The sequence below is a fragment of the Bubalus kerabau genome, chromosome 14, assembly GCF_029407905.1.
Source record: "Bubalus kerabau isolate K-KA32 ecotype Philippines breed swamp buffalo chromosome 14, PCC_UOA_SB_1v2, whole genome shotgun sequence".
Classification (NCBI taxonomy): domain Eukaryota; kingdom Metazoa; phylum Chordata; class Mammalia; order Artiodactyla; family Bovidae; genus Bubalus; species Bubalus kerabau.
Window position 1 is genome coordinate 2,962,560 of NC_073637.1, and position 137,043 is coordinate 3,099,602.

Consider the following 137,043-nt stretch of genomic DNA (forward strand, 5'->3'; position numbering starts at 1 on the left):
CTGCAAGGAGATCCAACCAGTCCATTCTGAAGGAGATCAGCCCTGGGATTTCCTTGGAAGGAATGATGCTAAAGCTGAAACTCCAGTACTTTGGCCACCTCATGTGAAGAGTTGACTCATTGGCAAAGACTCTGATGCTGGGAGGGATTGGGGGCAAGAGGAGAAGGGAACGACAGAGGATGAGATGGCTGGATGGCATCACCAACTCAATGGATGTGAGTCTGAGTGAACTCTGGGAGTTGGTGATGGACAGGGAGGCCTGGCGTGCTGCGATTCATGGGGTCACAAAGAGTCAGACACGACTCAGCGACTGATCTGATCTGATCTGATCTGATGGCTGAGTAGTATTCTGTTATATAACTATCACAATGAGTGCATTCCTTTACCTGTCCCTGGACATTTTAGTCAATTTTTTTTGGTTATTATGAATAAAGCTTCTATGGACACTTGTATAGTATATAAATCTTTGGATAAAAATATAGGAATAGAACTGCTAGATCATACAATTCAGTTCAGTTCAGTCGCTCAGTCATGTCTAACTTTTCAACCCCCATAGACTGCAGCACGCCGGGCTTCCCTGTCCATCACCAACTCCCAGAGTTTACTCAAACTCATGTCCGTCGAGTCCGTGATGCCATCCAACCGTTTCATCCTCTGTCGTCCCCTTCTGCTCCTGCCTTCAATCTTTCCCAGCATCAAGGGCCTTTTCAAATGAGTCAGTTCTTCACATCAGGTGGCCAAAGTATTGGAGTTTTAGCTTCAGCATCAGTCAGTCCTTCCAATGAATATTCAGGACTGATTTCCTTTAGGATAGACTGGTTGGATCTCCTTGCAGTCCAAGGGACTCTCAAGAGTCTTCTCCAACACCACAGTTCAAAACCATCAATTCTTCGGCACTCAGTTTTCTTTATAGTCCAACTCTCAAATCCACCAGGGTTCCCTGGTGGCTCAGAAGTTAAAGTGTCTGCCTGCAATGCAGAGACCTGGGTTCAATCCCTGGGTTGGGAAGATCCCTTGGAGAAGGAAATGGCAACCCACTCCAGTATTCTTGCCTAGAGAATCCCATGGACGGAGGAAACTGGTAGGCTACAGTCCACAGGGTCGCAAAGAGTTGGACACGACTGAGTGACTTCACTTCATTTCACTTCTTCACTGAAAAAACTATAGCTTTGACTAGACGGACCTTTGTCAGCAAAGTAATGTCTCTGCTTTTTAATATTCTGTCTAGCTTTGTCATGGCTTTTCTTCCAAGGGACGAGCATCTTTTAATTTCATGGCTACAGTCACCATCTGCAATGGTTTTGGAGCCCAAGAAAATAATGTCTGTCACTGTTTCCCCATCTATTTGCCATGAAGTAATGGGGCCAGATGCCATGATCTTTGTTTTTTGAATGTTAAGCTTTAAGTCAGCTTTTTCACTTCCTCTTTCACTTTCATCACGATGCAAAAAGGACTAAAAATTATATTATTTGCAGCCAAAGATGGAGAAGCTCTATATAGTCAGCAAAAACAAGACTGGGAGCTGACTGTGGCTCAGATCACGAACTGCTTATTGGCAAATTCAGACTTAAATTGAAGAAACTAGGGAAAACCAATATATATATATATATATATATATATATAATATAATCTTTAGTTCTTCTTTGCTTTCTGCCACAAGGGTGGTGTCATCTGCATATCTGAGGTTACTGATATTTCTCCCAGCAATCTTGATTCCAGCTTGTGCTTTATCCAGCCCAGCATTTCACATGATGTACTCTGCATATTTATTTGCATTGATCACTGAGGAAGGCTTTCTTATCTCTCCTTGCTATTCTTTGGAACTCTGCATTCAGATAGGTATATCTTTCCTTTTCTCCTTTGTCTTTTGCTTCTCTTCTTTTCTCAGCAATTTGTAAGGCCTCCTCAGACAACCATTTTGCCTTTTTGCATTTCTTTTTCTTGGGGATGGTCTTGATCACTGCCTCCTGTACAATGTCACGAACCTCTGTCCATAATTCTTCAGGCACTCTATCAGATCTAATCCATTGAATCTACTTCTCACTTCCACTGTAAGGGATTTGATTTAGTTCATATCTGAATGGTCTAGTGGTTTTCCCTACTTTCTTCAATTTAAGTCTGAATTTGCCAATAAGCAGTTTGTGATCTGAGCCACAGTCAGCTCCCAGTCTTGTTTTTGCTGACTGTATAGAGCTTCTCCATCTTTGGCTGCAAATAATATAATTAATCTGATCTCAATATTGACCGTCTGGTGATGTCCAAGTATAGAGTCTTCTCTTGTGTTGTTGGAAGAAGGTGTTTACTATGACCAATGTGTTCTCTTGACAATCTCTGTTAGCCTTTGCCTGCTTTATTTCGTACTCCAAGGCCAAACTTGCCTGTTATTCCAGGTATCTCTTGAATTCCTACTTTTGCATTCCAGTCCCCTATGATGAAAAGAACATCATTTTTTTGGTGTTAGTCCTAGAAGGTCTTGTAGATCATCAAAGAACCATCCAACTTCAGTTTCTTCGGCATTTACTGGTTAAAGCATAGACTTGGATTACCGTGATACTGAATGGTTTGCCTTGGAAACGAACAGAGATCATTCTGTCATTTTTGAGATTGCACCCAAGGACTGCATTTTGGACTCTTTTGTTGACTATGAGGGCTACTCCATCTCTTCTAAGGGGTTCTTGCTCACAGTAGTAGATATAATGGTCATCTGAATTAAATTCTCCCATTCCAGTCCATTTTAGTTCATTGATCCCCAAAATGTCAATGTTCACTCTTGCCATCTCCTGTTTGACCACTTCCAATCTACCTCGATTCGTGGACCTAACATTCCAGGTTCCTATGCAATATTGTTCTTTATAGCATCGGACTTTACTTCCATCACCAGTCACATCCACATCTGGGCGTTGTCTTTGCTTTGGCTCCATCTATTTATTCCTTCTGGAGTTATTTCTCCACTCCTCTCCAGTAGCATATTGGGCACCTACCGACCTGGGGAGTTCATCTTTCTGTGTCATATCTTTTTGCCTTTTCATACTGTTCATGGAGTTCTCAAGGCAAGAATACTGACGTGGTTTGCCATTTCCTTCTTCAGAGAACCATATCTTGTCAGAACTCTCCACCATGACCCATCCGTCTTGGGCGGCCCTACACGGCATGGCTCATAGTTTCATTGAGTTAGACAAGGCTGTGGTCCATGTGATCAGTTTGGTTAGTTTTCTGTGATTGTGGTTTTCATTCTGTAAATATCTGTTATAAACTGCCAGATTGTTTTCCAAAGTGGTTATACTATTTTACTTTTCCATCAAAAGTAAATGAGAATTCCAGTTGCTCTGCATCTTTGGCAGTATGCTAATGTAAATCTTTTAATTTTAGCTGTTCTACTGAATGTAGAGTGGTATTTCATTGTGGTTTTAAATTGCATGTCCTTGATGGCTAATGATTTTGAAAACAATTCATGTGCTTACTGGCCATTTGCATATCTTCTTTTTTATATGTAGTTTTTAAACTTGATATATTGTATTTTCATTTTTATTCAGTTAAGGAAATTTTCTGTCTTTTTTTGGCTTAGAGGCTTGCGGGATCTTAGTTCCCTGATAAAGGATCAAACCTGCACCCCCTGCAGTGGAAGCACAGAGTCAACCACTGGACTGCCGGTGAAATTCCTATGTATCTTCTTTTATGAGCTTCCTAAAATTTTTTGTCTATCTAAAAAAAATTAGGTTGAGTGTCTTCTAATTATGACATTCCCTGGTGGCTCAGAGGTAAAGAAACTGCCTGCCAATGCAGGAGACTGGGTCAGGAAGATCCCCTGGAGCAGGAAATGGCAGCCCACTCCAGTATTCTTGCCTGGAGAATCCCACGGACAGGGGAGCCTCGTGCACTACAGCCCACGGGGCTGCAAAAGAGTCAGACAGGACTTAGCCACTGAACAACAACAACACTTGTACGTCTGGATACAACTGTAACCCTTTGCAAATACATGTATTCCAAATATTTTCTGCAAGCTGTGGCTTGTTATTTTATTTCCTTTTCAAGAGCAAAAGCTTTTAAGTTTATCAAAAAATTTTTTAAATGGTCTGTGCTTTTTGTGTCCTATTTAGGAAATCTGTCTACATTTTATCTAGAAGTTTTTTATAATTGTAGCTTTCATATTTAGGTCCATGGTCCATTTCAAGTTAATTTTTGTATCTGTTGTAAGGTAAGGGTGGAGGTTCTTTCTCTTTAATATCGATATCTAATTGTTCTATTACCATTTGTTTAAAGAAATGTGTGTAGTATATTTCTGGATTTTCTATTCTGTCCACTGATCTATGTGTCTCCCTTGCTACTGCTAAGTCGCTTCAGTCATGTCCGACTCTGTGCAACCCCATGGACTGCAGCCCACCAGGCTCCCCTGTCCCTGGGATTCTCCAGGCAAGAACACCGGAGTGGGTTGCCATTTCCTTCTCCAATGCATGAAAGTGGAAAATGAAAGTGAAGTCGCTCAGTCGTGTCCGACTCTTAGTGACCCCATGGACTGCAGCCTACCAGGCTCCTCCGCCCGTGGGATTTTCCAGGCAACAGTACTGGAGTGGGGTGCCATTGCCTTCTCCCATTAGGACACTATTATACTGTCTCAATCATTACAGCTTTACATAACATTTTGAAATCAGGTCCTCCAACCTTGTTCCTTTTCAAAATTGTGTCGGCTTTTTGAAGTCTTTCATGTTTCCATATATACTTAAGGTGTTTGTCAATGTCTACAATAAAGCCTGATAGGATTTTTAAGGTGTTTGTCAATGTCTACAATAAAGCCTGATAGGATTTTCATTGGAATTGTGTTGATTTTCTAGGTCAACCTGGAAAGAACTGATATCACTATTGAGTCTGATGCATGAACCTGGTACATCTCTCTATTTATCTTTCAAAATCTCAGAAATGTTTTGTAGTTTTCCGTAGACTTGCATTGCACGTATTTTGTTGTTTATCACTGTGAAGAAACGTAGCAGACCTGAGACTGCCACCCTCAGAAAGGTCTGCTTGGCCTTGGTCATCTGGGAATTTTATTTCGGAGAGTTCCCATAATTCTCCGAACTGATAAACTGATAAGAATGGCTTGCTGTGCCCAACTCTTGGTTAACAATGTGGCTTATGCTGAGCTTGTGATTTCCTTCTGAGAGTCTGGAATTTGGGTTGCTGCTGGGTAGAGGCCGTGTGTGTGACCAGCCCCCTATGAGAAGCTTCGGCACTGGGTTTCTAATATGCTTCCTTCATAGATAACATTGCACACGTATTGTCCCAACTCATTGCTCAGAGAATTAAGTTCATGCTGTGTGACTCCACAGGGAGAGACTCCTAAAAGCTCACACTGGGTTTCCTTCACATTTTTCCCCAAGTCTTTTTTCTGTGCAGATTTTGCTTCATATCTTTTCTGTGTAATAAATCATTGCCATGAGCAGGAGTATAGCTGAATCCTGAGTTCTAATGAATCAACAAACCTGAGAGTGATCTTAGGGAGCCTCTGCCATAATCTCTTTGCATTCTACGGTTTTGTGATGTACATATAGTTTTAATTTTTTATGTTTGTGGCTATGCATAGTTTATGATTTTTTATTGTTGACCTGTATCCATGACCTTGTCAAATTCTTTTGTTAGTTCTAGTAGGTTTTCGGTAGATTTCTTAGAATTTTCTATGTACATGATCATGTTGCTATGGATAAACACACCTTTTTTCCTTGTCCTGTTGTGCTGATTGGGGCCTCCAGTATAATAGTTTGCTATTGTTTTTGAGGAAACCTTTAGATGTCTTTATTGCTTGGGTGGCAGGGCCCGGGTATGGGCAGTCAGCTTCCTCTTCCCCATCACAGGTGTCCTGTGGGCGGTACTGTGCTTCCAGGCGCAGAGGGTGGCTGCATGGTTGCAGACCGTGGTCTGCGTGCTGGATTCCTGCTTCACAACCACCTCAACGACTTTGCCGCTGTCCGTCCTATGGAGAATCCACCTGTTGTAGCGGACGGTGTCTCAGGGCCGCAGATGACTGGGTTCCGAGCCAGGCGTCTGCTGGTTCCTCTTCATCAGGAGGCTGCAGCAGTTCTGTGAGGCCGTCCATGCTAATGCAGGGACCTGGCGGCAGAAAAGGTGCCCGAGTCTAAGAGTCCCTTTTTCATAAGGACACCAGTCGTGTTGGATTAGGGGCCACCTTACTCCAGCACAACTGTATGGTTTTTTTTTTTTTCCAAATAGAAGTATAGTTGATTTACAATGCTGTGTTAGTTTAAGGTGTACACCAGAGTGATTCAGTTATATATGTATAATGCACATGCATGCTCAGTTGCTTCAGTCATGTCCGGCTCTGTAGCCAGACTGTAGCCCACTGGGCTCCTCTGTCCATGGGATTCTCTAGGCAAGAATACTGGAGTGGATTGTCATACCCTCCTCCAGGGGATCTTCCTAACCCAGGGATCAAACCCGCGTCTCTATGTCTCCTGCATTGGCAGGTGGGTTCTTTACCACTAGGGGCCACGTGGAAAGCCCCTCAGCTCGCTGGGGTCAAACCCTGTTTCTGGATTGTTCACATCCTTGATTCCTGGTTCACCTTAAGGAGAGGCAGATGGCTCCTCAGCAATCACCGTGGGGGTGGCGGCATCTGCTGGGCCGCAGGCATCGTGTTCCCTTTTGGGAGCCCTCACTCACATTTGGAGGCCCGAAATAGCTGATGGCTGACATTTCTTGCCCACCGATATGGCAGGAAATCTTTCATTTCACAAGGCCTTCTTTAGCAGCATAGATGGGAGATGAGATGTTCAGCTGTGTGTGTGTGTGTGTGTGTGTGTGGTGGGCGTTGTTTGAATCTGGGGAGTTCTTCAAGGTCCCCAGTTCCTGACAAGCCCGAGACAAAGCAGAACTCAGGAACACAGAACGTTTTGGCGGCAGATGGGCCAAGCCGTGCTGCTGCCTGGGGCGCAGCGTCTGGGCCCAGTGGGGAAGGGCTGCCTGGGGAGCCGCAGCGCCTGCCATCAGTGCCTCCCCTCCCAGCGCCCCTCGCCCGCCAGGCCAGGCCCTCACTGTGGGCCTTGCTGATTTTCCTGCCTTTACTCAAACCACTTCCAGGCTCTTCACTGAAAGCTCCCAGTGGTTCATCCCTGTATGCAGAAGAGTTCGAACTCGAGCTCTGCGTCCACAGCTGACACACCGACCTCGACCCTCCACTATGCTGTTACCTCCTCGCTCTTCCACCTGCTCCCCCAGATAGGCCTCCGCAAGTTTCCTGGGCTTTCAGTTCTGCTGCCTGCTCTCCTCAAGTGCTTCCCACTGATGCTGATGCTGACCAGAGTCCAGAGTCTGCAGCCCTCCTGCCCGGTCCTGGGGCAGTTGGTGCATGGGCAGCTCATGCCACATAGAGTTCCCCACTCCTTCCACGGTCTACGCCGATGGCACACCCACTCTGGACTAGACGCTGGCCTGAGTGCCAGGATGCGCAGGTCGCGTGCCTGTCCTGAAGGCTCCTCCAGCTCCAGAGGCTGAGGGCAGCACTGGTTAGCAGGGCAGGCGGCACAGGGCGCCTGCAGGCTGCTGAGCGTGTGGGGTCCTGTGCTGCCCACATGGTGCTTTTCGAAAGCAGGTGCAGTGATGATGCTGAGACTCTGTGTCCTATAATCTTCTTTAAAAAATACAGATTGATTTGGCTGTGCCGGGTCTTAGCTGTGGCGCAGGGACCTTTGGTTGCGGTGTGGGAACCCTTAGTTGCTGGATGTGGGATCCAGTTCCCTGACTGCCGATGGAACCGCCAGCACTGGGAGCATGGAGTCTTCACCTCTGGAGCACCAGGGAAGTCCCATGCGTCATTTAATCTGAAAGCACGAATGGACTTACTGATCAGTCATGTAAATAAACATTTTGATTGAAGAATAAAGTAGTCCTCCTCAAGGCTCCAGAGGAAGCCCACTGACACCCTGTCCCTGGGTGTCTTACACAGAAGACAAGCTTACTGTGTATTTGTTGGGGGGCCCAGGAGGGGGGCCCAGGAGGGGGCCCAGGAAGGACTTGTTTGGGTGAACGGGGTGGGGCAGTTGTCCTGAGACTGTGTATCTCAACAGCAAGTTTTTGGAAGGAGGACAGACCAGGGGCCAGCTAAAGCTGCCCACTTTGAAGAGCCAGCAGCTGCTCAGATGAGGCAGGACAGGATGCACACAGTAGGTCTTCTTTATGGCATGGACGATGCCCGCATCTGGCCTATGTTCGGATGTGACGACAGAGAAGTCTTCTGTCTTGACCCGATCCGGCAGAGGGGCCTGGTCTGACCTGGTCTCATGTGAAGCTGCATGTTCTACACTGGAGACCACCACGGCTGTATCTGAGTGCGCCAGGCCAGCTCCGGGAGCTGGGGGCTGCCTCATATCACCTGAACAGTCTCCCTGGCTGACCTCACCCCTCCTGTGGCTTCTTCACACCCACCCACCCGGTTAGACACAAGCTGCCCCCTATCTCCTTCCCCGTGGCAGCAGACACAGCAGACAGCAGGCCACACTCCATTGGCAGAAATGCCCTGCCCACCTTGACTGGGCCCCTGTGACCCCTTTGTGCCATTGCTAGCCGCCTTGAGCCCTGCTCCCTTCTGCCATCTTGTCTGCTTCCTCCCTGTGCCTATTGGAACCCAGCCCCTCTTCTGGACACTCTCTCCCTGGACTCATCTTCCTGAGTCCACGCTCAGCAGTGACTCCTGCCAGTCCCTTTCCCTGGCAGGGCAAGCTCAAGGCCTCATCCATGTGCACCCCTGACCTCCCCTCCCACAGCGGCCCAGCTTCCAGACCTTGGCCCAGCCCACAGCTCTGGCCCCTGATGGTCCCCGGGAGCCTCCGCCAAGGATTGGTCTAGCCAAGGTTTTGTCCTTGCATTCCCTGAGCAGACACTGGCCCTGCACACTTGGCTTGGGATTCATTCCTTAGCTGCCCCTCCTGTCTCTGCTGGGGTTTGAAGGCCAGGAACGCTCCCCAGAGCAGGTGTCTGTACGCTTGGCTCCCGCAGGCAGGGAATCCTGGATGAGGAGCCGCACCTGCTCCAGGAGAGGTAGGGGAGGGGAGCGGCGACACCTGCCCCGCACGCACGTGAACAAAGCCGAGTGTCTGAGGGTAGCAGTGGAGCAAAACCGCTGTGCGGGGTGAGCTAGACTCTGGGAAGGCAGTGTGCAGCCCGCCCAGGGAAGTAGGGCCTGCCTGTGGCTCAGGCCGAGCAAGGTCCATGTCGGGTCAAGGGGCATGGGGACAGCAGAAGGCCAGCTCGAGCAGCCTTCAGGGAACGTGGGCTTCGTGCCGCCAGCTGCCATCAGGCACGTGGTGTGGCATGTGTGTCGGAAGCACACCTGGCGGCAGGCAGAGGCCTGGTGGGGGTGAGCTGTCAGCCGAGCACAGGAGGCCTCGGTGAGGGGGCCCGGGCGGGGAGTGGGTGGGGCAGGATGGACAAGGGCGGAGGGGACACACGTCTCTGGCCTGGGGGGGCCATTGGACGCTGACAGGGCTCACGTGGGAGCGGCAGGGGCGGCATAGGCCATGATGAGGTGCCTGTGGGCGTGGGGGTGCTGGCTTAGAGCAGGCGTCCCTTCAGAGATGCTGGGGTACTGGCACCGGTTAATGGACCAGGTTAATGGGGTGGCGGGTAGGAGCTGGGGAAGCCCTGGGGGAGGGGTCTCAAGCCAAGTGGACAGCAGGTCCCATGAGCGAAGGCGGGTTGTGAGTGTCCACTGGGCTGGGGGCTCAGGAGGGTTCAGGGCTGCGGAAGGACCCCTCTGTGAGGAGGGCGGGGATAAGGGAACCTGGCTGACGGCGGGTGCACAAGTCAGAGCCGGAGCGGCAGGGGTAGGCTCTGGAGCGGGGACAGAGAGAGCCACAGGAGGCTACGCAGGACCAGCTGGGGCTGAGGCCACAGAGGGGCGGGGTCTGGAGAGACTGCTGGAAGGCGCCAGAGGCAGGCCAGGGGGCCTCAGGGTCTCCATTCCGCTTCACCCTGGGGGCCCTGGTCTGCAGGTATCTGGGGAGGGGCGTGCAGTGCCACCTGTCAGGTGCTCGCTGATGGGTTCCTGGGGGCCTGTCAGAGCCAGAGGAGCAGGACAGTCCTGCTGGGGGGGGTCAGTGACCCGTGCCACTGCCCCTCAGGCCCGGGGCGGGGGATGGTGAGGTCTCACAGGACCCTCCGTCACGCCAGGCAGGTCCCAGGCATGGGTGGCAGACAGCATGTGATCTGGGAGCCCCGGGTCCAGTCCATCAGCCAGGCCTCCTGGCACAGCGCTCAGGACGTAGCTCGGAAGGCTGCGAGGAGGTGGAGGTATGGAGAAGCTGCTGCCCTCACCCTCCGCCAGAGCTATGCCCGGCCAGCAATGCCTGTCCGGCTCCTGCCTGTCCAGGTCCTGCTCACTGCCTCACTCTGCTGACGCCCAGACCCCTCCCTGCCTCGGGGAGGAAGTGGCAGTGATGAGAGTGAGGAAGGGAACACAGAGCGCAGAGGGTCCCATTTATTGGTATTTTACAGACAGCAGAATGAGAGGAAGGCACCCTCCTGACCTGGACTGTTCCCTCCTCTCTGCCCTCAAGGGCTCAGCGCAGGGACGAGACCCTCACCCCGCAGGTCCCCCAGAGGGCAGCACTCCAGTGGCGGGGTGGGGGAGGCTGTACGCCGAGCCAGGGAGCAGGGACAGGAGGGGAGACGTGCACCCTCACCTCGTGGCTCCATCGCTCGCCCCTGAGGCCTGGTGTTGTCCCCAGGCCCTGGAGTGGGCTGGCAGACAGGGCTCATGCAACACTGGGTGGGCGGGAGGGGGCATGGAAACCTGGCCCCGCTGCCCTGTGGCGGGGTGGGACGGCGGAAAGGGGCCATGCTGGCCGCGGCGGGTCCAGGACAGAAGTGTCTGCGGTGTACACACGGGAGGGTCGCGGGGCTCCCTGTCCCAGGCAGCGCACGGGAACGAGAGAGGGGAGCTGAGAGGAGCTGCCACACCAGGGCAGGGACCAGGCTGGGCATGCCACCTGCGGGGCCCCACATGAGCGGGCTCAGGCTACTCCTTGGCGCGGCCAATGATGGTGAGAATGTACAGGAAGATGTTGATGATGTCGGTGTAGAGGTTCAGCGCAGCAAACACATACTCCTCTGGGCTCAGGGACAGCTGCTTGTTCCCCAGCAGCAGCTGAGTGTCCACTGCCAGGAACTGGGGGTGACAGAGTGGCGGTGTCGAGGGACAAGCCCCCCGCCCAGCACCCCGCCTAGCCCCACGCCTGGGCCATGGCCCCGTCACTCACGCAGGTGAACAGCAGAGCACCCAGTGAGGCGTACACGATCTCCAGGACACGGCTCCGGATGAAGATGCAGAGGATGGCAAACAGGATGAGCACCACCACGCTCACCAGGAGCACGCCCACGCAGGACGTGAAGTCGTAGCGGGTCTGCGGGCACAGATGCGCGCAGGGGGCACTGGCGGCTGCCGCCCCAGGGCGCCTCTGGGCCCCGGGGGTCGGCAGCCCTGCCCCGGGGGGCCCCTCACCTGCATGGAGAAGATGACCACTGTGAAGCAGACGGTCGTGGTGATGCCTACGGCCATGATGACCGCCTCGGTGTTGTAGAAGCTGGCGATCATGCCCACCATGTAGGACAAGCTGACAGTCAGGATCGACTGTGGGGAGATGGCGTGTCAGCACCCAGAGCCGTGGCCCCTCCCACCCCGCCCCACCCCCTCTGTTGCTCCAAAGCCTGAGACATGGGGTGCTGAGGGAGGGCCCTGGGAGTTACCAGCGCAACAAGGTTCCAGGGGTGCTTCCGCCTGAAGTCACCACAGCAGCTGAGGACAATGAGGGAGACGAAGAAGATGGCATAGGAGACGTAGTAGGTCCAGACGTTCTCCCGGACAAAGCCCTTCACCTCCCCGACGAATGTGAACACAGCCACGGTGGACAGGGTCACGGACAGCTGCAGGGTCAGCACCAGGAACACCTGGGGAGGGAGGTGGCTCAGAGCCCCGCCAGCACAGCTGCCCACACCCCCAGCCCCCGAGGCCTACCTTGCGGATGAAGGCCTGGCGGATGCTCTTGTCGTCCCAGTTGGTGGCAGGGAAGTCCTGGTTGTCATAGTAGGATGGGGGCCCCTCCTCGTGATAGTTCCCATGATGAGGCGCTGAGGAGCAGGACGGGCAGTCAGCGCCCCTCACTCATGTGGGAGCCCCTGCCCTCGCCCTGCCCTGCCCCGATACTCACAGCCAGGGTCCTGTGCTGGGAAGGCCTGTGGCTGTCCGTAGGGGTTGGGGGGAAAGGGGCTCTGCGGATATGGCCCCTGAGGGTATCCCCCTGGGGGGTAGGGGCCCTGGGGGTATCCCCCTGGGGGGTAGGGGCCCTGGGGGTAGCCCCCAGGGGGGTAGGGGCCCTGCGGGTACCCACCTTGGGGGTAGGGGCTGGGGCCCTGGGGATACCCTGGCTGGCCATAGGGGGATGGCTGGAACGGGGCCTGTGGGTAAGTGGCCCCTGGGTAGGGTGCCATGGAGGGCTGGGGCCCTCCCGGATATCCAGGGTTGGGGGGAGGATAGCTGTCCCCAGACACCAAGAAACTCTTTTCATGGGACATGGCCTCAGCTTCTGTGGTCTCCCCCTAGAGGACAGAGAGAGAACAGTTAGCCTGCCGTGACAGAAGCCAGCCAGGCACCCCACCTGCTGCCGGGAACCAGGATGGAAGGAGGGGGATTATGACCTCTGCCCCAGGGCAGCGGGGAGTCCCAAGCTGGGGGCCAGGAGAGGCGGGTGGGGGCCGGGTGGCTGCGCTGGCGGCTTCAGTAGGGGCCGCCACAGGCCGACCTCAGAGGGGAGGGGAGGGACAAGGGGGTGACTTTGTCAGTCTCGGGATTCTGGGAGTTCCGCGGTTTCTCAAGCACCTCGATGGGCCCTGTCACGGCTGCTGGCGTCTCCGGGTCAGAGCTCATCCTGGGTGTCGGCCGGGGGCGCGGTCTGGGAAGTGTGGGGGTGTGCCCGGACCCTCCCCTTCACATCCCGCCCCTTAAGCAGCTTTGAGGGGCCAGGGCAGGCGGCTATTTCTATCCCAGGAAATCCGCACGCCATCTGTGACCAACCAGAGCCCTGAGCCCCTCTCCCAGAGCAGGGCCCGACCGTCCCTCGTTCCCGGGTAGGGGCAGCAGGCCTGAATCGGCTGCCGGGCTGCCTGCCGGCGGGGTACGCCAAGAACAGCGGGTTGCGGGGGTGTGTGGGGGATGGAAGAGACCAGAGGGCGCGCAGGGGTACAAAGCGGACGTGGGGGCGAGGCGGGCGGCGGCGGCGGCCAGGGACCCCGCACCGAGGGCGGGGTGGGCCCTCTGGCCCGTTTGGGGGGCGCTCGAGCGGCGGTCCTACTGTCGCCGCAGCGCGCCGCCCCCGCCCGCCTGCCCGCGCGGGGTTCTCCGGCTCCCCGCCCCCGCCGCCGCCGCCACCGCCGCACCCCCCTCCCCGGCCCCTGCGGGCCACGCGGCGGCCGGACCGGCAGATTGACCCACCGCGACGCCTTTCGGCTGCGCAGGGCTCCCGCGGGGGTGGCAGCGGCCGGCCGGCTGAACCGGTAGACACGCGGCTGTGCTAGGGCCGGGGACTCACCAGTCGCGGGGCGCCTCAGGAAGTTGCGCCCACTGTCCGCTGTGCGGCCGCTGGGTCGGCCACCGCTTCGTCCGCCCTCGCACCCGCAACCGCACCCGCTACGCTCTCGGATCTGCTGGGCCTGCGCCTGCGGCTCAGGAGACGCAGCGAGGCCGTGTGACGGGGCGGGGCCTGGGGCGGGGCCGAGGGCGGGGGCCGAGGGCGGGGCCGAGGGCGGGGCGGGCCCGGGGGCGGGGCGGGGCCGTGGACGGGTCTCTGCGGGAGGGCGGCGCCTCTCCGGAAAGGATCCTGCCCCATTCCGCCGCCTTGCTGGCGTCTGTCTCGCGCTCCATCCACCGAGAGTTGGGCTTGGGCTCTGAGAGCTGTAGGCCTGGAGGCTGATACCTGGCCTCTCCAATTTGGGTCAGAGAATCGAGAAATTTATTCCTAAATTTGAGATTTGCTGAGTCTTGACTAGCACTCTCCGTCCCTCCTTGACCTTGAAACCCCACTCTCCATTTCATCCAAGTCTATCCCAGATCAAGAGACCTGATTGTATAATTGCTCAGTCCTCTCCAATAAGCTAGTCTAGGTCCCTACTGGCCCATTTATGCTCACTTCACAAACTCACAAACAGTAAGGGTGGCGTTCTTAGCCCTGTTTCTCTGCTGAGGGACTGAGGCTTAGAGATGCCCCAGGACTGGAGGTCAATTTAACTTCCCTGGGCTTCAGTGGTCTTGAGAAGAAGCGCTGCCTGCCCCAGTCAGGAACATCCCCTGGGGCGCTGTCTCCTGGAGTCCCTGCAGGAGTGCCTCTGCCCCTGGGGCCTAGGAGTCCTACTGTACTTTCTGGACTCCTGGATGGTGGCCTCTCCCAGGCCTGGCAGTGGTTGGGAAAGGCTCTGTCCTGTGCAGGGGGTGTGTTGGTTCCGTGTTGAAAAACTAACCCCAACGTGGGGAAGCCCTGATCTGTGCCTTTGCACATGTCCTTGGCATAAATACCCCATCGTGGCTTATTTTGACTGACCACCAGCTTACAAACTGACTCACAAAGATTCCCCCAAATTGAACAATGTTGTCGTCATGATGTGAGTTGTTCCGGCACACTGCTGCCTGGGGTAGATCCTCCACAATAGGGATAGGTATAATAAGTAAATTATACATTGTGTTAGAAGGCAATGAGTTCCAGTCCAGTTCAGTCACTCAGTCGTGACTGACTCTTTGCAACCCCATGAACCGCAGCACGCCAGGCCTCCCTGTCCATCACCAACTCCCAGAGTTTACCCAAACTCATGTCCATTGAGTCGGCGATGCCATCCAACCATCTCATCCTCTGTCGTCCCCTTCTCCTCCTGCCCTCAATCTTACCCAGCATCAGGGTCTTTTCAAATGAGTCAGCTCTTTGCATCAGGTGGCCAAAGTATTGGAGTTTCAGCTTCAACATCAGTCCTTCCAATGAACACCCAGGACTGATCTGCTTTAGGATGGACTGGTTGGATCTCCTTGCAGACCAAGGGACTCTCAAGAGTCTTCTCCAACACCACAGTTCAAAAGCATCAATTATTCTGTGCTCAGCTTTCTTTATAGTCCAACTCTCACATCCATATATGACTACTGGAAAAACCATAGCCTTGACTAGATGGACCTTTGTGGACAATGAGTTCCATGAGAAGACAAAGCATAGAGCAGGCAGAGGTGACTTCAGGTTTTGTACAACTAGAAGCTAATACAATTTGAGGGCCCTTTTTTAAAGAAAAAAACCTAAAAATGACAAATGTGAAGTTGAGGTCAGGGCTTTAGGAGGGTTCTTGAAGACTTTTAAGTTCAAGTTAAACCTGCCACCAAGAACCTAGTAAGGTGATTTGTGGGGAGGGATGGCCAGGCGGCTCTATGGGAAAGGCTGGTCTAGAAGAGGGAAGGGGCAGTACAAAGGCGTCAGGGAGGGAGGGTCTGCTGCACTGGATGACGGAGCATGGGGGATACAAGGGCATTCAGCCAGCAGGGACTGGGGCCCGGTCAGTCCAGGCTGGCAGGTCTTCCAAAGGACTTTGGCTTCACCATGGTCCAATCTCATGTTGGTGCGACTTATAACGCGCACCCTGCCCTCTGTTGTGGATGGATGGTGCGATAGGACAGGAGTGGCAGAGAGAGATCTGTTCAGAAGTCAGAGACGTGATCTAGACGAGAGATGAGAGAGGCTCGGACCAGGGTGGGGGCAGCTCAGGGTACAGGCTGGACAGGCCCTCAATACCTTGCAGAAGTAGCAGAGGTTGAAGGAAGTTTTTGTGGCTGAGGGCTAAGTGGGAGGTGGGGGTGGAGAGCACCGTGGGCACAACTCTTCCAGAGGCTGGAAGCTAATGAGTACGGGCACCAGGGAAGGGGCGACTGGATGGCAAGAGGGAGTGTGGGTTCTAAAGGTGCAGCTGGGCAAGAGGCGTGGCAGTGCCATGGGCCAGCAGTGATGGGGACATACCCCTCCAGGGTCAGGAGCTGAACTGCTTGCCCTCGCCAGGTGGGAGGCCGGCCACCTTTGAGTTGTTGAAGGGTGAGTGCAGGTGCAGGCGCCAAGGTTGCTGGGGAGAGTTAAAAGCCAGCCTCAGCCAGACCCAAAGTCTCTGCAGTGGGGGCAGGGAACACAGAGGCTTGAGGTCTTTGAGTTGGGGGCAATGACTCAAGAACCCCGGCGGATTTACCAGGGAGGGTGATTGGCCGTCTTGAGGTTCACAGGGAAGGGCCAGTGGGAGTGGAGGACCTCCAGGGGCCACTCCCCCCATCCTACAGCCACTGGTCTGGGGTGGGACAGAGAACAGACGGGACCGGTGAGCGGAGGGCCTGGTGGGCGGGGCGGGGGCGGGGCTGGAACATCCTGCAGGAGGAGCCTGAGGAGGGAAGCACCTGAAAGGCCCAGCACTGGGCGCTCCTCCCTTCCTGCAACAGTTTCACTTTTGTTTTCCTGTTTCAGGGTGTGGGGAGGGAGTCCTGGCTGAAGGCCCGGGCTGGGGCGGCTCAGGCTGGGGTCAGGAAGTGTAAGTGGGGGGATGTAGGTCGCCTGCATAGTGAAGGGGGCGTCAGGGAACGCTACCAAGGGACCCGGACTGCGTGAGGCGGACTAGTGGGGCTGCTGCCTACCCCCTCTTCTGGCCCCAGGGTGGCGATGGGGGAGGCGGAGGCGGAGGTGGGAGCTGCAGTGGAGCTCAGTGGTCTGCCCTCCAGCATCCCAGACGAGCTGCTCACGCTCTACTTCGAGAACCGCCGAAGCTCCGGGGGTGGGCCTGTGGCGAGTTGGCAGAGACTCGGCCACGGGGGCATCCTCACCTTTGAGGAGCCTGCAGGTAAGGGACCAACGGAAAGGGGCAGCCTGGGCTCCGCTGGCCGCCGGCCCTGACCACACACTCCCCTCGCCCGCAGATGCCGCGAGGGTCCTGGCCTGGCCGGAGCACACTCTGCAGGGGGCCCGGCTGAGCCTGCGGCCAGCCCCACCACGCGCCTCTGCGCGCCTGCTGCTCCAAGGATTGCCTCCTGGCACCACACCCCAGCTCCTGGAGCAGTATGTCCAAGCTCTGCTTTGTGCCGCCGGGCACCCGGAGCAGCCTTGCCACGCCCTGGCCAGTCCCCGACCAGATCGCGCCCTGGTGCAACTGCCCAAGCCCCTTTCTGAGGCAGGTAAGAGGCGGGACTGGGGCGGCCTGCATGTTAGGGGAGGCGCCCTGTGCTGACTTGGATCCTCCCCACAGAGGCTGGTGTCCTGGAGGAGCACTCCCGGGCCCTGGGCCTGGAGGGGGCTGAGGTCTCCCTGGCTTGGGTGCCCCAGGCCTGGGCAGTGCGTGTGGTAGGAGGCGACCCCCCTGCAGACCTGCTGCTGCTGGAGCTGTACCTGGAGAATGAGCGCCGCAGTGGCGGGGGGCCCCTGGAGGGCATGCGCAGCCTTCCAGGGCACCTGGGCACCGTCGTCTCCTTCCAGCACTGGCGGGGTGAGTGGGGCAGGACAGGGCGGTTCCCCACCATGGCTTGGAGCCCTGATGACCTGTTCTTTCCCTTCTTCCAAGTGGCCGAGCGGGTGCTGCAGCGGGACCACCGGCTGCAGGGCTCAGAGCTGAAACTTGTCCCTCACTACGATGTCCTGGAGCCTGAGAAGCTCACTGAGGACACAGGTGGAGGAAGCTGCCCGGGCGACCGGGGGCCTGGGGCCCCCAGGCACATTCTCCAGGAGGCAGGAGGACCAGCAAGGGAACAGCATTATGCTGGGGATGTCACACTGGGCTCTGAGGAGGCGCCAGGGCAGTCAGGAGCCTCTCTGAGCACAGGCCCTCAATGGGACAGCTCGTCGCTGGCACCGGCTGGGCCAGTCAGCTCAGGGCCCTGGGGGTCTTCAGAAGAGGAGGGACTGGGGAGCCCGAGGACTGTGGGGTCTCCGGACCCAGTGGAGATCGCCGTGCGCTCTTCAGAGCAGGTGGCGTCAGTGAGCCAGGGGCCCGCGGGGTCACCGGGGCAGCAGGGCCTGGTGGAGATGGTGCTGGCAATGGAGCCGGGAGCAATGCGCTTCATTCAGCTCTATCATGAGGATCTTCTCACCGGCCTGGAAGATGTGGCCCTCTTCCCACTCGAGGGCTCAGATACGACTGGATTCCGGGTGAGCAGCCCCTGAGGAGTCCTCACCTTTGATCCTCCTCTGCTACTGGGGGCTCCGGGTGCCTTTCCTGTGCCCTAAACTTGCCAACTGCCCCCCACCCCCACCCCATGGTCCTGCAGCTCTGCGGAGCCCTGGCCCCATGCCAGGCAGCGAAGGAGTTTCTGCAAAGTCTGCTGGGCAGCGTTAGCTGTCACATGCTGAGCCTGAAGCACCCAGGCAGTGCCAGGTTCCTGCTGAGCCCAGAGGGGCAGCACCTTCTCCGGGAGCTGGAGGCACAGTTCCAGTGCGTCTTCAGGACAGAGCATCTGGCTGGGGCCGTCCTGGACATGGACCTGGAAGAGGTGGACACGGAACCTGCCCCGCCCTCCCCTTGTTACCCCTGCCCGGCGCTGCCTCCACCCTTGCTCAGACGCCTTGGGGGGCAGGTGTCCTGGGAGCCCTGACACTCTCTCCCAACAGGTGGGCCCCACTGAGGCCCTGCAGGCCCTCCCTGGCCTCTCCTCCACCCCGTGGCCTCCAGACGATCCGGACGGTGACCAGGAGAACTCAGGCCTGGGTAGGTATCCCTGGGGCCCCAGGACATCCCGCAGCCGTTTCTTGACTTCAGGCTCTGTGCTGCTCTGCACTGCGCCCATCGGCTGAGCGGATACCCTCCAACCCCTGTCTCCATCTTCCTCCCGGCCCCTGACTGCCCCGTCCTAGCTGGGCTTGACCTTTGACCGGGTGCCTCTCCCTGCCCCCCAGAGGAGGTCCGAGAGCTGCTGGCCACTCTGGAGGGCCTGGATGGGGAAGACTGGCTGCCACTGGAGCTAGGGGAGGAGGAGCCTGAGGGGCAGCCAGAGGAGGAGGTGACAACCCTCAGGTCTGGGGAGGGGCCCTTGGCCCCCAGCACGAGAGAGCCTGAGTGGCTGCAGGAGGAAGCTGAGCTACAGCTGGCGCTCTACCGGTCCCTGCAGCCGCGGGGCCAGGCAGCCGAGCAGGAGGAGGCCGCGCTGCAGCAGGCCCTGGCCCTCTCCCTGCTGGAGCCGCCCCCCCTGAGTGGGGAGCAGGAGCTCCTCTGGGGCCAGGGCCCGGGTGGCCGGGCCCAGCTGGAGGTGCACGCCTCCTTCGAGCGGGATATGGACGAGCTGGACCGGGCCTTGGAGGCCGCCTTGGAGGTGCACCTCAGGGAGGAGCTGGTGGGGGCCCCGGGCTGTGTGCTGCCCGCGGAGCTGTGCGCCCGCCTAGAGCGGTGCCATGGTGTGAGTGTTGCCCTGCACGGTGGCCACATCGTCCTCCGCGGCTTTGGGGTCCAGCCTACCCACGCGGCCCGTCACCTGGCAGCGCTGCTGGCTGGCCCCCGGGATCAGAGCTCGGCCTTTCCCTTGGCGGCTTCCTGCTCCACACGTGAGTCCGCAGCCTGGGAGTGGGTGGGGAGGGCGACCAGCGCCCTGAGCATGGCCTACAGCCTTTCTCCTTCCTGCCTCAGTGCCACAGCAGAGGCTGAAGGAGCCCCTGGGCAGGCTGGAGCGTCTCGCTGAGAGCAGCAGTGAGTTCCAGGCGGTGGTGCAGGCCTTCTGTGACACGCTGGACACGGCCCACGGCAGGATCCACGTAGTGCGGGTGAGGCCACTTTGTCTTGCCGCCTCTGGCCTCTGGGCTCCTGGCACATTTTGCTTTGCAGAGCCCATGGCCAGGGAGACAGAAAGCTGTGGAGGTTGGGGGTCCCAGCCCGGGGCCCCATTCTGCCAGTGACAGGTGCCTGCTGCCGCCTCCTTGAGTAGAGCGTGGGGTGCTGGCGCCATCTGGTGGCTTCTCTGAGGATTGCTCCTTCTGCAGACTGCACTTCTGGGGGCTCCCCTGCCAGCCATGGGGGTGGCTCCAGCAAGAAGAGGGCTGGTTGGAGCCGCCTCCTGCATTCACTTGTAAAAAGTGGCAGCTCTGAGCATGGTCTCGTTGCAGAAAAGGCTGGGAACTACTGGTGGGGGAGCCAGAAGGAAGGAAAAGGAGGCTGAGAAGGAGAGGCTCGCAAGGCAATGGGGTGGACGATGGAGGCAGTGGCGTCCCGAGGGCCGGTGGGGCCAGAAGAAAGGGCTGAGGAGGAGGCTGAGCCAGGCTAGTTGGCTGGCACGCGAGTGTGAAAGCAGTGCCCAGAGACAGGATAACTGAGCATGAGCTGGGCTGCACACTCACGGCCGAGGGGCAGGAATCTGGGGCCAGACAAGAGCTGGGAAGCCAGGCAACCCCTTGACTCTTGAGGCACTGAGCTGTGGGTGGGTGGGCCTGGGGTGGGGTAGCAGCATCAGCAGCCTGGATCTGGTCAGAAATGCAGAACCCCAGGCCTTCCCCAGCCCTGGCCCAGTCAGCCAGCAGCAGCACCACCGCTCTCCTGGTTCTACTGCTGTAACTCCACGAGTAGGACTCTGCTTCCATTTCTGGACTTAGCAGCCATCACTCCTGCTCTTTGCAGAGGACAGACCTCCTGCACTCGGGCCCCAGGCTCCTCTTGAGGTTCGGCTGGTTGCCTGTGCAACTTCTTCCAGCAGGACCTCTATGACTGACGTCCGCTTGAGTCTTTTCTCCACTTAATTTTAGAGACTATCTCTTGCCTCCTTCCAGAGATGTGGAGAATGAGCTTCCCTTCCCCTGTCATTTCTTCCCTCTGCCATCTCACATTTGGTCAGTGACATTATTTTTATGTTGGCAAGGTTGACAAACCAACATCATTGACCGACTGTCATGAAGCTGCATGCCTGGGCCATGAGTTCAGTTCAGTTGCTCAGTCGTGTCCAACTCTGTGACCCCATGGACTGCAGCACGCCAGGCTTCCCAGTCCATCACCAACTCCCGGAGCTTGCTTAAACTCATGTTTGGGCCTTAGGTTGATCAATATATTATGATAATGAAAAAATATTTACCACTGGACCAGAGAGGGCAAAGGGGAAGGAAAAACCTAGTTGTTAAAACCATGTTGCCTGAAAGAGAATATTCTAGGAGTCAAGGGCAAATGGCCATTAATTTCATTTACTCTCTTCGTTTTTCTTTGTGGTGCTTGGCTACTGAGTTTCTCCTGTTGACTCCGTCGCCCTCTTGCATAGATTCCTTTTCTGTTTAGTAGAAGTATCTCCTTGAGTGAGTAGTAAACATCTTGGACTTTTAAATTTATTTTGCCTTTTGCAACTACAACTTGATATTTTTTCAAACAAAGCATGCTGTGTATTTATTAAAACATTTCTATGGACTTAGGCACAGCTGATTCTTCTGTGCCTTGATCTGTCCTTATTTTGTTTGCACCATAAATAGTGTGGCTGGGTATAGCGATCAGGATGAAAATATGTTTTCCTTCAGATCTTTGGAAGACTTAACTCTTTTTCTTTCCTCCTCAAAATTTTTTTGTTCTTGGAAAGGTAAGGAAAAAAAAAACAACAAAACCCTTCTGTGGCCTCTTAGCATCCAGTATTAGTGGTGAGAAGCCCAGTATGAGAATGTGAGATTTTTTCCACTTTTGTATATCAACTTTGGTGTGTGTGTGTGTGTGTGTGTGTGTGTGTGTGTGTGTGTACTCTTGTAGAGTTTCCTTTCACTTTGAAGGCTGATATTTTCCCAGCAGGTAGGGGCCATGGGTGTGCCTTTCCCATCATCCTTGGCATTTCTTTCCATCTGAAGATGCCGCCTTCAGCTCAGAGAAACTGTCTTCCATCAAGCCCTTCTTTGCTCCCGTCGCATCTGGCGTATTCTCGTGGAAGTCCTCCTACTGAGATCTTAGACCTCCCGGCCCCTCTCCCACATCAGTCCTCTCACAGTTCCCAACTCTTTCTTCAGCTCTGCACTCTGAGTCACTTCCTGATCTCTATCTTCATCTTATTATTTAGCCTACCCACTGGATGCAGTTCAGCAATTCCATCCTTAATGTAAGAACACTCTAATTTTCAGCCTGTTTCTTTTTCACAGTAGGTAGTCTTGTTTCATGGATACAATATTCTTTTGCATCCGTCTGAAGTGACTAGAATTTCTTAAGACACTTTTTGGGTCCCTGAGTTGGTTCCTCCTGGTTGACTACCAGGTTGGTCACCAGGTCTCCCATCACTGGGAAGTCCGGGGTATCTCCTGGTGTTGGGGGTGAAGTTCTGCCCGCAGTGCAGGCACCGGGCTCAGCTTCTCTCTGTAGAGGTGTGGCTGTGGGTGCTGGGTTTTGGTTAGTGGATGGGTTGTCCACCTGCAGGCCCCCCGGAAGCCCTGCAGTGCCACTTGGGGCCCTGTGGAGGAGGCGAAGGTCAACCTCATGTGGGCTACTGAGTAGAGCATGGCAGGAGCTGTGAAGTCTCCCCAGTCTCTGAACTCCTCCAAGAGGGCTCCTTGGAGCTCAGCCCTGCTGGGTGGCCCAGAGGCACAAGTAGCCTGGCTCTGATCCCACCCCCATCCCCACCCCGACCCCCTGCCTCAGGTGGAGCGCGTGCTACACCCGCTGCTGCAGCAGCAGTACGAGCTGCACCGGGAGCGCCTGGAGCAGTGCTGTGAGCGGCCGGCCGAGCAGGTCCTGTACCACGGCACAGCGATGCCCACCGTCCCCGACATCTGCGCGCACGGCTTCAACCGCAGCTTCTGCGGCCGCAATGGTGAGACCTGGGTCCCTGCGGGGGCGTGGGCTCTGCTCCCTAGAAGCTCCCTTACCGCCCCGCCTCCCGGACCCCGTGCATTGCCCCCCGCAGGTGCGCTCTACGGACAGGGCGTGTACTTCGCCAAGCGCGCCTCCCTGTCGGTGCTGGACCGCTACTCGCCCCCCGATGCCGAGGGCCACAAGGCAGTGTTCGTGGCGCGGGTGCTGACCGGTGACTACGGGCAGGGCCAGCGCGGGCTGCGGGCACCCCCTCCGCGGCCCGCCGGGCACGCGCTCCTGCGTTATGACAGCGCGGTGGACTGCCTCCACCGGCCCAGCATCTTCGTCATCTTCCACGACACCCAGGCGCTACCCACCCACCTCATCACTTGCAAGCACAAGTCCCGGTCTCTCCCCGAAGACGCCCCTGCGCTCCTCAGCACCTCCCCAGCCACCTGACCCTAGAGGCCCCCCTCAGCCCGGCCTCCCGCTCCCTATTGCCGTGCACAGCCCTACCGCCCCGCCTCCTGTCGTGGTGCTGTGTCCCCCCTTGGGCAGGGTTCCCCCCACCCCGGCTTGGGCCGGGCCGACCACCAGGGGTCAGCAGAGCCCGGGAGGAGGGTGGCCGGGCCAGACCTCGCCCGAGCGCGACTGTGTCGTTTAAATAAACGTGCCTGTGGAGCTCCGGGTCCGACCTCTGTTTTGAGGGTGGCTAGGGGCGGGGCCAAGGCAGAGCCGCCGCGACTGGGTGGCGGAGGCCGACCCGGCGCGCCCCCGAGCGACCCCGCGTCGCCCTAGTGTCACGCACGCTCCCCTAACGTCTCCTTGGCGACGGGCCGCCCTCTGCGCGAGGGGAGTGAGCCGTGCCCGGCGGCGGAGGTGGGGGGGCGCTGTCCCAGAGAAGCCGCGCTGGCGCTCCGGCCCCGCCGCCGCGGGGAGCCCCGGCCCCGCAAGCACTCGGGCGCCAGGACCGCACGGGCGGCGCTCGGTTAGGGGCCGGGGCGGGGCTCTGGGCTCGCCCCGCCCGCACAGCCTGCGCAGCTCTCCCGGCACCGGCAGTCCGGCCGCACCGGCCGAGCCCAGCGGAGCTGAGCTATCGTGCGCGTAAGACCTGGGCCGGGACGGGGAGGCGCGCGGCGGGCGGGAGCTACGGGATGGGGTGGGGGCAGCCCGGAACCAGAGGCTGCGTCGAGGCCCTTCCTCCCTCGGGAGGATGCCACCTCCGCGCGCGGAGACTGCGGAACTGGACGGGCGGTGCCCGGGGTGTGGGCAGGAAAGGCCGCCGGCGGGGTGCGGCTGGCGGCTGGGCGCCGGGCGGGGGGCTGGCCGGGAGGCAGGGTGCGGAGGGGCTGTGAGGGGTGGGACGGGCCGGGGCGGGGCGGCCCCCACCTCGGTGGCCGCCGTCTCCTCCCAGCACAGAGCCCACATTGTGCCCCCGCGCCAGCCCAGTCCCTCCAGGACGGAGCCCCGTTCACCTCCTGCACGCCCGCGCGTGGGGCCCGGGCGCTGAGGGGCGTGCGCGCGTCGGTGCTGGTGCGCTTCTGCGGCCCCGGCCGGGCATGTGCGTGCCGCGCAGGGAGGGCTGCTGGAGCGGCGGCCCAGGCTCCCTCCCAGCCTCGCTGCAGCAGAGCTCCCGCGGCCCACGCCGATGCGGCTTCAGCTATTTATAGGGCTTCACTGCGGAGACCGAGGTGGGGCTGTGCTGGGGTGGGGTAAGGCGACGGGGAGCCCTGTTGGCTCGGACAGCTTGGAGGTAGAGCTAGTGTCGAAGGCCTCTGAGGGGAGGGGCAGCAGCCAGTGGTTCCCCATGGCCTGCCTTGTTTGCTGATCGAAGGATTAGGGGAGACAGAGTCCAGGTTTGGCACAGAGGGGTCGGAGGCCAGTGTCGGTGTGATGGGGTGGAGGTTGGGATCAGTGGCCTCTGATGGGGTGAGCCCCTGGGCGATGGTGTGGAGGGGCCAGTGTTTGGATGACTATGACAAGGGAGTGGCAGTGAGTGTTGGGGGGTGTCAATATCTCCGTGCTGCAGGGAGTGAGGTCAATGTCTTGGGTGCGGGGTCACTCTATGGGTGTCTGAAGGATGAGCTGGAGGGGTGAGGCCAACCGTGGATGGCTGGAGAGGATCGTCCGTCCTGTCCGGGTTGAGAGGGTTCAGCGTGTGGATGAGGGGGGACGTAGGAGCGGTGTGGGTGTCAGTGTCCAGGTGACAGGGCGCCTGCGGTGGGTCCCTGTTTAGGTTAAGAATGTGTAGGTCAGTGTGGGGCAGTATGCCCCCATACACAGAGGTGTGATCCCCTCCTGCTTTCTCTCCAGGAGGCCATGTCGTGCGAGGACCAGGAGGTTCGGGCAGTGGTTGAGGATGGCTCCAACGGGGGCAGTGGCTCGCCCAGCCCTGGGGACACGCTGCCCTGGAACCTGGAGAAAACCCAGCGGAGCCGGAGAGGTGGAGGTGGCCCCGGAGGAAATGGGAGTGTCTTGGACCCTGCCGAAAGAGCAGTCATCCGCATTGCAGGTAACGCTCAGGAACTCGGCCTGTCCGGTTCATCAGCTCTCGCCTGTTGGCTGAGCCCCTGCTGTGTGTTCTGTGCGGGGCTTCAGGTGTCGGAGGAGAGGCCCGGGGGCGGCTTGCAGGGCGGAGCGGGCCTCTCGGTGCCGAGTGACTGCGGGCAGCACAGCGCCACCTGCTGGCCGCGCCCGGTCAGCTGCACGAGGCCGGAGGTGGCGCTTGCGGAGGGCGCCTTGCCGCTCTCAGGACGAGCTGTCAGGCCCCAGTGATGGTGACACTTCCTTAGGTTGCTGGGGCAGAGCCGCCTCCCAGGGAGTAGAAGCATGTAGGGGCAGGACAGGAGGGACCACCTGGTTGGTGGAGTCCCAGCCCCTCCCTGAGCCAAGATCCTGCCTGGCCTCCAGTAGCTGCCATCCTGGAGGAGGAAGGGGAAGGTCCGGGGCAAGGACCCTGACCGTGTGGGCTGGCAGCAGACAGCGGCTGCGCCCTCTAGGAAGTAGGTGACCTAGTGCTAGAGGCAAGGGGCGGGATGTGCTGCGAAGGGAGGAGCCAGCTGGGGGTCTCCAGGTCAGCCCCGTGGGCAGGACAGAATGATGATGGGGGCGGGGGCGGGGGCGGGGGCGCCCCTGCAGGAGGCCGGGAGGGTGGTCCGACGTGGGTGGGAAGAGGCCAGGAAGCCCCGTGCTGGGCGGGACGGTGCAGGCGGCAGCGAAGGACGTTGTGGGTGGGAGCACAGGGAGCTTGTGGGGGTGCGGGGAGCTGGAGGGTGCCGCTGCCCGGGGCCTTGTGGACGCGGCTGGTCCGCAGTCTTTTTCACATGTCACATCTGGATGCGAAGGAACGAGGCCCTCTTTCACCCAGGGGAAGGTGAATCCTGAACGTGCTACCGCAGCTCGGACCCCGGCGCTGTCAGCGCCCCCACCCCATCCCTCCGTGCCGTCCCGCGAGCCCTGGAAGCCGCGGGCTTCTGGACACGGGGTGCGCAGCGTTTCCAGCTGGAGGAACGCTGCCGGGGCGTTCCGGGGGAGGGCGTTTCTCAGCCCTGGGAGACGGGGCTTGCCAATCTGATGGGTGGCAAAGACATTGTCTTTTAAAAACATCATATTTTCTTCTGTACATTTCCGATTTCAGCCCTTTTATTCGTAATTAAAAATTTTTCTTTTTAGCGTAAGAATTTCATACCGAAAACACTCGATCTCCCAGGTTGCAAGGGAAAGCTCTCGGTAGCGGCGGCGGGGGCGGAAGCGGGTGGGCGTGCCGGGGGCGGCCAGGTGAGCTCGCTGGGTCTGGCGGCCAGCGAGGAAGGGGGCCCCTGCCGGGCCGGGCGAGCAGATTTCGGGACGTCGTTGGGCCGGCAACCGGGTCGGGGGCGGGAAGGGGGTGTGCGCCGGCCGGGAGGAGTGCGGGGCGGAGACTAGGAGCCTCAGACGCCGGGAGGGGCCGGGGCGCGCGGCCGCCGCTCCCCGGGGCCCCGCCCGCCCGTGGGGCATCCTGGGTGCGGGGCGGGGCGGGGGCGGCTCCTTTAAGCGGCGCGCGCGGCCGCAGGGGCCGAGTGGCCGCCGGGGACTGGAAGCCCGCTCTGCGCCGCAGCGCCCAGAGCGTCCCGCGCCCGCCGCCGCCATGGCCGCCCCGCCGCCGCCCGACGAGCAGGACTTCATCCAGGCCTACGAGGAGGTGCGCGAGAAGTACAAAGGTACGGCCGCGGTCCCCGCCCACCCTGCGGGCTGTCTGCCGGCCGACTGGCCGGCCCTGACAGGTCCTCCGGCCGGGCAGTACGGCCTCTGACACCTCGTCTGCGGAGGTCGTCCCGATCAGAGCCCAGACCCCCGGCCAACCCCCCAGCCTCACTCGACCGGCGTGGCCGCCGGCAGCGCGCTCGGCGGAGCCCGGTGGTCATGCCCTTAATAGGGCATGGTGCGGCGCGGGCGGGTGGAGTGGGCCGCCCTGGCCAGTGTCCTGTGTCCGGCGTCCGTGCACAGCAGACACGTGGGTCAGTCTGAGCTGTCCCCTACCCCTCGGTTGGGCGCGTCCCCCAGAAGCGCGGGTGGCCGCCTCTGTCTGGCAGTGGGTCGCATAGCTGCTGTCTTTCCTCACCTCCCCAAATTGGTGAGCACCTAGGCGGCCGCCCAGCCTTGGCAGGGACCCTGTGACGCCCCTTTACTGTCTGCTGGGGAGAAGCTGTGGGCTGGGGAAGTCGGGTCAGCCTCCTCTTCCTCTCTACAGGAGCCCACTTGGGGGCTTTGGCAGACCCCTGCCCCTGCTCCACGTGCCAGGGACCCCTAGGTCTGTCCAGGCCTCACTGCTGTCCGGTGCCCGCAGCCCAGCTGCCTGGGGCGTGAGCTCTGAGCAGGCATGGGCGCAGCCCTGGCCCCTGGCCCGCAGAGGCTCAGCAAGGATCGAGGTGGGGCTCTGGGCAGCGCTCAGCCAGAGCAGGTCCCAGCCCCACACGGCTGGTTATGCTGGCTCTGCCCCCAAGGGCAGTTCAGGGAGAGAGGTCCTGCTGGGACCTTGCCTGGAGCCCTGGGCAGCCGCTGTCCACCCAGTGACCTCACCCAGGCAGGGGAGATTTCACCGGGCCCTAGGCTCGTCTCTGCCGGGCGGTCATCCACTCACGGCTCTCCGGGCCCTGGCCGGGTGGACGTGCTGCGTGCTTCTCCCACCAGCACTGTGGCCGACCCGCTTGCCTCTGTGACCAGTCGCTTGGGCTGGAGACACTGCTGTGACTGTGAGCTCCTGAGCCTGAGGGAGGGAAGGTGTGTCTTGGGTGGGCTGGCCTGACCCAGGGGCGTCCGTCTGGACACATCCAGGGCAGGGAGCAGCCGCCCACCTGGGCCGCAGCCCTCCTGGCAGGCCCCAGAACGGAACAGTTCATGAACTGGCCGCTCTGAAGGAAGTGGGGATGTCGCACAGAACGAACAGCGCTCTGTCCAGCATCTTCCTGTGTGGCTCCAGAGCCCGTCAGGGCGTCAGGCTGGAGTGTTCCAGCCTGAGAAGCCCTGGCCCTCTGCTCCCTGGCGTGGCGCCCACCTCTCAGGAGCGAGGCCTGACAGGACCCTGAGGGCTTCTAGGACTGGTGTGGAGCTGCCTTGGCCGTGCCCCTCCCCGCTGGCCTGGTTGCTGTCCGCGGGTGCAGGGTGCCTGCCTGAGGTGGCCAGTGCCGTGGCTCAGCTCTGATTGCGGCACAGGCCTGGGGTGGCTGAGAGCGGCGAACTGGGGGAGCAGGTGTGGGGACTGCTGGTTGGGGTAGGGAAGGCTTCTGGAGGACCCGAGTCCCTCAGCTCCTGGCTTGAGCCATGGGAACAGGTAGGGGGCTGGGCTGGGCCCGGGCTGTCAGGGCCACGGCCAAGGCCCGGGGACGGTCTCAAGGAGTCAGAAGAGGCCAGGCTATGGGCTGCGGGCCTGACGGCTGTGAGCCCCTCGGACCCACGGAAGCCTGAGGCCCTGGCCCATCTGCCCCCCTCGAGGAGTGCTGCCCCCCGCGGGGAAGAGAGGTGAGGCCTGCTGGGCTGGAGGCAGGAAGGAGGCACGGGTTCCCCTCCTGGGGGCGCAGTGAGCACTAGCAGGCTCAGCCCTCAGGGACCCCTGCCCAGCTCTGCACACCCGTTCCTGGTCACTCACTGGCCGGGGAGGGCCTGGCACCGCCTCCTGGCCTCTTCCCCTCTGGCATTTGCCCCGCCCCCACCCTTGCCCTGTTTGCCCTCTTGGACGCACCTTCCCCATCTGCCTCCAGAATCCAGTCTCTGCTGTGACCTTTGTGCCCTCGCCGGACCCTGGGGCACCTCCCTGTCCACACTGGACCTCACTGTCCACACTGGACGTGTCACTCCCCTGGAAATCCCCCACGCTCCCTGCAGCGTCCTGCTCCTCCCAGGGCCTTCTCCACTTCCTGTCTGCCGGCCCCTGGCTCCAGGGCAGATCCCCACAGGGCTGGAGAGCCAGGCGGGGCTGAGGGAGGCTGCAGAGGCCTGTGGTCTCTGTGGGAGGGCAGGGAGGGGGAGTTCGGGTGATGCAGGCCAGGCTGTGGGGGGAAGGTATATGGTGAAAGAGCCCCCCAAAGCCCCGTGGTGACCCTTTGCACATGGGTCCAGAGGCCTGTCCAGGAAGATGGGACACAGAGTCCAGGACAGGGAGTAGATTGTTCAGCCAGGAGGGTCTGGGCAGCCTGTAGAGAGTTCAAGGCTGTGTCTCGGGGCTGGGAGCCTCAGTGTGGATCGGGGGAGGGGGGCTGGAGGGTGCCCACCAAGCTGCTAAGGTGGTCCTGGAGGGGGCACAGACGTGGAGTGGGGAGAGCAGAGGTGAGCAATGTCCGCGGGGGTGTTTGTGGGGGCAGGTCCTCCAGGCAGGGCTGGGGTAGGGGGTCTGCTGGAGGCACAGCAGGGTGGGGCTGGGAGGCGGTGGCAGTGGTGTGGGGAGTGTCCTCGAATCTGCAGGACGTGTGCCCAGCTGGTGGGATTCCCTCACCTCCCTGTTCAGCCCTGACGGGATGGGCATCCCGTCATGTGTCCCACCCTGTCCCATCCTGGACTCGGTTACCTGTGTCCCTGGCACCAGCCCCAGGCTCTCAGCCAGGACTCAGGGCGCTTGCAGGGTGAGTGGGTGATCGCATGGGGTGTCATCTTTGGTGGCCAGAACTCAGTGGGCAGGATTGAGGTCTGGCAGTTATCTGGGACTCATTGGAGAGGGCTTTTGGTCTGTTTATGGTCAAAAGCTAAAAACAGACAGAAAAGCACTATGAGAATATAAAGAAAAAAGGTGAAAGTCACACTTTGGGTCCCTAGTCTCACTGGCTGGGGTGACCATAGTGTGTGTGTGAGTGAGAGAGAGAGAGAAACAGAGAGAGAATTCAGTGGTTTTAGCGAATTAATAGACTTGTGAAGTCGTTCGCACCATTGATTTCAGAACATTTACAGTCCCCGGCCCCTGGCCAACACTGATCCACTTTAGGTCTCTGTGGATTTGCCTGTGTAGGACATTTCATATTAATGGAATCATCCAACTTTGTGTCTGGCTTCTTTCGTTTGGTGTAATATTTCTTCCATGTCATAGTGCGTGGTTCTTCGTTCCTTTTTGTGGTGGTATGATATTCCGTGGTATGGATAGACTACACTTGGTTTATCTCTGCCTAGGGAGATAGGTTTGGGGGCTGTTTCCACCTTTGGCTATTATGAATATGCTGCTGTGAACACTTGTCTGCCGGTTTTTGTGTAGATGTATGTGCTCATCTCTCTTGGGTATATACCAAGGAGTGGAATTGCTGGAACATGTGTTAATTCTATATTTAACTGTTTGAAGGACTGCCAGATTGCTTTGCAAAGCAGCTGCACTGTTCTGTGATCCCATGAGCAGTGTGTGAGGTTTCCAGTCTCTTCACATCCTTCAGTTCAGTTCAGTTCAGTCGCTCAGTCATGTCCGACTCTTTGCGACCCCATGAATCGCAGCATGCCAGGCCTCCCTGTCCATCACCAACTCCCGGACTTCACTGAGACTCACATCCATCGAGTCAGTGATGCCATGCAGCCATCTCATCCTCTGTTGTCCCCTTCTCCTCCTGCCCCCAATCCCTCCCAGCATCAGAGTCTTTTCCAATGAGTCAACTCTTCGCATGAGGTGGCCAAAGTACTGGAGTTTCAGCTTCAGCATCATTCCCTCTAAAGAAATCCCAGGGCTGATCTCCTTCACAATGGACTGGTTGGATCTCCTTGCAGGCCAAGGGACTCTCAAGAGTCTTCTCCAACACCACAGTTCAAAAGCATCAATTCTTCGGTGCTTAGCCTTCTTCACAGTCCAACTCTCACATCCATACATGACCACAGGAAAAACCATAGCCTTGACTAGACGAACCTTTGTTGGCAAAGTAATGTCTCTGCTTTTGAATATGCTATCTAGGTTGGTCATAACTTTCCTTCCAAGGACTAAGCGTCTTTTAATTTCATGGCTGCAGTCACCATCTGCAGTGATTTTGGAGCCCAGAAAAATAAAGTCTGACACTGTTTCCACTGTTTCCCCATCTATTTCCCATGAAGTGATGGGACCAGATGCCATGATCTTAGTTTTCTGAATGTTGAGCTTTAAGCCAACTTTTTCAGTCACCACTTTCACTTTCATCAAGAGGCTTTTTAGTCCCTCTTCACTTTCTGCCATAAGGGTGGTGTCATCTGCATATCTGAGGTTATTGATACTTCTCCCGGCAATCTTGATTCCAGCTTGTGTTTCTTCCAGTCCAGCGTTTCTCATGATGTACTCTGCAGATAAGTTAAATAAGCAGGGTGACAATATACAGCCTTGACGTACTCCTTTTCCTATTTGGAACCAGTCTGTTGTTCCATGTCCAGTTCTAACTGTTGCTTCCTGACCTGTGTACAGATTTCTCAAGAGGCAGGTCAGATGGTCTGGTATTCCCATCTCTTTCAGAATTTTCCATAGTTTATTGTGCTCCACACAGTCAAAGGCTTTGACATAGTCAATAAAGCAGAAATAGATGTTTTTCTGGAACTCTTTTGCTTTTTCCATGATCCAGCGGATATTGGCAATTTGATCTCTGGTTCCTCTGCCTTTTCTAAAACCAGCTTGAACATCAGGACGTTCATGGTTTACGTATTGCTGAAGCCTGGCTTGGAGAATTTTGAGCATTACTTTACTAGCGTGTGAGATGAGTGCAATTGTGCAGTAGTTTGAGCATTCTTTGGCATTGCCTTTCTTTGGGACTGGAATGAAAACTGACCTTTTCCAGTCCTGTGGCCACTGCTGAGTTTTCCAAATTTGCTGGCATACTGAGTGCAGCACTTTCACAGCATCATCTTTCAGGATTTGAAAGAGCTCAACTGGAATTCCATCACCTCCAATAGCTTTGTTTGTAGTGATGCTTTCTAAGGCCCACTTGACTTCACATTCCAGGATGTCTGGCTGTAGGTCAGTGATCACACCATCGTGATTCTCTGGGTCATGAAGATCTTTTTTGTACAGTTCTTCTGTGTATTCTTGCCATCTCTTCTTAATATCTTCTGCTTCTGTTAGGTCCATACCATTTCTGTCCTTTATCGAGCCCATCTTTGCATGAAATGTTCTCTTGGTATCTCTATTTTTCTTGAAGAGATCTCTAGTCTTTCCCATTCTGTTGTTTTCCTGTATTTCTTTGCATTGATTGCTGAGGAAGGCTTTCTTATCTCTTCTTGCTATTCTTTGGAACTCTGCATTCAGATGCTTATATCTTTCCTTTTCTCCTTTGCTTTTTGCTTCTCTTCTTTTCACAGCTATTTGTAAGGCCTCCCCAGACAGCCATTTTGCTTTTTTGCATTTCTTTTCCATGGGGATAGTCTTGACCCCTGTCTCCTGTACAATGTCACGAACCTCAGTCCATACTTGATCAGGCACTCTATCTATCAGATCTAGGCCCTTAAATCTATTTCTCACTTCCACTGTATAATCATAAGGGATTTGATTTAGGTCATACCAGCACTTATTATCTGCCGTTAGGGCTCCCCTGGTGGCTCAGACGGTAAAGCGTCTGCCTGTAATGTGGGAGACCCCGGTTTGATCCCTGGGTGGGGAAGATCCTCTGGAGAAGGAAATGGCAACCCACTCCAGTATTCTTTCCTGGGAAATTCCATGGATGGAGGAGCCTGGTAGGCTACAGTCCATGGGGTCGCAAAGAATTGGACATGACTGAACGACTTCACTTTTGATTATAGCCATTCAATCCTAGTGGGTGTGAAGTGGTTTCTCTTGATTTTGATTTGCATTTCCTGATGATGTTGAGCATCTTTTCTTCTGCATATTGGTTATTTCTGTGTCTTCTTTTGAGAAGTGTCCGTTCAGAGACTTTATCTGTGTTTACCTTGTTTTTTTTTCTTTTTATTATTGAGTTGTTAGTGTTCTTCATGTATTGTAGATATAAGTTCCTTATCAGATAGAGGATTTGCAAAAATAGTCTCTGATTCTGTGGGTTGTTTTTTACTTTTTTGATGATGTTCTTTGAAGCACAAGAAATTTTAAGGACGAGTCCAATTTATCTATTTTTTTCTTGGTTGCTATGCTTTTGGTGTCATGTCTAAGAAACTGTTGCCTATTCCAAAGTTATGAAGATTTATATGTATGTTTTCTTCCAAGAGTTTTATAGTTTTTGCTCTTACATTTTGTTCTTTTATCTATTTTGATTTTTTGAATATGGCATGAGGTAGTGGTCCAACTTTATTCCTTTTTTTTTTTTTTGCCACACAGTTTGCTGATTCTTTGTTCCCAAACTAGGGATCAAAGCCAGGGCCCCCGCAGTGAGAGTGCTGAGTCCCAACCACCGGACCTCCAGGGAAGTCCCCCAACTTTACCCTTCTGCTTGTGGATATCCAGTTGTCCCAGCACCATTCACTGAAAAGATTCTTCTTCCCCCACTGAATGGTCTTGGCACCCTCATGCTTCTTAATGGATACAGTACTAAGCATTCCATTACGTGGAAGTACCTCACCTTATTCATCTGGTCCCTTTACATTTGGACATTTCAGTTCAGTTCAGTCGCTCAGTCGTGTCCGACTCTTTGTGACCCCATGAACTGCAGCACACCAGGCCTCCCTGTCCATCACCAGCTGCTGGAGTCCACCCAAACCCATGTCCATTGAGTCGGTGATGCCATCCACCCATCTCATCCTCTGTCGTCACCTTCTCCTCCTGCCCTCAATCCTTCCCAGCATCAGGGTCTTTTCAAATGCATCAGCTCTTCGAATCAGGTGACCAAAGTATTGGAGTTTCAGCTTCAGCATCAGTCCTTCCAATGAACACCCAGGACTGATCTGCTTTAGGATGGACTGGTTGGATCTCTTGCAGTCCAAGGGACTCTCAAGAGTCTTCTCCAACACCACAGTTCAAAAGCATCAATTCTTCGGCGCTCAGCTTTCTTTATAGTCCAACTCTCACATCCATACATGACTACTGGAAAAACCATAGCCTTGACTAGACGGACCTTTGTGGACAAAATAATGTCTCTGCTTTTTAATATGCTGTCTAGGTTGGTCATAACTTTCCTTCCAAGGGGTAAGCATCTTTTAATTTCATGGCTGCAGTCACCATCTGCAGTGATTTTGGAGCCCAGGAAAATAAAGTCTGACACTGTTTCCACTGTTTCCCCATCTATTTGCCATGAAGTGATGGGACCAGATGCCATGATCTTAGTTTTCTGAATGTTGAGCTTTAAGCCAACTTTTTCACTCTCCTCTTTCACTTTCATCAAGAGGCTCTTTAGTTCTTCTTCACTTTCTGCCATAAAGGTGGTGTCATCTGCATATCTGAGGTTATTGATATTTCTCCCGGCAATTTTCTCTCTCTCTTGATTCCAGCTTGTACTTCCTCCAGCCCAGCATTTCTCATGATGTACTTTGCAGATAAGTTAAATAAGCAGGGTGACAATATACAGCCTTGACGTACTCCTTTTCCTATTTGGAACCAGTCTGTTGTTCCATGTCCAGTTCTAACTGTTGCTTCCTGACCTGTGTACAGATTTCTCAAGAGGCAGGTCAGGTGGTCTGGTATTACCACAGAATTTTCCACAGTTTATTGTGATCCACACAGTCAAAGGCTTTGGCATAGTCAATAAAGCAGAATTGATGTTTTTCTGGAACTCTTTTGCTTTTTCCATGATCCAGCGGATGCTGGCAATTTGATCTCTGGTTCCTCTGCCTTTTCTAAAACCAGCTTGAACATCTCTAAGTTCATGGTTTACGTATTGCTGAAGCCTGGTTTGGAGAATTTTGAGCATTACTTTACTAGCGTGTGAGATGAGTGCAATTTTTTGGGCCTATCATTAAAAGTGATTATATTTTGGGACTTCCTTGGTGGTTGGTCCAGTGATTAAGAGTCCGCCTTCTAATGCTGGGGACTCGAGTTCGATCCCTGGTTGGGGAGCTAGGACCCCACATGTCATGGGGCAACTAAGCCCATCCACCACAACAAAGATCCCAAGTGCTGCCACTGAGACCTGATGCAGCCAAGTAAATGAAGAAATATTTTGAAAAATGATTGTATTTTTAATTTGGCCCCTGGTGTAGATGAGCCAACAGGGCTTGCTCCCCTTCTCTCTTCCTCCCCCCTCCTCTGGGGGAGCTTGGGTCATGGATTAGCTGGGGAAGGGTCTTCCCAGCTGGATGGTCAGCGCTTGACAGGGACTGTTCCTGCTGCCCTAGGGCCAGGAAGGAGGAGGGGGCATCTGCTACCCATATGCATCCTGGGGTGGGGTGCATCCAGGGCCTGTGCTGCAGGGAGGAAGGGCCTGGAAGGACCCTGGAGGCTGGGAGATCTTGGGCAGGCTGGTGGTCAGGTGGGCCAGGGGTAGCATGGGGGCTGGGGGCCGTGGAGTGGGGAAGGCGTAACTGGGGCTTCCACCCCCCTCTTTGGGTTCCTGTGACTGCCGTAACAAATCGCCACAGTCTGGGTGGCTTAAAACAACAGAAGTTTTCTCTCACAGTTCGGCAGGGCCGAGCACTCCCAGAAGCCTCGGGGCGGGTCACGTTTCTGGCCCCCCAGCTCCTAGTGGCTGCATCACTGCAGTGCCACCTCCATCTTCAGCATGGCCTCCCGTGCATCTTCCCTTCTGTCTCTTGTAAGGACACTTAGGACTGGACTTAGGTCTTCCTGATAGTCTAGGATGATCTCATCTCGAGAATCTTAACTAAGTTACAACTGCAAAGACCCTGCTTCCAAAAGTAACTTTCACGGCTTCTGTCTGTTTTTGGAGCCACTTCAGTGCACTTTTTTGGAGCCACTTCAGTGCACTGCCACCTGCCTTCTGAAATTCGTGTCTGTCGTGTGCAAAAGACATTTGCCTCTCCCAGCATCCCCAAAAGTCTTACAGCCACAACACTCAGTCCAAAATCTCACCTAAATCTCATCCGAAGCCCCACGTCTCATCTAAGTTGTCTGTATCAGGTATAGGTAAGATTCTGCATACGGTCCACGCTGGGGTGAAACCCATCTCAATTTGTGGACCTGTGAGCTAGAAATTGAATTGTATACTCCAAAATACAATGTTGGAGAGGCATAGAGTAGACAGCTCCACTCCCAAAGGGAGGAAGAAAAGATAAAGGGGTCACCAGTCCCCAGCAAGCCTGAAACCCAGCAGGGCAAGTTCCAATATGGCTGAAGGCCTGAGAATACCCATCTGGGGCTGGATGCTTTGCTCTCTGTACCTTCTTCTCTGCCGGCCTCTGTCTCTGGGCACAAGGCTCTGCCCTTGGAGTCATCTTTTGGTTTAAAAAAAAATTCTATTTATTTATTAGGCTGCTCTGGCTCTTAGCTGCAGCATGTGGGATCTAGTTCCCCAACCAGGGGTCGAACCTGTATTCTCTGCATTGAGAGCTCGGAGTCTTAGACACAGGACCACCAGGGAAGTCACGATTTTTCCCTTGATGGGCAGCATATGTTTGAAGCTGAGTAGCTGCTCTGTTGCCCCATTTCCTGCCTGCTGCTGCTGCTAAGTCACTTCAGTCGTGTCTGACTCTGTGTGACCCCATAGACAGCAGCCCACCAGCCTGCCTGCAGAACCCCTGAATTCCAACATCTTTCCTTCATCCTCTTCCATCCAAGCTGGCAGTGTTTCTGCTGATACAGCACCCTTTTTGACCGTGTGGGTCTCCCGTGTATGTCACAGGGACCCATGCCATCAGGGAGGAGGCTCCTCCTTCCCAGGAGGCCCCTCTCTGAGCCCAGCTTGTGCTGAGATGGTTGGATCTGCTAGTCAGACATCAGCTCTTTTCAGAGGACGACTGTCCAGTCATGTCGTTGGCTCTCTCTCCTCACAGTGAGTCTCCCCACAGCTGCCTCTCCTGAACCTGGATGGGCATGAAGTTCCCGGGTCACCAGCCCTGGCTCTCTTCCTGTTTCACAGTTCCTTCCACGATTGGCATCTTTCCTCCTGCACTTTCCTGTAAGGAACAGGTAAAAGCCAGGTCACACCTCCCACACTTGGCTTGGAAACCTCCTTAGCTAAAGATCCAAGTTCATCCCTTGCAAGTTCTGTTTTGCACCTGACTCTGGAACTCAGTTCAGCCAAGTTTTTTGCTGTGTTTAATAAGGATCACCTTTCCTCCAGCTTCCGGTGATTTGTGCTCAAGGCAGTCTAGGCTTTTTCTACCAGGCTCCTCAAGTTCTCAAGCCCCGTCTGTTACCCAGTTCCAAAGGCAGCGCCACGCTTTTAGACAATTGTCACTCCTGGTAAAAATATCTTCATTAGTCTCCCGTGTCTGCCATAACAGATGACCACAAACGGGTGGTCTGGAACAGCAGAAAGTTCCTCTCCCCTCTGGAGGCCAGAAGGCCAAAGTCAAGGTGTGGTCATGGCATTGGCTTCTCTGGAGGCTCCCGGGAACCCCTGCCTGCCTCTGCCTCTTCCAGGGTCTGGTGGCTGTGGCGTGCCTTGTGGCAGCGTCCTTGCAGCCTCTGCCCCTTCTTCACGGGCCTGTCCTCTGGGGATCTCTCTTCTGCCTCTTATAAGGACACTGCCATTAGGTTTAGGTCCCACCCAGATACGCCAGGGTGATCTCATCCTGATATCCTGAACTTAATCACATCTGCAAAGACCCAATTTCCACTTAAGGTCACAGACACGGGCACCAGGCGTCTCGACGTGAGCACACCTTCCAGGGCTGCTGGTCAGCGCCGTCCCTCCAGGTTGCCTGCAGTGGTTTATTGGTGTTCTGTAAAACCTCTGCAGCTTTATGTTTTATGCTTGTTTTTAAGAAAAACGTGCACGCTATTTTATAGTTATAACTTAGTTTGTGTGTAACTTTGTAATCTAATATTGTGAAGTATTTAGGTGCAAACATAATTGCAGTTTTGGACTCTGAATTTTAAAGCATTATAACTAAGATCAGACACATCTTTATTAATCAAAATAGGAACCATTACCATCAACACATTCTTGCCAACAAGAAATAAGTTTATTCCTATAGTGTAAAAATCCATGCCTTGGGATTCAGTGAACTCTTGGAAAGCATTTTCTGCCTGCTTCTGGCTGTGGAAGCGTTTTCCCTGCAAAAAGTTGTCAAGATGCTTGAAGAAGTGGTGGTTGGTGAGAGGTTAGGTGAATACGGAGGATGAGGCAAAACTTTGTAGCCCAATTCATTCAACTTTTGAAGCTTGGTTGGTTGTGTGATGTGCAGTTGGGTGTTGTCATGGAGAAGACTTGGGCCCTCTTTGTTGACCAGTGCTGGCTGTGGGTGTTGCAGTTTTCAGGGCATCTCATCGATTTGCTGAGCATACTTCTCAGATGTAATGGTTTTGCCGGGATTCAGAAAGCTGTAGTAGATCAGACGGGTAGAAGACCGCCAATCTCTACCATGAGCTTTTTCTGGTGCAAGTTTGGCTTTGGAAAGTGCTTTGGAGCTTCTCCTAGGTCAACCACTGAGCTGGTCATTGCCGGTTGTCATATAAAATCCACTTTTTGTCACTCGTCGCAATCTGATCAAGAAATAGTTTGTTGTTGTTGCGTAGAATAAGAGAAGACAATGTTTCAAAATGAGGACTTTTTTGATTTGCAATCAGCTCATGTGTGTTAAGTCAGCTCGTGAGACACCCGCTCGTTCAGGTTTTTCACCTTTCCAATTTGCTTCAAATGCCGAACGACCTTAGAAAGGTGGACATTAAGTTCTTTGGCAACTTCTCGTGTAGTTCTAAGAGGATCAGCTTCGATGATGGCTCTCAGTTGGTTGTTGTCGTTGTCAACCTCCGATGGCTGGCCACTACGCTCCTCATCTTCAAGGCTCTCATCTCCTTTGCAAAACTTCTTGAACCACCACTGCTCTGTACATTGGTTAGCAGTTCCCAGGCCCTATGCGTTGTTGATGCGGTCTCCTCTGCTTTACAACCCATTTTTAACGCGAATAATAAAATTGCTCCAATTTGCTTTTTGTCTAACTTCATTTCCATAGTCTAAAATACAGATAAACAGCAAGTAATATGTTACTAGCAGAAAAACAAAAAGGGAGAAATGCACATTAACATGATGTATAGCATGCTGCTGCTGCTGCTGCTGCTAAGTTACTTCAGTCATGTCCGACTCTGTGCGACCCCACAGATGGCAGCCCACCAGGCTCCCCCGTCCCTGGGATTCTCCAGGCAAGAACACTGGAGTGGGTTGCCATTTCCTTCTCCAATGCATGAAAGTGAAAAGTGAAAGTGAAGTCGCTCAGTCGTGTCCAACTCTTCGTGACCCCATGGACTGCAGCCCACCAGGCTCCTCCATCCATGGGATTTTCCAGGCAAGAGTACTGGAGTGGGGTGCCATTGCCTTCTCCGGATGTATAGCATAGTCACATTTATTTAAGAAGGTATTCCTATATCAAACAGCAAACGTCAACAGTGTAAAAAGCACAATTACTTTTGCACCAACCTAGTGTCTTAGACACGTGTAACTTCTTTTTACTTAATGTTACAACAAATACGATCCTTCTATGACATTAGTTTATAATTTGCATGGTAATCATATCCTTTTTATTTTGTATCATTTATGTCTTTGTGTCTTTGGTCGGCGGCACGTGTTCTAAGGGACAGAACGCACACGAGGCGTGTCTCGGGCAAGGGGAGTGGGTCCCGCACCGCCGCGGCGTGTCAGCGGTCAGCAGAGGAGCGTGCCTGGGCTAAGGCCCACATGCCATCCGCTGGTCTCAGCACCGCCTCACTGTTGTGTCCTTGGGCAGCTTCCCGCTCAGGACCGCATCCTATTGAAACTGATCTCCTGCCATGGAACAGTAGGTTTGGTCTAGTTCAGCTCTTTTGCTGTTGGAAACTGCTGCATAGAAGAGCTGTGTCGCTGGATCGTGTGTGTCTATGGCTGCTGTTAGAAATGGAATTTCTGGGTCAAACCAGCAAGATTTAAGCTCCAGCTGTACCATGGTGCTGTTTTGTTTTTGTTTTTTCACCTATCAGATTGGCAAAATTCCAGAACCCCGGTTTCTGGATTGTATTGGTGAAACGGTGGGAACCAGGCCAGTGAAAGTGTCTATCAGGCCTAAAAACCGCAGTGCGTGAAAGAGCAGAGGATGAGGGCAGTGTCCGAGGGAGGGTGGGTGCAGGCCTGCCGCGGGGGACCTCCCGACAGTGCAGGCAAAGGGGGAAAACCAAGAATCATGTTTGTATTTACCTGATTTTTCCCCATAGAGAAATTTCAGAGATTTGAAGAGGAAGCCAGTCCTGACTGTGAGCTGCATACCGTGTGCAGGGCAGGGAGGGGACAAGATGGGGGCACTTTTCCCTGTGTCTGGGGAATAATTCCTATTCAAACACAATATTTTTACAAGGTCCTAAGGTGTCTGCTCTGAAGTAGGAAATAGTAACCCCCTCCAGTATTCTCGCCTGGAAAATTCCATGGAGAGAGGAGCCTGGCGGGCTACAGTCCATGGAGTCGCAGAGTCAGACACGACTGAGCGACTAACACACAAAAGGTTGTCTGCCAGGTTCTGCAGTGCCCGAGAGGGCTCGCTCCTCCCACCTACCTTGCACCCCGAGTCAGGGCTTCAGACAAACAGCAGCACCTCGCCGATCTGATATGAAATCACGTGAGCGGGTAAACAAGGCAATTATTAACAGAGTTGGCAGGTGGGGCAGGCGTGCCTGTCGGGAACGCAGCTCTAGCTCGGGCGCAGTGGTCCTGTGGGGTCAGACCCCTGCACTGGGAACATGAGTCTACACGTGGGTCTGGGTCTTTCTTTGTGCTTTTGAGACTTTCTGAATTTAAGTCCTGATGGATTTTTATCAATCCGTGCCAGAGAAGTTTATATCGTGCACTGCGAATGCAGGGTTTCTCCCACCCTCTTTTTCTAACTCACCATTGTTAGCCTATAAGAAATCCCTCCAGTCTTTAGAAGGATGTCGCAAGCCGGCCGTTCTAGTGAGCGCCTTGTTGGTTCTGACGGGTGGTCGACGGTGCTGGTTTAGGTGCTGAGGAGGCAAAGGACACTTCTCATCGCTCTGTGGTCAGAGTGGCGTGTATACAGTTTCCTTTCCCCCTCACGGGCCTGGATCCACCTCGCCAGCAGCTGAGGCTGGAGGCTGCCTCTGGCCTCTGGCCGTGTGGCTTTGGGGACATCCCAACCAGCATGCTGAGTCTTATCGCCCAGCTGCTCCTGCTCCCAGTACTTCCCACAGGGGGGCCTCTGGGGTAGTGTCGCCGTCAGACTCAGACGGAAGTCTGGTCTCCTGTTAACAGCTGGCCTTCCCCACCCATGGTTCGGCCACTGAGGACTTTAGTGATTTAAGGTTCAAAAAGTAAAACTTGAGTTTTCTGTGGGTGCTGTTTACATAGGATTTACATTGTAGTCACAGTTATCTGTGTGTTCCCAGTAGTTCTGGCTCAGACAGTAAAGAATCCGCACGCAGTGCAGCAGACCAAGGTTTGGTCCCTGGCTCGGGAAGATCCTCTGGAGGAGGAAATGGTAACCCACTTCAGCATTCTTGCTTGGGAAATCCCATGGACAGAGGAGCCTGGCAGGCTAGTCTGTGGGGTTACAAGGAGTTGAACACGACTGAAGGGACTGACACTATGTAGCACTTGCACTGTATTAGCCTATATGCAAATACTACTTCAGTTTTTATAAGGGACTTGAGCATCCAAGGATTTGAGTGTTGGCTGGGGTTCTGGCACCAGTTCCCCTCAGACCCTGAGGGACCCCTGGACTTCCTTTCCCAGTTTATTGGGCCACTTTGTAAAAATCAGAAATCCCAGTGAGTTTTTATGAGTTGTCAGAAATTTTGAGATTGATACATAAGTTTTCTCCTTTAATCTATTAATGAGGTAAACCTGTTAATAGAGTGCCCTGTGTGATTACGGGGGAACCCTACGTAGAAGCCGTCTGTGGATCACCTGCCAACCAATCACTAGTGAGCTGCCGCAGGGCAGGCTGTCCTGGGGTGGGCGCAACGTGAAGCTGGGGAGCGCTGGTGAGGAACAGGGACTTGAGTGCAAGGAGGGCCTTGGGAGCAGTGGGATGTTCTGGTTGGCAGGCGGGGTGTGTGGGGGTGGGGTCCCCCTTGCCTCTGGCCCGGGGCCACACCTGCCAGGGTCTCAGGAGACTCGGGGGGCACTTTGTCCCAGACAGAGGGGCTGGGAAGGAGGGGGCCTGGCTGTGGTGGAGGAGCTCAGCTCAGGTCCCAGGGACCATGGGGGTGTGAGCTGCTTCTTTGCTCATCAGCCTGTACCTGTGGGTGCTGCTGGCTTCACCCCTGTGGTGTCATCATGTGCCCCCCAGTCCAGACCCAACAGTCAGCGGGCCTGCGGCAGGAAGGGTGGATGCCTGAAGGTGGCAGCCCACCTAGGGAGGGTGTGGGCCCCCAGGGAGGAGCCTTGGGTAAGGACGGAGGGAAGACTGGGGTGTAGGCCTGTGGGAGACCAGGGTGCCTGTGCCCCACAGCCCCGCACAGAGGACCAGGGTGGAGTGGGAGGCATAGCCTGGGGCTGACCTTGAAGCAGTGTGCCCGCGGCACCATGAATGAGGCCGAGCTCATCCCACTGGGCAGTGCCAACGGGGACATTCTCCCGAGGGCACCGGCAGTGACACTCGGTGTCCAGGAGGCTGATCCTGTCAGCAGTAGGGCTGGTGGTGGGGACCCCGCGAGATGTGCTGGGACCCAGACAGTTGGTGGCAGATGGTCAGACCAGACGGTGGAGCCACCAGGACCCGTGGGGCTGACCCACGGCGGGATGACCCCAGGGTGCTGGCCGGAGCTGCTGGGTGGTGGGTGGTGGCGCCTCCAGAGCTGGGAGACAGGAGCACCCCCAGACAAGCCCGTTGGGGACTTCACAGTGGGGAGGCGGGGGCTGGCTGCCACTTGGGGGGTCATGTCACCCAACGGGCTGAGGTGACCCAGAGGAGCATGTGGGTGGAGGAGGGCCCCAGCGGAGGGAGAAGGGGAGAGCATGGCAGGTGGGGAAGTGAGCCATGATGAAGGGCCCTGCCTCTGCCCAGTGGGACCCACCTTCGGGCCTCACCCGGGGCGCTGGCTGGGGAGATCGCCAGGAGGTCCAGACTATCGGGCCTCTCCGTCAAGGAGTGAGTGGCCATGATTTCGAGGTCAGGAAAGCCACGTGCTGGGGCGACTAGGAGGGCACTCCGAGGGTGGCCAGCGGTGAGGGTCGGGGACTGTGTGGGGGGGCTGGGCCTGCCAGGCGCACCTGGATCCAGCTTGCTGGCCTGGCAGTCTGGCTGGGGTCAGCGGGGTCAGGCGATCGAGAGCTGGAGGCTAGAGGGGTGAGGGCTGCGTCTGATGGGAGCAAGCGCCGGTGGCCAGGCCCTGCGCATTGATTAGCCGAGGCTCCGCCCCGGCTGGAAAGCCCCGCCCCACGCCTCCCGGCTCCTCCCCCAGGCTGCGGCTCTGGCCTGGGCAGTGCAGTGCGGGGCTGGACTCTGAGTGGCGGCGGCCGCGCCGCCCTCAGCCCCAGAGGAGACATGGACCCCTCGCGAGCCATCCAGCAAGAGATCAGCTCCCTCAAAGGTGCGGGCCGAGGCCGGGGGCCGAGACAGGGGATGGGGTTTGTGGACCAAGCTGTGACCTCTGCCTGGATGCAGTCCCCACAGAGCAGTGGTCGGAGTCTGCAGCTCTGGGGGCAGCTTTGGGAGTGGGGAGCTGGAGCCCCAGGAGGCCCAGCCCATGCCCCACTGGGGCTGCACCTGGTGCGAGGTCCTCCCGAGGCTGGCTGGGAGGGCTCCAGCCGCAGCCCCGCAGCCCCGCGGCCCCGCAGCCCCGCAGCTCTGCAGCCCTGCAGTGTGTCGGGGGCGGGGCGGCTGCGGCGGCGGCGGCGGCGGGGGCGGGGCTGAGGCGGGAGCTGGCCTCTGTTGGTCGGGTCGGCACTTTCTCCTCCAGCACTCTGTCGAGTCCCCGCCCAGCTCGCCGGCCTGCCCCCAGCGTCCGAGGGGACCCGGCCGGGCCTGGGGGATCACTGGGGGGAGGCGCCAGGCGGGCTGGCCCCGGACAAGTCCACACTGCGGTTCTTTGTTCTGGGATGGGGGGGCCTGGGGGCTGCCCAAGGGCGCCGACTGGTTGCCCTGGAGACCCGGAGGGGCCTGAAGTGGGGTGGAGGGGGCCGCCCTGTCTGCCCGCCCGGGCCCTCCCTTTGCTGAATCAGCGGCTGCGGTTCCCGCAGTGTGGGGGATGGGCAGAAAGGGGCGTTCTCCCAGCCCTGGGACCTCGGGGACGCGGGGGGGGGGGGTGCGGGGACGCGGGGGGTGCGCTGGGAGTAGGGCCGAGGGAGGTGTGCCGCAGCCGGCCGCCCGGGCCAGGCTGGGAACATCCTGCCCCAGGTCCCTCCGTGCTCCTCCCCTCAGCCCGCGAGGCCGGGCTGGTGGGCGGGAGGGGGACCGCCCCTTCGCGCCCCGCCCCCTTTCTTGAGCGTCGGGAATTGCTGCCCTCTCCTGCCGGAGACGGCAAGGGTGGGGGTGACGGGGCTGAGGCCAGAGCAGGGCTGTGTGGGAGGAGAGACCTTGGTCTGGGGGCCTTGGGTGCGGCTTGAAATCGTTTTGGAAGGGGGGATGCTTGGGGGTTGGTTTGGTGGGGGACTTGTGGGTTGAGGGGGTTAGACCGGAGAATCAAACTAAGAAAATGTGCGTTGAGTGTACGGGGTGGCTGGGAAGAAGAGGAAGTCAGCGTGGGACTGTGGGGTGGGCAGGGGGAGCGCCGGTGGCCTCAGGGAGGGCTGAGGGACAGGCCAGGAGTGGCCTTCCGCGAGCGCAGGGCCAGGCCGGGCCGCTGGCCTGAGTGCTGGCCTGAACCCATAGCTCGTGTTGGTTCTGCAAGCCACAAGTCCTGGTGGCCCGCAGAGCGCGCGGGCGCCGCTCGGCAGAGAGGGCGCGGCAGTTGCCCACCCCCGCGTCCTCCCAGCCGGCGCCCCGCCCTCCCTGAGCCGGAGTCCAGCCGCGCTGGGCCCCTGCCCGCCGGCGGAGGGAGAGCCGAAGAGAGCCGGCGGGCAGGGCTGTGGGCACAGTTGGCTGTGCCTGCAGTTTCCTCTGCCACAACTCCGGGCGCGCGCGCGCGTGCGTGTGCGTGTGTGTGTGTGTGGTTGGGAGCGGTTCTGCGGTGCCATGGCAACGGCCTCAGAACCCCGCCCCCACGCGCCGCCTGTTTGCCGCCTGTTTGCCGCCTGCCAGCCGGAGCCTCCCACCTCAGGATCCCCCCACCTCCGCCCTATGTCTAATCAGTTCCCGGTTGCCCGTGCTTGGTGGGAATGGGTGTGTCTGCTTGGTGGAGGGGGCAGCCCCAGGTGGGAGAGTTGGGGTATCGGGCAGGATGGGGAGGCGCGGCGTGTCTGCGGTTGGAGCCTCAGCAGCGAGAGCCTGGGGGGGACCGCTGGGTGTGGCCGGGCCAGGATCCAGGGTCCTCACGTGGAGCATACGGTCCCTTCCCCGCTGCTGGCCCCCCATCACTGGGGCCCCCAGACCCTCATGTAGCTGGGCTCCCATGCATCTGTCCAGCTGGCTCAAAGGAGGCTCTGGGTGGTGAGGGGGGTTGGGGGGGGCGGACTTGGTGACTTTGATTCCCTGTAGCAGCTGAGAGCTTCAGGCCTCTGACAGCTGGCCTGGGGCAGTGGGGGATGGAGGCCCCACTCCGAGCCCCCAGCCCCGTGCCCTGCTCGGAGTCCTCAGGACTCGGAGCTGACTCTATGCTCCTGGCCCACTCTTGATCTGAACCAGCATGGCAAGTGTTAAAAAGGGCCGCCAGTGTCTGGGTCTGACATGTGGAGGTGGGGGCTCTGTCCCCTCCCTGTCTGATGGACAGCAGCCAGGGGGCCTGCAGCCTGCCTGTCCCTGTGCTGTAGCAGCTGCCCCTGCCATGCCCCCAGACCCCTGACCCCAAGACCCCAGCTCTCCTCCTCCGTCCTCGGACCCCGGACCCCTCAGCACCTCCTCTCTGCCCCCCAAGACTTCACCCCTCCTCCCTTAGACCTGGAGCGCCCCCTGCCGGGACGGGCAGCACCCTGTTCAGATCCTTGTGACTCCTGAGGCCCTGAGACCACACCGCGGCCTGAGGACCCTCCTGCCCTCTCTCCTTCCGCTTCCCTCTGCCACCCTTTGGACTCTGGGTCCATGGCTGCTCCCGCCGGCCCGCCCTCCCCCTAGTCTTAGAACCTTGAAGGAAGTGTTTAGAAACTGATGTAATTACTGACGTGGAGCCGCTGGCCGGCTGTTCGGGAGGGGGCCTGCCTCGGGGGTGGCCCCTCTGCAAGGTGCCCCCCCACCCTGCGAGGGGCCCTGTTGGCCGAGGGTGGGAGGGGCCGCCCTTGCTGCTGAGTCAGAGGGGGCCGGCCTGAGCGTCCTGAAGGGCGGGCGGGTGGGAGGCTCGCGCAGGCCGTGGGCAGGCCGCAGTGCCGGCAGGAATTGCACGGAGCCAGGGAGCCTGGCGCCGCGAGCTGTAAGCCCGGAGCCCGCGCCCTCGAACTCAGCGCTCCCCGCCGCAGCCTGCCTGCCCCGGGGCCCGTTTGCGCGCTGTGCGCAGGGCGTCTCCTGGCCTCTTCTCTGGGCCCCGCCCGTGCCCTTGGCTCACCGACTCCCGCAGCCATGGTGGCCGGCATGTTCATGCCGCTGGACCAGCTGCGGGCCATTTATGAGGTGCTTTTCCGAGAGGGCGTGATGGTGGCCAAGAAGGACCGGCGGCCCCGCAGCCTGCACCCTCACGTGCCCGGCGTCACCAACCTGCAGGTCATGCGCGCCATGGCCTCCCTGAGGGCGCGGGGCCTGGTGCGGGAGACCTTCGCCTGGCGCCACTTTTACTGGTACCTGACCAACGAGGGCATTGCCCACCTGCGCCAGTACCTGCACCTGCCCCCGGAGATCGTGCCTGCCTCTCTGCAGCGTGTGCGCCGCCCCGTGGCCATGGTGATGCCTGCGCGCCGCACCCCCCATGTGCAGGCAGTGCAGGGTCCCCTGGGCTGCCCGCCCAAGCGGGGGCCGCCGCCCACCGAGGACCCTGCCCGAGAGGAGCGGTGTGTCTACCGCCGGAAGGAGCCTGAGGAGGGGGCACCAGAGCCCCCTGTGGTGCCTGCCACCACCCCAGGGACCCTGGCGAGGCAGGGGCCGGAGCCTGCCCCACCCACAGGTAGCTGCACCCTGCCCCCAGCTGGAGGGCGGGGGTGTGGGGGCCTGGGCCTGGTGGGTGGGGGTGCGGGGCCTGGGCCTGGTGGACGGGGTGGGCAACAGGTGTGCAAAAGCTCTGCTCCTGCCAGCAGGCGGCGCTCTCTCTGCCTGGGCACTCTTGCCAGTGGACGCCAGGGCTCCTCCTCCTGGCTTGAGGATCTTGGGGTGGGTAGGCCAAGGAGGAGCCCGTGGGTTACTGCCACCCATAGCCAGGCACACCCTGGGGCTGGGGGTGGGGCTCGCGGTTCTCGGACTGGCAGGACCAGCTGTCGGCACAGCCCTGGCCGGCACCCTGGGCCCTCTCGCCAGCATCACCCTCGTCCTGTGCCCTGCCCACCCCCTCCCAGCCCCAGGGATTTGTCTGCTCCAGGCTCTCTCTGCAGGGGGTGGGGGCGTGCAGAGGGGGTGCTGGGATGGGACAGGGTACAGCCGCTCTCCAAGTGGAGATGACTGCCTGGTCTTTCTGAGCCATGGGTTTGTCCAGCGGAGGTGACATTTGCCCCCTGGTTGTGTGGCACAGATGTGATATGGTGGCTGGGTGCTTGGTCAGCCTCGGGTGGGTGACGGCCTAGCAGGCAGCCCTAGGCCCGGACAGGAAGAGCAGACCCGTGGCCGCGGCAGTGCAGGGCTCTGCCTGGGGTCTAGGCGGATCCATCCCAGGGAGACCTGGGTCCCAGAGGATGGACTGGGTCCTGTTGTCCCAGGGGCCGGCAACTTGTGCTGTGCCCCGAACTGTGGCAGCCCCCTGTCCCTAAGGACCTGTGCTGCACCACCCAGGTGGGCAGAGGGTAGCGGGCAGCTCAGACTCACACTTGTGCTTCTGAGCTCACCAGCTTCCGTGTCGAGTGGGGGCAGCGGATCCCCAGCACAGGGTGGACTCCATGTCTCTCCAGCTGGGGAGGAATGTGATCTCTGGGGGTGGGTGGGGGCCTGGGGTGAGGCTAACAGGGTGGGCAGGAGTTTGCCAGGTGGATGAGTGGGGGGTCAGGGGACCCAGGCACAGGCCCAGGTTGGGCCTGGACCCACTAACTAGGGCCCAGGCGTGGGAGCCCATCTGGGGGGGTCAGGGAGGTTGTGGGTGGTGGGCTCACCACATGGCCTCTCCCGCGCCTGTCAGTAAGGTGACCATGTTCCCCACCAGAGACAGTAGTGCTGCACTGGGCAGCGGTCAGCTCTGACAGCACCTGATGGACAGTCTCCACCCGGCCTCCTCCCTGACCATCGCCTTGATGGGGCCCCTGCCCCACTCTGGCTGGCAGAGCAGACCCTCCCCCTTCCTGGGTCGTGGGTGTGGGGAGCATGGACCCCCCTCCTTTTCTCTCCTTCCTTCCTTTTCTGTGGCCTGGCTGGGCTGGCGCTGGGCTGAGCGGCTGGGCGGGCAGTTGGCCGTGGGCCAGGAGGGGGGACTGGGTGTGGCTCAGCGAGCAGGGGGGGTGCCCCCAGCCCTGAGGGGGTGACTCAGTCTTCCCTTCCCGGCCGCAGCAGCCACTGCCGGTGGCAGCTCAGAGTTTCCAACAGGAAATGAGTTCCAGCTCCAGGCTGAGTCAGGGCCGGAGGGCGTGGGCTCCCCCTTCCCCGAGGTCCCCCAGGCTGAGCGGGATCTGAGCACCACCCTGGGCACAAGAGGACGCCCAGGGCACCTCGGGTGCTGGGTGGGGCACAGGGCTTTGGCCAGGTCTGTAGGGGTCCTGATGGCTTGGCTAGGAAGGTTCTGATGACATTGGGAACTGTCGACTTCTCAGAGTTTTAAACATTATCAAGTGCGGCTTCCCTGGCGGTCCAGTGGCTGTGACTCTGCGCTCCCAAAAGTGGCTGTGACTCTGCGCTCCCAAAGCAGAGGCTGCTTTCAGTCCCTGGTCAGGAAACTAGGTCTGACAGGCCCCAACGGAGACCTGGCACGGCCAAATTAAATGAAGAAATAAATACTTTAAAAGTTATCCAGCGATGCGCCACAGACCCCTCACTTGCTCACAGCATCGCCCCTCTGGTCCGTCTGCAGAAGGGCAGGTCAGCACGTGGGCCCAGCTGCCACGCTCGTCACAGCGGCCTTGCTCAGGTGGACCGCCTCTGCCCGGCCATCCCCGGCCAGGGAGCCGCGGACCCCTTCCCCTGTGCCATGGTGGTCTGCTCATCCATGTGGGAAGGTGTCCACTTGCTTGTTCTGCCACTTACCAGTCAGTCCCAGGCTGAGTCCCTGGCCGGAAGCCCCCAGCATGTGGGATGGATGGGCTGGGTGAAGAGCGAGTGGTCCTGGAGGGCCCCTGTGAGACATGCCCTGAGCTGAGCCCTGACCAAGGAGGACGGCGCTCAGAGAGCTGCCAGGAGGACGGACAGGGTTCCTCTGGGGTTACTGGAAAGATGGACCCAGGGGGAGTGGGTTTCGTACATGAATTTCATTTCTCAATGAGCCTGGCTCAAAACTCAGAAAGATCTGGAACTTCAGTAGAGAAGAGGTGCCGTCCGAACACGCTCACCCCTGTGCTCCAGCAGCCTCTATGTTGCGGGTGCAGGTGCCCTGCAAGGCTGGCTGCTCCTGGCCACGCCACGCACCTGACTGTCCCACGGGCTTGTCCGCAGGCGCAGAGCCCTGCTGCTCCCTTTCACAGCACATGGCGCCCCTGCCAGCCCTCCATTAGTCTCCAGTTTTGTGTCCGGTTGTCTGCGGGGAGACCTGTAGAACTCTGGCGGGTTTTCTAAGCAGGTTACAGTACGATTAGGTTTGTCTTTTACCGGGTCTCGCGGTGGCTGGGCAGTCCAACGGCGCGAAAAAAGTGCAGAGGTTGGTACTTAGCTAGGAGATGTCCCTTTGTCAAGGCTGAAGGCCTGGAGGATGAGGCAGGGGCTGGGGTGGTGCAGACTTCTGGGGCCGGTGCTGGGTGGGGAGGCTGCCGGGTGGGGAGGCTGCCGGGTGGGTGGGCTGGGCCGGCAGGCAGAGGAGGGCCCTCCAGCCACACCTGAGGGCTCAGGGATTGCAGGCGGGCTGGTCCGACCCGTCGTTCCACTGGGCTTCACTCTGCCCGGCTCGCTGACTAAGGGGTGGCCGTGAGGAGGAGCCAGGCTCCCAGAGCTGGGTGGAGAGGCCTGGGCTCTGGAGAGCCCTCCCTTTGCCTCCCACCCTTTCCCTCCTTCCTGCCTTCCCTTCCTCTCCTCTCTGCCGCTCCAGAGCAGCCAGGCTCATGGTCGGCAGCTATGGACAGGTACAGCATGGAGGAGCTGATTCAGCTGGGCCAAGGTAGGGCAGCGCTGGGCCAGGGTCGGGCCAGGGTGCAGGTCTTCAGAAGGAAGGGGTCCAGGTCTCCAGATGGGGCTCTGCTTTCCCCACCAGCCTGTGGCCGGGGCCCTGCAGGGGCAGGACCGCGGATTCCGGATGAGCATGGCTCTGTCTAGAGATGCTGCCTGTGGTGTGTCTGGGGCGGGATGGACGTGTCTCAGGGCGCCAGGCTTTGCCCCAGACTTCCATGCCTCCAGGAGCTGGTTCCCCCTGGTGTTGGAGCATGGAGTCCTCCGAGGTGGAGCCCAGCCCTGGCCTTCAGAGCTGGCCCCTGCAGGCCGATTTCCTTCAGAATTGTTTCTGAAGCATGGGGTTGATGGGCAGGAGACTTGGGTGGGCCTGGCCCTCCACCCCCTCCCCGTTGCCCCTGGCCTCCCCACGTGGGCTGGGGTACCCCTTCCCTGGCAGCCAGAGGCCAAGTATGGTTTGCTGTGCTCTGCTGCCGGCTGCCCACACGCTCCAGGCAGTCGACCAGGGCTGATGTCACGGCCTCGGGTGGCTGGGGTGTTCCTCGCCGGTTCTGTGCCTCAGTTTCCTCAACTGTGTGGTGCAGTGATGTGCAGGGCTTACTCCTTGGAGTTCTCAGAGGGTCAGACTAGAATGGCCCTGCGGGCTTCCTCCATGGGGTTCTCAGAGGGTCAGACTTGACAGGGAGGAGGGGGTGGGATCGTGACCTCCACCTGCTGTTTCCTGAGTGCACCTTGGCCCTGGGGACGTCTGAGCCCCCTGGGCTTCCAGGGTCTGTGTGGGCCTGGGGCCAGCACCTGAGCGTCCTGGGTTGCGGGGGAGGCCCGGCCCCATCTGGCTTGAGACCTGACCTTGGGAGGCCGTCCCGCCCGTCCGTCTGGGCCAGGTGTTGTTTGGTGACCTGCCGGGGGCAGGGGTGGTGGTGCTTGCCAGGGTGGCCTTTCCCAGTGCTCCCCCACTGCCATCGACGTCCCGCGGGGTGGGCAGGGTGGGAGCTGCAGGCCTTTCAACAGGGACTGGAGCCCCCAGGCCCGAGGGCCACCCTGCTCCCAGGTGGGCCCCGACACCCAAGGCTTCCCCTGTTGGACTCACCGTGGGAGCGGGCCTGGCGCCGGTGCCCTGGCTCCGCACGTCATGTTCTAAGTCGGGACAGATGACGGGCCTGGCCTGCCCTCCTGGGATATTTATATCCGCGGGCCCCCTGCCCACCCCCTCCCCCACGGACACAGCTCTGCTGACAGCAGCAGCGCCGTGCCCTCCTCCACGCACCTCCGCGCTTGCTGCTGCCTCCGAGGGGCCTGTGACCCTCCCAGCACCTACACCCACTCGCTGTCGACCCGTGGGCCCCGCCGCTGTCCCCAATGAAGATTGTGCCGGGTAGGTGGAGCTGCCTCTGAGAGCCCAACGGGCGCTGCGGGGGCCCACCCCCTCCCTGTCTGCTGTCCGCGGAGGGGTGGGGGGCGTCGGGTTTCCCTGTCTTTGACAACGGTTGGGTCCGCTGCGAGCCTGGAGGCCAGCGAGGACCGGGGCGCTGGCAGCTGTCGCCAGGGGCACCCTTGGAGGCAGAATGGGGTGCTGGGCGTCACGGTCACCCCCTGTGGGGGCGGGGGAGGCCCGTGTGAGGCCGCGAGGGCCAGGGCTGGGCTGGGGGTGGGGGGGGCTGCGCTCAGCCAGGCGTCCCTGCAGGCCCCTCCTCCTGGCGGGTGTGGCCGCGGGTGAGCAGGGGTTAAGGCTCCGCTAACCTTGAGCGTGCGAGCGGCGCAGGGCCCGCGGAGCGGCGCCGTCGTGGGAGGTGGGGCGGGTGGGGAGCGCGAGTGGCCGGAGCGGGAGGGAGGCGCGGCCGGGAGAGCAGTTGGTGCGGCGGCGGAGGCCGACAGTGGTCGGGCGGTCCCGCAGGGGGCGGTCCCTGGTCCCGGGCACCCCCAGCCGTCCTCCGCTTCCTCGGGGAAGGAAGGGGGGCTGCCCGGCTTCGAGTAGCCCTTCCGAAGGGTGGCTGCGCCTGCCGAGCGCGCAGGCCGGCGCCTCCAGAGCCATGGAGCCCTCGGGCAGCCTGTTTCCTTCCCTCGTGGTCGTGGGCCACGTCGTCACCCTGGCCGCCGTGTGGCACTGGCGTAGGGGGCGCCCGCGGGTGCAGGATGAGCAAGGTAAGGCCGCTGGTGGCCACCCCCGGGGCTGCTGTTAATTGCCGCCACCCGGCCAGGGGGCTGAGGGCGGGGCGGGCGAGGGGCCGCCTCCCTCCCGCCCCTGAATTTCCCTATGCCCGCCCCTTCCTGTCCTGGAGGCTCGCGCGGGCACTTGGCCAGACAAGGTGTGGACCCCCGGCCGCGCTCCCTGTGCTGAAGACCCCGCCTGCTTGTCTGGGCAGGGCCGGGACTCTGCCTCCGACAGCCTGGAGCCCGCTGCTGGGCAGGGCGTCAAGGGAGGGCTGGGGGAGGTCTGGACAGCTGGGGAGGGGGGCGGCAAGGGGCAGGGGCTTTCCGTCCGTGAGGGAGGCCCCTCCCTAGCAGCCCATATATGGCGACCACAGGTGACTGTCAACACAGAAACCGCAGCGGGCAGGTGCAGGCGTCCCGGGGACTGAGGCGGGGCCGCCGCAGGAGGTGGGGCTGCGGGAGCTGGACAGGTGCCTGAGCGCCCTTGACCAGGGCCCAGTAACGCCTCGGGGACCGGCGGCCGGGCTTACCCTGCCTTCCCCAGGCTCCAGGTCACCCGTTCGAGGCTATAGCTCTCGGCAGTGGCGCCCGGCCCAGGACTGGGTGGAGCCTGCCTCCACTCCAGTGAATGAGCAGGGGACTGGGGTTCTGGCCAGAGGGACGCCCCCCCCCCCCCCCCCCCCGCTCCCCGGGACCTGCAGGGCTGCCCGGGCCATAGCCTGAGGCGGGGAGGCTTGCACTGGGTGGGGGTAGCCAGGGCCGCCCCTGGTGGGCCTACTCTGCTGGAGCCTGGCCGAGGTCCAAGTCCGGATGGGGCTCCTAGGCGTGGCTTTGGGGGCTGGGGAGGGCCTGGTGACTCATCTGTGGGGACGTTCAACAAAACGGTTCAATAAAACGCTCAGGTCAGCGCTCCCCGCCTCGGTTTGGCCCTCCCTCCTTCAGCTTTTGTATCCTGTGCCCACGTGGGCACGGAGCTCCCCTTCGGCCGCTCCCTGGTCCTGCTGCCCTTGGCGCCCCTTTTCGGTGCTTCTGCTCAGTTCTCAGCCCCCTGCTCCGCACACCCGGCCTTTCCCGCGAATCCTGCGGGAGCTGGAGCTCGTCCCGGGAACGCCAGGCTCGGGCAGTTCCCAGCCTCTATCCTGGGGCCGCAGCCTCCCCCGCTGCCCCCAGGCGCAGCCGGCTCCTCTCCCTCCAAGCGGGGGCGCGGCTTCCAGGTCTCCGTGGGGCGGGGCGGCCGCCGGGGGCAGGCTCTCAGCGTCCGGCCCGGCGGGGGAGGGTGTGGCACGCGGAGCCGGCGGCCTCGCGGCGGCCTCGCGTGGGCCGGGAAGCCGACGCGCCGTCCTGTTTGCTGTCCGCAGGGCGCCGGGCTCATGGCTGCGCCCGGCACACGGGGGGCGGGCGTCGCTTTCGCCGCGCAGAAGGAGGTCGTGCTGGAACGGCCGTGCTGGCTGGATGGGGGCTGCGAGCAGGCGCGCAGGGGCTACCTCTACAGGCAGCTGTGCTGCGTAGGTGGGTGTGGCTGGAGGGGCGGTGGTGCCGGAGGGGGCACCCGTCTCCGTGAGCGCCAGGGAAGGCCGCGGGGGCCGGGGGGCGGTGCCCGGCTCAGGCGCAGCCCCGCCCCCAGGCTCGGTGCGGAAACACCTGGGGAGGAAGGTGGGGTGGAGTCCCCTCTGCCCCCGAGTTCCCTCCGGAGTAGGGGGTGGGGAGCGGGGCTGGCTGGCAGGCCGGGGCCGCGGGTTCCGGGCACCGGGCTGTTGGCAGTCTGCCCGCGGGAGGTGTGGGGTGGGAGGGGTCGGGCCGGGGTTGCAGTCTCTGCGCCGCCCCGCGCTCTCGGCGTCGGCTCCCTTCTTGTCTCCAGGCTTCTTATCCCGGGAGCGGCCCCACTAACTAGATTCTTGCCTTAGTTTCCAAATCTGTGAAAGGGGGCAACGCTACCCTTCAGAGGACCGCGGGCAGCTCTGGGGGACACTGGCCTGGTGGACAGGGCAGGAGCCGCAGTGCTGGGGAGGGCCAGCCGAGATGTGCAGCAGCCTGGCCTACGGGGGCGGGCCGCGGGGCTGGGCCGGCAGGGGAGGGGTGGGTGGTCTCTTGACCTGAGGGCCTGAATAGGATGGACGGGGAAGGGCGCGTCCCTACAGCCAAGGGTGAGGGACTGGCCAGCAGAGCCGCAGGGAGCGCCTGAGAGGACACTCTCTGAGATCCCGGGGGGGGGGGGGGGGTGGTCTGGAGGCAGCAGGGCGTGGTGGGGAGAGAGAGCTGGGCTTGGGAGGTGGAGGTGGAACCCTGTCCAGTATAGCAAGCCAATATCCTTGGAGCCCCTGAGTGGCAGAGAAGACGCTGGAGAGGGGCTTGGGGTGGGGGGTGGGGGGACTCCCAGCTTGGACGCTCAGCCGGGATGCCTGGCAGTGGGTGTGAGCCATCCTTGGTGACCCTACACTGGGGCGCTGGCCAGCGTGGGGTCTGATGTGGGATCCTGGAGCAGCTCTGGGGGGTGAAGGGCTCATGTGTGGGGCCTCTCCGGGCCCTGCGTAGAAGGGGGGGGGGTCTGTCCAGAGTGGGGGAGCGAGGTGACCTGCTGCAGGGCCTCTGGGGTAGGGGTGGGGGTAGTCAGCTCCACCTGGTCCGGCGTTGGGGGGGGTCCCCTACCCCCTGGGGTGTGGGCGCCCCCCCCCGTGGCCAGAGAAGGGCAGCGGCTGGGTGGGGTGAACCTTTCCTGGAAACGAGGCCCAAGGCGCCATGGGGGTGGGGCAGCGGCTCCCAGCTGGATCGCATCAAGCCAAGTCTCAGACTGGAAAATTCTGTGGTCAGGGCGATGCATTCTTTCCTGCAGTGGCTGGGCAGCTGGGCAGTGCGTGGCCAGGGCCGTGGTGTGCGAGACAAGAGGGAGCCGGGCAGCACCCCTGTGCCCTTTGTCCTACCACCTTTACAACCTGAGTGGCTGATATCCGTGCGCCCTGCCCGCCTGCAAACAGCCCCCCACCCAGGCTGCCCCCAGTGCCCTAGGTGCGGCTTTCTTGCCCGTGAGTCACCCTGCCTGCGCCCTCTCCCCTCCCCTGACTCACTGGCTGGGCCCCCTTAGGGTGCTCCCCTCTGACCTGAGGCCCCCCTCCCTGACTCGGGGCAGAGTTCCGCAGCTCAGGGCTGGGCAGTCCTGCCTGGTGAGTCAGCGCTCAGCTATGTGCCCCCTCCTGCCCCGCGGAGCACTCTGCCTTCGGATGGGGGCACTGCTCCAGGACAGGCTTGGTGGGCCGCTTGGGAGGGGTCCAGCCCTCACTGGAGCCTGGTGGCCCTGGAGCCAGGGGTATAGGTGGGAGCCTAGCAGGGTGTAGGGTGTAGGGCGTGTAGGTCTCTGAGGGGTGATTTAGGAGGGCTTCCAGAGAAGGCAGCCGGCCCCCCCCAAGCCAGGTGTCACTCCCCTTGGGGGTCCCTCCTTAGAGCCCCTCCGCCTGGCAGTTTGGGCAGGCATGGGGCGGCCCTGGGTCAAGTCTGAGCTGGTGCCCCTCCAAGACGCATGACCTTGGGCTCCCTGGCCCAGTGGCACTCAGGCACCCCTCCCTGAGGGGCCCCCTTTGGAGTGGCCCTGGGCACGGTGTGCGGTTCCCTGTGACCCGACACTTGTCTGTGTGCCGTGAGGTGCAGGTCCCCTGGCACCCGGGTTCCTTGAGGGGCTGCTGCGGGCAGGGTGGGTGAGGAAACCCCTGGGTTTCCTGTTTCTGCCCGGCTGTAGTAGGTGTGGCCGTGGGGGAGGGGCTGCCTTCCTGCTTCCAGCTGGGACACTCCTTCTCTGGGGGTGTGCAGGCTGGGGTGGGGCTCCAGGGGCGGGGACAGCGGCTAGGGAGTTCCGAGGGCAGGGAGTGGCCCGCACTGGGCTCCAGCGGAGCTGAGTGAGCAGAGCCCACCGAGCGAGAGCGAGTGCGCCGTGCCCGTGCCGAGCACCTCTGCCGTGGAGTGCCCCGCGGCCGCGAGCGCAGCACCTGGGGTGGGCCAGAGCGCTGAAGGGGCAGGGCGGCACCATGTCTCAGCAGCGGCTGCGGGTGCCCGAGCCCGAGGGCCTGGGTCACAAGAGGACCAGCTCGGAGGACAACCTCTACCTGGCCGTTCTCAGGGCCTCAGAGGGCAAGAAAGGTAGCGGGACTCTGCACCGCAGGGCGGGGCAGGCGCGGGACAGGAAGGGCCCAGTTCCTGCCGCAGGAAGCCTGGCATTGGGTGGGGTGGGGCCCAGACTGTGAGGCTCTGAATTTAGGGGACAGACTCTAATACCAGCGTTGGCCCAGGTGCAGAGTTAATGGGGGGCCACCCAACCATGCCCAACACAGAGAGGCTGGCAGGGGCCTCTGGGCCTTGGGTAGTCGGGGGCGGAGGGCTCTCCATGCCCCGGGAAAGGCCCGCCATCCTGCGGGGGGACAGAGGTTCCCCTCGCCCAGCCCTGCCCAGTCTGGGTCCAGGCCTGCTCGGGCCCCCGAGGCAGCCTGTGTGGGGGTGGGGCAGGCCAGGACTTGTGTGCTGTGCCTCCAGGTGTGGCTGCAGCTCCAGACCCTCCCATTTTGGGAGACCCAGCAGTGGGCACCCGCGGGCCTGGCCCCCGGCTTCCGTCCAGGACTGTCTGGGGCCTTGTTGGGCGGGGGCAGTGTGATTCTGAGGCCATCTTCAGTGGCACCAGCCACTCTCTGCATGGTGGTCACCTCCTGGGGGCTTGCGGGGCTTCTCCCAGGCCTAGGTAACCTGGCCTTGTCTCTCCCAGATGAGCGGGACCGTGTGCAGAAGAAAACCTTCACCAAGTGGGTCAATAAGCACCTCATCAAGGTTGGTGGTATGCGCACACACGGTTGTGAGCATGTGTGTAGGAGTGCCTGCGTGTGTGTGTGTGTGTGTGTGTGTGTGTGTGTGTGTGTGCAGGGTCGCGGGGGTGGAGGAGGATGCCCTGGCCGTCCGTCCCAAACAAGGGCTGGAGCCCCCTCTGCGCCCACGTGTGCGGGCCCCCCTTTCTGCCCTGGGGGCCCACCTCCCACCTCTGAACCTGTCCTTTCTGTCTGTTTCCTCCCCTGGCTCACTCATCTGTCTCTTTCCTTCTCCTCCTCCTCCTCCTGGTCTCTCCTGGTCTCTCTAGCACTGGAGGGCAGAGGTAGGTGCCTCCTTGGGGGCGGGCGTCTTCTGTGGGCCCCCTGCCTCTAGCCTTCTGGACCAGCCCTGCGCTCTGTCCATGCAGGCTCAGAGGCACATCAGTGACCTGTATGAAGACCTCCGTGATGGCCACAACCTCATCTCCCTCTTGGAGGTGCTCTCTGGGGACAGCCTGGTACGTGTGTCTGCCCGCCCCTCTGTGACCCTGCCTGCCTTCCCTCCTGGTGTCTCACCGGTGACCCCCCCCAACTCTGTGTCCGGCCTGGCCTCAGCCCCCCGCGCCTCCTGGTCAGTGTCCATTCTGGCCTGGGAGCCGCCTGACCCCTGTGCCTGGGCACATGGCCCCGCCGCCCACCGTGCTCAAGCCTTGACACTGTAACCTCATGCTCTGCTCTGCTTTGGTTTCTCTGCTGCTTGGACTCTGAACTTTGACCTCTGCCCTTTACCCTTTGCCCTGCTCTGGCCGGGCAGCCAAGAGAGCGGGACGTAATCAGGAGCTCGCGCCTGGTGAGTGGATGTGCCTGCTGGCCACGGCAGCACGTGGGCTCCAAGAGCCCGGCTCACCCGGCTGATGGCGCTGGGGTGGGCAGATGGCCCTGCTTCGAGCTGCCCAGCAGCCCACCTGCCACACTGTCCAGGGCCGGAGGCCCACAGGGGCTGCCACCACTGGGCAGGAGGACCCCTCCCCCAAACTACTACCCTCCTCTGGTGGCTTCCTGGCTATTGTGTCCTCCCCGCCCCCTCCTTCCTTCCCGCAGCCTGGCCTTGGACTTCCCAAACCCTTGCTGGGCCAGTGGCCCCCCTCCCAGTTGGGGTGGGTGACCCGGGGTAACGGTCATGGATGCCCCGGGGGCTCAGGGGTGCTGACCGGCGTGCCCTCCCTCCCAGCTGGGGTGGGTGACCCGGGGTAAGGGTCGTGGATGCCGCAGGGGCTCAGGGGTGCTGACTGGCTGACTGGCGTACTCCCCTTGCAGCCGCGGGAGAAGGGGAGGATGCGCTTCCACAAGCTGCAGAACGTGCAGATCGCCCTGGACTACCTCCGTCACCGCCAGGTGAGGCGCCCACCTGGCCACAGGCCCCGGCCCCTTCTCCGGCTGGCTCGTGGGTGTGACCGAGGCCCGCTTGCTCTCAGGTGAAGCTGGTGAACATCAGGAACGATGACATTGCCGACGGCAACCCCAAGCTGACCCTCGGCCTGATCTGGACTATCATCCTGCACTTCCAGGTAGCGCAGCTGCCCACTTGACCCTCTGCTGCCTCCAGAGTCTGCAGGGTGGGCCTGGCACCTGGCGCCTTCCCGTCAGCCTGCGCTACCGCCCTGTGCTAACTCCATGGCCTGAAGGCCTGGGCCTCCAAAGCCTGCCTATCCTTCGCCCTCTGGCCCTGGCTCTCCCTGCAGAGGCACGCGTTCTCTGCTCTGTGTGGCCTCCCGCCACAGGGAAGGTTCTGGAGAGGCACCCGCTGCTCGGGCTGACTCACCCACTGCCTGCCCAGCCGCACAGGAAGCCGCAAATCTGAAAGCTGGGCAGGCAGAGCCAGGCTGGCACGGCAGCTGAGTCATACAGGCGGGCAGACCAACAGACAGATAACTGGGAACAGACAAGCTGGCAGATTTGGGCCTAAAGGATTGGACTGAGTGCAGGGCCAGGCCCAGGCTGCAGCCACATGTGCCCAGTCCCAGGACCCAACCCTGGCCTGCAGCCAGAGAGGCCCTGACCACCACCCCCCCGCCCCGCCACACACACACACCTCATGACAGCCTTCTCTAGGCCTGGGGCTTCTGGGTGAGCCCCTTGCACGCACCCTCCACCAACTCTGATCCTGCCTTGGTGGGTGCAAGGTGTAGCTGGGCTGAGGGAGCGCAGGGTGGCGTGGGCTCGTGACGCTGAGGGGTGGTGGGTCCCAGCGGCTCCTTGACGTGGGCAGGACACGCTTGGCCTCTGCTGGCCGGTGGCTCGTGTACGCTGACGGGGCTGCACCTGAGCCCCGCCTCCTGCCCACTGTGCGGGCAGATCTCAGACATCCAGGTGAGCGGGCAGTCGGAGGACATGACGGCCAAGGAGAAGCTGCTGCTGTGGTCCCAGCGCATGGTGGAGGGCTACCAGGGCCTGCGCTGCGACAACTTCACCTCCAGCTGGCGCGACGGCCGCCTCTTCAACGCCATCATCCACCGGCACAAGTAGGCCGCCAGGCGGGGCGGGGCGGTGCCCGAGTCCCTCGGCCGGGCGACTGCAGACATGCTGGGGCGAAGGGGACGGCGAGAAGGCGTGTGCTGCGCACGGGGAGCCGCTGCCTGGGGAGATGGGCTCTGCTGCCAGCTGCCTCCCCAGGAGGTCCGGCCCGGCCCACACCCTTCCCGTCGCCTCCCTGCCCTTCCCAGTTTCTTCGAGGCCAGAGGACCTCAGGGCTGCTGGTTTTCACAGCCATGAGCACTGGCCCCACACTGATGCCCCAGAAGAGGCCTGAGTGGGGTCAGTTCTTGGGGGAACCTCAGCCTCCACCCAGGACCCCAGGGCCTGGTGGACAGGGTAACTGCAGGGAGCCCAGACAAGCACCCCACCCTGGGCCCCAGCACCCCACCCTGGGCCCCAGCACCCTGCAGGCCCCAGGAGCTCCTGAGGGCGGGGCCTGCACCTGGGGGCAGGGCCTGCACATGGGCCGCCTGTGTGGGCGGGACTCAGTGCCATGTGGGGGTTGCTTCTCAGGGCGAGTGTGGGCTGGGGCTCTGTGTCTCAGGGATCTGCAGAGGGTCTCTCTGTTTGCTGACCTTCCCAGGGGGCCTCGCTGCTCCCGTGTCCCTGCCTGCCTGCCCCACCTGCCCCTTTGCCCCCAGGCCCATGCTCATCGACATGAACAAGGTGTATCGTCAGACCAACCTGGAGAACCTGGACCAGGCTTTCTCTGTAGCAGAGCGGGACCTGGGGGTTACACGTCTCCTGGACCCCGAGGGTATGTGCCACTGCCCCCTCCTCTCTCCCCGCTCCCCCCAGCTGGCGCCCCTCTGACCCCCCTCCCTTGCAGACGTGGACGTCCCTCAGCCCGACGAGAAGTCCATCATCACCTACGTCTCGTCCCTGTACGACGCCATGCCCCGTGTGCCGGATGTGCAGGATGGGGTGAAGGCTAACGTGAGTTCCAGCCGGCAGGGCCAGGTGGGCGGGGATGAGCGGGCCGCTGGCGGCCCCTCACGCCTGCACCCTCCCACCAGGAGCTACAGCTGCGCTGGCAGGAGTACCGCGAGTTGGTGCTGCTGCTGCTGCAGTGGGTCCGGGCACACACGGCCGCCTTCGAGGAACGCCGCTTCCCCTCCAGCTTCGAGGAGATCGAGGTGGGTTTCCCTGCTCTGCGGGGTCCTGTGTCCACTGTGGGCACCCAGGTTTGGCTACTGACACCCCCCTGTCCCCAGATCCTGTGGTGCCAGTTCTTGAAGTTTAAGGAGACGGAGCTTCCGGCCAAGGAGGCGGACAAGAACCGGTCGAAGGGCATCTACCAGTCCTTGGAGGTGAGGGGGACCTGGAGATAAGGGAAGCCGCCCAGGAACTTGGGGCCTGGGGGTCCATCCAGCAGGCTTGGTCTGCCTCCTCACTAAGCTGGGGCCAGGGCTGGTTCAGGGCAGGTGGGCCCAGGGCCTGGGTGGCTTGGCACCCCCATGCTTGCTGGCCTTGGCCTGAGCTTGGCCTTGCCCACAGGGAGCGGTGCAAGCAGGCCAGCTCAAGGTGCCCCCTGGCTACCACCCACTGGACGTGGAGAAGGAGTGGGGCAGGCTGCACGTGGCCATCCTGGAGCGGGAGAAGCAGCTCCGAAGCGAGTTTGAGAGGTGGGCAGGCAGGCGGGAGGGCGGGGCGGCGGGTGGGGCCCTGCAGGCAAGGAAGCCACCCGAGGGTGAGTCACTGCCTGGGGAGGAAACCCCCACCCCTGGGCTGGGAAACCCACACTGGGGCCAGCTCAGCTGTGGGCCGCAGGCCGGCAGGGAGGCCCGGAGCAGGAGGGAGCTGTGCTCCGAGGCGGGAAGCCTGGCCGGCGGTTGCCACTCACAGAGGGGGGGCCGTGCTTGCTCTCGACCGCAGACTGGAGCGTCTTCAGCGCATTGTGAGCAAGCTGCAGATGGAGGCGGGGCTGTGTGAGGAGCAGCTGAACCAGGCCGACGCCCTGCTGCAGTCGGTGAGGGCTGGGCCTGGGCAGGGGGGCTGGACGGAGGGAGGAGCCCCAAGCCCAACACGCCCTGCAGCCGCTGCTCCTGCCTCCTGGCGTGGGGCCATCTCTGACCACTAGATTGGGCAGAGCCGGCTCCTGGGCACCAGGCCCGCCCTGAGCCGCCTGCTGGCTGGATGTGGCAGGAGGGGACCCAGACCGTGGGTCCTGGGCTGGGGCTCTCTCAGGGAGGACTTTCTTGGGGTGGGTGATGGGCGACAAGGCTGAGAAGCACTTGGCTCTGGGACCCAGTGGAGGCTTTTGCACTTGACCCCGGTCCCCACAGAGAACTGGGCCTGGGGGTTTGGCCAGAAGCCTTAGAGAGACACATATAGTGCTGGCTGGGGAGGAAAGGGAAAGGACAGGCTGGGCCTGGAGGCGGGGGTGCAGGGTGGCCAGACTCTGAGTCAGGGCGATTGCCTTGCAGGACGTCCGGCTGCTGGCCGCAGGCAAGGCACCGCAGCGGGCGGGCGAGGTGGAGCGGGACCTGGACAAGGCCGACGGCATGATCCGGCTGCTGTTCAATGATGTGCAGGCCCTCAAAGATGGGCGGCACCCTCAGGGCGAGCAGATGTACCGCAGGTGGGATGCACCCCTCCAGGGCCTGTGGTGGGCAGCCCTGTTCCTCGACCCCCCTGACCTCTGCCCTGCCCACAGGGTGTACCGCCTGCATGAGCGTCTGGTGGCCATCCGTACCGAGTACAACCTGCGTCTGCGGGGCACGCCACGGCACCCTGAGCTCGAGGACTCCACTCTGCGCTACCTGCAGGACCTGCTGGCTTGGGTGGAGGAGAACCAGCGCCGGGTGGACGGTGCTGAGTGGGGTGTGGACCTGCCCAGTGTGGAGGCGCAGCTGGGCAGCCACCGCGGCCTACACCAGTCCGTCGAGGAGTTCCGGGCCAAGATCGAGCGGGCCCGCACGGACGAGGTGAGCGGGCAGCAGGTGTGAGGGTGGTGGACGGCAGGGGTAGGCAGGTCCTGGCCGCCACAGGCCTCACCCTGCTGGTCTCCCTCAGGGCCAGCTGTCCCCCGCCACCCGGGGTGCCTACCGGGACTGCCTGGGTCGGCTGGACCTGCAGTACGCCAAGCTGCTGGTGAGTGGGGGCCAGGCGGGAAGTGGGTGCAGGGAGGGGTCCCGGGAGGAGGCGGCAACTGACACAGCCCCCGCCCGCCTGCCTGCAGAACTCCTCCAAGGCCCGCCTCCGGTCCCTGGAGAGCTTGCATGGCTTCGTGGCGGCCGCCACCAAGGAGCTCATGTGGCTGAGCGAGAAGGAGGAGGAGGAGGTGGGCTTCGACTGGAGTGAGCGCAACAGCAACATGGCCGCCAAGAAGGAGGCCTACTCGGTGAGGCGGGGCCCCTCGGTGGGTGGCCGGGACCCCTCGGTGAGGTGGGGGTCTTCCATGGCTGGGCCAGCCCAGGCCCTGGGAGCACTCGGTGGGAGCCAGGGTCCCCAGTGCTGCCTTGGCACTGCCCCTGAGGCCCCTGCCCTTGTCAGGCCCTGATGCGTGAGCTGGAGCTGAAAGAAAAGAAAATCAAAGAGATCCAGAGCACTGGGGACCGCCTGCTCCGGGAAGACCACCCTGCCCGGCCCACAGTGGAGGTGAGAGGGGCCTGCAGGGACCCCTCCAGGCGCCCCTGGGGGGAGGGGCAGGGCTGGGGACCCACCTGGTCACCCCTGGTGGGGGCGGGGCTGGAGGGCCCCTGGTTGGTGGGGCGGGGGCCTGGGGCACCCCAGCCCAGGAGGCAGGCGGGGCCTGACGGGCACATGCTGTGTGGCAGTCCTTCCAGGCAGCCCTGCAGACCCAGTGGAGCTGGATGTTGCAGCTGTGCTGTTGCATCGAGGCTCACCTGAAGGAGAACACCGCCTATTTCCAGGTGAGGCCTGGGCTCCCCCCATGCCTAGCCCACTGCAGGGCCCCTCTGCCGGGCTGCAGGTGTGCACTGGGTCCATGCACTGTCTCGCTGACCTTAGTCAGTGCTGTCCCCAGGCTTTGGCCTGGTCCCTTGGCCTACACTGGGGCAGCCGGGGCCGGTCAGAGCAGAGGCTCTGACCCTCTGCTGCTGCCCCAGTTCTTCTCAGACGTGCGGGAGGCCGAGGAGCAGCTGCGGAAGCTGCAGGAGACTCTGCACAGAAAGTACACCTGCGACCGCTCCATCACTGTCACGCGGCTGGAGGACCTGCTGCAGGATGCCCAGGTGAGCCGCTCGGCCGGCTCAGCGCTGTGCAGCGGGTGGGGGCAGACGCGGAGGCCCGGGGGTGCGGCCGCTGGGGCTAGAGGGCAGCTACAGCTGCGGGCGGTCCAGGGCTGGGGACGGCACGGGGGGCGGCAGGCCTGCTGTCTGGGCTGATGCTCGGGGAAGGTCCCTCTGGAGGCAGAGGGTGGCGACTGGAGGCACCAGCAGAGGTCAGGGGAGGTCGGACGGGGGGAGGTCAGCATAGCGGGATGGGTGGGGGTGGATGAGAGCTTAGTGGCAGGGGCCTGGCGTGAGGGTAGGTAGCTGCCCAGAGCCAGTACGAGAGCCGACCTTGGGGCCATGGGAGCGAGTAGGGGCCTGAGTCAGCCGCTGCGCTGTCAGTCCCATGCCATAGGAGGCCCACCGGCATCCCGAGCTGGACAGTCTGGGGCAGGTGGGGCTGTGGTGGACACAGAGGCGGCCAAGCATGGCGCTCAGGCCAGGCGAGACACAGGAGAGGGGCTGGGGGCCCTGCTGGCCAGGGTTCCTGCGTCGGGACAGGCGCAGGCAGCTTCCACTGGACTCTGACCTGCAGCCTAGGGTGGTCCTTGGTCCCTCAGAGGGGCTGAACCGGAGGAGGTGTGCACCTTCCATAAGCACCGGGGAGGGCAGAGGGGAGAGGGGGAGGATGCCACGGCATCCTCCCCGAACGACACAGCTGTGGTGGGTGTGGGGAGGGGCACTCAGTCCTGCCCAGGGAGGAGGGCGTCAGTGGAAGCCCAGGGGCTTGTCCTGGCGAGCGCCCAGCCCCGCCACATTCCAGGGACCATGGGAAGGAACCCCTGGTCTCAGGGCATTGTGGGGCAGCCAGGGACATGTATGCATTTCCTGGGGCAGGCACGGGGGTCCTCACAGAGGGTCTCGGACCCCCCCTACACCCACCCCACCCCCGCAGGATGAGAAGGACCAGCTGAACGAGTACAGGGGGCACCTCTCAGGCCTGGCCAAGCGGGCCAAGGCCATTGTACAGCTCACGCCCCGCAACCCCGCCCAGCCCACACGGGGCCGCGTGCCGCTGCTGGCCGTTTGCGACTACAAGCAGGTGGAGGTGAGGGCCTGGCCGGGCGGGCGGGGCCTTGGAGGGGGCTGGGCGTGGCCACACGGTGACGGCTCTGGCTGCTGCAGGCGACCGTGCACAAGGGTGACGAGTGCCAGATGCTGGGCCCCGCACAGCCATTCCACTGGAAAGTGCTCAGCGGCTCCGGCAGTGAGGCTGCCGTGCCCTCCGTGTGCTTCCTCGTGCCCCCGCCGAACCAGGAAGCCCTGGAGGCTGTGGCCAGGTGCGTGGTCCTGGGCGGGGCGGCCAGCTGGGTGGTAGGGCAGCTGCCTGGACACCTCTGACTGTGCCCTGCCCGCCAGGCTGGAGGCCCAGCACCAGGCCTTGGTCACATTGTGGCATCAGCTGCACACGGACATGAAGAGCCTTCTGGCGTGGCAGAGCCTCAGCCGTGATGTGCAGCTCATCCGCTCCTGGTCCCTGGTCACGGTATGGTGGCCCTGCGGGTACTCAAGGCTAGTGGGGTGTGGGGCCTCTCCGCGTCTACGCTCATCCCCTGGTCCCTGGTTGTGGTACGGTGGCCCCGCTGAGTGCTCCCGGCGGATGGGGTGTGGGTCTCCCCGCAGCTATGCTCACCCCCGCCCACCTGCCCACAGTTCCGCACGCTGAAGCCTGAGGAGCAGCGCCAGGCCCTCCGCAGCCTGGAGCTGCACTACCAGGCCTTCCTGCGGGACAGCCAAGACGCCGGCGGCTTCGGGCCTGAGGACCGGCTGCAGGCCGAGCGCGAGTATGGCTCCTGCAGCCGCCACTACCAGCAGCTGCTGCAGAGCCTGGAGCAGGGTAGGTGTGGGCAGCGCGGGGGTGGTGGGACGCTCGTGGGGGGCCGCCCGCGGTTGGGCAGCGTGCGAACGGGACGTGTTCCCCAGGCGAGCAGGAGGAGTCACGCTGTCAGCGCTGCATCTCAGAGCTCAAAGACATCCGGCTGCAGCTGGAGGCCTGTGAGACGCGCACGGTGCACCGCCTGCGGCTGCCGCTGGACAAAGAGCCCGCGCGGGAGTGCGCCCAGCGCATCGCCGAGCAGCAGGCAGGCCCCGGCCCCTCCTCCCCCCACCGTACCGTACCCCGCCCCCGGCTCCCAAGGGTGCTGCCTGTCGGGCTCGTAGGCTCAGCTTGCCTCCTGCTCTGTCTCCTCAGAAAGCACAGGCGGAGGTGGAGGGGCTGGGCAAGGGGGTCGCCCGGCTCTCTGCTGAGGCCGAGAAGGTCCTGGCCCTGCCCGAGCCGTCCCCTGCGGCCCCCACCCTGCGCTCAGAGCTGGAGCTGACCCTGGGCAAGTTGGAGCAGGTCCGCAGCCTCTCCGCCATTTACCTGGAGAAGTGAGTGTGCCTGTCAGCGGCCGGGGGCGGAGACCGAGGGGTCTTGAGCAGAATGGGAGGGTGCGGACAGGCTGATGGGCCGGGCGATGCGGCCACGAGGAGGGTCCGCTGAGGGATAGCAGGCGCGGATCTGGCCAGGGTGTCGTGGGGTGGCCAGAGGGGTTCCGTCCTGGCGTGCCTGCAGCTGGCTTCCCGAGGACCAGCCGAGGGGTGAGAGCAGTTGTGGGAGGAGGACTGGCACCCCTGCCCACAGGATACCGGGAGGTCGGGGTGGGGGGCGGTCACCAAGATGTGGAAGGCGTGTGTGCAGAGGCAAGGGGCAGGCGCATGGGGAGCCTAAGGGGGTGAGGAGTGCTGGGGAGGGGGGCGTGTCCAGCAAGGGTCAGAACCCAGCTTGGGGGGCACTGGCAACCTCAGGGGAGGAGCTTCTTGGTGGAAAGTGGGGTCAGGTGGGCCATGGGTGACACAGTAGAGACCCAGGGTGCTGAGAGGGCCCTCTCCCCAACAGGCCCTTCCCCGCCCCCCGCCCCCAGCCCGGTGCCCCCAGGGAATGTGGAGTCCTCCCCAGGACCCCTCCTTCCTCCCCGCCCTCACTCCCAGACACGGGCACCTTTTCCCCCACTGTTCATTTCGGCATATACATTCATGTGGCTTGTAGATCATTTTCAGAAGCTTTGTGGGAACCCCCCACGCTCAGTCCCCCATGAGTCTCCCTCCAGGACCTGACCTTGGTCCTCAGCCTCTCACTCAGCCTGTCTTCATGAGGCCCTGCCCTCCCCTAGGCTCAAGACTATCAGCCTGGTGATCCGGAGCACGCAGGGGGCTGAGGAGGCACTCAAGGCCCATGAGGAGCAGCTCAAGGAGGCCCAGGCTGTGCCCGCGGCCCTCCCAGAGCTTGAGGCCACCAAGGCTGCAATGAAGGTACTGCCGCCAGCTCGCGCCCACTGCCAGGGCCTGGTGGTATCAGGGGTGGCAGCCGGGGCCTCAGGCTGAAACGGCTCCTCTGCTCTGGTCCAACAGAAGCTGCGGGCCCAGGCGGAGGCACAGCAGCCTGTGTTCGATGCCCTGCGGGATGAGCTGCGGGGGGCACAGGAGGTGGGCGAGCGGCTGCAGCAGCGGCACGGCGAGCGGGATGTGGAGGTGGAGCGCTGGCGTGAGCGGGTCACCCAACTGCTGGAGCGCTGGCAGGCCGTGCTGGCCCAGACCGACGTGCGGCAGCGTGAGCTCGAGCAGCTGGGCCGCCAGCTGCGCTACTACCGGGAGAGCGCAGACCCGCTGGGCGCCTGGCTGCAGGACGCCAGGCGGCGGCAGGAGCAGATCCAGGCCGTGCCGCTGGCCGACAGCCAGGCCGTGCGCGAACAGCTGCGGCAGGAGAAGGTGGGCCCGGGTGGGGCGGGCAGGAGGGGTGGGTGTGGGTGTGCCCCGTGATCGCTGACCACCCTGACGCCCCAGGCCCTGCTGGAAGAGATTGAACGCCACGCTGAAAAGGTAGAGGAGTGCCAGAGGTTCGCGAAGCAGTACATCAACGCCATCAAGGTGAGGCTTTGTGGCCTCGGGCCCCGGCGGACACGTGCAGTGGGGGGCGACCTCTGAGGGCCCCCCAGCCAAGGCCATGCTGGGCAAAGCCTGCAGGCAGTTTCAGGGGCGGGGTGGGGCGGGCAGAGCTGGCAGCCATTGGTGTGTCTCTGCAGGACTACGAGCTTCAGCTGGTCACGTACAAGGCACAGCTGGAGCCGGTGGCCTCGCCGGCCAAGAAGCCCAAGGTCCAGTCGGGGTCCGAGAGTGTCATCCAGGAGGTGAGGCTGAGGGGCGGTGGGGCTGGTGGGTAGGCGGAGCCAAAGCCACGCAGGGCCTGGTGGGCTCTGGGCAGGGGCAGGGCTGACTGTGGGCGTCCCTCTGCCCCCAGTACGTGGACCTGCGGACTCGCTACAGTGAGTTGAGCACGCTCACCAGCCAGTACATCAGGTTCATCAGTGAGACCCTGCGGCGCATGGAGGAGGAGGAGGTAGGGCTGCCAGGGTGGGGAGGCCGTCCCGCCGTCACCCCCAGATGTGGCCCCTGGGACGCGTCCGAGCGCACCTGGCACAGCACGGCCCAACCCCCACGGCCTGGCACTGCACGGCTCTCCCCGTGATGGCTGGCGTGTGCCCCGGGCCGCCCCTGGCTCTGTGTGTCCCTTCTCGGGGTTCTGCATTGGCCTTTTCACTTGGCCGCCTGCTCTGCAAGGACTCGGGCTTGTTTGGTCGTGGGGGCCGGGAGGGGTGTCACAGCGAGGCAGGGCACCGGCCCGTCTGTCTCCTACTACCCCCCGAGGTGAGCCCTCTGTCTGGTCTACCTGCATTCTCTTCCCTGAGCTGAACTGCAGACTGTCGGGTCTACACGATGCCCATGCTGGCCAGCTGCCCTGCCGGGTTGGGGGGGGCCAGAGCAGGCCACGGGCATCAGCAGTGCTCAGGCAGGGCTGTGCGGTAGTCATGGTTCCTGGACCCTGCAAACCTCTTGCTTTGCTCTCTCTCTCTCTCCCTCCGTTTGTCTGTCTCCATCGCCTGTCTGCGGGAAGAGGGGAGGACGCTTGGGTCTCCTTCCCCAGGCTGGTGAGCACTGTGGGGCCAGGCTGCGCTCACTGCCCCGAGTGCCCCGGGGGGGTGCACGTGATTCCCCTCAGCCAGGTCATGACCTGTGTCCTCCCCCAACCCCTGCACCGCGCTCAGCTGTGGTGGCACTGAATCGTGTCCCAGGAGCAGCCGCGGTGTGCTCACCGCCGTCTCTGGTTCTCTCCCTCTCTCTGCCACGGCCACAGAGGCTGGCCGAGCAGCAGCGAGCGGAGGAGCGGGAGCGGCTGGCTGAGGTGGAGGCTGCGCTGGAGAAGCAGCGGCAGCTGGCTGAGGCCCACGCCCAGGCGAAGGCGCAGGCAGAGCGCGAGGCCCAGGAGCTGCAGCGGCGCATGCAGGAGGAGGTGGCACGCCGGGAGGAGGTGGCAGTGGATGCGCAGCAGCAGAAGCGCAGCATCCAGGAGGAGCTGCAGCAGCTGCGGCAGAGCTCAGAGGCGGAGATCCAGGCGAAGGCCCGGCAGGTGGAGGCAGCCGAGCGCAGCCGGCTGCGCATCGAGGAGGAGATCCGAGTGGTGCGCCTGCAGCTGGAGACCACGGAGCGCCAGCGCGGCGGGGCGGAGGGCGAGCTGCAGGCACTGCGGGCGCGGGCAGAGGAGGCTGAGGCACAGAAGCGGCAGGCCCAGGAGGAAGCAGAGCGCCTGCGGCGGCAGGTGCAAGACGAAACCCAGCGCAAGCGGCAGGCTGAGGCTGAGCTGGGCCTGCGTGTGAAGGCCGAGGCCGAGGCGGCAAGGGAGAAGCAGCGGGCCCTGCAGGCGCTAGAGGAGTTACGTCTGCAGGCCGAGGAGGCGGAGCGGCGCCTGCGGCAGGCGGAGGCAGAGCGGGCACGCCAGGTGCAGGTGGCACTGGAGACAGCACAGCGCAGTGCCCAGGCCGAGCTGCAGAGCAAGCACGCCTCATTTGCTGAGAAGACAGCGCAGCTGGAGCGCACCCTCAAGGAGGAGCACGTGACCGTGGTGCAGCTGCGTGAAGAGGCCACGCGCCGGGAGCAGCAGCAGGCGGAGGCCGAGCGTGCCCGCGAAGAGGCCGAGCGTGAGTTGGAACGCTGGCAGCTGAAGGCCAATGAGGCGCTGAGGCTGCGGCTGCAGGCAGAGGAGGTGGCACAGCAGAAGAGCCTGGCGCAGGCCGAGGCGGAGAAGCAGAAGGAGGCGGCAGAGCGGGAGGCGCGGCGGCGCGGCAAGGCAGAGGAGCAGGCAGTGCGGCAGCGCGAGCTGGCGGAGCAGGAGCTGGAGAGGCAGCGGCAGCTGGCGGAGGGCACTGCGCAGCAGCGCCTGGCCGCCGAGCAGGAGCTGATCCGGCTGCGCGCCGAGACAGAGCAGGGTGAGCAGCAGCGGCAGCTGCTGGAGGAGGAGCTGGCTCGGCTACAGAGCGAGGCGGCCGCGGCCACGCAGAAGCGCCAGGAGCTGGAGGCCGAGCTGGCCAAGGTGCGGGCTGAGATGGAGGTGCTGCTGGCCAGCAAGGCGCGGGCCGAGGAGGAATCGCGCTCCAGCAGCGAGAAGTCCAAGCAGAGGCTGGAAGCCGAGGCCGGGCGCTTCCGCGAGCTGGCAGAGGAGGCTGCCCGCCTGCGCGCGCTGGCGGAGGAGGCCAAGCGGCAGCGGCAGCTGGCGGAGGAGGATGCGGCGCGGCAGCGGGCAGAGGCTGAGCGGGTGCTGTCCGAGAAGCTGGCTGCCATCAGCGAGGCCACGCGGCTCAAGACGGAGGCGGAGATCGCACTTAAGGAGAAAGAAGCCGAGAACGAGCGCCTGCGGCGGCTGGCGGAAGACGAAGCCTTCCAGCGGCGGAGGCTGGAGGAGCAGGCAGCCCAGCACAAGGCCGACATCGAGGAGCGGCTGGCACAGCTGCGTAAGGCATCTGAGAGCGAGCTGGAGCGGCAGAAGGGGCTGGTGGAGGACACTCTGCGGCAGCGGCGGCAGGTGGAGGAGGAGATCCTGGCCCTTAAGGCAAGCTTCGAGAAGGCAGCCGCCGGCAAGGCGGAGCTGGAATTGGAGCTGGGGCGCATCCGCGGCAACGCAGAGGACACGCTGCGCAGCAAGGAGCAGGCGGAGCAGGAGGCGGCGCGGCAGCGGCAGCTGGCCGCAGAGGAGGAGCGGCGGCGCCGGGAGGCCGAGGAGCGCGTGCAGAAGAGTCTGGCAGCTGAGGAGGAGGCTGCGCGGCAGCGGAAGGCTGCGCTGGAGGAGGTGGAGCGGCTCAAGGCCAAGGTGGAGGAGGCGCGGCGCCTGCGCGAACGTGCGGAGCAGGAGTCTGCGCGGCAGCTGCAGCTGGCGCAGGAGGCTGCCCAGAAGCGGCTGCAGGCGGAGGAGAAGGCGCATGCCTTTGCAGTGCATCAGAAGGAGCAGGAGCTGCAGCAGACTCTCCAGCAAGAGCAGAGCATGCTGGAGAGGCTCCGCGGTGAGGCCGAGGCTGCCCGGCGTGCGGCGGAGGAGGCAGAGGAGGCGCGGGAGCGGGCCGAGGGCGAGGCGGCACAGTCCCGACAGCGCGTGGAGGAGGCGGAGCGGCTGAAGCAGGCGGCGGAGGAGCAGGCGCAGGCCCAGGCGCAGGCGCAGGCCGCCGCAGAGAAGCTGCGCAAGGAAGCTGAACAAGAGGCGGCGCGGCGGGCGCAGGCAGAGCAGGCGGCCCTGCGGCAGAAGCAGGCGGCCGATGCGGAGATGGAGAAGCACAAGAAATTCGCGGAGCAGACACTGCGGCAGAAGGCCCAGGTGGAGCAGGAGCTGACAGCACTGCGGTTGAAGCTGGAGGAGACGGACCACCAGAAAAGCATCCTGGACCAGGAGCTGCAGCGGCTGAAGGCGGAGGTGACCGAGGCCGCCCGCCAGCGCAGCCAGGTAGAGGAGGAGCTGTTCTCCGTGCGCGTCCAGATGGAGGAGCTCGGCAAGCTCAAGGCGCGCATCGAGGCGGAGAACCGCGCCCTTATTCTGCGCGACAAGGACAACACGCAGCGCCTCCTGCAGGAGGAGGCCGAGAAGATGAAGCAGGTGGCGGAGGAGGCCGCGCGGCTGAGCGTGGCGGCTCAGGAGGCGGCACGGCTGCGTCAGCTGGCGGAGGAGGACCTGGCTCAGCAGCGGGCCCTGGCGGAGAAGATGCTCAAGGAGAAGATGCAGGCAGTACAGGAGGCCACGCGGCTCAAGGCCGAGGCGGAGCTGCTGCAGCAGCAGAAGGAGCTGGCCCAGGAGCAGGCCCGCCGGCTGCAGGAGGACAAGGAGCAGATGGCCCAGCAGCTGGCACAGGAGACGCAAGGCTTCCAGCGGACCCTGGAGACTGAGCGGCAGCGGCAGCTGGAAATGAGTGCGGAGGCCGAGCGGCTCAGGCTGCGTGTGGCCGAGATGAGCCGGGCCCAGGCTCGCGCGGAGGAGGACGCCCAGCGCTTCCGGAAGCAGGCGGAGGAGATCAGCGCAAAGCTGCACCGCACAGAGCTCGCCACGCAGGAGAAGGTGACGCTGGTGCAGACGCTGGAGACCCAGCGGCAGCAGAGCGACCGGGATGCCGATCGCCTGAGGGAGGCCATTGCAGAGCTCGAGCGTGAGAAGGACAAGCTCAAGAAGGAGGCTGAGCTGTTGCAGCTCAAGTCTGAGGAGGTATCTTGCGGCGGAGGGCAGGGACCTGGGGTGGGGTCTGCTCTGGGAAGGGTGCGCCTGGCCGGGTGTCCCTGACCGCCCCCTATCCCCTTGACAGATGCAGACGGTGCAGCAGGAGCAACTGCTGCAGGAGACGCAGGCCTTGCAGCAGAGCTTTCTCTCCGAGAAGGACAGCCTGCTGCAGCGGGAACGCTTCATTGAGGAGGAGAAGGCCAAGCTGGAGAGGCTCTTCCAGGATGAGGTGGCCAAGGCACAGAAGTTGCGGGAGGAGCAGCAGCGACAGCAGCAGCAGATGCAGCAGGAGAAGCAGCAGCTGCTGGCCAGCATGGAGGAGGCGCGGCGGCGGCAGCGTGAGGCTGAGGAGGGTGTGCGGCGCAAGCAGGAGGAGCTGCAGCTCCTGGAGCAGCAGCGGCAGCAGCAGGAGCAGCTGTTGGCGGAGGAAAACCGCCGGCTGCGTGAGCGGCTGGAGCACCTGGAGGAGGAGCATCGGGCCGCACTGGCCCACTCCGAGGAGATCACCGCTGCTCAGGCAGCGGCCACCAGAGCCCTCCCCAACGGCCAGGATGCGACCGACGGCCCAGCTGCAGAGCCAGAGCATGCCTTTGAGGGCCTGCGGCAGAAGGTGCCGGCCCAGCAGCTGCAAGAGGCAGGCATCCTGAGCACAGAGGAGGTGCAGCGGCTGGCGCAGGGCCACACCACGGTGGCCGAGCTCACGCAGCGGGAGGACGTGCGCCGCTACCTGCAGGGCCACAGCAGCATCGCGGGGCTGCTACTGAAGCCTGCCAATGAGAAGCTGACCATCTACGCCGCCCTGAGGAGGCAGCTGCTGAGCTCGGGCACGGCTCTCATCCTGCTTGAGGCCCAGGCAGCCTCAGGCTTCCTCCTGGACCCAGTGCGGAACAGGCGGCTGACCGTCAACGAAGCTGTGAAGGAGGGCGTCGTGGGCCCTGAGCTGCACCACAAGCTGCTGTCAGCCGAGCGCGCGGTCACCGGCTACAAGGACCCGTACACCGGGCAGCAGATCTCCCTCTTCCAGGCCATGAAGAAGGACCTCATCGTGCGCGAGCACGGCATCCGCCTGCTGGAGGCCCAGATCGCCACGGGCGGCATCATCGACCCCGTGCACAGCCACCGCGTGCCCGTGGACGTGGCCTACCAGCGCGGCTACTTCGACGAGGAGATGAACCGCATGCTGGAGGACCCCAGCGAAGACACCAAGGGCTTCTTCGACCCCAACACGCATGAGAACCTCACTTACCTGCAGCTGCTGGAGCGCTGCGTGGAGGACCCTGAGACAGGCCTGCGGCTGCTGCCACTCACAGATCAGGCTGCCAAGGGTGGTGAGCTGGTCTACACTGACTCGGAGGCCCGGGATGTGTTTGAGAAGGCCACTGTGTCGGCGCCATTTGGCAAGTTCCAGGGCAAAACGGTGACCATCTGGGAGCTCATCAACTCCGAGTACTTCACGGCCGAGCAGCGGCGGGACCTCCTGCGGCAGTTCCGCACAGGCAAGGTCACCGTGGAGAAGATCATCAAGATCGTCATCACCGTCATCGAGGAGCACGAGCAGAAGGGCCAGCTCTGCTTCCAGGGCCTGCGCGCCCTGGTCCCTGCTGCCGAGCTGCTTGAGAGCGGCGTCATCGACTGGGACCTCTTCCGCCAGCTGCAGCTGGGCGAGCGCTCCGTGCAGGAGGTGGCTGAGGTGGAAGCCGTGCGGCGGGCCCTGCGGGGCTCAGGTGTCATTGCAGGCGTGTGGCTGGAGGAGGCGAGGCAGAAACTAAGCATTTATGAGGCTCTGAAGAAAGAGCTGCTGCAGCCAGAGGCAGCCGTCGCCCTGCTCGAGGCCCAGGCTGGCACCGGGCATGTCATCGACCCTGCCACCAGCACACGGCTGACTGTGGACGAGGCGGTGCGCGCTGGCCTGGTGGGCCCTGAGCTGCACGAGAAGCTGCTGTCAGCCGAGAAGGCTGTGACCGGCTACAAGGACCCCTACTCGGGGCAGAGCGTGTCCCTGTTCCAGGCCCTGAAGAAGGGCCTCATTCCCAGGGAGCAGGGCCTGCGTCTACTGGACGCCCAGCTGTCCACGGGGGGCATCGTGGACCCCAGCAAGAGCCACCGTCTGCCCCTGGATGTTGCCTGTGCCCGCGGCTACCTGGATAAGGAAACCAGCACCGCCCTCTCAGCGCCCAGAGATGACACCAAGACCTACTACAACCCCCGTACATGGGAGCCGGCCACCTACAGCCAGCTCCAGCAACAGTGCCGCCCCGACCCGCTGACAGGCCTGAGTCTGCTGCCGCTCTCGGAGGAGGCAGCCCGGGCCCGGCAGCAGGAGCTCTACTCTGAGGTCCAGGCCCGCGAGGCCTTCCAGAAGGCCACTGTCGAGGTCCCTGTGGGCAGCTTCCAGGGCCGGGCAGTGACCATCTGGGAGCTCATCAACTCCGAGTACTTCACAGCTGAGCAGAGACAGGAGCTGCTGCGGCAGTTCCGCACGGGCAAGGTCACCGTGGAGAAGATCATCAAGATCATCATCACCATAGTGGAGGAGGTGGAGACCACGCGGCGTGAGAGGCTCTCCTTCAGCGGTCTCCGTGCCCCAGTGCCGGCCAGCGAGCTCCTGGCCTCCGGCATCCTCAGCAGCTCCCAGTTTGAGCAGCTCAAGGACGGCAAGACATCAGTCAAGGACTTGGCAGAGCTGGACTCAGTGCGGACCCTCCTCCAAGGCAGCGGTTGCCTGGCTGGCATCTACCTGGAGGAGTCCAAGGAGAAGGTGACCATCTACGAGGCCATGCGACGGGGCCTGCTCAGGCCCAGCACTGCCATTCTCCTGCTTGAGGCACAGGCGGCCACGGGCTTCCTAGTGGACCCTGTGAGAAACCAGCGCCTGTATGTCCACGAGGCTGTGAAGGCCGGTGTCGTGGGCCCTGAGCTGCATGAGAAGCTGCTGTCAGCTGAGAAGGCTGTGACTGGGTACAAGGACCCCTACTCGGGCAGCACCATCTCCCTCTTCCAGGCCATGAAGAAGGGCCTGGTCGTCAGAGAGCACGGCATCCGCCTGCTGGAGGCCCAGATCGCCACGGGTGGCGTCATCGACCCCGTGCACAGCCACCGCGTGCCCGTGGACGTGGCCTACCAGCGCGGCTACTTTGACGAGGAGATGAACCGCGTGCTGGAGGACCCCAGCGACGACACCAAGGGCTTCTTCGACCCCAACACGCACGAGAACCTCACGTACGTGCAGCTGCTGCGGCGCTGCGTGGAGGACCCCGAGACAGGCCTGCGGCTGCTGCCACTGAAAGGGCCGGAGAAGGCGGAGGTGGTGGAGACCACACAGGTGTACACCGAGGAGGAGACGCGGAGGGCCTTCGAGGAGACGCAGATCGACATCCCTGGGGGCGGTAGCCATGGGGGCTCCACCATGTCCCTGTGGGAGGTGATGCAGTCCGACCTGATCCCCGAGGAGCAGCGGGCCCAGCTGATGGCCGACTTCCAGGCTGGCCGGGTGACCAAGGAGCGCATGATCATCATCATCATTGAGATCATCGAGAAGACCGAGATCGTGCGCCAGCAGAACCTGGCGTCCTACGACTACGTGCGCCGCCGCCTCACGGCCGAGGACCTGCACGAGGCCCGGGTCATCTCTCGCGAGTCCTACAGCCTGCTCCGGGAGGGCACCAGGAGCCTCCGCGAGGTGCTGGAGGCCGAGTCTGCCTGGCGCTACCTCTACGGCACGGGCTGTGTAGCCGGCATCTACCTGCCCGGCTCCAGGCAGACCCTCACCATCTACCAGGCCCTCAAGAAGGGGCTGCTGAGCGCCGAGGTGGCCCGCCTGCTGCTGGAGGCACAGGCAGCCACGGGCTTCCTGCTGGACCCGGTGAAGGGCGACCGGCTGACCGTAGATGAAGCTGTACGGAAGGGCCTGGTGGGCCCCGAGCTGCATGACCGGCTGCTGTCGGCCGAGCGGGCCGTGACCGGCTACCGCGACCCCTACACGGAGCAGACCATCTCGCTTTTCCAGGCCATGAAAAAGGACCTGATCCCCGCCGAGGAGGCCCTGCGGCTGCTGGATGCTCAGCTGGCCACGGGTGGCATCGTGGACCCACGCCTGGGCTTCCACCTCCCGCTGGAGGTGGCCTACCAGCGTGGCTACCTCAACAAGGACATACACGACCAGCTGTCAGAGCCCAGTGAGGTGCGCAGCTACATAGACCCCTCCACGGATGAGCGCCTCAGCTACACGCAGCTGCTGCGGCGCTGCCGCCGCGATGAAGCCAGCGGCCTGTTCCTCCTGCCGCTCTCGGACGCCCGCAAGCTGACCTTCCGTGGCCTGCGCAAGCAGATCACGGTGGAGGAGCTGGTGCGCTCGCACGTCATGGATGAGGCCACGGCGCAGCGGCTGCAGGAGGGGCTGACCTCCATCGAGGAGGTCTCCAAGAATCTGCAGAAGTTCCTCGAGGGCACCAGCAGCATTGCTGGCGTCCTCGTCGATGCCACCAAGGAGCGGCTGTCGGTGTACCAGGCCATGAAGAAGGGCATCATCCGGCCTGGCACGGCCTTCGAGCTCCTGGAGGCGCAGGCGGCCACCGGCTACGTCATCGACCCCATCAAGGGGCTCAAGCTGACCGTGGAGGAGGCCGTGCGCATGGGCATCGTGGGCCCCGAGTTCAAGGACAAGCTGTTGTCGGCCGAGCGCGCCGTCACCGGCTACAAGGACCCCTACTCCGGGAAGCTCATCTCCCTCTTCCAGGCCATGAAGAAGGGCCTCATCCTCAAGGACCACGGCATCCGCCTGCTGGAGGCCCAGATCGCCACAGGCGGCATCATCGACCCCGAGGAGAGCCACCGCCTACCCGTGGACGTGGCTTACCAGCGCGGCCTCTTCGACGAAGAGATGAACGAGATCCTCACCGACCCCTCAGATGACACCAAGGGCTTCTTCGACCCCAACACAGAGGAGAACCTCACTTACCTGCAGCTGATGGAGCGCTGTGTCACCGACCCCCAGACAGGGCTGCGGCTCCTGCCCCTGAAGGAGAAGAAGAGGGAGCGGAAGACATCCTCCAAGTCCTCAGTGCGTAAGCGGCGCGTGGTCATTGTGGACCCTGAGACGGGCAAGGAGATGTCCGTGTACGAGGCCTACCGCAAGGGCCTCATCGACCACCAGACCTACCTGGAGCTGTCGGAGCAGGAGTGTGAGTGGGAGGAGATCACCATCTCATCCTCGGACGGCGTGGTCAAATCCATGATCATCGACCGCCGCTCAGGCCGCCAGTATGACATTGATGAGGCCATTTCCAAGAGCCTCATCGACCGCTCGGCGCTGGACCAGTACCGCGCCGGCACGCTGTCCATCACCGAGTTCGCCGACATGCTCTCAGGCAATGCCGGCGGCTTCCGCTCGCGCTCGTCCTCCGTGGGGTCGTCGTCCTCCTACCCCATCAGCCCGGCCGTCTCCAGGACCCAGCTGGCCTCCTGGTCCGACCCCACGGAGGAGACAGGCCCTGTGGCCGGCATCCTGGACACCGAGACCCTGGAGAAGGTGTCCATCACGGAGGCCATGCACCGCAACCTGGTGGACAACATCACCGGCCAGCGGCTGCTGGAGGCGCAGGCCTGCACCGGGGGCATCATCGACCCCAACACTGGCGAGCGCTTCCCCGTCACCGACGCCGTCAACAAGGGCCTGGTGGACAAGATCATGGTGGACCGCATCAACCTGGCCCAGAAGGCCTTCTGCGGCTTCGAGGACCCGCGCACCAAGACCAAGATGTCGGCCGCCCAGGCCCTGAAGAAGGGCTGGCTCTACTACGAGGCGGGGCAGCGCTTCCTGGAGGTGCAGTACCTGACGGGCGGCCTGATTGAGCCCGACACGCCGGGCCGCGTGCCCCTGGACGAGGCCCTGCAGCGCGGCACGGTGGACGCCCGCACCGCCCAGAAGCTGCGTGATGTCAGCGCGTACTCCAAGTACCTCACCTGCCCCAAGACCAAGCTCAAGATCTCCTATAAGGACGCGCTGGACCGCAGCATGGTGGAGGAGGGCACGGGGCTGCGGCTGCTGGAGGCCTCCGCCCAGTCCAGCAAGGGCTACTACAGCCCCTACAGCGTCAGCGGCTCCGGCTCTACCACCGGCTCGCGCTCCGGCTCACGCACCGGCTCCCGGGCTGGCTCCCGTCGCGGCAGCTTTGATGCCACGGGCTCAGGCTTCTCCATGACCTTCTCCTCCTCGTCCTACTCCTCCTCAGGCTATGGCCGCCGCTACGCCTCGGGGCCCACGTCCTCCCTGGGGGGCCCTGAGTCCGCGGCAGCCTGACCCCTCCTGCTCCCTGCCTCCCGCTCTGCATGTGGCCTCCCGCCCAGGCGCTGGGGTCTCTTTAACATTGAAAGGTGTCTTCCTCCCAAGCGGTGCCTAAAGTTTAACCAAAAAGACTAGACTAACATATTAATATATACCTGCTGTCCAGACAGCCTGTTCCCGGGGACGGGGCCAGTCCAGCCCCACTGACCACTCCACCCCCCGGGTCTCCCTGCTCCTCTTTACCTGCCACTCACCACAGCCAGGTGCCTTGGAGGGTCCAGAGGTGGGCCCCCAACTCAGCCCTCCCATCTCCCCAAGGGGTTCCGTCTGGGCGAGCCTCCCCCAGCCCTGTAGACCAGCCCCACCCAACCCCCAGCCCGACCTGCCTGGGCAGCGGACGCAGCCCCTAGCAGCAGGGCCGTTGGGACCAGCGCCTCTATGTCTCCAGGACTGACCCACTCGCTCTGCGCGGGCGGCAGCGAGTCCTGGTCACCCTCCCCTCCTTGGCTGCTCAGGAAGCCCCTTCCCCATGGGAGGGTGAGGTCCCCGAGCAGACCCAGCCGGCCCAGGCCAGGCCCCCCAGACCCCAGGCCTCTGGCTTCAGCCTTCCAGCCTCAGCTCCCTAGTAAGTGCCTTCTGTGTCCCCCTTTGTACCCCAGGCCCCAAGGACCCAGACCTGGGGTGGGAGACAGATCCTCCTGGTGAAAGGCTCGCCACTGCCCAGCTCTCAGGCGTGCCAGCCAGGTACAGCGGGTCCCCCGTAGGTTTCTGCCCGCTGTGGGCCCAGCGCCCCCCAAGGCCTGTGGGGCACCCCTCCCCCGGGTGCTGACTGCCTGCCTCTCCCAGGGAGCCTCAGCCCCTGAGTGGGCCCGGGACGCGGCCGAGGTGGTCCGTGCCAACCAGGCCGCCCTGCCGGTGCCACCCGCTCCTGCTCCATCACCCCGGGCCCTGGCGGCTCCACCCCCACCTCCACCCTCTGACTGAGCTTTGCATGTTCCACTAACCCAGGGAGGTGGCGGGTGGAAGCGCTCGGCTTCGGCTGCCTCCGAGGGCAGAACACTAACCTGACCATGGCGGGCCTGCTGCGCTCGCCCCAATAAAAGCAATTCCAACCACCCTGTGGTCCTGTGTCCCTTCTTGTCCAGAGCTCAGTTGTGTGTCGGGTAAGGGTGCTGCAGCCCCAGGCTCTGAGCTTGGCCTGGGTGAAGATGCTGGCTGGAGGCCACACACTCAGAGAGTGTCCCAGGCTGAGGGACCCAGAGCACAGAGGAGGTGGAGGCCCGGCCAGCTGGGGTCTGCCTGCGCAGCACCCAGGGTGGGTCTGTGACGGGCACTTACATCTGAGGTGAGGTCCTTCAGTCGGTCACTGCCCCCTGGGTACATGGTCCGGTTTGGTCTAGGGTAGCCGTCCAGAGCAGAGAAGGCAATGGCAACCCACTCCCGTACTCTTGCCTGGAGAATCCCAGGGACGGGGGAGCCTGGTGGGCTGCCGTCTGTGGGATTGCACAGAGTTGGACATGACTGAAGCGACTTAGCAGCAGCAGCAGCCATCCAGAGAAGGGGGCAGTCGTGAGCACAGGTGGTGGTCGGTGGGCAGAGCGTCAGCATCTCTACCACGGCCTCCCTTCCATGCCCCTGTTCATCACATTCAGTTGATTCCAACTTCTCCAGGATTCATTCTGGGAGAACTTTAAAGAGGAGGGTGAATGGGTCAGCCACAGCCCCGCTGAGGTCCTTCCTGCCTGAGCTGTCTCCCTACTCTGCCTGGGGAGGGCCAGTCCCTCATCCCCAGCGGTGAGTCCTGGTCCCACACCCTTGGGCTCTCCTCTCTCGCCCACTTGCAGTTAAAACTGCAAGTTGAGCCTGCCCAGGGCATCAGCCCTTCTTCTGTGTGTTGGTCAGGGGTCTCCCAGCCAGGATGGTGCCCACTGGGCCGGCTGGCCTTCCATGACAAACAGCTGCTGTGCTGGGTGGCCACTGAGGCCGTGAGTTGAGGGAGCCCCCACCCTGCCCCGGACAGCCATGTCTTCCCTCGCTGACCAGGACCACGAGGGTCTCACTGACAGGTTGCAGGGACAAGCAGCAAGCGCCCCAGTGGGTCCTGGGCCTGTGGGGGGTGGGCCATCTCAGCCTCCCCTCGTGGGGTCCTTGGCTCAAGGTCCCGCCCACATGCCATCCCACGGGGGTCAGCCGTGCCAGGCCAGCAGCTTCCAGAGGGCCTGGCATCGTGTGGCCCTGGATCCGTGCAGCCCCCCTTGACAGAGTGGCTCTGAGGTTCAAGGGGATGTTTCAAGGGACCTGGGGGTGACCAAGAGGCAGGGCAGTGACCTGAAGTGGCCATCTGCCTCTTGTTGCTAGCTGGTCTCTGGTTGCTGTTGCCTCCGGGGTCTTGCTGGGAGACTGCTGTGCACAGTGAGAGGGGCTGGGCCCGGCTGGGAGGGGCACCTCACCAGCCTGCGTGGGGCCAACTCAGTGGGAGCCCACAGCCAAGCCGCATGGTCAGGTGGCCCAGTGGCTGCTCTGCACGGTGCTCCTGGCAGACATTGGCGTGATCTCACCCCTGTGTCCACCCACACCTTGTCCACTCCTGCTCCCCTCAGGACCTGACCCGCCAGACAGTCCGTGCCGCCTAGGAGCCACTCTCCTCTCCTCTCGGGGGGCAGGGGGAATGGGGTGGGGGGAGCACACAGTGCAGGGCCAAGGCTCTGGCCCGGGCTTTCCTTCACTGCTGTCAGCCCAACACACCACACCCGCCATGGTGGGCCAGGCCAGGCTTCCTCCTCCTCCAGTCTAGTTGCAGGGGCCCCCTGCAAGACTGTCGTCTAGCGGTAGTGGGGGGCACGGGGGTATGGGCCACCTGCCCGTGTCGCCCCCTGGCTCTGCGTGAGCCTGAGCTGGTGTCCACCCCGCTCACCCCAGGCCCTCAGCCAGCCACCGGCTTTGTGTCGGTGTGTCTGTAGGGGGCCGTCAGCTGTGCAGACCTACCGGCCTCGGGAGCGTCCTAGGACCAGCCCTGGGGAGATCACACGTGCTCCATCCTCGCTTCCAAGCCAAGGCTCCCCTGGGCCTCTCCAGCAACCCCGAGTCACAGCCTTGCTGCCCGTGTTCTTTTAAGGGTGGCACAGGGCAGGACTTAACCCTAACCCGCGCCCACCATATCTGTGCACTCCCCAACCCTGCACGCAGCCTGAGCGCCATCCACCCCAGGTGCCAGGACTGCCAGCGTCCACCCCCCACAGGAGATGAGTGGGTGGGCGTTGCAGCCCCAGGCTCTGCTGCGGAGGGTGCTTCCTGAGACCACATCTGACACCAGCTATCTCAGGTCAGTTCTGAGACACAGAGCCCGAGACGGCGATCCAGGTGCTCCTGGTAGGGTGGGGGGCTCCCAGGGAGGGTGTGAGGAAAGAATCCGGGAGAGCCACTGGGTGAAGGTGCGGTCTCTGCAAAGCCTCCGGCGGCCTCATCCTCGGGTCCCAGGCCTCAGAAAGCTGTTTCTCCAGCAACAGGTAGTCTGGACTGATCTCCCCTGCCTCCCAGCCATGGGCTGTGGGCTGCCCTGGGGTGGGCACCTTGAGTGGGACAGCTCTCGCTGAACAGGCGGGTGCGAGTCCTTGGCAGCTGGGGATGGGCATGCCCACCCCCAAACAGGCCCTGAGTGGATCCCCGGCTGCACCTGCTCCAACAGATCCAGATCCCAAGGAAAACCCTCCGCCTGTAACTTCCGCTGAGACCTCAGGCACCTGAATCCTCAGGTGAGCAATGAAGCCACATTCCAGTGTGGGGGTGACACTGCCCCAAGGAGTCTGCTGAGCCTACCCAGCCCAAGCCTCAGTCCCAGCAGACCCTCAGGAGTGGGGCACGCCCTGGGCTGCACAGGCTGGCACTGCGTGACCCCCGCCTCCCCGTGGCTCTGCTTAGCGAGCGCATCTCTGGGCACACCCCACCATGGCAGATGCTGGCGGGGGAACCTCCTTGGACCAGGAAAACTGTCCGCTGCACATTCGTAACTTCAGGTCTTCATCTTGTGCTTTCTGGGGAAGCCCATGTGGAGAAACATTAAGTCCCTGGCCCCAGATTGGCTGTGTCTGTGCCTGGCATGAGTGAACACAACCCTCTCTGGGCGTCTTGCCTCCAATGTCTTGCAGAATTCCCACAGATAAAACCCAGTCTTTGAAACACCATCTCACAATTCAAAATTGTAAGACAAGTGAAAACAAGCCATTATGAACAAATCAGCATAAGCAAAAGCAGAATTAGAACCCAAAAGCCTTAGGACATTGGAATTATTCAATAAAGAATATATAGTGATAGTAAGTGTGTTGAAAATGACTATGAAGTGAGAGAGAATTTATAAGTGAGACTTATTGATTGTAAAAGAGAAGATTGTAAATGAATTTAGATGAAGTACTAGGAATGAAGGGCTTCCCTGGTAGCTCAGCTGGTTAAGAATCCGCCTGCAATGCAGGAGACCTGGGTTCGATCCCTGGGTTAGGAAGATCCCCTGGAGAAGGGAACGGCTACTCACTCCAGTATTCTGGCCTGGAGAATTCCACGGGCTGTATAGCCCATGGGGTCGCAAAGAGTTGGACACAACAGAGAGACTGTCACTCACTGGGAATGAAACATAAAACATTTAAAACTCAATGGATTCATTCAACAGCGGATTAGACATAAGTTGAAGGATGTTAAATTCGAAGATAAATCTGAATGAATGACTCAGAATTCATCCCAGGTAAAAGCAATGAGAAAAAGGATAGCAGACAGCTTATAACAAAATATTCTACACTGGTCTAACTGTAGTTCTAGAAGATTTCAAAACACATATGGAGATAATTTTTGAAGAAATAAAAGCTGATAATTATTTTCCAAATTGACGAAAAACATGAATCATTATATTAAAGAAGCACAGTAAAATTCAATCATGGCAAGTGACATATTTGTATCAAAACACACTAACACAATTATAGAGAACTAAAGACAAAGAAAATTTTTTATTATTATTTTTAGCCATACCATGTGGCTTGCAGGATCTTAGTTACCTGACCAGGGATTGAAATCGAGGTCATGATAATGAAAGCTTCGAGTCCTAACCACTGGACCGCCAGGGAATTCCCTGAGGAAAAATTTGAAAGCAGCCCAGAGTAAAACAGAGATTACCTACAAAGTGATGACGTTTAAACTCATTAGCAAAAGGGGGAATCTTCTTAAAGTGAGGGCCATGCATTCTGGATCTTCTGGAAATGTGGCTCTGGGGGCCTGCCGCAGGTCCACTGGGTCACAGTCTGCTTTTTAACAAACATGCACGTGAACGCCATTTAAAATTAGCTTTCAGAATATAGTTCAAGATGTACAGAAAAATAGTGATAATACAGAAAGTTCTCATATATTCCACACTCAGTTTTAACATCTAGTAACATGATAAATATGTCACAATTAGTGAACCAATATGTTATTGTCATTGAAAATTTGTATTCTATTCAGATTTTCTTATTTTTTACACAACGTTCTCCTGTTACAGGACCTCTCCTGGACGCCACATTATATTTAGTCATCATATCGCCTTAGGCCCCTCTTGGCTTTGACAGTTTGCAAACTTTCTTTGAGGCAGTTTTGAGGACTGGTTATGTATTCCCCACACTGATGCTTGAGAAGCACAGGGCTAAATTTATGCCACGTTTTACCACTTAAGAAATAAGGTGAATAACAACAACAAAAAAGAAATAAGGTGAATAACAATGTCCCCCTTTTCCACTTCTATTCAGCATTGTATCTAGCCTGGACAATAAAGCAAAAATGAAACAAAAGCAAGATTGGGAAGAAAGCAGTAAAACTCTATTTGCAGATGACATGCTCTTCTATATAGAAAATCTTAAGAAATCTACTAAAAAACTATGAAAGCCAATAAACGAGTTCAGCAAGTTTGTGAGATACAGCTCAATATACAAAAGCCAATTATATTTATATACATTTATAATAATCTGAAAATTAAGAAAAGAGTTCCATTTAAATAGTATCAGAAAGAGTAAACTTGGGAATAAATTTAGCAAAAGTCATGAAAAATTTATATTCTGAAAATTACAAAGCAGTGTTAAAAAAAATTAAAGAACTAAATAAATAGAAAGACATCTCATGTTCATGGATTGGAAGATTTGATATTGTCCAGACAACAGTACTCAAATTGATCTGCGAATTCAATCTCGATAAAAATTCCACCTAGATTCTTTGCAGAAATTGACAGATCAATCCTAAAATTCATGCGTATATTAAGGAATTCAGAATACTCAGCGCAGTCTTGAAAAAATGAACAAAACTGGAGAAATCACACTTCCCTTTCAAATTTACCTCAAAGCTACACTAACCAAAGCAATGCGATATTGGCATGAGGACGGACATATAGTTGGATAAAAGAGAACAGAGAGTCCAAAAATAAGAACATATTACCTTAGTTCTATGGTTGTAATCATGGTCCACTGATTTTTTACAAGGATGGTGTTCTTTTCAGTAGGAAAAAGAACAGTCTTTTCAACAAATGGTGCTAGGAAAACTGGATATCCATCTGCAGAAGAGTGAGACTAGACCCCTACCTCAGAGTGTACACATAAATTAACTCAGAATGGATCAAATACCAAATGTGTTTTAGAAGAAAATGTAAATATTTATGACCTTAGATTAGCCAATAATTTTTTTGTTTGTCTTTTGACCCTGCAGCATGCTGGATCTTAGTTCTCCAAACAGGAATCAAACCCAAGCCCCCTGCAGTACATATGCAGGATCTTAACCACTAGATGGCCAGGGAAATGCCCTAGGCAGTAAGTTTTTGATATAACACCAAGCACAAACGACTAATGGAAACAACAGATAAATTTAACTCTATAGAAATTTAAAACTTTTATATATCAAAGGATATCATTGAGAAAATGAAAAAAAAATCCATAATGTGGAGAAAATATTTAGATATCAGATAGAACTGGACATGGAACAACAGACTGGTTCCAAATAGGAAAAGGAGTTCATCAAGGCTGTATATTGTCACCCTGTTTATTTAACTTATATGCAGAGTACATCATGAGAAACTCTGGACTGGAAGAAACACAAGCTGGAATCAAGATTGCTGGGAGAAATATCAATAACCTCAGATATGCAGATGACACCTCCCTTATGGCAGAAAGTGAAGAGGAACTAAAAAGCCTCTTGATGAAAGTGAAAGTGGAGACTGAAAAAGTTGGCTTAAAGCTCAACATTCAGAAAACGAAGATCATGGCATCTGGTCCCATCACTTCATGGGAAATAGATGGGGAAACAGTGGAAACAGTGTCAGACTTTATTTTTCTGGGCTCCAAAATCACTGCAGATGGTGACTGCAGCCATGAAATTAAAAGACGCTTACTCCTTGGAAGGAAAGTTATGACCAACCTAGATAGCATATTCAAAAGCAGAGACATTACTTTGCCAACAAAGGTTCGTCTAGTCAAGGCTATGGTTTTTCCTGTGGTCATGTATGGGTGTGAGAGTTGGACTGTGAAGAAGGCTGAGCGCAGAATTGATGCTTTTGAACTGTGGTGTTGGAGAAGACTCTTGAGAGTCCCTTGGACTGCAAGGAGATCCAACCAGTCCATTCTGAAGGAGCTCAGCCCTGGGATTTCTTTGGAAGGAATAATGTTGAAGCTGAAACTCCAGTCCTTTGGCCACCTCATGCGAAGAGTTGACTCATTGGTAAAGACTCTGATGCTGGGAGGGATTGGGGGCAGGAGGAGAAGGGGACGACAGAGGATGAGATGGCTGGATGGCATCACTGACTCGATAGATGTGCGTCTGAGTGAACTCCGGGAGTTGGTGATGGACAGGGAGGCCTGGCGTGCTGCAATTCATAGGGTCGCAAAGAGTCGGACATGACTGAGCGACTGAACTGAACTGAACTGGACTGAAGGATGTGAAGAGACTGGAAACCTGAGCGACTGATCTGATCTGATCTGATAATCTGAGAAGGATCTTGAATTCATAAAGAATACCTATAACTCAATAATAAAAACACAAAAGTCCAATTTTAAAATGGGCAAAGGAGCTCAACACATATTTCTCCAGAAAAGATCTGCATGTGTCCGAAAAGCATATGAAAAGGTGCTTAATGTCATCAGCCATCAGCCAGAGAGATGCAAATCGAAACTACAGTGAGATACCACTTCCCAGGCAGTACAATGGCTGTGACGGAAAAGACAGACCACAGGAGAGGCTGTGGGGAAATTGGGACTCTCAGACATTGTCGGTGAAAACGTAAAGTACCACTGCAGCTTTGAGAATCAGCAGCTTCTGTCAGTTTCCCAAAAGTCAAACATAAAGTCACCATGTGACCCAGCAATACCCCTCCTACACATCTATCCATGAAAAGTGACATGTGTCCACACAGAAACTCATACACAGGTGCTCACAGAAGCCAAAAAGCAGAAGCATGCCAAGTGTCCGTCAGATGACGATGGAGAAATAAAAGGTAGTGAATCTGCACAGTGGAAGATCACTTAGCTAAAATAAAAACGGAGCACTAATATGTGCCACCCCAAGGATGAGCCTTGAAAATATTATGCTACGTTACAGAAGCCAGTGATAAAAGCCCACCTATAGTATGAGGCCATTTATGAGAAATGTCCAGAATAGGTAAGCCTCACATGCCAAGAGGCAAAACAAAACCAAAAAAATACCTACAAAACATTTCTGAGAGAAACTGAAAAACTCATCTATGGAGAGACAGACCCTGTGCACAGACGGGAAAACTATACTGCTGAGATACTTCTTTCTGATCCAGACCCAGAGTCAATGCAACACATCTCAATTCCAGCAGCTTTTTTTGTTGTTTTTCAAAGAAGTTGACAAGCTAATCCTAAAATTCATATGAGAATGCAAGGGCAAGAGTGGCCAAGGCAAGCTTGAAAAGGACAAGCAAATTTGAAATACTTGCACCCTCTGACTTTAAGACTTACTGAGAAGAAAGTGAAAGGACTCAGTTGTGTCCAACTCTTTGTGACCCCATGGAATAGTCCGTGGAATTCTCCAGGCCCTACAGGGATCAAACCCGTCTCCCATACTGCAGGAGGGTTCTTTACCATCTGAGCCACCAGGGAAGCCCAAGAATACCAAAGTGGGTAACCTATCCCTTCTCCATCGGATGTTCCCAACCCAGGAATCAAGCTGGGGTCTCCTGCGTTGCAGGCAGATTCTTTACCAGTTGAGCTACCAGGAAGCCCTACTTTCTGTAAAGGTATAGTAATTGAGACAGTGTGGAACTGATGTCAACATACATCAATAAAGCCCAGAAAGAGAATCTTCTGGGCATGTATTGTCATATGATTTGAAGTAAAAATCACAAAAATCAGTCAGTGGAGCAAGGATGATCTTTCATCAAATGATGCTGGAGCCACTGGATGTCTACATGCAGAAGACGAATCTCACACTGTTACAAAAATGAACTCAGAATGGATCATAATTGGGATCTAAAACTACAAAAATCTAAAAGGAGATATATGATAAAAATCTTTGTGAGCTTTCGGTTAAGCAAAGGGTTCTTCGACATAACACAAAAAGCATGGTCAATAGCGGACAAAATTGAAAAGTTAGACTTCATCAACATTAAGAATTTATGGGTATTCCATGGCAGTTCAGTGGTTAGGAATCCCCAGTTTCACTGCCGAGGGCCTGGGTTTGATCTCTTGTTGGAACTAAGATCCTGCAAGGCAAGCCAAAGCGGCGCGGCCAAAAATAAAAAGCCACAGACTGGGAAAAGATACTTGTAAGTCACATCTCTGATAAAGAACTTGCATCCGGAATGTATTAATACAAAGAACTCTCAACACTCCATAAAAGGAAGCCAACCCAGCCTGAAAATGGGCAGAAGCTTTGAACAGCCACTTCAGGGATGAAGATGCAGAAATGGTGAACAGCACATGGAAAGATGCTTGGCTTCACCTGTCGTCAGGGAATACAAATTAAACCTGTGACAACAGAACATCACACACCCACTAGAAAACCCGAAACAAAGCAAGTGCTGGTGGAGAGGCCAGGCCTCTAGGGCTCTAATATGAAGCTGGGGGGGAAGGTGGATGCTTCACCACTTTGGAACGTCCCTTCAACCAGAATATTCCAGCATCTATCTCAGTCCGACATATTCACCCAGCAGAAAGCAACGTGTCCATGCAGAGACTTGGATATTCAGAGCAGCCTTACTGGTAATGGCCCCAAACCGTAGGGTAACCAGATGTTCATCCACACGTTGGTGGGTAAACACACTGGACTGTGCGCTGGAGAACAGCACAGCGATGAAAGAAGTTCACTGCTGATACCTGCAGCGCCATCGCTGACTCTCAGGACACTTAGGCTGAGCGAGAGCTGGACAACAAGAAAGCACATGCTGTTTGATCCCATTTACACAAAGTTCTGGAAACACACATAACTCAGAGCGATGGGAAGGGGCTCATTGGCTGCCCCGGGCTGGAGGACACTTGGGGGCACGGGCAGCTGACAGTCAAAACGTACATGGCAACAACCCCTGTTACCCGGCATTTTCACAAATAGGTCTCTACAGGGAAGCTCTCACACAGGCCCAAGGAGACGTGGCCAATGTGCCTCATTCTTGGATGGAGAGTACAGTTGGAAGAAAGCCACTATCAACGAAAAATTAAACAGTCAATTTGGGAAAGAAATGGAAACTTTTATTTGAGCCAAATGTGAGGATTATAAGCTAGAAAGAGCATGTCAGAAAACTCTGGGAACGGCTTCCTGGTTAGAAGTCGAGACACAGGCTGTGTAAATTGTTGTGTATGAGCAGAGGGCTGCACCTCAGACGTATTATTGACAGTTTCCCTAACCCAGGTCTAAGCACATCCCGGTGAGTCACGTGACCCCTTACAAGCTCAAGGAGGAATGTTATCTTTTAGGGAGTTGTCTCCTTCCTGCCAGAGAATGTTGCTCTTTGTGGTTAAGCAGGTATTTCTGCTGCTGGTGGAGTTTTGGTGGGTGTGTAATGCAGATACATGATGCACCCTGGGGGAGAGACTTCTTGTTTAACCTTTTCTTTTCCTGCCATAAAGTGTGAATTGCATTTCACACCATGTAACCCAAGTTACTTCCAGAGGGTGAGATTTTCACCTTTGTTTACAGATACATTGGGGACATTCTGTGTTAGTCTGCTGTATTGGAATAAGCAGAGGTTAAAATGAGAGAGAAAAGGCGTGTTTAAAATATCAGACATCAGTTCAGTTCAGTTCAGTCGCTCAGTCGTGTCCGACTCTTTGCGACCCCATGAATCTCAGCACGCCAGGCCTCCCTGTCCATCACCAACTCCCGGAGTTCACCCATACTCACGTCCATCGAGTCAGTGATGCCATCCAGCCATCTCATCCTCTGTCGTCCCCTTCTCCTCCTGCCCCCAATCCCTCCCAGCATCAGAGTCTTTACCAATGAGTCAACTCTTCCCATGAGGTGGCCAAAGGACTGGAGTTTCAGCTTCAACATTATTCCTTCCAAAGAAATCCCAGGGCTGATCTCCTTCAGAATGGACTGGTTGGATCTCCTTGCAGTCCAAGGGACTCTCAAGAGTCTTCTCCAACACCACAGTTCAAAGGCATCAACTCTTCGGCGCTCAGCCTTCTTCACAGTCCAACTCTCACACCCATACATGACCACAGGAAAAACCATAGCCTTGACTAGACAAACCTTTGTTGGCAAAGTAATGTCTCTGCTTTTGAATATGCTGTCTAGGTTGGTCATAACTTTCCTTCCAAGGAGTAAGCGTCTTTTAATTTCATGGCTGCAGTCAACCATGTGCAGTGATTTTGGAGCCCCCAAAAATAAAGTCCGACACTGTTTCCAGTGTTTCTCCATCTATTTCCCATGAAGTGATGGGACCAGATGCCATGATCTTCGTTTTCTGAATGTTGAGCTTTAAGCCAACGTGTAAAATGGAAGCAGACCTGGCTTAACATGTGTTAATCCACAAGGGTGTGGATCTTGGTTCATTCTGGACTTGGTTAAATAATCATGTTACAAATGGAAAAGAGATCCTTAAAAGAGTGGAAGTACAGAGTCCTGGCCAGAAGCAGGGCAGAGGAGGCGCCTCTGACAAAGGGGTCCTTCACAAAGAGGCAACCTCACAGATCCAGGCCAGGGACCACTGAGAACGTGTGTTATTTGGCAGACAGAAGACAGCCTCTCGGGCAGCTCTGAGGGACAGTTGAAGCAAGGTGAGGGAGGAGACAGGATTTATAGCACTTATTGCAACACAGACCTGGCAGTCAGAACATCAAAAGATACTGTTCATTAAAGAAAACCAGACGACTCAGGTTTCTTTCTATGTGTGGGAAGATGCAAGCGGCGGGGCTCACTGAAACCATTCCTTTGATCTGCACCTCGGCTACCTGGGCCCAGAGTTCTCTGCTTGCTCACCTGGGTCCCAGCAGGCTGCTTCATGGGGCGGGGGTGGCTGCCAGCTGCCAGCTGTTGCTGCCACATCCTTTGTTTACTGATACATCAGGGACATTCTGTGTGACCTTCACCCACCCTTACTGCAGAACCAGTTTCTTTTCCCCTGTTTCTAAGGGAGTTTGTCTGCTGTTGATTTGACTGGTTTTTCAAGGTCCCTGGGTGACTGCATAATATCACAGATTTCATTGTCGAGACAGTGGACCCCAGCCAGGGAGCAGGCGGGCGCCCAGCAGTTCTGGAAGCCCAGCGGGCTTCATACTCGTGCTGCTGGCAGGCCTGGCCTGGCCAGACTGCTGGGCTCCAGTTGGTCTAGGAATGGCTTGAGGTGTGCCCAGACGTAGCCAGAGTGCTGGCACCCTTGGGGGCCCCACCTTCGGGGCTGAGGCGGAGCCATCCCCCGCCTGGAGCTGAGTCTGTCCTCCAGGCCGAGCCCTTTGGGGACCCCACGCGCTGCTGGCAGAGGGCCTGACCTGGGGCAGGGGGAGCCCAGGCCAGAGGCAGCCTCACACAGCCCTGTTCAGTGAGGAGCGGACTGTCTTGTCAACGAAGGGTCCTAAGAAGACAGGGTGTCCCTGTGCAGGAAGAAAGTGCAATGCTCCCCTCACACTGTATACAAAACTCAACTCAGAGTGGGTCAAAGATTTAATTTTAAGACCTAATAGTATAAAGTCTTCTCTAGTGGTCCAGTGGCTAAGAGTCAACACTCCCAGTGCAGAGGGCCTGGGTTTGACCCCTGGCCAGGGAACTAGATCCCGTGTGCTGCTGCTGAGACCTGGTACAGCCAAATCAATAAATATATATTTTTTAAAAACCTGTTAAACACAGAATAAAAAAGATGCACGACTTTGGATTTGGCAATGACTTCTTAGGTATGACACCAAAGGTATAGGCAACAAAAGAAAAAAACAAGGGAAATGAGACTTTATGAAAATCTAAAAATTTTGTTAATCCAAAGACACTATTGGCAGACTAAAAAGGCAACCCAGAGAATGGAAGAGGATCTTTGCAAGCCACATACCTGAGAAATGATTATAATTTAGAACATGTAGAGAACTCCTAAAACTCAACAGGAACAAAACAAATGACCCAGTTCAGTAATGGACAAAGGATCTGAACAGACATTTCTACAAAGAAGATGTAGAGGTAGCCAGTTGTTCTTGTTCAGTCACTCAGTCATGTCCATCTCTCTGTGACCCCATGGACTGCAGCACGCCAGGCCTCTCTGTCCATCACTAACTCCCGGAGCTTACTCAAACTCATCTCCGTTGAGTCGGTGATGCCATCCAACCATCTCATCCTCTGTTGTCCCCTTCTCCTCCTGCCATCAATCTTTCCCAGCATCAGGGTCTTTTCCTATGAGTCAGTTCTTCGCATCAGGTGGCCAAAGTATTGGCGTTTCAGCTTCAGCATCAGTCCTTCCAATGAACATTCAGGACTGATTTCCTTTAGGATGGACTGGTTGGATCTCCTTGCAGTCCAAGGGACTCTCAGGAGTCTTCTCCAACACCACAATTCGAAAGCATCAATTCTTTGGCTCTCAATGTCATATCAGGATACAGAATCAACATACAAGGACTCACCTCCTCACATCCGGCCGAGCCCTGCAGGGGACAGTGTGCTGAGGGGTCAGAGTCTCACTGCCTGCTCCCGCAGGGACAGCCTCACCTGAGGAACCACAGCCAAGGGGATAAGGCTGGGGGCTCAGAGCGGCTCCCCTCCTCATCCTGGCCTCACCTGAGGCCGCTGGACGCAGACGGTGGAGACGGGTTTGCCCTCCACCCCTTCTCTAGGCTGGCGCTTCCCACTCTCCACCTCCTCCAGGGTCCTGAGAATAGAGTGTGGCCACGGCTACACCAGGGTGGAGGGGCCCCTCCAGCTGGTCCTCTGGGATCAACTCTCTATCTTCAGGGTTGGTCCAGGCCAGCAGCAGGAGTGGGGAGATCTCCGGGGTTCCTTGAGCGACCATGAGAGCCTCTTCTCTAAGGAGGCAGGGCAGTCACCTTTTTGATGCAGACGATTGCAACTCATTTTCACTGTAACTATTCAGTCGTCTCCCGCAATTGATGGCTACGTGTGTGTTTATTAGGAGAATTTTGAGCATTCTTTGGCATTGCCTTTCTTTGAGATTGGAATGAAAACTGACCTTTTCCAGTCATGTGGCCACTGCTGAGTTTTCCAAATTTGCTGGCATATTGAGTGCAGCACTTTCACAGCATCATCTTTCAGGATTTGATAGCTCAACTGGAATTCCATCACCTCCACTGGCTTTGTTTGTAGTGATGCTTCCTAAGGCCCATTTGACTTCACATTCCAGGATGTCTGGCTCTAGGTCAGTGATCACACCATCGTGATTGGGTCGTGAAGATCTTTTTTGTACAGTTCTGTGTATTCTTGCCACCTCTTCTTAATATCTTCTGCTTCTGTTAGGTCCATACCATTTCTGTTCTTTACTGTGCCCATCTTTGCATTAAATATTCCCTTGGTATCTCTAATTTTCTTGAAGAGATCTCTAGTCTTTCCCATTCTGTGGTTTTCCTCTCTTGCTTTGCACTGATCACTGAGGAAGGCTTTCTTATCTCTCCTTGCTATTCTTTGGAACTCTGCATTCAGATGGGTATATCTTTCCATTTCTTCTTTGCCTTTCACTTTTATTCTTTTCTCAGCTATTTGTAAGCTCTCCTCAGACAACCATTTTTCCTTTTTGCATTTCTTTTTCTCGTGGATGGTTTTGATAACATCCTCCTGTACAATGTCATGAACCTCCGTCCATAGTTCTTCAGGCATGCTGTCTATCAGATCTGATCCCTTGAATCTATTTGTCACTTCCACTGTATAATCGTAAGGGATTTGATTTAGGTCATACCTGAATGGTCTTGTGGTTTTCCCTACTTTCTTAAATTTAAGTCTGATTTTGGCAATAAGGAGTTCATGATATGAGCCACAGTCAGCTCCCGGTCTTGTTTTTGCTGACTGTATAGAGCTTCTCCATTTTTGGCTGCAAAGAATATAATCACGCTGATTTCAGTATCGACCATCTGGTGATGTCCATGTGTAGAGTCTTCTCTTGTGTTGTTGGGAGAGGGTGTTTGCTATGACCAGTGCGTTCTCTTGGCAGAACTCTATTAGCCTTTGTACTCTATTGCCTCTGTACTCCAAGGCCAAATTTGCCTGTTACTCCGGGTATCTCTTGACTACCTAGTTTTGCATTCCAGTCCCCTATAATGAAAAGGACTTCTTTTGGGGTGTGTTAGTTCTAGAAGGACTTGTAGGTCTTCATAGAACCGTTCAACTTCAGCTTCTTCAGCATTACTGGTTGGGACATAGACTCGGATTACTACAGTAATTGTAGTATTGAATTGTAGTATTTATGAATTGTAGTATTTATGAATTGTAGTATTGAATTGTAGTATTTATGAATTGTAGTATTTATGAATTGTAGTATTGAATTGTAGTATTTATGAATTGTAGTATTTATGAATTGTAGTATTGAATTGTAGTATTTATGAATTGTAGTATTTATGAATTGTAGTATTGAATTGTAGTATTTATGAATTGTAGTATTGAATTGTAGTATTTATGAATTGTAGTATTTATGAATTGTAGTATTATGAATTGTAGTATTGAAACCCTATTAAATCGTTTGCCTTGAAAACGAACAGAGATCATTCTGTAATTTTTGAGATTGCACCCAAGTACTGCATTTTGGGCTCTTTTGTTGACTATGAGGGCTCCTCCATTTCTTTCAAGGAATTCTTCCCCGCAGTAGTAGATATAATGGTCATCTGAGTTAAATTCACCCATTCCTGTCCATTTTAGTTCACTGATTCCTAAAATGTCAATGTTCACTTTTGCTATATCCTGTTTGACCACTTCCAATTTGCCTTGATTCATGGACCTAACTTTTCAGGTTCCTACGCAATATTGTTCTTTACAGCATCGACTTTACTCCCATCACCAGTCACATCCACAACTGGGTGTTGTTTTTGGTTTGCGTCCATCTCTTCATTCTTTCTGCAGTTATTTCTCCACTGATCTCCAGTAGTGTATTGGGCACCTGCCGACCTGGAGAGTTCATCTTCAGCGTCTTATCTTTTTGCCTTTTCATACCGTTCATGGGGTTCTCAAGGCCAGAATACTGAAGTGGTTTGTCATTTCCTTCTCCAGAGGACCATGTTTTGTCTGAACTCTCCACCAGGACCCATCTGTCTTGGATGCCCCTACACAGCATGGCTCATAGTTTCATTGAGTTAGATAAGGCTGTGTCAAAGAATGCTCAAACTGCTGCACAGTTGTACTCATCTCACATGCTAGCAAAGTAATGCTCAAAATTCTCAAAGCTGGGCTTCAACAGTACGTGAACCATGAACTTCCAGATGTTCAAGCTGAATTTAGAAAAGGCAGAGGAACCAGAGATCAAATTGTCAACATCCGGCGGATTATCAAAAAAGCTAGAGAGTTCCAGAAAAACATCTACTTCTGCTTTATTGACAATGCCAAAGCCTTTGACTGTGTGGATAACAATAAACTGTGGGAAATTCCCATCAGAAATTCTTCTGATGGGAATACCAGACCACCTGACCTGCTTCCTGAGAAATCTGCATGCAGGTCAAGATGTAACAGTTAGAACTGGACATGGAACAATAGACTGGTTCCAAATGGGGAAAGAAGTACATCAAGGTTGTATATTGTCACCCTGCTTATTTAACTTATATACAGAGTACATCATGAGAAATTCTGGACTGGATGAAGCACAAGCTGGAATCAAGATTGTCGGGAGAAATAGCAGTAACTTTAGATATGCAGATGACACCACACTTGTGACACAAAGTGAAGAAGAACTAAAGAGCCTCTTGAAAGTGAAAGAGGAAAGTGAAAACGTTGGGTTAAAACTCAACATTCAGAAAACTAAGATCATGGCATCTGGTCCCATCACTTCATGGCAAACAGATGGGGAAACAGTGGCAACAGTGACAGACTTTATTTTTGGGGGCTCCAAAATCAACTGCAGATGGTGACTGCAAGCATGAAATTAAAAGACGCTTGCTCCTTGGAAGAAAAGCTATGACCAACCTAGACAGCATATTAAGAAACAGAGACAGTACTTTGTCAAGTCTAAAGCTATGATTTTTCCAGTGGTCATGTATGGATGTGAGAATTGGACTACAGAGGAAGTTGAGTGCCGAAGAATTGATGCTTTTGAACTGTGGTGCTGGAGGAGACTCTCGAGAGTCCCTTGGACTGCAAGGGGATCCAACCAGTCCATCCTAAAGGAAATCAGTTCTTAGTATTCATTGGAAGGACTGATGCTGAAGCTGAAGCTCCAATGCTTTGGCCCCCTGATGTGAAGAACTGACTCATTGGAAAAGACCCTGATGCTGGGAAAGATTGAAGGCGGGAGGAGAAGGGGACGACAGAGGATGAGATGGCTGGATGGCATCACTGACTCGATGGACATGAGTTTGAGTGAATTGCAGGAGTTGGTGATGGACAGGGAGGCCTGGCGTGCTGCAGTCCATGGGGTCACAAAGAGTCAGATGGGACCGAGACTGAACTGAACTGATCACTAGTAGAGGTTCCAGCAGGGGGCAGCACAGTGCCTCCTTCTTACTCCAGCTTGCTTTCTTTTAATCTTTACCATCCTCTATTACTTAAAATTTTTTTTAATGGAAATGTAGTTGATTTATAATGCTGTGTCAGTTTCAGGTGTACAGCCCAGTGATTCAGTGACACAAAAGTGTGGGATTTATTCCAGCCCCTGACAGGAGGGCAGCGTGGTGTCTGGTCTGGTAGGCTCCATGCTAACTGGCTCCTGAGGAGGACACGCTCCAGTTGCCGAAGGGCCAGTGCTCCGACGTCTGGAACCAGCCACACTTCAACAGCGGGCGCCGCTCGGCCAGTGAACTGAGCAGTGCGCATCCTGGAGGAAATCACCCACCGGGGATGTTAAACACGGGACTGTGGCCTGAATCCTGTCCTCAAATACAGCAACCACAGGTGCAGTGCATTTGGAAACTTATTAAATACATATTCTTCCAAATGGTAACATTTTTAAAAATATGGAGCCTGGGTACCTTGTGATATATGATGCTCAAAAGTTCATGTATTTTGCTTGTGCTTCAACCTCTTTGCACAGGACAAAAAATCAACTGATGAGTGTGGATGGGGACAAAGCGTTCATCCATAATCGTAGTAAACATGAAAATGTAGTCTGCATAGCAGTAATAACAGTGAGCATGGAAAGATTTTAGAGTCTGGAAAAGGTAACAATCTATGCTACAGAACAGACACCATATGAAAAATTTAGGCCATGTACTGTGATTGACTGCTCAGATACAGGCCTCTTCCATTTAATGGCAAGAGACAATTCTCAAGAATTAGACATTCTCCATGAAGATATCAGCTGGAAGTCTACATGGGAAAAATTATAATGTAACTAAAAGCCAGTAAGTACACATACGTGTAAGTGAAGCGCTTCCCAAACACGGGGATGAACACGGATGTGAACACACCTGTCTGAGGGAGCAGCCTCTCACAGCCCCAGCTCACCCACCGTCCACACAGGCAGGTGTTGACCCCCGAGCTTTGCATGACACCCTGGCAGGATGGCGATCATCTAGCCATCATGTCTGAGATTTCATCAACATTCCCCGCATGCCATTCTGTTTAAGTTCTTTTATCGATTCAGGGTGCTATTCATAGAAAATGTTCCTGTGTAAATATTGCTGGAACGAGAACTCCTGTGGGGTCTAGGTATTAAAACTGGAGCTGTTCAAGGGTGGCTGTGTTACTGGGGAGGGGATCCCTGGGTCTGCAGTAGGTGCGGCTTTGGGTGCGGCAGAGGAGCATCTGGACGACTACACACACAAGATAAGGGATAAGGCGGACAATTTTCACTTGGCAGAAACCATAGGAAAGTTTCATAACATGACGCCAGATCACTTATGAAGAAGGAGTGTTCAGTGCCAAGGCGACTGCTCATTACTAACCGGATGAACCGAAAGACCGAATGACTAAGGTGGGGTAGGTAGGTGCGGTGGCTGTGAACGCAGGAAGGAGGGCTGTGTGCTCACTCGTGCCAGCTCTGCGCCGGCCAGTGCACAGAGGGCCATACTGCCGTCTCTCGTGGTCAGCGGGACCATGTGACCAGTGTTGGCCAACGGGGTGTGAGGGGATGTGACACGTGGCCTCTTCACACCAGAGCATTTAGCTGCTGTATAAGACCTTCCAGAGTTCTCATTCCTTAAGCCAGAAAGACCAGAGATATCCAAGACTGGTCATCTCATCAGCCCAGCTCCTTAAGTGAAGAGGGCAGGCAGAGCCCCAGCAACCCCCAGCCATGCAACATGAATGAGGACAAGCATCCATGCACACATGAGATGGTAAGCACCACTGGGTGCATACACAGGGTGGAATATTATGCAGCCTTCACAAAGAGTGAAATCCTGATGTATGATACGGCATGGATGAAGCTTCAAGTCACCATGCTGTGAGAAATAAGCAGACACAAGAGGACAAACCATGAAACTAAAAGACGCTTGCTCTTTGGAAGAAAAGCTATGACCAACCTAGACAGGACATTAAAAAGCAGAGACATTACATTGCCAACAAACGTCCATCTCTTCAAAGCTATGGTTTTTCCAGTAGTCATGTATGGATGTGATAGTTAGACTGTGAAAAAACCTGAGTACCGAAGAATTGATGCTTTTAAACTGTGGTGTTGGAGAAGATTCTTGAGAGTCCCTTGGACTGCAAGGAGATCCAACCAGTCCATCCTAAAGGAAATCAGTCCTGAATATTCGCTGGAAGGACTGATGCTGAAGCTGAAGCTCCAATACGTTGGCCCTCTGATGCGAAGAATTGACTCATTGGAAAAGACCCTGATGCTGGGAAATATTGAAGGCAGGAGGAGAAGGGGACGGTAGAGGATGAGATGGCTGGATGGCATCACTGACTGGATGGACATGAGTTTGAGCAAGCTCCAGGAGCTGGTGATGGACAGGGAGGCCTGGCGTGCTGCAGTTCATGGAGTCACAAAGAGTCGGACACAACTGAGCGACTGAACTGAACTGAAGAGACAAGCATGGTATGATTCCACTTAGACGAGGTCCCCAGGATGGTTATTCACAGAGGCAGAGTGTAGAGCAGTGGGAACCAGGGGCTGCAGGAAGGGAGCATGAGGAGTTAGCGTCTGATGGGCGCAGAGTTTCAGCACAGATGATAAAACAAACATCCTGGAGACGGGGGCGGTTACACAGCAACGTGAGCATACTGAATGACACTGAGCTGTACATTTAAAAATGGTTACAGTGACAAAGTTCACATTGTGCATATTTTAACACAATAAAAAAAGTTAAGGAATCAAATAGAAATTATGGAGTTGAAAAGTATAATCACAGGAATAAAAAACTCACTCAAAGCGCTCAACAGCACATTTGAGCAGGCGGAAGAATCACTGAACTTGCAGACAGGTCAGTTTACATGATCCAGTATAAGAAACAGAAAAAATTTAAAAAATAAACAGAGTTGAAGAGACCTGCAAGGCACAGCTAAGACTCCAAGATACCTGGAATAAGAGTCCCAGGAGAGGAGCGAGAGAAGGGGAAGAAAGAAGATACGAAGAAGGAATCACCAAAATGTCCCAAATTTGATTTTTAACAGACATTAATCTACACACCCAAGAAGCTCAACAATCTCCAAGTGGGATAAATCTAAAGAGATTCAAACCTGTATACATATTAACTCAACTGTTGAAGGGCAAACGCACAAAGAGTCTTCAAAGCGGCAACGAAAGTGACTCACCGCATACTTGGGTCCTCAGCACGAGTCACAGCTCTAGGGCTCCCCTGCTGGTCCAGTGGTTAAGAGTCTGCCTTCCAGTGCAGGGGAATTTGCCTTTCAATCCCTGGTCAGGGAACTAAGATCCCACATGCCTCGGGGCACCTGAGCCTGCATGCCATAACCAGCAAACTGAATCCCCCAGCACATAAAAAGGATTATATGGTGAGTAAGTGGGATTTATGCCAGGAATGTAAGGTTTGTTCAACGTGTGCAACTTAATCTGTGTTACAAGTCACACTAAATAAATAAGGGAAAGAAAGCCATATGATCATCAGTAGAGGCAACAAAAGCATGAGAAGAAACCTGACCTCCATTCATGACAAAAACACTCAACCAACCAGATGGGAATGTTCTCCACCTGATAAAGCGTCTCCAAGAGGGACCCACAGTTGACATAACACTTCATGGTGAGAGGCCAACAGCTTTCCCACTGGGATCCGGCGGGCAAGGATGTCCACTTCCCCGCTTCTCTTCAGCGCTGCTGGGGGCCCCAGCCAGGCAGTTAGGCAAGGAAAAGCCAAAGGCATCCTAACTGGAAAAGAAGACGTGTAACCATCTTTATTTGCAGATGACATGCTCTTAAGTACAGAAAACCCTAAAAAATTCACCAGAAATCTACTAGATTTACTGAGTTCAGCAAGATTGTAGAATGTAAGATCAATAAACAAAAGTCAGGTACATTTCATACTAACAATGAACAATCTAAAAATGAAATTAAGAAAACAATTCTATAAACGATCGCATTAAAAAGAATAAGTTACATGGGAATAAATTTAATCGAAAAGTGCAACACTTATATACTGAAAACTATAAAATATTATTGAAAGAAATTAGAGAAGATCTAAATAAATGGAAAATCATTGCGTTCCCAGATGGGAAGCTTTCATCAAATGTCATCACTCCCTGAGTTAATTCTACAAACAGTGCAGTCTATGTCAGCATCCCAACAGCCTTTTTTGAAAAACTGAACAAGCTGATCTTAAAGTTTATGTAGAGTTACAAGAGACCCAGAATAGCCAAAACATTCTTGAAAAACTACAAAATTGGAAAACTCAGTTATCAATTTTAAAATTTTACTACGAAAACTTAAAAACTTCTTATGGGACTTCGCTGCTGGAGGGGGCGGGTGGAGAAGAACCTGACTGCCAATGCAGGGGATGCAGGTTCGATCCCTGGTCAGGGAATCAAGATCCTACACGCCTAGGAACAGCTACTGAGTCTGCGTTCCGCTACAAAGATCCCGCATGCCACAACTAACACCCAATGCAGGCAAATAAATAAATATCTAAACAGAAAACAAAAAATAACAAGAGTTGGCGAGGATGCAGAAAAATTGGAGCCTCGTTCATTGTAGGAATGTGAAATGGAGCGGCTACTGTGGAAAATAGTCTGACAATTTCTCAAAAAGTTCAGCATAGCGTTACCACACGACCCAGCAAGTCCACTCCCAGGTAGTATGAAGGAATAATTTCAAGAGAGTTACATACATATGTCTGTACAAAAACTTATACACTAATGTTTGCAGCAGCCTTATTCATAACAGTTAAAAATGAAAACAACTTGAAAGTCCATCAAGTAATGAATGGGTAAAGAAGATGTGGTTTGCCGGGAGCCGGCATATGCAGCTCAGTCGCGAGCTTCTGAAGTGGTTTAGCGATACAATGAAATATTCAGTTCAGTTCAGTTCATTTCAGTCGCTCAGTCATGTCTGACTCTTTGTGACCCCATGAATCACAGCACTCAAGGCCTCCCTGTCCATCACCAACTCCCAAAGTTTACCCAAACTCATGTCCATAGAATCGGTGATGCCATCCAGCCATCTCATCCTCTGTCGTCCCCTTCTCCTCCTGCCCCCAATCCCTCCCAGCATCAGGGTCTTTCCCAATGAGTCAACTCTTTGCATGAGGTGGCCTAAGTATTGGAGTTTCAGCTTTAGCATCAGTCCTTCCAATGAACACCCAGGACTGATCTCCTTTAGGAAGGAATGGTTGGATCTCCTTGCAGTCCAAGGGACTCTCAAGAGTCTTCTCCAACACCACAGTTCAAAAGCATCAATTCTTCAGTGCTCAGCTTTCTTCACAGTCCAACTCTCACATCCATACATGACCACAGGAAAAACCATAGCCTTGACTAGACGGACCTTTGTTGGCAAAGTAATGTCTCTGCTTTTGAATATGCTATCTAGGTTGGTCATAACTTTCCTTCCAAGGAGTAAGTGTCTTTTAATTTCATGGCTGCAATCACCCTCTGCAGTGATTTTGGAGCCCCCCAAAATAAAGTCTAACACTGTTTTCACTGTTTCCCCATCTGTTTGCCATGAAGTGATGGGACCAGATGCCATGATCTTAGTTTTCTGAATGTTGAGCTTTAAGCCAACTTTTTAACTCTCCTCTTTCACTTTCATCAAGAGGCTTTTTAGTTCCTCTTCACTTTCTTCCATAAGGGTGGTGTCATCTGCATATCTAAGGTTATTGATATTTCTCCCGGCAATCTTGATTCCAGCTTGTGCTTCTTCCAGCCCAGCTTTTCTCATGATGTACTCTGCATAGAAGTTAAATAAGCAGGGTGACAATATACAGCCTTGACATATTCCTTTTCCTATTTGTGAACCAGTCTGTCGTTCCATGTCCAGCTCTAACTGTTGCTTCCTTACCTGCATATAGGTTTCTCAAGAGGCAGGTCAGGTGGTCTGGTATTCCCATGTCTTTCAGAATTTTCCACAGTTTATTGTGATCCACACAGTCAAAGGCTTTGGCATAGTCAATAAAGTAGAAATAGATGTTTTTTCTGGAACTCTCTTGCTTTTTCCATGATCCAGTGGATGTTGGCAATTTGATCTCTGGTTCCTCTGCCTTTTCTAAAACCAGCTTGAACATCTGGAAGTTCACGGTTCACGTATTGCTGAAGCCTGGCTTGGAGAATTTTGAGCATTAGTTTACTAGCATGTGAGATGAGTGCAATTGTGCGGTAGTTTGAGCATTCTTTGGCATTGCCTTTCTTCAGGATTGGAATGAAAACTGACCTTTTCCAGTCGTGTGGCCACTGCTGAGTTTTCCAAATTTGCTGGCATACTGAGTGCAGCACTTTCACAGCATCATCTTTCAGGATTTGAAAGAGCTCAACTGGAATTCCATCACCTCCACTAGCTTTGTTTGTAGTGATGCTTTCTAAGGCCCACTTGACTTCACATTTCAGGATGTCTGGCTCTAGGTCAGTGATCACACCATCGTGATTGGGTCGTGAAGATCTTTTTGGTACAGTTCTTCTGTGTATTCTTGCCACCTCTTCTTAATATCTTCTGCTTCTGTTAGGTCCATACCGTTTCTGTCCTTTATTCAGCCATAAAAAAGAATGAAATCCTGACATGATACCACATGAATGAACCTAGAAAACATTACAGCAGGTAAGAAGCTGATCACAAGACCACGTATTCTGTGATCCCACCGACGTGGAATGTCCAGGGAGGCAAATCCATAGAGAACTATTTCCACAAGCGTAGATCAATGATGTCCAGAGTCTTGGAGGACTGTGGAAACGTGTGGTTTCTCCAGGGAATGATGAAATATGTTGAAATTAAATGATGGTGATATGCTCAACCTTGTGATATGCTAAAAAGCCACCCTGAGCTGTATACTTTTAAGGAGTGAATTGTGTGATATGTGAGTTGTGTTTTGTGAGAGGGATGCTTAGACAAGAATGGGGTGGTTTGCAGGCAGGATGAGGGCAGGGAGCCCGAGCGTCACGTCAGGGAAGAGATAGCTGCTGCTCAGCCCGAAGCAAGCTGAGTGATGGGAGCCTGTTAGATCTCCGCCTTAAGTCAAGGATTACACAGGGGCTGCACCACACGCCAGGGTTAAATCCCTGGAGGATTAAGCTGGCACCTGCTAAATCCTTTAAGTCACAAAATGGCTCAAGGAAGAGACTAAAGGCCCTGGATGGGACCAAAGTCTTCATGAATAAGTCAAGAAAGGGAGAACCAACTTGGCAAATCTTCATGTCTGTCTAGGAAAGATCCGTGGGCACGGTGCAGGCATGGGGGTTTCCCTGGAATAAGATGGGTAGAAGCCAAATGTTGCTGTCATTTAGTCTCTCGGTTGTATCCGACTCTTTGCAACTTCATGACTGAGCCCGCCAGGCTCCTCTGTCCATGGGATTTCCCAGGCAAGAATACTGGAGTGGTTTGCCATTCCCTTCTCCAGGGAATCTTCCCAACCCAGGGATCGAACCTGCATCTCCAGTATGAGCAGGTGGATTCTCTACCACTGAGCCACCAGGGAAGCCCCGAAGAAACCAATTGCTGCTGCTGCTAAGTCGCTTCAGTCATGTCCAACTCTGTGCAACCCCATAGACGGCAGCCCACCAGGCTCCCCCGTCCCTGGGATTCTCCAGGCAAGAACACTGGACTGGGTTGCCATTTCCTTCTCCAATGCATGAAAGTGAAAAGTGGAAGTGAAGTCGCTCAGTTATGTCTGACTCCTAGCGACCCCGTGGACTGCAGCCCACCAGGCTCCTCCATCCATGGAATTTTCCAGGCAAGAGGACCCGAATGCGGTGCCATTGCCTTCTCCGGAAGAAACCAGTTAGCTTTATTTAAAAACATTTTATAGTGGGGAATAGTAGATGAGGGAGAATAAAGGACACCCTTCAGCCTCCCGCTTCCACAGTTAGCAAGTCGTGGTAGCCTGTGGCCTCTGACTCCATCCTTTTCCCACATCCTGTCTATCGAGGACAGGGGCTGTTTCACGCAGTGACACTCACATGCCTGTGTCACGCCTGAAGAGTGGGAGCGTTTAAGGTCGTTGAATAATCAGCGCCCCTGCACGTGCACCCAGGCACCGCGGGAAGGAAGCCACAGCCACACCTGGCAGGGGCCGACACTCTCGGATCCTGCATTGCACTTCTCTATTTTCAGATGGATGATTCATTAGCTTCGTAACATGAGCTTGGTAGATTTTCTCTTTTTCCTTTTTTCTTGAACAAAAATCATGAGTTAGTAAAAAAAAAAAAAATCGTTTTGAAAGTTCAGTTTGCAAAAGTTTGGAAACTTTTGAGGTGGAAAGCGCTTTAGCCACCATTTTATGTATTGAAAGTTCAGCTTTGGCATTTTGTCTCTCGGAACGTGGCCGTCGTGTTTGGGTGTGAAATGCCTTGGCTTTGTAGAGATCATGTTGGGAGCTGTAGCTTTTCCCTTTTCACTGTTATTCTAATTTTTATTTACATCTTCTCTCTCTTCTTCTTCTTTTTTTTTTTTTTTTGATGATTCTTGCCAAAAATCTCTTTATCTTACTAATCTTTCCCAAAATACAATATTGGCTTTGTTGTCTGTTACTGATTTAACCTTTTGTTTGGTTGATTTTCTTCTTTTATTTATTTTGTGTGTCTTCGGTTTGCTCCAAACTTCTTTTGCCAGTTGCTTGAGTTTAATTTTGAACTCCTTTTGTTTTGAAACTTATTTCCTGATAAGTGTCTTTAAAACTGTACGGTTCCTTCAAAAGCCTGCTTCAGCTGTGCCCTGCGACATCTGCGTGCTACTCCACCATCACTGCCCCCAGCACTCTGTGCTCCGGAGTCTCACTTTGAGTCTGAAGGTTCTTGGGTGACCTGTTTAGCTTCTCACCAGATGGTATGTCCGCTTAGGGCACAGAGCAGGCTGATCCTACAAGGAAACCAAGGGGTAGTGGCTTCAATAAGACTGAAGCTTGTTTCTCTAACACAGAACATCCATCCAGGAGTGGGCATGCTGGCTGCCCGGCCACTGCCTAGGAGACCCGAGACTTCGTCCACCTGCTGGAGACCCAGCTGCACCAGGTCCCAGCTGCTGGGGAAGGGAAGGGGTGACCCAGCCACCACTGACCACTTGGGCTACCAGGTGGGGTGGTCCCTGGGGGCAGCGTGTGCCCACCTGACATGCAGGCCGGGGACATCCGGCCAGTGAAGACGGACATGGGGTGGGGGTGGGGGCGTCCCTGATCCAGGGGATTTTGTTGGTGGAGGTTGGATAATTAGCTGAGTGATAATGAATTAATTTCATTTCTTTTTGGTCAGAGGACCGCCTGGGTGCCACTGACCATTTGGGATGTTCTAAAACCTCCTTGGGAATAAGGGGGCAAAGACGTCTGCTGTGGACTCAGAAGGCGCATGTGCCCCATCTGTGGGTGCACGCACCTACAGCGTCTGGGCGTCTGGCAAGTGAGGCCACAGTTATGCTGCATCTTCTGTCTGTCTGTCCACTTTTCGTGACTCTGAGTTCATGGTGTCTGCCGGGGCGTGCTGCTGGTAGGTCTGTTTGGCCCTGTGTTGCTTTATAGACTGAGGGCTGCTGGGGCTGTGTTTGAACCGGGACACACAACACCCGCATCTCCTCGTGACCTTGTCTGTGCTCCCCTCAGTCTGAGGCCAGGACCGCTTCCCTTCGGTTCACATGCTCCTGTTCCAACGTTGCCCACTGCTGACAGCACTGTTGGGTCTTGTTGGTTCTTTTTCCAAACGCAGCCCAAGCGTCTCTTCTCACTGGTGAGTTTAGCCCATGCCATCACGCACCCGCTGCTGTGTGCTCAGCCGCGTCCGACTCTGCGGCCCTGTGGACTATAGCCACCAGGCTTCTCTCTCCATGGGATTTTCCAAGCAAAAATACTGGAGTGGGTTGTCATTCGCTGCCACACTTGGACTGATTTCTACCACCTTTTTCCATGTATTCTATTTACTCTGCTTTATTAAAAATTTTTTTTGAGCAATTATTTTTGGCCGTGTTGTGCCTTTGTTGCTGCTCCGGCTTCTCTCTGGCTGCAGTGAGCGGGGGCTAGTCTCTAGTTGCGACGTGTGGGCTTCTCGCTGTGGTGGGATCTCACCGCTGCAGAGCACAGGCTCTAGGGCACTCTGGCTCCAGTAGTTTGGCTCCCAGGTTCTAGCACAGGCTGGGTAGTTGTGGTGCATGGGCTTAGTTGCTCTGAGGCATGTGGGATCTTACTGGATAAGGGATTGAACCCATGTCTCCTGCATTGGCGGGCGGATTATTTACCACTGAGTCACCAGGGATGTCTTGTTTTTATTTTTCTTTTTTTCCCTTTTCTGTTTCCCATTGGATAAACCAAGCTTTCTATGGCTGCTTTTAAAGGGAACACGTTGTATTTGTTATCTGATCTTGGCCACTCTCAGGTTCATACCTGTGTTCACTTCCTCCTCAATACCAGCCCCTCCCCTAACTTGGCCAGCCCTCAGCCCCCTCCCGCCCCGCATCCTCTTCAGTTATTGGAGTAAAGCGGGGAGTGCGAAGATGTCAGTCGGCATTGTACCCAGCCCCGCCTCTCCTGCTCTCTGACTGCCATGGAGACCCCGCCTGCCAGAGAGGAGGGGCTTTGGGGGTGCAGGCCTACCTCATGCAGATGAGCTCCTGGGGGACCCACCACAAAGAGGTGGCATGGAGAGGTGGCCAGAGCCTCCAGAGCTGGCAGGCCGTAAGGGACTCCCCAACAAGAGCCTCCGGAAGAGGCATACCCCTGCCCCCACCCTGATTTTGGACTCTGGCCCCAGACCTGTGAGAACAGATCTCTGTTGTTTCAGGCACCAGGCACCTTCTGTGATCGTTTATTGCATCTGTCCCAGAAAGTGCCAACGCCCCTTTCCCATAAAGAAAGCAGGCCCATCAGCTGCTCTGCCCTTCTCCTCCTGGTCCTGCAGCCCACACGGCGTCACCAAGCCTTTCCCACGGCTGCCTGGTATTTGGCAGTGTGGATAGATGGCGGCCTCTTCATCAGCCCTGATGATGTTGGAATCACCCCACACCTCCTGCCCTTGCCAGCCAGGCGGCACAGAATGCATGTGTGCAGGCTCATTCAGTTGTGTCAAACTCTTTGCAGCCTCATGGACTGTAGCCCGCCAGGCTCCTCTGTCCATGGGATTCTCCAGGCAAGAATACTGGAGTGGGTTGCCATGCCCTCCTCCAGGGGATCTTCCTGACCTAGGGATCGAACCCCACATCTATGTCTCCTGCATGGGCAGGCAAGTTCTTTACCACTAGCACCACCTGGGAAGCCCTGGCACTGAATAACCCTGAGTGAAGTTGCTGGAGACTGCAGGTATGTCAGTGAGGCTCACAGCTGAGTGCACCTAAGACCTTGCTCAGGACAGCCAAGTTGCCCTTGGAGCTATTCCATTTCACACCCGGGAGGGAAAAGAGATCGCCTTTTGCCCCTTGGCCTTCCTTCTCTTCCTCCTTGGCGTGTAGATGTGACAGCCGCAGCCCCTGCAGCCTTTTCTCTGTCCGTGAGGAAGGAAGCTAAGGCTAAGAATGGCAGATCAGAAACACAGATGGACCTGGGGCCTTTGAGGAGCTGTGCACCAGCCTCCAACGGCCCCCGTGGCCTGACCTCTGGGGAAGGGGAGAGGATAAGCCCTTACTGTGTATAAACTGCTGTACTAGCAGGTGAACCTATGAGACACGAGTTTGGTGAGTCCCTTTGGGGGCTGTCACCATTCTCCTGCCCACTGTCTCAGAATTCCACATGCTGACCCCCACTCAGCCCCCGAGAGGTAGGCTCTCCCTTCTGTGGTCACTCAGCACTCCAGCCAGCCCACCTGAGAGAGGGTGGGCAACCCATGGGAGCTGGGGAGACCAGCCTGGGTGGCCTCTGGACACACGTGTGTCCTCCTGTCCAGCACAGTGGGGGAGGGGTGGGGCTGAGGTCGGGCTGGGGCTCAGGGAGGCGACAGGAACCAAATGAAGCCACGGCCTCAGTTTCGTGGCTAGAAGCTGGTGTCTTGACCCCACGTCTCCGTGCCTGTCTCGTTTCTTCATTAGCTTTGACCTCAGTGGGAGGAGAGGTCTGATCCATCACTGCCTGAAGCGTCCCTGCCCCTTGCTCAGTACCAGCGGAGCCTGCTGATCCAGCCTGGGTCCTGGGAGGCAGGCAACCCCCTTGGGAGGGAGGGAGCCCTGCTGCCCTGCACCCTGTGTCCCCCGAGGCCACACTGCACCCTCCCTGGAAGCAAAAAATAATTGGTTGGGAGGATAACAGGGTAGGAGGTAAGGCTGCTGAGTTGTAGAGATGGGGGAGCGAAGCTGGGGCGCAGACCATGGTGGCTCCGGAGGGGACAGGCAGGGACACAACAGGCCCTCCTCGCAGCCGCGGGGCCTCCAGCCTTGTGCTTTTGCTTGTCTGGGACCAGATCCTCCAGGTTCTGGGGGAGCTGACGTCCAAGCCCATCCACGAGCTGAGAGTGACATCATGCAGGGCTGGAGGCAGTGGGGGCTCCCTCCTCCACACAGGGAACCCATGGTGGGTTCTGGGGACGCAGTGCTAGATGCAATGGAGCCTCCCAAGGGAGGGGACAGACTTTGACCAAACTACTATGAAAGCGACAGGCTCTTCCTCGAGAACGGCTGTGTCGCACTGGCTGCCACGTGCGTCCACATGTGTGCCCACATGAGGAGGAGACCTGGGCCCTGGGCTGGGCTTCTGGGAAGAGAGTCTGAGGCGGGAATCTGGGTGAGAGCAGTCTGTCAGGAAGAGAAACCAAGAGAGACAGTGGGGGCGGGGCAGAGGCCCAGAGGGCGCGGCCCAGGGACGGCCAGGGTGCTAGGTGCTTCCCGCGGGGCACTCAGGAGCAGGGAGGTCTGCCCAGGGCTCGCCAGAGCTGGGGGCAGCAGGTGGACTCCCGCCGACCCCCGGGACTTACATCTCTGTGCGCATGGGCCATGTGCGTCCCCAGTGGCCAGGAGACCCCTCATGGTGAGGTCCGTGGGAAGAGGCCGCTCGCTGGCTCAGGTCCACTCGCTCCCCACATGCAGGCTGCCCACTGCCCACTCAAGACCGGAGCTGGGCCGGGGCTGCTGTGATTTCCAGAGAAAGAGAAAGGCCCTCGAGAGGCCCCAGCTGGCCCCGAGACTCCTCCTTCCACCTCCCGTCTGCTGGCTGCTCGCTGCCCAGGGCTCAGGCCTGGACCTGGGGGCGGGTGAGCTGGCTGTGCACTCACAGGGGGCCTGGGTCACTGCTAAACACCCAAGTCCTCTGAGTGGCACCCCAAACTCTTTGTGGCGGTCAGGTCGACGGCTGGACAGAGTGCCTGCTGGTCCACCGGCACATGGAGCCTGGAGTCACCAGGGCCGCCTGGCAGCTCTGGCCGGGCCGGACGCCCACTGCGTGCGGAGGGAGCCTCTGGGGCCAGGGTGCAGAGCGAGGCAGACAGGGCCTGGGTGCTGCCTCCTCTGCCTGCACGGACCCCCGCTCCCCAAGCTGGAGCTGCAGCAGCTCGGGCACCAGGGCTACGGGCTCGAGACCCACCCCGTCCCCAAGGGCAGCGCCCGCTTCAGGGACTGTGACGCTGAGCTGTGCCTTGGCTGTGCCTCTGGGGGCCTCTGCTGGGCCCCTGCAGGGGGCCGGTGCGGCTCCTGCTTGGCCGTGACGTGGGCACCTCGGTTTGAAATCATCTCAGCAGGCAGCGCTCTGGACCCCAGGAAAGACCCCCAAGCGCTTGGCATTTTCTTGGGATGAAGGGCGGCTCATGTCCCGCCTCCAGCGGGCAGTCTCCCCTCCTGCCTCAGGCCCAGGGGGTCACGGGACCCCGGGGTCTGGCCATGCAGGCCTCAAAGGAGTCCTGTGTCCCGAGGCTGAGGTGGTGGGCAGTGCCCCCTGCTGGCCCCTTCCAGAGGGTGGAGGGAGGGTAACGAGGGGCATGTGGGCACACAGGGGGCAGCAGGTGCCAGGCCACGGGGGAAGGAGAAGGCAGGGGGATTCAGAGAGCAAGGCAGAGGGCCGCCCGTGGGAGCCTGGTGGAGACTGGCCCCGACACAGCGCAGCGGGGCTCCCTGGAGGCACACGGACGTGCCAGCGGCCTGCTGACCTCACTGTCCAATCACACAAACGTGGATTTGGACTCTCTAATGGTGTCCTCTGCTCTCCGAAGCCTGAGGAAGCCTCTGAAGTTTTGTACCTGTAGTTGTCTAACTGGTAAGACTTGAGCCACAAAATAGGTGTGCGAGACGTGTAACAGTGCTGGCCTGTGACCTCGTCTGTAACCTTGAGCCCCACCCCCAGACTCGAGACGCGGAGCCCCTTCCACGGCTCCGCCCTCGGGGTCCTGCCCATGTCTGGGTCAGCCTCCTGCTCCCAGGTCACTGCACTCCTGTCCCCTGCTGGGGGCCGCCCCCCTCCCACCTTCTGGCCGGGCATCCAGTATGCTGACTCGGGATGGACTGGCTCCCTTGGGGCCGCCGAAACAAAGGCCCACAAAGCAGGCTGCTGGGAGTAACCGGGAAGGACTCCCAGTCCTGAAGGCTGGGGCCGGAAGCCGTGGGGTCAGCAGGGCCACCTCTGTCTGGACCTCTGACCCCTTCCTGGCCTCTTCCAGCGGCTGGCTCACTGCCTGCCTGCAGGGGCGCACCTGCAGTCCCAGCCGCTGCGTCCCGGGTGTCTGCCCCTCACGTGGCCTCTCCATGTGGCTCCCTCACCTGCGCTTTAGGCGGTTGGACTGCGGCCCACCCTGATGACCTCATCGTAGCTTGATCATATCAACTGCAAAAACCCAGTTCCAAATAAGGTCAGATCTGCAAGTACTGGGCTAGGGTTTCAACATACCTTTCTGAGGGGGCACAAGTCAACTCGTAATAACGGGTAAGCCAGTGACAGTCAGTGAAGCCAGTGTGACTCTCTGGAGCTTCCAGGAGAGAGAGAACTGGGTTTCTTTCCCCTGCTCTGAGACGTGAGCCCAGGCGGCCACCTGGGCCACACACACCCTGAGAGTGGAGCCAAAGAGTGGGAAGTAAAGCTGAGAAAGGGAGAGAGTGTGTGCAGCGGACTGACACCTGGATCAAGCTGCACCTGAAGGCCTGCTGCCCCGGCCGCTCTGCACACAGGCTGGCACGTCCTCTTTACTGCCGAAAGCACCTTCTGAAGTGTTATGTCATGGCCACCCAAGCAAAGTCCGCGGATGAGAAACTGGTATAGGGAACGGGCTTTCAACGTGGCCTGAGACACACGGGCCACTTCCCTGGGGGCGCAGGCGATCAGCCCCGCCCAGCAGGGGGCAAATGGGCCAAGTAGTGTGATGCTGGGCCAAGGGGATAGACGGCGGACAGGGTCTGACCGACTCAAGGGTGCTGCACGGGACTGAGGCCGGAGGCCGGCCAAAGCTTCTGGAGGCTGTTCCACGCCCGAGCGACTCAGGTTCCAGGGAAGAAGCAAGCAGCTTCCTTTTCCCTGCTTTTCCCTCCGGGGCAGCCAGGGGGCCCGAGGGCAGGTTGGGAGAGAGGAGCCCAGCCCTGGCCCAGTGGAGACCGCCCCCCAGTTCACTGTTTCTGGTGACCCACAGAGACAAACTCTGCCTGTCACTCCAGGGGCTACAGGGCCTCTTCCCAGACCTGCTGTGGGCTCGGGGGCCCCCTGGCACACGCCCGGCACACGGCTGCCCTCCCTCGGGCCTCAGGGCTGCCAAGCACATGATACACACACGTACTGGACAGTGACAGACCAGGACTCCAGCTATGCCTTCTCCTGGGTAAATCTTTGTGTCTGACCAGGAGAAGCCTCTTCTTTCACTGTACGCGCCCTGAAAATCAGGAAGGTAGCAGACAGGCCTCTGCCTCAATCAGTTCCCCCAAGGGAGGCCCCCCCCACCCTCATCCCAGCCCACCTGCAGGAGCTCAGAGCCTCCAGAGTGGGAAGGGCCTTGGGCACCAGAGGGATGATGTCCCGCGCCCTGAACCCTGGCCCTCAGCCCAGACCAGGTGGAGGCAAGGGCCCCAGCCCTGGTCCCTCCTGACCCTCCTTGCTCACCGCCCTCTCCAGGCACCCAGCCACCCCAGGTGCTACCCTGCCAAAGCTAGCCTGTCCACGGCTCTCTGACCAGGCCCACCTTGGGCCAAGCCCAGGCTGACTTGGGCCCGTCGCAACTCAGGACACGACGCAGAATGTTCACCGGTTCGGTCCACCCTGACGATGGCTGGAGCTCCGCTGCGAGGCCCGGCGTGACCAGGCTGGTCTGAAGGCCAAGTCTGGCTCGGTTGGCACCCACCCTCTGGCTCAGCCCCGTCTTGGAGAGTGAGGCCTTGGTGAGGCCACAGGGTCCTCTCCCTGCCTCTCCTGGGACCCCACTCCTCTCTGGGGGGCCAGGTCGGGTGGGCAGGGGCCTCAGTGTTTGCAAAGTGTGTGTGTATGTATGGTGGAGGGGAGCAAAGGCCCGGGCATGGCACTGAGAAGGAGCCCCAGGATGGACAGATAGCAGGCATGCGTGGCCGTGAGCTCCAGGAAGCCGAGTAGGCCAGGTGGATGCCCGGTGTAGGGGCACCTGGGCCGGGGCCTCTGTCACTGCCGTCCGTCCCGATCGCCCACATCACTCGGCCACTGCGTGTTGGGAGCACACAACGGAGGGCGGGTGAGGCCATCTCTGGCCACTGGGTGGTGGCTGCTGGTCTGGCAGCAGAAGCGCGTGTCAGACCAGGACCTCGGCCCTAGGCACCCTGTGGGAAAGGCTGGAGGTTTCCCCAAGTCTGCTCTGAGGTCTTCCCGGGCCCCTCAGCCTCCCAACTCTGACATGACACCCCGGCCAGCTGGACCAGAGGCTGATGGGGGACACATCTGGACCTAGGCACTCACTCCCTCCCTGTGGGGGCCCAGGGAAGGGTGAGGTGAATGGAGTGAGACCCAGAGACCAGGTGGGTAGCTGGGGACCCCTGGGCCCTGCGAGGACACCCTGCCAGCTTCAGGGCAGGCGGGAACACCCTTCCAGCTCCCAAGGCTGTCACGTGGCCCGGGCCTGCAGGGTGGGCTGTGCTGAGTTTGGGGTAGACGAGCCCCTCCCGGGAGACGCCTGGCACTGTCCGCTCGCGGCACATCCATCAGCCTGCCCCGGCCTGCCTGCCCACCCCACCCAACATTCTCTATTGGAAAGTTCCCAGGGCAACAGCAGCACAAACCCTGTGGAAAAAACAGGCTTGGGCAGGAGCAGGCCAGGGGGCACAGGCAGGGCCTGACTGCACCCCTGGGCTCCCCAAAGCCTGGGTCCCCTCCTTTGCAGACCTGACCTCTGGCACCTCCTCCCCAAGGAACGTGTTTCTGGGACATCAAAGCCCAGTGAGGCATGGACATGGGAAAGTCCTGGCATGTCTGCTAGACACAGTGCCCACCCCTTAGTGGAGGCCAGTGTTGGGGAGAAGGACCAGCAGGTGAATGAAGGAATGCGGTGCCCACCGGACCACCCACTGCAATGCATGTTAGAAAACTGTGAACCTGCAGGACTCTGGGCCCCTCTGCTGGGCGTCACCCCGTGCAGGGTTTCCAGGTCGGAGGCGGGGCTCCTGCCCCCAGTCAGGGTGTGGCCAAGGTGTGTGGTTCCAGGAAGCAAGATCCACCAGTGTTGGGTGTGGGGAGCCATGGGGGGCGGGGTCCAGGCCCTGGGGTGGGGGACCAGAGGCGGAGGGGGAGCCTGTGAGGTAGGGGGGAGATGCTGTCCAGGGTCTGGGGTCTGGGGCAGGAGGGGCCTCTGCCGGGGCAGGAGCGGGGAGAATGCAGGGCGGCTTGCCGACCCCACAGGAGGGGGGCTCCCCGAAGCATGTGCCCTGCCCTCCCCTGTTTATACCGACCCCCAGGGAAGGCTTGGCACCATCTCCAGCAGCAGCCCCCCTCACCCCACACAGCCTGGGTGGGTAGTGACAGCCCCTCGACCCCTCCACTGTGCAGGTGACTGAGGGGGGCGGGGTGCAGCTGCATGGTGCAGCCCCTTCCCCGGCCCCCACCTCGCATGGCTGAGGTCTGCCTCCCATTTCCCGGGCAACAGGTGGCTGGCAGGACAGCTGGGACCGTTGCTGGCTCCGCTGGGCCAGAGGGCAAACGGGGCAGGTACATGTGGGGCCATGGGGCTGCGGGAGCTGCCGGCTGTAACCCCCGAGGGGCGGCCCTCAGGCGCGACCCGGGCCCTGGCCTCCCACGCAGGGGCGGGGAAAGGGTGGGGTGAGCCTCCAGGCCCCACCCTGTCGCGGGCCCCCAGCCTCGCCACAGCAGAGCCGCCCTCAGTACCCTCCTGCAGGCCCGTCCCTGTGAAACCCCCGCTTAAGCCTGGGCCACCGGGTGGGTGAGGAGCCCTTCCTCCAGGGGCCTCCCGGGCCTGGTGGAGGCCCCAGGCCTTGGAGGGGACAAAGGTGATGGGGTCTGTGGGGTGGGCCCTGGTGCGGGGGTGGTGGTGCCGGGGTGGTGGCCTGGGTAGGGTAGAGGTCACCCACATCCCTGCCGCCCAGAGCTGGGACAAAACGTGTTCCCATCCCTGGCATCCCTGAGCCCCTGGATGCTGCCTGCAGCTGGCTGGACAGTGGGGAGAGCCTCAGGCCTCACAGGGACCCCCAGCACCCGAGCCACCTGGCTGGGGGAGCAGGAGGTTCAGGTCTGCAGGGCCGGCAGTGGGGAGCACTGTGGGACCCCCGGGCCTCCTGAGACTTGCACTGTGCCCCGGCCTACAGCGATGGCCTGTAGACCCGGGTGGCAGGTGGGGAGCGGGCTCTGCAGGTGGAGGTGAGGCTGCAGGAGCCTCCGAGCCTGTGGATGGAGGCCGGGTGAGGCCACGGGGGCGTGGGTGGGGGGAGCACCCTCTCAGTCCCCAGGTGGGGGCTCAACCCGGTGGCCCTCAGAGTCTCAGCGAGGCCCTCGGTGCACGCCCAGTGCTGCTGACCAGGCAAGAGGTTTCTGGCTGAGCTGTGGGGGACCAGCTGGGGCCTGAGGGCTCTGCAGTGCCCGCCAGGGTGAGCCCAGGGTGGGCGGGGTGGGGGGCACAGGACTTGGTGGGCGTGGGCGAGGGGACTGTGGCCAGGGCAGATGGCCTGGAGAGGGCCCTGCAGGCGGGCTAGGGGTGGGGTGGGTGCCCAGGTGCCCAGAGGAAGGCAGGGTGCGTGCCCAAGCCTGTATGTCAGGGTGGTCCTGCCTCTTCTGGGCTGTGTTCCAGGCAGAGGTGGCACCTCTGGGGCTGCCGGTCAGAGGTCGGGAGTAGGACCCCACGCCCAAGGCCACATGAGGCAGCTCTGGCCGGTGGAGCTGGCGACCAGTGAGGAGGGCTGTGACCTGTGGTCCGTGGGGCCCAAGCTTTGCAGGGGCCTCAGGGGCTGGGAGGATGGGGGCTGGCCAAGGTGTCCTATGGGATGAGAGGGCGACCCCAGGGAAGCTGGACAACTTGGGGGCTCCTGCCAGGCTGGGGCACCGTCTGCCAGGGAGGAGGGCTGTCCAGAGGAGGCTTGCTTTGAAGAGATGCAGCCGGACAGGAAAGCTGGTAGCAGGTTGACCGCAGAGGTTTCTGTGGCCGTATCTAGATGGGGTTCCCACCCGCCGCACAGCCCCAAGTCCCTGTGACAAGCCTTCCCTGCTCTCCCAGTGGGGTCCTGGCCAGGGGCACAGGCGGGCCACCCAAGGACAGTGCCTCTAGGGACAGCACTGTCCAACCTCTGAACTGCGTTGTGGGGGTGGGGTGGGGCGCACAGAGAGGCCCCAGCAATCTGGGCACAGCATCCCTCCTCTGTCCAGCAGAGCTCCTGATGGAGACCACAGTGTTGCTATTTATGACTTCTGTGTATGCAGTTATTACAGAGAAAAAATACATGTGGAACAAAACATAAAGACATCTGGGCTTCCCAGGGAGGGGCTAGTGGTGAAAAATAAAAAAAAATCCTGTCAATGCAGGAGATATAAGAGGCAAGAGATGTGGGTTCAATCCCTGAGTCGGGAAGATCCCCTGGAGGAGGGCATGGCTACCCATTCCAGTATTCTTGCCTGGAGAATCCCACGGACAGAGGAGCCTGGCAGGCTGGAGTCCACGGGGTCCTAAACAGTTGAACACGACCAAGTGACTTAGCAGTAGCGTGAGGACATCTAGCTCTCAGGTGTAGGTTGGGTGTCTCTCCTAGGCTAACGCAACCTCACAGCCCAGCCTGGGCGTCCAGAGTGGGTTCCCCGCCCTGGCTCTGCCTTCCTTCACCACCACCCCCTCCCCCGCCCCACCGATACTGAAGAGGGGAGAAACTAGGGCTTGCCCGAGGCAGCTTCAAGGTTTTCCTCCTGCCCTGAAATCCCAGAACCCTTTCTTCACTTGCTCTACCTGGCTGAGTTCTCAGACTACGAACTGTCTCTGTTTGCACTGGTAGCCAGGACCCAGCTTCACTGGCCGGCGGCTTAAACAGAGAACCTACTGACTCTCAGCTCTGGAGGCCGGGACTGGAGCAGAGTCCTAGGGCTGTGAGTGCGAGTCCGCTCCAGGCTCCTCTCCATTCCCAGAGTGTCTTCTCCTGTGTGTTCACATCACCTCTGGGTGTGTGCGCATGCGTGTGTGTGTATGTACGTGTGTGTGTGTCTGTGTGTCCTAATCTGTGCTCCTACAGGGACCCTAAGGGCCCATCCGACTCCAGCACGCCTCATCTAACTAACCTCATCTGCAGTGTTGGTAATTTCCAATACGGGGGCTCAGGGTTAGGACTTCAATATATGAATTTAGGGGGACGCAATGCGACCCATGATAGGCATGACCCCTGCTGGCCCTTCCTTCCCTGTGCTGAGCACCGGGCACAGTGCCGCCACCTGGCCCAGACTGTGTCACGCCCCCTTGCTGATGAGGAGCCAGCGTCCACAGGACGGGGGCAGGTACCAGGGGGACAGGGCAGTGGGGCGTCTCAGAGGCCGGCAGGTCACGTGACTGCTCTGACGACAAGGCTCCCCATGGGAGCTGCACACTTCAGGGAGGTGCCAGAGGGGAACTGAGGCCAGGACTGTGGCCTTCATGACGACCTCCTAGAGTGGACTGGGGTCAGCACAGCGTGGTGACACTGTGATCCATGCCCTCTGACCTGCAGCTGCTCTGGGAAGGGATGGGGGCTGTGGGGCTAGGCACACCTCTTGAGAGGCTCTGGGTGCCAGGGACGGGATTAGGCCCAGGGCCACCTCCTTGGCCTCCCGACACCCCCACCCCACCTCAGTTCCCCGAGGCCCCTCCCTGCTGTGTCGGCAAGCCTAGGTCTGGGGGCTACAGGGCTGAAACCCTGGACCACAGCTCCATGGAAGGCACTGGCTCTGAGGGGTCCTGATCAGAGGCAGCCCGAGGGCTTCAGGAGCAGGACAGGGACCCGGGCCTGCCCCAGGAGGGTCCTGGGAAGATGTGAACTGGAGGCTCCCAGAGGGAGAGGAGCCAGAGGGACAAAGACCAGTGGGCGAGGCTGGGCGGGGTGACCACATGCAGCCTGCCCCCACCCTCCACCCCTGGGGCACAGGGAGAAATCCAAGCCGGGCAGCCTCACCCTCCTGCCCACAGCGAGGAGCTGGCCCACTCTTGGGCTTCCTGGCCTGGCAGCAAGGTGGCCTGCGATGGTGGGCCCCAGGAAGGTCTGGCCACAGGCCAGCTTGGGCTCATTTCCCAGAGGACATTGTGGACAGGGTCCTGGAGTCCAGTGAGCAGGCCCGGAGATGAAGGCAGCTGGCCTGACACATCCAAGGGGACGGGGCCCAGTTGGAGCTCACTGGGGAGGCCGGGTCAGGCCTTCTCAGCAGCCAGCGGCAACCACATAACACGGCCAGCGGAAGGACGACTGGGACCAGGACACAGGTGGCCAAAGGTCAGCGCAGGGTCCAGGAAGCCTGGGCAAGCAGGTATGAGTGAGGGCCTGGGCCGGCAGTAAGGGCAGAGCCCTGGGAGCCACCCGGCACCCTCCACCCTGGAAGCCTGGCCCCCACCCTGCCAGTGTCCCGAGGTGCCTTCGTCGTCCATGCTGGAGACAGCTGGGTGGCCCTGGATGAGTATCCGGTCAAGAGTGGCTGGGGCAGGAGAGAGACGAAGGACAGAGGAGGACAGGTCACGGGGCTTTACTCCACCCCATCCATCGGGGACCTCTGGGCAGCAAAGGGGAGAACCGGCCGCAAGCTCCATGACTGGTTCCTGTCCTGGGAGTTGTGCCCGCCAGGCTCTGGGACTCCATCCTTTACACCTCCCGGAGCCCCTGCCCCAGGGGTGTGTGCTGGGACAGGGGGCACCTGCTCCGAGCCCAGGCTGGGGGCTGGACCCACGGGGCAAGGCCTGGCCATCAGTTCCGGACAGACTGGAAACCTGCTAGCCACACAGGCCTCATCCCTTCCTTGGTCGAGGGGAAGCCACTCAGTCACGGAGGCAGACCCCCTTGGGGCGGCCCCGGTTCTCCGCAGCGGCGCAGGAGGAGGGCCCCAGGGCGGGGCGCGGGACCTGGCGCGCAGGAGGACGCGAACCGGAGGGCGCTGGCCGCATGGCCTGCCGCTGGCAACGAAGTTGAGTTTGTGAAGCGAAACCACCCGCACGGCCGGCGGGGCCGCATTTCCCTTGCAAACGCCATTCAAAGGCCGTCCGGGCGGCGCACCCTGCTCGCTGCTGCCGCCGCGTTCCTTCTCCGTGACTCCAGGGGAAGGGTCGAAAGGGGCTGCGCGGCAGCCGCCCCCTCCCCACCGAGGGCGCCCTCAGGCTGCGGCGGGTGGGAGCGCCCGTGGGGCGTCGGCCAGCCCCGCGCGGGACTCCAGGCCCGGGTCACGCCCTAAGGGCGTGCTCCCGAGGGCAGCCCCGCGTGCCCCCAGCCGTCCCCAGACCAGGGCGGGGCAGCCGGGGGCGGGGCCTGCGTGGGTTTAAAGCGGGAGGCACCCGGCTCGGGCACCGCGGCGAGCTGAGGGACTGCGAGCGGAACGCTGCGGCGCCGTCCGGGCAGGTGGGCCCACACTCACACGCCTTGGGGGGCTCTCGCCCCGGCTTGTAGGGGCTGGGGTGGGGGCGCGATGCGCCTGGAGGTGGCCAGGAGGTCAGGATCCGGGAGAGCGGAGCGCTGAGGCCCGGCTCCCTCCCAACTAGCCCTGGTGGGCGCGGGGCGGGGAGCTGGGCGGGGTGGGGGGTGGTAGGATCCCGCCGGTCGGACCCCCGCTCCCCGCCCCTGCGCTCGGGGCGCAGGTGGGAAGGCTGAGGTTCCCGGCATGGGTGTGGGACACTTGGCCCGCCGGGCAGGGGTCTCGCCTGTCCCGCGATTTCCGGGCCAGACTGGTGCGCGCCTGGGTGGGGCCCTGCAGGTCCGGTTCCTCCTGCCCGGCCCCTGCCTTACAGGGCGGGGGGGCGTTTGCCGCTGGAGCCAGTCAGTCCGAGGGCCCCGGGTGCTCTGCAGTCGGGTGGACAAACTGACAGGGTGGACGGGCTTCTGGCCTGGTGCTGGGTGAGGGAAGCCAGCACTTACCCTTGGAGGGAGCTCCCTGCCATTGGGGAGAGTGGGCACAGGGACCCCTGCGTGGGGCCAGCCCCAGGCCCTCGGGAGGCGGGGGTGGGGGGTGTGCCTTGCCTCCCTGCCAGGCTTCGTCTGGCCACTGATTTCTGCTCCCTGCACCCAGTGCAGATGGGCGGGCTCTGCTGCCTGTGCAGGCCAAAGGCCAAGGTCACTGCCTCCCTGTGCCAGCCCAGGGCACCTGGCCATTTGGTTCTCTTATCAGGTTCTGGAGAAGGAAAAGGCAACCCACTCCAGTATTCTTGCCTGGAGAATCCCATGGACAGAGGAGCCTGGTGGGCTACAGTCCACGGGGTCGCAAAAGAGTCAGACATGACTGAGCAACTAAACCTTCCCAGGTTCAGGAGGACAGCCGGCGAGCCTGTCTGCGACCCCAGCCCAGACTGGTGTGCTGCCCTGGGGGGCGGGCACCGCCCTCAGGGATGTGGCCCCACCCTCCTCAGGAATTGTCCTCTCACTTCTTGTCCCCTGGGGCCCCCTGAAAGGGGCCTGCCCAGGAAGCCCCAGAAGGGGTCCTTCTCTCAGATTCCTGCTCCAGTGCTGGGACTCTATCAACCCCTCCCCCAGCTGCAAGACCACCCATGACTTCTGCCACCACTTCTCTGGTGGCCACCGCCCCAGGACACCTGAGACTGGTCTGCCCGAGGCCCCTGACACCCCTCACTCACCCAGATCTGTCTCTCTTGAGCTCCGGACCCCTCTGTCCAGCTGCTTCCCCGAGGTCCCCACTTCAGACTCCAGGCCCCCACTCCCAGGCCACTCCTCACGTCCTGCCTGATCAGGGACCCGGGGGCTCGAACCAGCCCCAAGGTCACTGATGGCCTTGCAGGCCTCGGCCCAGCTGCAGTTACCCAGCTGCCTGACTGGCCCCGTGGCCAGGCGCCGTACTTCTCGTCCTGGGAAGCCGTGTAGGAGATGGAGGACCCATCCTGAGGCTGATCCCTGAGCCTGTCATGCTGCCGCTGTGGGTTGGGCCAGGGGCATGGGGCACACGGTCTTCTCTCGCTGACCCACTCCTGCTCCCCTTGCCCACCCTCACCCTTGTCCACCCTCACCCTTGTCCCTGAGTCTCCCTCTCTGGCCACGGCCTTTGCTGCCAGATGGGCCATGAGGAGCCCCCTGCAGCACTGGGGCCCAGCACTGCCTCACAGCCCCTCCTCCCGTGGCGAGGTCCACTCCCCTGCTGTGGGGGGGGTCCCCCTTCTTGCACATCGCTGGTTCCTGGACCTCTGTGGCACCCCGCCTGTGAGCTGGGGCGGCTCGGAGCCTTCAGAGCCCCTCACCACAGAGCCCCCTCAGCTGGCCCTGCCCGTGGAGACCTGGGGCTCTCCCAGTCACTCGAAGCCCTTAATAACCTTTCCCAAAGCCTGGATCTTAACCGCCCTCCTCTGCCTGCACCGGATGCCTTTGTCCCGTCTTCTCGAAGGCCTAATACTGCGCCCCAAGCACCCGCCCTCCGTGGCCTGCTCGCCTCGGGAGAGCTGGACCGCGGCGGTGCTTCTTGGACACTAGCCAGTGGCAGCGGCCGAGGGAGCAAGGATCCAGGCCAGGCCTCCGTGTCTGCCTGGGCCCGGCACAAACTCAGACTCAGGGCAGCAGACCAGCTGCTGCGCCACTGGGGGCTGGGCCCAGCATCTAGGCAGGGAAGGAGGGGACAGGATTTTGCCCTGGGGTTGGCCCAGCTGTGGGGCACGAGGGGCTGAGCAGAGCTTAGGGTGCAAGCTCTGCAGGGCTGGGGCGGGGGAGCTGCTCCTAGGCAGTGGCGCTGGGGTTGTAGGTTGGGCCAGGGTCCTTGTGAGTCCACTGGGCACAGTGTTCAGGAGGTGCTGGACGGGCTGGGCTCCAGCTATGGTTAGGGTGAATGGGGAAGTGTCACCAGGGAGGAGGGGCCCCACGCCTGGTGACCCAGAGGTCGGGTAGGTCCAATCTGAAATGCATCTGTCTGATGTGGTGGCTGGAGCCAAGGTCACCTGAGCGAGTTCACCTGCAGAGTGGGCCAGGGTGTGAGGGGCTCTAGGCAGCTGGTCAGGAGGTGAGGATGGGTGTAACCAGGCCCAGGACTGAGGGTGTGGTTCTTTGGAACGTAGGTGTGGACTGGCCCCCGGGCGGCTGGGCGGCTTCAAACCACAGATTACTCTCCCACAGTCAGGGTGCCAGGGTCTGGGATTCGCGCGTCAGCGCTTGCTGTTTCTGGGGCCTGAAGCTGCGTGGTCCATCTGCCTCCCTCACGGGGCATCCTCCCCACATCTGTCTCCTGTGAGGACACTGTCGTGTTGGGATAAGGCCTCCCTGCACCAGTGTAACTGCGCCCTAACCTATAACGCCATCACATCTGCAAAGATCCTGTTTCCAAATAAGGTCATAGTTGCGGGTGCTGGGGGTTAGGTCTTGGTTAGGTCTTGGACGTGCCTGCTGGGGAGAGGTAACCCGCCAGGGGGTGGAGGAGGGAGGTGTGTGGTTGTGGTGGGGCAGAAGGGTCGGCACCGGTCACTGCCGCTCTGGGGGCCGGGCCCACAGCTGTCGGCCGAGGGGGATGGCTGTGGGGGTGCAGGGCACCAAGCAGCGGACCAGGGACCAACAGGGCAGGGAGACCCGAGCCTGGCCCCACCCATGGCACCAGCACCCCGGCGTGAGCTCTGGGTCCTCCTGGGCTGCCGAGGCAAGGCATGGGCACAGAGCGGCCGTGGGCCAGGGGACGCTGGCAGGCTGAGGCGGGAGACCCGGGCAGATCAGAGGATGGGGATCTGGCTGGGAAGCCCAGTGGGGAGCCAGGAGGGAGCAGAGGCCTGAGCAGCAGGGGGTCGAGGTGGGGAGGCTGTGGAGGGGTTGCCAGGCAGGGAGGAGGTAAGAGCACAGGCAGTGGAGCCTGCTTAAGGGGCGGGGGCGGGCCCTGGAGGAGACGGGAGGAGTCTGGAGGCCGAGGAGGCAGGGAGGCCAAGCCACTGTACTGGGACCCCCGGGGGAGCAGGATGAGAGTGCGGCCAGAGGGTGGCCTGTAGGACAAGGCGGAGCCTGCGACACCCCCAGGCTACGCTGGGGTCCTAGTGCTCCCGTAGCCCCTCCTGGGACCCCAGGGCGAGAGGAAGGGGTGAAACTGGAGGCTGCCCTTCCTCCCTCAGGAGGGCTGGTGGCACCGGAGGTAGGTCTAGGGTGCGGGGTGGACCTCCCACCTGCCTGGGCCATCCCAGGGCTCCTAATGGAGGCTTTCCACTCTGCAGGGAGCAGAAGTGGGTCCTCGCTGAGTTCTGCACGATGAACGGCCACGCCTCTCCTCTCGATCTCCTAGTCACCGGCGGCACCGGGCCGACTGCTGTCTCCAAGACCGTGAAGGCCGCGCTGGGAGCTGGCGCCCTGTCTGCACCCCAGGCCAGGAGCATCGCCGGGGTGTGGGTGGAGGCCTCAGGCCAGGCCCAGGGTCTCTATGCTGCCATGAAGCAGGGTCTCCTGCCCTCTGGGCTTGGGCTGGCTCTGCTGGAGGCCCAGGCAGCCACAGGGGGCCTGGTGGACCCCACGCAGGGCCAGCTGCTCCCTGTGTCTGAGGCCCTGCAGCAGGGCCTAGTGGGCCTGGAGCTCAAGGAGAAGCTGCTGGCTGCTGAGCGTGCAGCCACTGGGTACCCTGATCCCTATGGGGGCGAGAAGCTGGCCCTCTTCCAGGCCATTGGGAAGGAGGTGGTAGACAGGGCGCTGGGGTGGAACTGGCTGGAGGCCCAGCTGGCCACTGGGGGCCTGGTGGACCCCATCCGCAGGGTGCGTGTGGCCCCTGAGCTGGCCTGCCAGCAGGGCCTCCTGGACCAGGAGACGTGGCATGGGCTGTCGGAACTGGGGCCCGGCTCAACCGGCCTGGGCTTCCTGGACCCTAACACACTGGAGCAGCTGCCCTACAGGGAGTTGCTGGGCAGGTGTGTGCAGGCGCCCGGCACGGGGCTGGCCCTGCTGCCCCTCAGGATCACGTTCCATACCCTGGGTGGGGCTGTGAGCTTGGCCGAGCTGCTGGAGGTGGGGGTCTTGGACGAGGAGACGGCCCGAGGCCTGCGGGAGGGCCGGCTGGCGGTGCCAGATGTGGGTGCACGTGCCGAGGTGCGGCGTTACCTGCAGGGCACCGGCAGTGTGGCTGGGGTCGTCCTGCTGCCCGCAGGGCACAAGAAGAGCTTCTTCCAGGCCACGGCCGAGCATCTGCTTCCCACAGGTGCCATGCTTCTGCTCCTGGAGGCTCAGGCTGCCACCTGCACGCTGGTGGACCCAGCCACTGGCCGGCAGCTGCGGGTGGACGAGGCGGTTCGGGCAGGCCTGGTTGGCCCGGAGCTCCACAGGCAGCTCCAGGTGGCAGAGCAGGCAGTGATGGGCTACCACGACCCCTTCAGCGGCACCCGCGTTCCCCTCTTCCAGGCCATGAAGAAGGAGTTGGTGGACCAGCCTCTGGCACTCAGGCTCCTGGATGCCCAGCTGGCCACAGGCGGGCTAGTGTGTCCTGCCCGCCGGCTCCGGCTGCCCGTAGAGGCTGCCCTGAGCCTCGGCTGCCTGGACAAAGAGACTCAGGAGCACCTCTCGAGGGCTGCCAGCTTCTTGGATCCTGGCACGCATGAGAGCCTCAGCTACGGGCAGCTGCTGTCCCGCTGCATCACTGACCTGGAGACGGGGCTGGCGTTCCTGCCCATCTCAGTGGAGAGCCCTGGGGAGGAGCCCCGGGGGCCCCCGTTCATCGAGCACAGCACCCGGCAGGTCTTGAGTGCTGCCACGGCCACTGTCTCTGCCGGCAGGTTCCAGGGCCGGCCCGTGTCGCTCTGGGAGCTGCTCTTCTCTGAGGCAGTCCCCATGGAGCAGAGGGTGACGCTGACCCAGCAGCACAGGGACGGGGCCCTCTCAGTGGAGGAGCTGGCGGCTGTGCTGAGGGCCACCCACGAGCAGGCTGCAGCCACCGCCAGAACCACCTTTGCTGGGCTCAGGGTCCCTGTGACTCCAGGAGAGCTGCTGAGAGCAGAGATCATCGGCCAGGATGTTTATGAACAGCTAGAACGTGGCCAGACCACGGCCCAGGACGTGGCCAGCCTGGACTCGGTGCAGAGGTACTTGCAAGGCACTGGCTGCATTGCTGGCTTGCTGCTGCCTGGGTCCCAGGAGCCCCTCAGCATCCACGAGGCTTACAGGAAGGGGCTGCTCAGGCCGGGCACGGCGCTCATCCTCCTGGAGGCGCAGGCAGCCACTGGCTTCATCATTGATCCCAAAGAGAACAGGAGATACTCAGTGGAGGAGGCGCTGAGGGCTGGCATCATTGGGCCCGAGGTGTTTGCCAAGCTGCTGTCAGCTGAGCGCGCGGTCACCGGCTACACCGACCCCTACACCGGGGAGCAGATCTCCCTCTTCCAGGCCATGAAGAAGGACCTCATCGTGCGTGAGCACGGCATCCGCCTGCTGGAGGCCCAGATCGCCACGGGTGGCATCATTGACCCCGTGCACAGCCACCGCGTGCCCGTGGACGTGGCCTACCAGCGCGGCTACTTCGACGAGGCGCTGAACCTGATCCTGGCCGACCCCAGCGACGACACCAAGGGCTTCTTCGACCCCAACACGCATGAGAACCTCACGTATATGCAGCTGCTGGAGCGCTGCATGCGCGACCCCAACACGGGGCTCTATCTGCTGCCACTTACAAGTGCGCGGACCCTGCTGGTAGATGAGGCCACCCGGCGGGCCTTCCGGAGCCTGCTGCTGTCGGTGCAGCATGGGCGGTTCCGGGGACAGAGAGTGTCCGCGTGGGAGTTGGTCAACTCGGAGTATGTCAGCGAGGCACGCCGGCGGTGGCTGCTACAGAGCTTCCGGCGGCACCAGGTGTCCCTGGAAGAGGTCTCAAAACTGCTGGAGAGGGAGGTGGAAAGCCGGGCAGACGTCATCCTCCCCATGTTGCGGGGCCGGGTGACTGCCTGCCAGCTCCGGGAGGCTGGTGTCGTCGACCAGGAGGTCCTGGGCTGCGTGCTGGCGGGAACGCTCAGTGCTGAGGCCCTGTTCCGCATGGAGAGCGTCCGCAGGTTCCTGTGCGGCTCGGGCGCCGTGGGTGGCGTGCTCCTGCAGCCCTCCGCCCGGCGGCTCAGCCTATACCAGGCCATGAAGCACAAGCTGCTGGGGCCAGGAGTGGCCCTGGCCCTGCTGGAGGCCCAGGCAGCCACGGGGACCATGACCGACCCCCACAGTCTGGAGACCGTGTCCTTGGATGAGGCTGTGTGCAGGGGGCTTGTGGGGCCAGAGCTCTACAGCAGGCTGACCTGGGCTGAGTGCGCTGTCAAGGGCTTCCCAGACCCCTTCTCTGGAAAGCTGCTGTCCCTGTTCCAGGCCATGAAGAAGGGCCTTGTCCCCGTGGAGCAGGCCACCCGCCTCCTGGAGGCTCAGGTGGCCACAGGCGGGGTCATCGACCCCACCGGGCATCACCACCTCCCCATGCTCGTGGCCTTGCAGCGTGGCTACATCGACCAGGAGATGGTGTTGGCCTTGTCTGACTCAAAGACCTTCCCCACGCCTGACGGTCAGGGACACACCAGCTATGCCCAGCTTCTGGAGCAGTGTGTAAAAGACGAGGCCTCTGGCCTTCACTTCTTGCCCCTGCCAGAAAGCGCCCCTGTCGTCCCCACAGATGAGCAGGTGCAGGAGACCCTGAAGGCCACGCAGGGGGCTGAGGATGGCACGTCTCTCTGGGAGCTGCTGGAGTCCTGCCACTTCACTGAGGAGCAGCGGAGGGGCTTCCTGGAGGACTTCAGGGAGGGGAGGACCACGACACAGCAGCTGCAGGCGGCCGTGCGGAGGCAGGTGCAGGAGGCGGAGCTCCTGGCAAGGGCCTGCGTCATGCTGCCCGGCCCCCGCGGTGGGGTGCCCGCCGTCTGGCTGCTGGACGCTGGAGTCATCACCCGGGAGACCCTGGAGGCGCTGGCACGGGGCATGCAATCACCTGCCGAGGTTGCTGAGCAGCCAACGGTGCGGGCCTGCCTGTGGGGCACGGGCTGTGTGGCCGGGGTGCTGCTTCAGCCCTCAGGGGCCAAAGTGAGCATCGCCCAGGCCATGAGGGATGGCCTCCTGCCTGCTGGCCTGGGGCAGAGACTACTGGAGGCCCAGGTGGCGTCTGGCTCTCTTGTGGATCCTTTGACCAACCAGAAACTGTCGGTGGAGGAGGCAGTCAAGGCTGGCCTGGTGGCTGGGGCTCTGAGTGAGCGGCTCCAGCTGGTTGAGAAGGCAGTGGCTGGGTACACGGACCCCTGCTCGGGAGGCTCCCTCTCACTGTGGCAGGCAGTGGAAAAGGGGCTCATGCCTTGGAGTGAGGGCCTTCCGCTCCTGCAGGCGCAGTTGGCCACAGGGGGTGCGGTGGACCCCGTCCACAGGGTGCACCTGCCCCAGGCGGCAGCCTGCAGGCTCGGCCTCCTGGACGAGCAGACAAGCAGGATGCTAACCTCAATGGATGAGGACAGCAAATTCTTCTTCGACCCTGGCACACGGGACAAGGTGACCTACGGACAGCTCAAGGAGCGCTGTGTCCTGGATGCCGACACTGGCTTGTGGCTGCTGCCACTCTCCCAGGACATGGTGCTAGAGGTGGATGACCACACAGCAGTGGCCCTGAGGGCCATGAAGGTGCCAGTTGGGGCAGGGAGATTCAGAGGGCTCAGCATCTCACTCTGGGACCTGCTGCATTCAGAGTATGTAGGGCTCCACAAGCGGCGGGAGCTGGCAGCACTCTGCCAGTCTGGAAGGGCCACGGCCCTGCGGCAGGTGGTCACTGCGGTCACCACCCTGGTTGAGGCCTCAGAAAGGCAGCCCTCACAGGCCACCTTCAGGGGACTCCGGAAGCAGCTGTCAGCCAACGACCTGTTCAGGTCCCAGCTGATTGACAGGAAGACGCTGGATGAGCTGAGTCAAGGGAAGAAGACCGTGCAGGAGGTGGCGGAGATGGACCACGTGCGGCGGTACTTGGAAGGCGGCAGCTTCATCGCTGGGGTTCTCATCCAGGACACCAAGGAGAAGATGAGCATCTCAGAAGCTCTGAGAAGAAACGTCCTGCGGCCGGGCACAGCCCTGGTGCTGCTGGAGGCACAGGCGGCCACGGGCTTCCTCATTGACCCTGTGGAGAACCGGAAGCTGACTGTGCAGGAGGCATTTGCGGCAGGGATGTTTGGCAGGGAAACCTACCAGAAGCTGCTGTCGGCTGAGCGCGCGGTCACCGGCTACACCGACCCCTACACCGGGGAACAGATCTCCCTCTTCCAGGCCATGAAGAAGGACCTCATCGTGCGCGAGCACGGCATCCGCCTGCTGGAGGCCCAGATCGCCACGGGCGGCATCATAGACCCCGTGCACAGCCACCGCGTGCCCGTGGACGTGGCCTACCAGCGCGGCTACTTCGACGAGGAGATGAACCGCGTGCTGGAGGACCCCAGCGACGACACCAAGGGCTTCTTCGACCCCAACACGCACGAGAACCTCACTTACCTGCAGCTGCTGGAGCGCTGCGTGGAGGACCCCGAGACAGGGCTCTACATGCTGCAAGTCGTAAAGAAAGGAGAAACCTACGTGTACATCGATGAAGCCACAAAGCAAGCCCTGCGGTCAAAAACTACCAAAATGCACGTGGGCATGTTTGCCCAGCAGGTGGTCTCCTTCTGGGACCTGCTGTCCTCGCCGTACTTCACAGAGGAAAGGAAGAAGGAGCTTGTCCAGGGGTACAAAGCCAGGGATGTCAGCTTACAGCAGCTGCTGAAGGTCATCACCACAACGGTCGAAGAAACAGAACAGCAAAACAAGGGCATCAGGCTGGCAGCCATTGGAGGAGAGGTGACAGCTGCAGAGCTGTTCAACTCAGGAATCATTGATAAGAAGACACTGGATGCGCTACACGAGGGAACCGGGGGACAGGACCTCCGCCGCCTGCCACACGTAAAGGTCTACTTGGAAGGCAGTGGCTGCATTGCAGGGCTAACCACGCCCTCCACCCGTGAGGTGCTGAGCTTCTATGAGGCCAGCAGGAAAGGGCTCATCCCCATGGGATTTGCAGCCCAGCTACTGGAGGCTCAGGCGGCCACAGGGTTCCTGCTGGACCCCCACAGCCACCAGAGGCTCTCCGTGGATGAGGCTGTGGCCGCTGGCCTGGTGGGTGAAGAACTGCAGGAGAGACTCCTAAATGCTGAGAAGGCCGCCAGGGGATACACAGACCCAGACACAGGACACACCATGTCCTTGTTCCAGGCAATGCAGAGGAAGCTGGTGAAACGGGAGTTGGCACTCAGACTGCTCGAGGTGCAGATGGCCACGGGGGGCATCGTGGACCCGCAGCACCACCACCGGCTTCCACTGGATGCTGCCTACAGACGCGGCTGTCTGGACCAGGACACGTACCCGCTGGTGGCAGAGCAGAAGTGCATGAATAAACGGTTTGTGGATCCCAACACTCAGGAGAAGGTGACTTACCAGGAACTGCAGGAGAGGAGCCGCCGAGATGAGAAGACGGGCTGGGCTCTGTTCCCAGTGCTCGAGCATGAACAGGAATCACAGTTCATCGATGAGGACACCAGACGAGCGCTTGAGGCTGAGCGGGTAGACGTCAGAGTGGGGCGGTTTAAAGGCCAGAGGCCATCAGTCTGGGAATTGCTGAACTCTGAATACGTGACAGAGAACAAAAAACTAGAGTTAGTACAAAAATACAAGAGAGACACAGCACATGCATTAGAAAAGGTGGTAAAAGTGATCTTTGAGATAATCAGTGAGAAGGAAAAGAACAATAAACAGCTATGGTTCAGAGGAATCAGGAAACAGATCACAGCCTCTGAACTGATGACTTCATCCATCATCACCAAGGAGACGCTACAGGCCCTGGAGTCTGGGCAGGCCTCTGTAGACGCCATCACAAAGACCGAGGCAGTGAGGCGCTACCTGGAGGGCACCGGCTGCATCGCGGGCGTGCTGGTCCCCGCCAAGGACGAGCCCGGGCGCCAGGAGAAGATGAGCATCTACCAGGCCATGTGGAAGGGCGTCCTGCGGCCGGGCACGGCCCTGGTGCTGCTGGAGGCGCAGGCGGCCACGGGCTTCGTCATCGACCCCGTGCGCAACCAGAAGCTGTCCGTGGAGGAGGCGGTGGCCGCGGGCGTGGTGGGCGGCGAGCTCCAGGAGAAGCTGCTGTCGGCCGAGCGCGCGGTCACCGGCTACACCGACCCCTACACCGGGCAGCAGATCTCCCTCTTCCAGGCCATGAAGAAGGACCTCATCGTGCGCGAGCACGGCATCCGCCTGCTGGAGGCCCAGATCGCCACGGGCGGCGTCATCGACCCCGTGCACAGCCACCGCGTGCCCGTGGACGTGGCCTACCAGCGCGGCTACTTCGACGAGGAGATGAACCGCGTGCTGGAGGACCCCAGCGACGACACCAAGGGCTTCTTCGACCCCAACACCCACGAGAACCTCACGTACGTGCAGCTGCTGCGGCGCTGCGTGCGCGACCCCGACACGGGGCTCTACATGCTGCAGCTGGCCGGCCGGGGCTCCGCCCTCCACCAGCTGGGCGAGGAGCTGCGCGCCGCCCTGCGCGACACCCGCGTGACGCTGGGCGCCGGCCTCCCGCGGGGCCAGCGCGTCTCCGTGTGGGAGCTCCTCTTCTACCGCGAGGTGTCCGAGAGTCAGCGGCAGGACCTGCTGCGCCGGTACCGGGCGGGCTCGCTGACCGCGCAGGAGGTGGGCGCCGCCCTCGTCTCGCTGCTGGCCGAGGCCGAGGCCGAGGCCGCGCGCCCCGGCGCCCCGGACCCTCGGGGGGCGCTGCGTGCCGCCACCATGGAGGTCCGGGTGGGCCGCCTGCGGGGGCCCGCGGTGCCCGTGTGGGACGTGCTGGCCTCCGGCTACGTGAGCGCCGCCACGCGGGAGCAGCTGCTGGCCGAGTTCGGGGCGGGGACGCTGGGCTTGCCCGCCCTGACCCGCAGGCTGACCACCATCATCGAGGAGGCTGAGGCGGCCCCCTCCCAAGGGGGCGGAGCCTCCGGGCAGCGGGAGCCCGGGCCCCAGGGGCCGGGCGAGGGGGCCGACGCGGGACCCTCCTCCGGCCAGGACGCCGAGGATGCCGCGGACGCCGCCAGGGCCCTGCAGGAGCAGGCCCTGCGCGCCGCCACCATGGAGGTGCGCGTCGGGCGGTTCCAGGGCCGGCGCGTCTCCGTGTGGGAGGTCCTCTTCTCCTCCTACCTGAGCCAGGCCCGCCGGGACGAGCTGCTGGCCCAGCACGCGGCCGGCGCCCTGGCCCTGCCCGCCCTGGCCGCCGTCCTCACCCAGCTCATCGAGGAGACGGAGGAGCGGCTGAGCAAGGTGTCCTTCCGGGGCCTGAGGCGCCAGGTGTCGGCCTCCGAGCTGCACACGTCCGGGATCCTGGGCCCCGAGACCCTGCGGGACCTGGCCCAGGGCACCAAGACCCTGCAGGAGGTGACGGAGATGGACTCGGTGAAGCGCTACCTGGAGGGCACCAGCTGCATCGCGGGCGTGCTGGTCCCCGCCAAGGACGAGCCCGGGCGCCAGGAGAAGATGAGCATCTACCAGGCCATGTGGAAGGGCGTCCTGCGGCCGGGCACGGCCCTGGTGCTGCTGGAGGCGCAGGCGGCCACGGGCTTCGTCATCGACCCCGTGCGCAACCAGAAGCTGTCCGTGGAGGAGGCGGTGGCCGCGGGCGTGGTGGGCGGCGAGCTCCAGGAGAAGCTGCTGTCGGCCGAGCGCGCGGTCACCGGCTACACCGACCCCTACACCGGGCAGCAGATCTCCCTCTTCCAGGCCATGAAGAAGGACCTCATCGTGCGCGAGCACGGCATCCGCCTGCTGGAGGCCCAGATCGCCACGGGCGGCGTCATCGACCCCGTGCACAGCCACCGCGTGCCCGTGGACGTGGCCTACCAGCGCGGCTACTTCGACGAGGAGATGAACCGCGTGCTGGAGGACCCCAGCGACGACACCAAGGGCTTCTTCGACCCCAACACCCACGAGAACCTCACGTACGTGCAGCTGCTGCGGCGCTGCGTGCGCGACCCCCACACGGGGCTCTACATGCTGCAGCTGGCCGGCCGGGGCTCCGCCCTCCACCAGCTGGGCGAGGAGCTGCGCGCCGCCCTGCGCGACACCCGCGTGACGCTGGGCGCCGGCCTCCCGCGGGGCCAGCGCGTCTCCGTGTGGGAGCTCCTCTTCTACCGCGAGGTGTCCGAGAGTCAGCGGCAGGACCTGCTGCGCCGGTACCGGGCGGGCTCGCTGACCGCGCAGGAGGTGGGCGCCGCCCTCGTCTCGCTGCTGGCCGAGGCCGAGGCCGAGGCCGCGCGCCCCGGCGCCCCGGACCCTCGGGGGGCGCTGCGTGCCGCCACCATGGAGGTCCGGGTGGGCCGCCTGCGGGGGCCCGCGGTGCCCGTGTGGGACGTGCTGGCCTCCGGCTACGTGAGCGCCGCCACGCGGGAGCAGCTGCTGGCCGAGTTCGGGGCGGGGACGCTGGGCTTGCCCGCCCTGACCCGCAGGCTGACCACCATCATCGAGGAGGCTGAGGCGGCCCCCTCCCAAGGGGGCGGAGCCTCCGGGCAGCGGGAGCCCGGGCCCCAGGGGCCGGGCGAGGGGGCCGACGCGGGACCCTCCTCCGGCCAGGACGCCGAGGATGCCGCGGACGCCGCCAGGGCCCTGCAGGAGCAGGCCCTGCGCGCCGCCACCATGGAGGTGCGCGTCGGGCGGTTCCAGGGCCGGCGCGTCTCCGTGTGGGAGGTCCTCTTCTCCTCCTACCTGAGCCAGGCCCGCCGGGACGAGCTGCTGGCCCAGCACGCGGCCGGCGCCCTGGCCCTGCCCGCCCTGGCCGCCGTCCTCACCCAGCTCATCGAGGAGACGGAGGAGCGGCTGAGCAAGGTGTCCTTCCGGGGCCTGAGGCGCCAGGTGTCGGCCTCCGAGCTGCACACGTCCGGGATCCTGGGCCCCGAGACCCTGCGGGACCTGGCCCAGGGCACCAAGACCCTGCAGGAGGTGACGGAGATGGACTCGGTGAAGCGCTACCTGGAGGGCACCAGCTGCATCGCGGGCGTGCTGGTCCCCGCCAAGGACGAGCCCGGGCGCCAGGAGAAGATGAGCATCTACCAGGCCATGTGGAAGGGCGTCCTGCGGCCGGGCACGGCCCTGGTGCTGCTGGAGGCGCAGGCGGCCACGGGCTTCGTCATCGACCCCGTGCGCAACCAGAAGCTGTCCGTGGAGGAGGCGGTGGCCGCGGGCGTGGTGGGCGGCGAGCTCCAGGAGAAGCTGCTGTCGGCCGAGCGCGCGGTCACCGGCTACACCGACCCCTACACCGGGCAGCAGATCTCCCTCTTCCAGGCCATGAAGAAGGACCTCATCGTGCGCGAGCACGGCATCCGCCTGCTGGAGGCCCAGATCGCCACGGGCGGCGTCATCGACCCCGTGCACAGCCACCGCGTGCCCGTGGACGTGGCCTACCAGCGCGGCTACTTCGACGAGGAGATGAACCGCGTGCTGGAGGACCCCAGCGACGACACCAAGGGCTTCTTCGACCCCAACACCCACGAGAACCTCACGTACGTGCAGCTGCTGCGGCGCTGCGTGCGCGACCCCGACACGGGGCTCTACATGCTGCAGCTGGCCGGCCGGGGCTCCGCCCTCCACCAGCTGGGCGAGGAGCTGCGCGCCGCCCTGCGCGACACCCGCGTGACGCTGGGCGCCGGCCTCCCGCGGGGCCAGCGCGTCTCCGTGTGGGAGCTCCTCTTCTACCGCGAGGTGTCCGAGAGTCAGCGGCAGGACCTGCTGCGCCGGTACCGGGCGGGCTCGCTGACCGCGCAGGAGGTGGGCGCCGCCCTCGTCTCGCTGCTGGCCGAGGCCGAGGCCGAGGCCGCGCGCCCCGGCGCCCCGGACCCTCGGGGGGCGCTGCGTGCCGCCACCATGGAGGTCCGGGTGGGCCGCCTGCGGGGGCCCGCGGTGCCCGTGTGGGACGTGCTGGCCTCCGGCTACGTGAGCGCCGCCACGCGGGAGCAGCTGCTGGCCGAGTTCGGGGCGGGGACGCTGGGCTTGCCCGCCCTGACCCGCAGGCTGACCACCATCATCGAGGAGGCTGAGGCGGCCCCCTCCCAAGGGGGCGGAGCCTCCGGGCAGCGGGAGCCCGGGCCCCAGGGGCCGGGCGAGGGGGCCGACGCGGGACCCTCCTCCGGCCAGGACGCCGAGGATGCCGCGGACGCCGCCAGGGCCCTGCAGGAGCAGGCCCTGCGCGCCGCCACCATGGAGGTGCGCGTCGGGCGGTTCCAGGGCCGGCGCGTCTCCGTGTGGGAGGTCCTCTTCTCCTCCTACCTGAGCCAGGCCCGCCGGGACGAGCTGCTGGCCCAGCACGCGGCCGGCGCCCTGGCCCTGCCCGCCCTGGCCGCCGTCCTCACCCAGCTCATCGAGGAGACGGAGGAGCGGCTGAGCAAGGTGTCCTTCCGGGGCCTGAGGCGCCAGGTGTCGGCCTCCGAGCTGCACACGTCCGGGATCCTGGGCCCCGAGACCCTGCGGGACCTGGCCCAGGGCACCAAGACCCTGCAGGAGGTGACGGAGATGGACTCGGTGAAGCGCTACCTGGAGGGCACCAGCTGCATCGCGGGCGTGCTGGTCCCCGCCAAGGACGAGCCCGGGCGCCAGGAGAAGATGAGCATCTACCAGGCCATGTGGAAGGGCGTCCTGCGGCCGGGCACGGCCCTGGTGCTGCTGGAGGCGCAGGCGGCCACGGGCTTCGTCATCGACCCCGTGCGCAACCAGAAGCTGTCCGTGGAGGAGGCGGTGGCCGCGGGCGTGGTGGGCGGCGAGCTCCAGGAGAAGCTGCTGTCGGCCGAGCGCGCGGTCACCGGCTACACCGACCCCTACACCGGGCAGCAGATCTCCCTCTTCCAGGCCATGAAGAAGGACCTCATCGTGCGCGAGCACGGCATCCGCCTGCTGGAGGCCCAGATCGCCACGGGCGGCGTCATCGACCCCGTGCACAGCCACCGCGTGCCCGTGGACGTGGCCTACCAGCGCGGCTACTTCGACGAGGAGATGAACCGCGTGCTGGAGGACCCCAGCGACGACACCAAGGGCTTCTTCGACCCCAACACCCACGAGAACCTCACGTACGTGCAGCTGCTGCGGCGCTGCGTGCGCGACCCCGACACGGGGCTCTACATGCTGCAGCTGGCCGGCCGGGGCTCCGCCCTCCACCAGCTGGGCGAGGAGCTGCGCGCCGCCCTGCGCGACACCCGCGTGACGCTGGGCGCCGGCCTCCCGCGGGGCCAGCGCGTCTCCGTGTGGGAGCTCCTCTTCTACCGCGAGGTGTCCGAGAGTCAGCGGCAGGACCTGCTGCGCCGGTACCGGGCGGGCTCGCTGACCGCGCAGGAGGTGGGCGCCGCCCTCGTCTCGCTGCTGGCCGAGGCCGAGGCCGAGGCCGCGCGCCCCGGCGCCCCGGACCCTCGGGGGGCGCTGCGTGCCGCCACCATGGAGGTCCGGGTGGGCCGCCTGCGGGGGCCCGCGGTGCCCGTGTGGGACGTGCTGGCCTCCGGCTACGTGAGCGCCGCCACGCGGGAGCAGCTGCTGGCCGAGTTCGGGGCGGGGACGCTGGGCTTGCCCGCCCTGACCCGCAGGCTGACCACCATCATCGAGGAGGCTGAGGCGGCCCCCTCCCAAGGGGGCGGAGCCTCCGGGCAGCGGGAGCCCGGGCCCCAGGGGCCGGGCGAGGGGGCCGACGCGGGACCCTCCTCCGGCCAGGACGCCGAGGATGCCGCGGACGCCGCCAGGGCCCTGCAGGAGCAGGCCCTGCGCGCCGCCACCATGGAGGTGCGCGTCGGGCGGTTCCAGGGCCGGCGCGTCTCCGTGTGGGAGGTCCTCTTCTCCTCCTACCTGAGCCAGGCCCGCCGGGACGAGCTGCTGGCCCAGCACGCGGCCGGCGCCCTGGCCCTGCCCGCCCTGGCCGCCGTCCTCACCCAGCTCATCGAGGAGACGGAGGAGCGGCTGAGCAAGGTGTCCTTCCGGGGCCTGAGGCGCCAGGTGTCGGCCTCCGAGCTGCACACGTCCGGGATCCTGGGCCCCGAGACCCTGCGGGACCTGGCCCAGGGCACCAAGACCCTGCAGGAGGTGACGGAGATGGACTCGGTGAAGCGCTACCTGGAGGGCACCAGCTGCATCGCGGGCGTGCTGGTCCCCGCCAAGGACGAGCCCGGGCGCCAGGAGAAGATGAGCATCTACCAGGCCATGTGGAAGGGCGTCCTGCGGCCGGGCACGGCCCTGGTGCTGCTGGAGGCGCAGGCGGCCACGGGCTTCGTCATCGACCCCGTGCGCAACCAGAAGCTGTCCGTGGAGGAGGCGGTGGCCGC

At 59.6% G+C, this 137,043-nt stretch overlaps 4 protein-coding genes across 20 annotated transcripts in view; 3 read left to right on the plus strand and 1 right to left on the minus strand.

Moving 5' to 3' along the window:
* Positions 1 to 10,460: 10,460 nt before the first annotated feature.
* GRINA (glutamate ionotropic receptor NMDA type subunit associated protein 1) lies at positions 10,461 to 13,737 on the minus strand. Its single transcript, XM_055546809.1, has 7 exons — positions 13,587 to 13,737; positions 12,210 to 12,597; positions 12,017 to 12,129; positions 11,749 to 11,949; positions 11,504 to 11,632; positions 11,262 to 11,405; positions 10,461 to 11,170 (listed from the first exon to the last, which is right to left on the minus strand). Exons 2-7 carry the CDS (start codon positions 12,571 to 12,573, stop codon positions 11,021 to 11,023), a joined length of 1,101 nt encoding a protein of 366 aa, XP_055402784.1. The 5' UTR covers positions 12,574 to 12,597; positions 13,587 to 13,737; the 3' UTR covers positions 10,461 to 11,020.
* Positions 13,738 to 16,552: 2,815 nt separating this feature from the next.
* PARP10 (poly(ADP-ribose) polymerase family member 10) lies at positions 16,553 to 23,576 on the plus strand. Of its 3 annotated transcripts, XM_055545571.1 has the most exons (10): positions 16,553 to 16,896; positions 16,973 to 17,227; positions 17,299 to 17,535; positions 17,611 to 18,194; positions 18,314 to 18,535; positions 18,654 to 18,750; positions 18,939 to 19,580; positions 19,663 to 19,796; positions 22,618 to 22,789; positions 22,883 to 23,576. In XM_055545571.1, exons 1-10 carry the CDS (start codon positions 16,719 to 16,721, stop codon positions 23,227 to 23,229), a joined length of 2,868 nt encoding a protein of 955 aa, XP_055401546.1. In that variant the 5' UTR covers positions 16,553 to 16,718; the 3' UTR covers positions 23,230 to 23,576. The 3 variants fall into 3 exon arrangements, with proteins under 3 accessions (XP_055401546.1, XP_055401545.1, XP_055401547.1); XM_055545570.1 differs by having other exon boundaries at positions 17,299 to 18,194; XM_055545572.1 differs by lacking the exon at positions 17,299 to 17,535.
* Positions 23,577 to 23,743: 167 nt separating this feature from the next.
* On the plus strand, positions 23,744 to 80,273 carry PLEC (plectin). 15 transcript variants are annotated; one of them, XM_055545556.1, is made up of 34 exons: positions 23,744 to 23,874; positions 25,084 to 25,282; positions 57,506 to 57,567; positions 57,872 to 57,886; positions 57,971 to 58,060; positions 58,860 to 58,937; positions 59,018 to 59,110; positions 59,898 to 60,064; positions 60,719 to 60,834; positions 60,907 to 61,013; positions 61,094 to 61,213; positions 61,292 to 61,387; positions 61,575 to 61,702; positions 61,953 to 62,046; positions 62,504 to 62,658; positions 62,734 to 63,004; positions 63,093 to 63,170; positions 63,259 to 63,420; positions 63,573 to 63,677; positions 63,857 to 63,952; positions 64,148 to 64,273; positions 65,208 to 65,360; positions 65,438 to 65,592; positions 65,672 to 65,798; positions 65,966 to 66,149; positions 66,236 to 66,393; positions 66,504 to 66,682; positions 67,465 to 67,603; positions 67,703 to 68,059; positions 68,135 to 68,218; positions 68,374 to 68,478; positions 68,589 to 68,687; positions 69,483 to 72,863; positions 72,961 to 80,273. In XM_055545556.1, exons 2-34 carry the CDS (start codon positions 25,090 to 25,092, stop codon positions 79,171 to 79,173), a joined length of 13,686 nt encoding a protein of 4,561 aa, XP_055401531.1. In that variant the 5' UTR covers positions 23,744 to 23,874; positions 25,084 to 25,089; the 3' UTR covers positions 79,174 to 80,273. The 15 variants fall into 15 exon arrangements, with proteins under 15 accessions (XP_055401531.1, XP_055401532.1, XP_055401544.1 ...); XM_055545565.1 differs by lacking the exons at positions 23,744 to 23,874; positions 25,084 to 25,282 and adding an exon at positions 26,811 to 26,969; XM_055545554.1 differs by lacking the exons at positions 23,744 to 23,874; positions 25,084 to 25,282 and adding an exon at positions 46,605 to 47,335.
* A 39,778-nt stretch (positions 80,274 to 120,051) lies between these two features.
* The window catches only part of EPPK1 (epiplakin 1), a 26,920-nt gene continuing 9,928 nt past the window's right edge, over positions 120,052 to 137,043 (plus strand). Inside the window, exons 1-2 of the mRNA XM_055545573.1 lie at positions 120,052 to 120,145; positions 123,922 to 137,043. The exon at positions 123,922 to 137,043 is cut by the window's right edge and continues 9,928 nt beyond it. Of these exons, the coding sequence (XP_055401548.1) occupies positions 123,956 to 137,043 (13,088 nt within the window). The 5' untranslated portion in view covers positions 120,052 to 120,145; positions 123,922 to 123,955. The remainder of the gene's footprint in view (positions 120,146 to 123,921) is intronic.

What these genes read in the sequence shown, in the direction of transcription:
- PARP10 (XM_055545570.1), top strand. Translation starts at nt 16,719, where the DNA reads ATGGGGGAGGCGGAGGCGGAGGTGGGAGCTGCAGTGGAGCTCAGTGGT. An exon ending in GCAGGATCCACGTAGTGCGG is followed by an intron (nt 19,797 to 22,617) that starts GTGAGGCCACTT and finishes CCCCTGCCTCAG; the next exon opens with GTGGAGCGCGTGCTACACCC. An exon ending in CAGCTTCTGCGGCCGCAATG is followed by an intron (nt 22,790 to 22,882) that starts GTGAGACCTGGG and finishes TGCCCCCCGCAG; the next exon opens with GTGCGCTCTACGGACAGGGC.
- GRINA (XM_055546809.1), bottom strand. Translation starts at nt 12,573, where the DNA reads ATGTCCCATGAAAAGAGTTTCTTGGTGTCTGGGGACAGCTATCCTCCC. An exon ending in CCTGGAACCTTGTTGCGCTG is followed by an intron (nt 11,633 to 11,748) that starts GTAACTCCCAGG and finishes ATCTCCCCACAG; the next exon opens with TCGATCCTGACTGTCAGCTT. An exon ending in TGGTCATCTTCTCCATGCAG is followed by an intron (nt 11,406 to 11,503) that starts GTGAGGGGCCCC and finishes CTGTGCCCGCAG; the next exon opens with ACCCGCTACGACTTCACGTC.
- PLEC (XM_055545554.1), top strand. Translation starts at nt 46,798, where the DNA reads ATGGTGGCCGGCATGTTCATGCCGCTGGACCAGCTGCGGGCCATTTAT. An exon ending in ACTACCTCCGTCACCGCCAG is followed by an intron (nt 58,938 to 59,017) that starts GTGAGGCGCCCA and finishes GCTTGCTCTCAG; the next exon opens with GTGAAGCTGGTGAACATCAG. An exon ending in ACCTGCTGCAGGATGCCCAG is followed by an intron (nt 64,274 to 65,207) that starts GTGAGCCGCTCG and finishes CCACCCCCGCAG; the next exon opens with GATGAGAAGGACCAGCTGAA.